This window comes from Prionailurus viverrinus, chromosome E2, assembly GCF_022837055.1.
Source record: "Prionailurus viverrinus isolate Anna chromosome E2, UM_Priviv_1.0, whole genome shotgun sequence".
Classification (NCBI taxonomy): domain Eukaryota; kingdom Metazoa; phylum Chordata; class Mammalia; order Carnivora; family Felidae; genus Prionailurus; species Prionailurus viverrinus.
In genome coordinates this window covers 45,948,705-46,092,883 of record NC_062575.1, presented here as the reverse complement: position 1 = coordinate 46,092,883, position 144,179 = coordinate 45,948,705, and the positions used below count along the sequence as shown (strand labels likewise).

General features: G+C 39.3%; 2 protein-coding genes and 1 long non-coding RNA gene across 14 annotated transcripts; 1 reads left to right on the top strand and 2 right to left on the bottom strand.

The window, feature by feature from the left end:
* Positions 1 to 4,378: 4,378 nt before the first annotated feature.
* LOC125152564 (uncharacterized) lies at positions 4,379 to 52,284 on the bottom strand. Its single transcript, XM_047834644.1, has 8 exons — positions 52,140 to 52,284; positions 51,059 to 51,157; positions 43,291 to 44,653; positions 23,705 to 23,907; positions 16,473 to 16,558; positions 14,065 to 14,191; positions 12,675 to 12,773; positions 4,379 to 6,856 (listed from the first exon to the last, which is right to left on the bottom strand). Exons 1-8 carry the CDS (start codon positions 52,282 to 52,284, stop codon positions 5,163 to 5,165), a joined length of 3,816 nt encoding a protein of 1,271 aa, XP_047690600.1. The 3' UTR covers positions 4,379 to 5,162.
* Positions 52,285 to 72,121: 19,837 nt separating this feature from the next.
* Positions 72,122 to 101,493, bottom strand: LOC125153630 (uncharacterized). 4 transcript variants are annotated; one of them, XR_007147522.1, is made up of 7 exons: positions 101,365 to 101,493; positions 93,865 to 94,189; positions 93,663 to 93,759; positions 80,232 to 80,325; positions 78,910 to 78,981; positions 74,505 to 74,708; positions 72,122 to 72,353 (listed from the first exon to the last, which is right to left on the bottom strand). It is a non-coding gene; the product is annotated as an uncharacterized LOC125153630 (long non-coding RNA). The 4 variants fall into 4 exon arrangements; XR_007147525.1 differs by having other exon boundaries at positions 93,876 to 94,189; XR_007147524.1 differs by lacking the exon at positions 80,232 to 80,325.
* A 70-nt stretch (positions 101,494 to 101,563) lies between these two features.
* Positions 101,564 to 130,175, top strand: ZNF793 (zinc finger protein 793). 9 transcript variants are annotated; one of them, XM_047836907.1, is made up of 6 exons: positions 101,564 to 101,816; positions 103,013 to 103,154; positions 118,029 to 118,071; positions 123,317 to 123,443; positions 123,973 to 124,068; positions 125,805 to 130,175. In XM_047836907.1, exons 2-6 carry the CDS (start codon positions 103,114 to 103,116, stop codon positions 126,755 to 126,757), a joined length of 1,260 nt encoding a protein of 419 aa, XP_047692863.1. In that variant the 5' UTR covers positions 101,564 to 101,816; positions 103,013 to 103,113; the 3' UTR covers positions 126,758 to 130,175. The 9 variants fall into 9 exon arrangements, with proteins under 9 accessions (XP_047692863.1, XP_047692860.1, XP_047692862.1 ...); XM_047836904.1 differs by having other exon boundaries at positions 123,314 to 123,443; XM_047836906.1 differs by lacking the exon at positions 101,564 to 101,816 and adding an exon at positions 102,013 to 102,030 and having other exon boundaries at positions 123,314 to 123,443.
* The last annotated feature ends 14,004 nt before the right edge of the window (positions 130,176 to 144,179 follow it).

Genomic DNA, 144,179 nt, shown 5'->3' with positions numbered 1-144,179 from the left:
TCAGCAAGATTTCTTAATAAAAACCCTCGAGAAAGTAGGGACAGAAGGAACATACTTAAACATCATAAAAGCCATTTATGAAAAGCCCACAGCTAACATCATCCTCAATGGGGAAAAACAGAGCTTTTTCCCTGAGATCAGGAACACGACAGGGATGTCCACTCTCACCGCTGTTGTTTAACATAGTGTTGGAAGTTCTAGCATCTGCAATCAGACAACAAAAGGAAATCAAAGGCATCAAAATTGGCAAAGATGAAGTCAAGCTTTCACTTTTTGCAGATGACATGATAATATACATGGAAAATCCGATAGACGCCACCAAAAGTCTGCTAGAACTGATACATGAATTCAGCAAAGTTGCAGGATACAAAATCAATGTACAGAAATCAGTTGCATTCTTTTTTTTTTTTTTTTAATTTTTTTTTCAACGTTTTTATTTATTTCTGGGACAGAGAGAGACAGAGCATGAACGGGGGAGGGGCAGAGAGAGAGGGAGACACAGAATCGGAAACAGGCTCCAGGCTCCGAGCCATCAGCCCAGAGCCCGACGCGGGGCTCGAACCCACGGACCGCGAGATCGTGACCTGGCCGAAGTCGGACGCTTAACCGACTGTGCCACCCAGGCGCCCCTCAGTTGCATTCTTATACACTAATAATGAAGCAACACAAAGACAAATAAAGAAACTGATCCCATTCACAATTGCACCAAGAAGCATAAAATACCTAGGAATAAATCTAACCAAAGATGTCAAAGATCTGTATGCTGAAAACTATAGAAAGCTTATGAAGGAAATTGAAGAAGATATAAAGAAATGGAAAAACATTCCGTGCTCATGGGTTGGAAGAATAAATATTGTCAAAATTTCAATACTACCCAAAGCTATCTACACATTCAATGCAATCCCAATCAAAATTGCACCAGCATTCTTCTCGAAGCTAGAACAAGCAATCCTAAAATTTATATGGAACCACAAAAGGCCCCTAATCGCCAAAGTAATTTTGAAGAAGAAGACCAAAGCAGGAGGCATCACAATCCCAGACTTTATCCTCTACTACAAAGCTGTAATCATCAAGACAGCATGGTATCGGCACAAAAACAGACACATAGACCAATGGAATAGAATAGAAACCCCAGAACTAGACCCACAAAAGTATGGCCAACCAATCTTTGACAAAGCAGGAAAGAATATCCAATAGAAAAAAGACAGTCTCTTTAACAAATGGTGCTGGGAGAATTGGACAGCAACATGCAGAAGGTTGGAACTAGACCACTTTCTCACACCATTCACAAAAATAAACTCAAAATGGATAAAGGACCTGAATGTGAGACAGGAAACCATCAAAACCCTCTAGGAGAAAGCAGGAAAAGACCTCTCTGACCTCAGCCGTAGCAATCTCTTACTCGACACATCCCCAAAGGCAAGGGAATTAAAAGCAAAATGAACTATTGGGACCTCATGAAGATAAAAAGCTTCTGCACAGCAAAGGAAACAATCAACAAAACTAAAAGGCAACCAACGGAATGGGAAAAGATATTTGCAAATGACATATCGGACAAAGGGCTAGTATCCAAAATCTATAAAGAGCTCACCAAACTCCACACCCGAAAAACAAATAATCCAGTGAAGAAATGGGCAGAAAACATGAATAGACACTTCTCTAAAGAAGACATCTGGATGGCTAACAGGCACAAGAAAAGATGCTCAATGTTGCTCCTCATCAGGGAAATACAAATCAAAACCACACTCAGATATCATCTCACGCCAGTCGGAGTGGCCAAAATGAGCAAATCAGGAAACTATAGATGCAGGAGAGGATGTGAAGAAACAGGAACCCTCTTGCACTGTTGGTGGGAATGCGAACTGGTGCAGCCACTCTGGAAAACAGTGTGGAGGTTCCTCAAAACATTAAAAATAGACCTACCCTATGACCCAGCAGTAGCACTGCTAGGAATTTACCCAAGGGATACAGGAGTACTGATGCATAGGGGCACTTGTACCCCAATGTTTATAGCAGGACTCTCAACAATAGCCAAATTATGGAAAGAGCCTAAATGTCCATCAACTGATGAATGGATAAAGAAATTGTGGTTTATATACATGATGGAGTACTACGTGGCAATGAGAAAGGATGAAATATGGCCCTTTGTAGCAACATGGATGGAACTGGAGAGTGTCATGCTAAGTGAAATAAGCCATACAGAGAAAGACAGATACATATGTTTTCACTCTTATGTGGATCCTGAGAAACTTAATAGAAACCCATGGGGGAGGGAAGGAAAAAAAAAAAAAAGAGGTTAGAGTGGGAGAGAGCCAAAGCATAAGAGACTCTTAAAAACTGAGAACAAACTGAGGGTTGGTGGGGGGTGGGAGGGAGGGAAGGGTGGGTGATGGGTATTGAAGAGGGCATCTTTTGGGATGAGCACTGGGTGTTGTATGGAAACCAATTTGACAATAAATTGCATAAAAATAAAATAAAGTATCTTAAAAGATTAAAAATAATAATTATAAAATAAAATAAAATATACTGCTTGGCTTTAAAATATTCCAGCAAAAAATATTTGGAAGATTAACAAGAAAGGTAAAATAGAAGTGATTATTAAAAATATGTGATGCTCGGTGCCTGGATGGCTCAGTCGGTTAAGCGTGTGACCCTTGATTTCAGCTCAGGTCATGATCTCACAGTGTGAGATTGAGCCCTGTGTTGGGCTCTATTGCTAAGTGTGGAGCCTACTTGAGATTCTCTCTCTCTCTCTCTCTCTCTCTCTCTCTCTCTCTCTCTCCCTCTGCCCCTCCCTGCTCGCTCACTCTCTCTCTCTCTCTCTCAAAATAAATAAACATTTAAAAAGCGATGTTGTATGTTATCTATACTTGAGTTAAAAAATAAAAATAAAAACGTGATGGGTACATGTCTGTTCATTTTACTATTCTATTTTTGTTACATTTGGTATGTTCTACAATAAAAAGTTAAAATAAAACAAGTTACAGATGAGTGGGTAGCTATCTCATTAAAACATACTTTTCTTAGACTCAAATGTGGACCATATTTGAGAACAGAAGGAAACATCACAAGATGAAAACCAAAGTTTTAACAGTAGATGGGTGAGCAATAGTGAATGTGATTCTTTTTAATTTACACTGTAACTTTGGTATGGGGTAAACTTTGTTACATAACTTTGTAAGAGGAATGTAGTGACCTTTGAAAAGAATTGTATGCATGTAGGGAAAATAAAGCTTAATTTGAACAGGTATGATGGTATCAGTATACCTTAAAGTAGCAACTAAGGCAGTATAGCAACCACAACCTGTTTGTCTTTATGAATTCTTTGATTAGTGTACATTCCTATCCCCTCACCATTACCTCAATAGGGAAACTCTTAGTTTCAAAATGATTTATGAAATAAAGTACTGAGATAATATTCATTCAAGTTTCATATTAAACCATCTTTTTTTAAAAGTTTTTAATTTATTTTGAGAGAGACAGAGATAGCGCAAGTCAGGGAGGGACAGGGAGAAAGGGAGACAAAGAATCCCAAGCAGCCTCCCCGTGTGGGACGTGGGGCTCAAACTCCTGAAACTGGGAGATCACCTGAGCCAATACCAAGAGTCTGATGCTTAACTGCCTGGGCCACCCAGGCTCAATAGTCGTATAACAACAGCATCAAGAATAAAAATCTAATTAAATCAAACTAGATGATGAGAGAATGGGGAAAGGGTTGTGAAAACTTGAGCTAGAGGGACTCTTCTTGTATAGTGTACTGATTAATTTTAGAACACAAAAGTACTGCACCACCCACTAAATTTAACTAACTTCCATAATGCGTTAAATTTTCTCTTATAATTGTTCTTTTTGGTCAGCAATGGATTTCTCAAAGTGTGTTCATAACCCAAAGATAGTAAATATTATGGAGGGGAAAGAATTCATGGTCAGGACTGGGAAACAGTGTGTTGAATAATGGTAATATTTTCTTTATTGCAGGTCTTCTTACAACCTTTTAATTCAGCTTGCTCAAAGTGTAATTCATTGGCAATAAGGGAATTTGGTTATGTACCACAATATGCAATGAGACAGAGTCCTCTCCTCCAATGGTATTTTGGAGATTATTATCTCTTGAACATATTTTGGAGAGTCTGGTTCAGAGTATTTTCTAATATGCAAATATGGTATATGCCAAATATATGTCAATGAATTATGATCAATGTAGCAAATAATATTTTAGGAGTGCCTGGCTGGCTCAGTCAGTTGAGCGTCCAGCTTCAGCTCAGGTCATGATCTCACAGTTCATGAGTTTGAGCCCTGCATTGGGCTCTGTGCTGACAGCTCAGAATCTGGAGCCTGCTTCGGATTCTCTGTCTCCCTCTCTCTCTGCTCCTCCCCAGCTTGCACTCTGTCTCTCCCTCTCTCAAAAACAAATAATAAACATTTATTCAAAAAATGTTCAAAAAAGGATAGATGGTAAAACCAGACCAAACCCAAACAAGAAACAGAAAGGGATAGATGGTAATAGAATGCTTATGTCTTACTGTATTCAAAAATATTCCTACACTTTGACTTCTCTAATAGCATATAATAATGATAATACCAGTGATAATAATAGATACTGAGTATCAGATGCTGTCCAAAGGGAGTTACATGTGTTTAATCATCTATAATTCAATCCATGTAATATCATTACATTATTTTACACAAAGAAGCTGAGGCACAGAGAGGTTAAGTAACTTTTCAAATTTCACAGGAAATGGTGAAATAGAGATGGTACTCAATAAAGGATATATTTCAGATTACATTCCAAGGCTATAGAGATTGTTAAAATTGTTTAATAGGGGGTGCCTGGGTGGCTTAGTTGGTTAAGTGTCTGACTCTTGATCTCAGCTAAGGTCTTGATCTCAGGGTCGTGAGTTCAAGCCCTAAGTTGGACTCAGTGCTGGGCATGAAGCCTACTTTAAAAATAAAAAATAAAAAAATGAAAATGAAAATAAACGTTTACTGTGTTTCAGAAGTTATTTCTGCATTAATATAGGCTTTCTAAAAATGAGTTCATTATGAGCACAAGTAAAAGGATGTCCTACATTCATTATGAACATAATATGGGTTCTCTAATATTCCAGAGGTGTTGAATACAGTTGAAGCCTTTCTTATATTAAATCATATTCAAAGCTTTTTCAATTATGAAGCCTCATATGTTGAGTAAGTTGTGAATGACGTCTAAAGTCTTTACCACATTGGACACATGCATAAGGTTTCTCACCAGTATGGATCCTTTGATGTAGAGTAAGTTCTGAGCCACGACTAAAGGCCTTCCCACATTCCTTACATTCATAGGGTTTCTCACCAGAATGAGTTCTTAGATGTTCAGTAAGATGTGAACCACGAATAAAGGCCTTCCCACACTGCTTACATTCATAGGGTTTTTCACCTCTATGAATTCTCTGGTGCTCACTAAGTTGTGAGCCATAAATAAAAGCCTTGTCACATTCCTTACATTTGTAGGGTTTCTCACCTGTATGAATTCTCTGGTGATATGTAAGTTGTGTGGCACGAAAAAAGGTCTTCCCACATTCCTTACATTCATAATGTTTCTCACCATGAATTTTCTCATGTTGAGTAAGATATGCACCACGAATAAAAGCCTTTCCACACTCCTTACATTCAAAGGGTTTCTCACCTGTATGAATTCTCTGATGTTCACTAAGCTGTTTGCCACAAATGAAGGCCTTCTCACATTCTTTACATTTGTAGGGTTTTTCACCTGTATGAATTCTCTGATGTTGAGTAAGATTAGAATTAGAAATAAAGGCTTTTCCACATTCTTTACATTTATAGGGTCTCTCACCTGTATGAACTCTCAAATGGTAAGTAAGTTGTGAGCCACGAAAAAAGGCCTTCCCACATTCTTTACATTCATAGGGTTTCTCACCTGTATGGATTCGCTGATGTTCATTAAGTTGGGAGGCACATAAAAAGGCCTTCCCACATTCTTTACATCTGTACGGCTTTTCACCAGTATGAACTCTTTGATGATAAGTAAGGTGTGAACCAAGAATAAAGGCCTTTCCACATTCCTTACACTCATAGGGTTTCTCACCACTATGAATTCTCTGATGGTAAGTAAGTTGAGAGCCAAGAATAAAGGACTTCCCACATTCCTTGCATTCATAGGGTTTTTCACCACTGTGAATTCTCTGATGGAGAGTATATTGTGAACAATAACTAAAGGCTTTTCCACATTTCTTACATTCATATGGTTTCTCTCCTGTATGAACTCTCTGATGTTCAGTGAGCTGTGAACCACGAATAAAAGCTTTCCCACATGCCTTACACTGATAAGGTTTTTCATTAGTATGAATTTTCTGATGTTGAATCAGATCAGAACTACGACCAAAGGCCTTCCCACATTCCATACACTCATAAGGCTTTTCACCATTCTGAATCCTCTGATGTTGAATATATGTTGGCTTTTTGCTGAAGGTCTTCCTACGTTTCTTAACTTCAGAGTGTTTTTCTTTATTATGGCTTTTCTCATGTTGAGTAAGGCATGACAGGTAGCTGAAAGCTTGTTCATATTCCTTACATTTGTACAATTTTTCCCTGGTAGGATTTAGCGGATGAAGAGTAGGTGACACAGAATGGCTTTGGGTGGCCTTTTCTCCATAGGTAATTTTCATGTGCATGTAAAGTCCTTCCTGACTTCCCTGTTGATCCTCAAATTTGCCTTTGCCCTCCATATTATCTCTAAGACCACTGTAATCAAAATTATGGCTGATAGGTTTCCTCCTATTTTCCCATTGCAGTGATTCCATTTCATAAGCTCCCTTTTCTGGAGATGACTTTTTGGTCTCACAACTGGATTCCAAGTCTGTAAGATAACAAGAGAGCAAATTCCTTCTTTTTTTTTTTTTTTTTTTTTTTTTTTAACAAGGGGAAATGAAACTTCTAAAATAAAAATGATAGGTAAAATAAAAATTCTGATAAGAACAAATGGCTTAAACAGTGCTGAAATATTTTGTGCAATTAAAACAAAAGGCACAAGGAGAAAACATAGAATGAGGGGAGTTTATAGGGAGCAAAGTAATTAGGAAAACAGTTTAAGTGTGTGGTTCTCAAACTTTGGAGTAGATTAGAATCCAACCAAAGAAGCTTATAAAATAACAAAAACACTCCCCTATAAACATTCAATCAAATGTTTAGTTAGATATCCAATCTACCAACAAGACCTACTACCTGTCCTATTAAAAGTTTATCAAGGGACGCCTGGGTGGCTCAGTTGGTTAAGTGTCTGATGTTGGCTCAGGTCATGATCTCACCTGGCTTTGAGCCCCACATTGGGCTCAGGGGTGACAGCTCAGCGCCTGGATCCTGCTTCAGATTCTGTGTCTCCCCCTCTCCGTGCCCCTCCCCTGCTCACACTCTGTCTCTCTCTCTCTCTCTCAAAAATAAATAAACATCAAAAAAAATTTTTTTAAGTTTATCAAGTACGACCACATCCACTACTATCACTCTAGGCCAAGCCACTTGCAATTGTCCCTGCAATCTGTTCTTCACACAGCAGCCAGAGGAATTCATTTACAATGTAATTCATATCACCTTATTCCCGTATAAAAATCTTCTTAGTTTACCATCTTAGAATAATATCCTAAGTTCTCACTTATTATGGCTCACAAGACCTTACTATGGTCCACAGACTCTACATGAGTTTGCCCTTGGCCACTTTTCTGATGTCATCTCTTGCCACTCCTAATTATTCATTTTGTTCTCACCACAATGGCTTCCTTGCTGCTCAAAAATACCAAGTGTATACCTCCGTGTTTACCTTTTGGAATGCTCTTTTCCCAGATACCTGCATGGTTTGCTCTCTCATTTCAGTTTTCCATTCAAATGACACATTATCAAAACACCCAATATAGAAATGCACCTATATTGCATTTATCACTAATGGATATACTAGTTTTAAAGTTTGTGCCTTGTCTGTCTGCCCATGCTTAATCAAAGCAATGACTTTGTTTCATTCTCTGCTTTATTTCTAGTACCTAGAGCCATTACTGGACACTCAGTATTTGTCAGCAACTTTAAAAATACAAATTTTCTTTCATTTTTCATTTCCCCAGATGCTTCTGATATTAAAAAAAAAATTGAGAATACTGCTTAAAACCTTTCAATGGTTTACCCCTTTGTACTTCAAATAAAATCCAAATTCCTGTTCAAAGCCTAAAAGCCCCTGCATGATCCATTTCTTGATTACTTTTTTCACCTCATTTTGAACCACCACTATCTTCAGGAGCAATGCTCTAGCCTTACTGGCTTTATTGAAGTTCCTGGAACGTATCAAATCCTTTCCCATTTCACACTCTCACATGCTCTTCTATCTGCCAGGAATGCTCTCTGCATGGCCAGTTCCTTTTTGTCTGAAATGTCCTAACTAAAATGGCAGCTTCTCAGAAAGACTATCCCTGAAAACTCGAATTGGGTTCATGCTTTATCTTATTCTCTCATTTATCTGATTGTCTATACTTGCCATATAACTTTAATATGTAGAAGAACACTATCTAGTGTGACTGGAACAGCAGCCACCATCTCTGACAACAATGCACATAAGCTGTAGAGTGTAATAGAGGATGGTGTTGAGAAAGGAAATAAACATAAATCAATAAATTGAAGATTGAACAGTCTTTAGAAATGAGTCAGAAATCCAAGGAAAACATGCTTTTGTTGAAAAGCAGAAAGAAATTGTAAACAACAACAAAAACAAAAAAACCCCACACAGCTCAGTTTAACATCAACTCATGTCAGCAAAATGTACTGGGATGAGAGTACCTGGCTTTTTACTTTGTCAGAGAAGCACAATATCATTTAGAAAACATTAGGTAAGAACCCAACTGGAATATGGTGATCAAGGGAACAGTGTAAGGAACCAAATGAATCCAGTTTAGGTCCCAAACTGCTCTCCATGTCACATATAGTAACATGATTAAATAGTTCTTTTTTGATGTTTATTTATTTTTGAGAGAGAGAGACAGAGCATGAGCAGAGGAGGGGCAGAGAGAGAGGGAGACACAGAATCTGTAACAGGCTCCAGGCTCTGAACTGTCAGCACAGAACTTGACGTGGGGCTTGAACTCACGAATTGAAAGATCATGACCTGAGCCAAAGTTGGACGCTTAACCGACTGAGCCACCCGGGTGCCTCTAAACAGTTCTTTTTATTGTCGTTAAATTAATGGAAGAAAAAAAATGAGAAAATACAAAAGGGGTGATGGCTGAAAATGACAAAATGGCGTCTGAAAAGCAGAAGTCATTTCGGGAGGCCTCTTTCATACTTGCCCCCCTCAACAACTCTGGCTGAATTGATCCTCTAAATCTCTCTTGAATCTGTTTCCTTATCCCCAATGCCATTACCAACACTCAGAAAGCCCAGAGAGCACCACACATTTGAAGCAGAACAATAATCCCCTCAGTCGTGTCCTGAGATCCTTTCTTCTAATCTCCATCTGGCAGTCAAGAGTAATATATTAAATATGTAACTCACATTATGTCACTGTCCTACTTAAGATTCTTCATTAGCTTGCAAATGCTTTGGGGACAAAATTCAATGAGAGATAAGAAATACATGTTATTTTATGGTCAAATACACACCCACAACATAAAACAAACAAGTCATGAAATAATCTTTACCTCTGCTACATGTGATGCATTCTGATATTTTTAAAAATTTTCTGCTCTATGTTATTGTATTTAAGAATCAAAACAAAACTGGGGCGCCTGCGTGGCTCATTCAGTTGCACATCCAACTTTGGTTCAGGTCATGATCTCGATGTTCGTGAGTTTGAGCCCTGCTTTGGGCTCTGTGCTGACAGCTCAGAGCCTGGAGCCTGTTTCAGATTGTGTCTCCCTCTCTCTCTGCCCTTTCCCACTCACACTGTCTCTCTCCCTCTCTCTCAAAAATAAATATTCTTTAAAAAAAGAAAAAGAAACAAAACAAAACAAAACAAAACAAAAACAAAAACAAATGCTGTTCACAACCTATCAGGTCATTTTTATAATCCCTAAGGTTCTGCCTGGCCTAGACCCTGGCAGACTCCAAACTCACACCTGGCACCCTTCCCTCACTAGGCTCCAACTATAAGGGCCTTCTTTGAGTACCTCCTATTACACCAAGCTGCATCGCTCTATGGCCTTCAGGACACCATTTCCTCTGCCAAGAATGTTTTTCTCTCTACCCTCGGCCTCCCTACTGCTTTACATCCTTTCAGGGCTCATCCTTTCACATACCTTTGCTTTTCCTCAAAAGTCCTTCCCAATCTCAGACTCCAGCAATGCCGCACCTGCAATTCTCTCTTATAGTAAGACAGCCACAGCTCATGGGCTCATGATAGTGAAACTGAGCCCCACATTGGGCTCTGCACTGAGCATGGAACCTGCTTGGGATTCTATCTCTCTCCCCCTCTCTCTGCTTCTCCTACCTTCCCCCACCCCCCCACCTCTCCACACTCTCTTGCTCTCTCAATAAATAAACAAACAAACAAACAAACAAACAAACTAAACATAAACATAAACATAAAAAAAAGATAGCTACTCTACCCACTGTAGCCTACAAGGGAGGCCCCCCATAGCTTTGGATGCTGGTAAGACTGCCACATCCTGCTCTTAATGCTGGATTCTCCTAGGAGGTCTTGACTTCCATGAACTCTCAATGTGACAGTCCCACTACCTTTAGTTTATGACAGGAATAAGTACTCACCCTCCCCAAAGAAACTACTCCAAGACCTATCCTGTAATGCTTGGCATCTCTGGGTATCCCAATACTCCTGAAAAGCCCTGGCTTTCTGTATCCTTGTTCATCACTCTCATCCCATTCCAGGTCTAGACATCTTTTATTGTGACTCAGTGTTCTATTACTCTCTGACCACTAGAGCTCCAGGAACTCACTATATACTTTCCGCAACCTCAGCCTCCTTCCCTCTGTGTATTCTCTTCACCTCTTGCTCTGATTGCAACCTTGAGCACCCTGCTTCCCAGAAGCACTGTTTTCCTCCACCTCACTCCACCTACCGTCCCCTGAAGTAGACATAACAGACCTTGCTATTTCTAATTAGGACAGTACCTCCCAAAACTCAATTTCAAGTAACCATCCTTACTGACCACTACCACCCATATTTCCAGATCACTTACTCTTGTACCATCTCTCCAATATTTATCTCCACCTTAAAGACTCTCCTTCAAAATCAAAACAAAACAACTCCTTTGATTCTATGGTTCACCCTGTAGCTCCTATCCATTTACTGTACTCCTTCCTGGTAAAACTTCTCAAAAGAGATGTCTGTATTTCCTGTCAATACTTTTTCCCCCTTTGTCTCCCACCCTTATAACTAACATTTTCCCCATATTTGCTTCCAGGATTTTTTTTCTTGCACTTTTATACAGTTGAAATAATTCTACATATATAAACTTAAACCATACTTCTTTGTCCTAATTATTAGGGCACTATTATAAAAAACTTCTAATACATTTAAAAACTCTATTTGTACTTTGGAGAATTCCTCAAATGGGTCCTCAGCACTGCTTGGTGAGTTAAGTCATTACCCCACAACAGTTTTTATTGTTGGCTTATTTCTTCCCTAGTCTCTCATCTCGCCCCATCATCCAGAGATTTACCTTATATTTATCCCTCAGTCCTGACTACCATCTTGCAGGCTTTCAAATGCTTATCTAACTTCTCTGTCAAGAATATCTAATGGCCATCTCCAGTGCATAACTCTTGACTTCCTTCTGCAGGCTTCCAAACTCTGATGCTTCTTTCTATTTCCAATCCTTCAGCAAATCCTATTAATTGTACCATCAGATATAACCCATTCTCATTTTCTTCACATATTAGACCCCATTCCAAGACACTATCATCTCTAAAGTGGACTCCTGAACTAGTGTCCTCTAACTGGCCTTCTTGCTTTCATTCTTAACCTCATTCTACATAAGCACCCAGAGTGATGTGTAAACAAAGACCCCTTACTCATCTGCACAAAACCCTTCAACAGCTCCTTATACTTAGAATAAAATCACATTCCTTGCAATGGCCTACATGGTCTTATGTGATCTGTTCTCTGCCTATTTCTCTGACCTCATCACTAATTTCCACTTTCACTCTCCTTGTTCTAGCCATGCTGACTTTGTTCTAGCCACGCAGCCAGAAGGCTGATCCTCAAATAAGTGAAGTTCAGCATCTCCTCAGGGCCTCTACACTTCTGTCCCATGTGACTGAACACACACTTCCCTTTTTTTGCATGGCTAATTTCATTCAGGCCTCAGTTCAAAATTACTTCCTCTGGGAGATCATCCCTGATTATCCTAATCTAAGAACACAGCAAGCTCTCCATAAACATTTGCTGGCTAGAGACACCAACTCAATTAAAAATAAATAAAAGGATTATCTTTGGAAGAAATGAAAAGTAACTTCCTCATTAAAACAAAAGGGGAATATAAGAGAAGAAGTATGGTAAATGGGAGTTGGAAAGGAAGTTCCTTTGGCAACTTATATTGATATCACCTTCCTGCTGAGACCTTAGGCTTCTTTCCACAGGCCTGTGAAGAGAGCTTCATGCAAACATCTCCAAGTGTTGCCACCTCACAGACCAGCTGTATTATTATGAGCAATAGCTGCTCCTATGTGACTTGCTCTTTATTCACCTGAGCTCCATCTTCTTGTCATGGCTCTTGTCACCATCCAGGGGTCCTTCCCTTGCTCCAATAAAGAAAACACATCTGGTTTAGGGATCGCACATCCAGCTTAAAAGAAAAGAAATGGGATATGGTCATGGTATAAGAGTCCCAGATTCAAATCCAGTCCACTGGTCATCAAAGACACTGAAGGAAGTGACAGAGGAATATGTGAAGGTCTGAAGGATGAGAAATAAGAAGGTACACAGTGGAGGGGCTCCTGGGTGGCTCAATTGGTTGAGCATCCGACTTCAGCTCAGGTCATGATCTCGCAGTTTGTGAGTTTGAGCCCCGTGTGGGACTCTCTGCGGACAGCTCAGACCCTGGTACCTGCTTTGGATTCTGTGTCTCTCGCGCTCTCTCTGCCCCTCCCCCACTCACACTCTGTCTCTCTCAAAAATAAATAAACATTAAAAACAATTATATAATGAGCACTGGGTATTGTATGGAAACCAATTTGACAATAAATTTCATATATTGAAAAAAAATTATATAAAACAAAAGAAGGTACACAGTGGAGCTGTCTACTTCTGTTAGCTAGAATGAAAGGGGAAGTTATTCCAATAAGAGGGCCTAAAGCTATCAGCAGAAGGGAGGAGGGGAAAAGACAAAAGCAGAATCAATAATTGTTTTGCAGAATTGTTTTCCAGAATCAATGTTTCCAGCCAAGGAGACACCTAAATAGGTGTTTCACCTGACAGTTCCTTGCTAAGTATGTCTAGCCCATTAGCTCCTTATGTGAGCCAGTCTGAGCCAGAATAGAGCTGAGGACCTGCACAGAAGCCCCCCTGAGCTGACCTGAAGTTACCTTAGCTCATTATAATAATAAGATGTCCTCTAGGGTGCCTGGGTGGCTCAGTCAGTTAAGCATCTGTCTTGATTTCAGCTAAGGTCATGATCTTGCAGTCATGAGATCAAGTTCTATGTCAGGCTCCATGCTGATCATGCAGCCTGCTTGGGAGTCTCTCTCTCCCTCTCTCACTGTCCCTCTCTCCTCCTCAAAATAAATAAATAAACATTTAAAAAAAAAAGATCTCTTATCACGGGTAGAGTTTTCCACCATTTTTTGAACATACGATGCACATACTGGCATGTTGACATGCTGGACATGCTAATTGAACCAAAAGTGCTTACTTACACAAACTCCCTGCCCCCACCCTGATACACTGCATAAACATTTCCTGTAATAATCCCACAGGGAGACAGTGCATTCAGACCAATCTCCCTGTCTCTGTAGCAAGTAATACAAAGTTCTTTGCTTTCAACATTTCCTTGGCTTGTGTGCAATTTAGTGCACCTTGAGTTCGGTTACATTTCTACCTCCAAAACACTCAAACCTTTCTGTACAAGATGATCTTACCTAGTGAGATCAGGTTGCTGTAGTTCTCCAACATCACATCCCTGTACAAATCCCTCTGAGTGGAGTTAAGGCATTCCCACTCCTCCTGAGAGAAGTTGATGGCCACATCCCTGAAAGTCACCAACCACTGAAACAACAAATCCATTTATTGTTGGTGAAAATATGGCAATGACTTCGAGGTAAAATGAGGAAAGAAAGAGGAGGGTGTGAAGGAAGGGGATGACAATAAATAGGCCATGGCTGAACACACTGTAACATTAAAAGAAATTAGGTGCCTGAACAAAGACAAAACTTCCAATGTATAGTAAGACAATTCTATTATCCAGAAAAGTCCAGGAATACAAAAGGCCAGATGAATGCAGTTCTCCAATTAAATGAAATATTATATGTAATCACACAGTATATTAAGCTTTTCAGATTCTCAAAAAATAATAAATTCTCAACAAATATGAGTTCTTTCCTTTTCTTCTCCCCTTAAAGAAAAATATAAACAAATTTAATGAAATCTTTCCAAACAATTTTTAACAAATCTCTAGGCTAAAACATAGAATTTGGATATAACTTAAGAATTTTTTGAAGATTAAGGCACCTGGGTGGTTCAGTCAGTTAAGCATCTGACTCTTGATTTTGGCTCAGGTTATGCTCTCACAGTTCGTGAGATTTAATCCTGAGTCAGGCTCTGTGCAGAGCCTGCTTGGAATTCTCTCTCTCCCTCTGTCTCTGTCCCTCCCTGGCTTGTGCATACATACACACTCTCTCTCTCAAAATAAATAAATATTTTTTAAAAAAGAATGTTTTGAAGATTTGAATTCTTCAAGTCACAATATTATGATGTTTCCATTTTATGTATGAAATGATCTGCTTATTTGGGAGTATTTCATTTAATTCTCCAATGTCTTTGAGCTCTAAGAATCTACAGTTCTCAAGAGAGTAGGCATTTGGCAGGTTTTATTTCTACTTTCTGTGTTCCTAGGCTACAGCTAGCTTATGGATGCCAATCTAGGTGCCTCGGGTATCACTGACACATTCTGGCCAACTCCAAGGTAAACCTGACTGCTGGTCATCCTCTCATTGTTTCCTGGGTAAGAGGACTGTGGTACATAGAATAACACCCTCCCCAAGATGTCCACATCTGAATCTCTGGAACCTGTGAGTATGTAACCTTATAATGCAAATGGAACTTTGTAGATGTGATTAAGGATCTTTAAAAGGGAAGATTATCCTGGATTATCTGCTTGGGACCAATGTAATCTTAAGAGTATTTTAAATGGTAGAGGGAGGGGTGCCTGGGTGGCTCAGTAGGTTGAGCCTCAGACTTCGGCTCAGGGCATGATCTCACGGTCTGTGAGTTCTAGCCCCATGTCGGGCTCTGTGCTGACAGCTCAGAGCCTGGAGCCTGCTTCGGATTCTGTGTCTCCCTCTCTCTCTGCCCCTCCCCCACTCATGCTCTGTCTCAGAAATAAATAAACATTAAATGGTAGAGGGAGGCCGAGAAGGAGATGTGATAATGAAAGCAGAGGTCAGAATGATGACTGCTGGCTGTAAAAATGGAAGGGAGCCACAAGCCAAGGAACGTGGCAGCCTCTAGCAGCTGGAAAAATACAAGGAAATAGATTCGCCTCCAGAAGAACACAGACCTACCAACACCTTAAATTTAGCCTGTAAAACTAATTTCAGACACTGACCTCCAGAAATATAAGATAATAAACTTATGTTGTTTTAAGTCACTGAGTTTATAGTAATTTGTCATGGCATCAACAGGAAACTGCAAGAGGCAAGATCTCTTCCTTCTCGGGACTCAGTTCCTCACCCAATCTTAAAAGCCTTGCAGAAAATCTTATCATACACTGAGACTTGGAACACCCAGCAGAAATGCTGTCACTTCCAAGTGGGAAACCCAGGTCTATAGAGAAGATCAGTTTGCCATATGTCCCATGTAACTACCTCACCAAACCATTATACTAATACTGCTCTTAAGGGGAGTATTAGTATTAGGAATACTGCTCTTAATACTGCTTCCTTAGGACTCCTGGCAGAAGACTTTGCATGTAAAATATGTAGAATGATCTGAAAAAATACTTAAACACTCTCTGGTGAGGGGAAAAGCATTTAGAGAAGAATGGAGCTCTTTGCTAGGATTAGCCACTGGAATGGGAGAAATTTGGGAGTGGTTCCTTCAGGCAGCTAAGCAAGGCAGAAAATTTGGGGATAAATAAATCTGGTGTTCACATCACACAACACATCACTTCAAGAAGGAAAAATGAGGGGCCCCTGGCTGGCTCAGTTGGTAGAGCATGCAATTCAATCTCGGGGTTGTGAGTTTGAGCCTCACATTTGGTGCAGAGATTACGAAAAAATTTAAAAAAAAAATCTAAAAAAAAAAAAGGAAAAATGAAATAGTAACTCACATGGGGCATGTTTTCTAGAACTATCAGGACTGATTGGTTTTCTGGGTTCTTTTCCTGGTGATGTGCAGAGTTCAGAGAACGCCGGGCTGGAGAGAGAAACAGAAGCCATGAGATAAACCTTGCCTCAGAGCCCACAAAATAAGCACCTTGACACTGACTTTATTTCACCTCTTTTTTTTTTAATTTTTAATGTTTATTTATTTTTAAGAGAGAGAGAGAGAGAGAGAGAGTGTGTGTGTGAGCCTGCCTGAAACAGGCTCCAGGCTCTGAACTGTCAGCACAGAGCCCGACATGGAGCTGCAAGATAACGACCTGCACTGAAGTCAGATACTTAACCAACTAAGCCACTCAGCCACCCCTGTTTTACCTCTTTGAGGGAGTTTGGAAAAATCTTAGCTTTCCTGCAAATCCAATGGAATACAGGTACAGCAGAAAGAATTCAGGCCAAACTTCTCCTGAATACCCCTGATGCTGAATAGGACCTCACAGGGTACTAGTTTTCCAGGGCATCTCACATCTTTAGGATAGGGGCATACCTAGGGAGCCCTGAGATCAGCTTCCCCAGATACCTCCCCTCCCCCCGCATATACACACAAAGTGAGATGCTTTGCTCCCACAGCTTAAGGGCTCAACCCTACAAGACTGCTCCTGATTCCAGAAGTCAGTCTGAAATCCCTGGCCACCAGTACTTCTGATCACTCAGCTATAAATTGGGGGCTCCCACAGTCCCCTCCTAGGTTTGATACTTTGCTAGGATGGCTCACAGAACTTAGGAAGCCACAAAAAGGATGAAGTATCTAGGCCTAAGGTTGACAAGAAATGCATAAAACCTGTAGGAAGAAAACCTTGAAATACTTCCTGAAAGACATAAAAATAGATTTGTGCAAATGGCTAAAACAGTATTTCCCAACATTGTTTTCTATCATTGCCCTGCTGAGGAGCCATTTTAGACATTTTTTCCTAGTTGTCCCCCTCCAGCATGAAATTTTAATAGGTCAGATACACTGTAATATATGTATTTATGTAAGTATATATAAGTTATATATAAGTTTATATAAATATATATAAGTTTATATAATATAGAGGAGCCTGGGTGGCTCAGTTGGTTAAGCGTCCAACTTCAGTTCAGGTCACAATCTCAGTTTGTGAGAGTTTGAGCTCAGTTTGAGCTCTACATTGGGTTCTGTGCTGACAGCTCCAAGCCTGGAGCTTGCTTCAGATTCTGTGTCTTCTGCTCTCTCTGCTCCTTACCTGCTTGTGCTCTGTCTCTCACTCTCTCTCCAAAAATAAAAAAAACATTTAAAAAATCAAAAAAAAGTATGTAATATAAACAATGTAATTAAAATTTTAATATATCATTCAAAACCATTCTTTTCCAACAAAAGGTAAAACAATTGAAAAATTAATTTCTTTTTTTTTTTTTAATTTTTTTTCAACGTTTATTTATTTTTGGGACAGAGAGAGACAGAGCATGAACGGGGGAGGGGCAGAGAGAGAGGGAGACACAGAATCTGAAACAGGCTCCAGGCTCTGAGCCATCAGCCCAGAGCCTGACGCGGGGCTCGAACTCCCGGACCGCGAGATCGTGACCTGGCTGAAGTCGGACGCTTAACCGACTGCGCCACCCAGGCACCCCTGAAAAATTAATTTCTTAAAAATTCTTTTTAGTGAACTTCACTTCTACTAGATAGAAGAAACTTTTAACTGGTCGCTTGATCTTCATTCACATATTGTCAACATTTTAACTTCTCAGCCCTTGACATAATTGGTGAGTTTCACAATGTTAAACTTTATCCAAGAACTATGATCCTGAAAAATAGCCATAGCCACAATGAGAGATACCCCCTTATCCTTTATACACTAGGAAACAGCTGAATGAAATGAACCTCCCTTCCCTCTATGACTTAGATAAGACTGGAGAATGACCCTTCCCCCCTTTTATAACCTAGGAGAAGGCCAGGCAGAACCTCCAAATGGCCATTCTTTGTCTCATAAATGACTAGCTGAGCTGTTTGACCCCACTCACTAATCTGGACAAAAATGCCCGATAACTTTACTTGACCAAACTTTAGTCAGGCTTCTCTCCTTCTCTCAGGCCTTTGAACTTTGGCCTACCCTGTATTCTGAGCCAGCAAAGGATGCAAACAACCCTCTTAACAATGATACAAGCTTCAGAGAACAAAATCTACACTTCTGACTCCCCACTTGTCCCAGTTCTTTCTGGCTTTATCTTCCTTATTAAAAAAAAATTATTTTCTGCCTGACCTTTTAGATGCCTGCAGATCTTATGGTTGGAGTGTTCTCCCAATTACAAGTCTTCCTTCCCTCACTGCAGTGATCCTTTAAATAAAGTCATTCCCAGGGGTGACTTCAGCTCAGGTCATGATCTCACAGCTCGTGGGTTCAAGCCCCACGTCTGGCTCTGTGCTAACAAGCTCAGAGTCTGGAGCCTGCTTCTGATTCTGTGTCTTTCTCTCTGACCCTCCTCCGCTTACACGGTCTCTGTCTCTCAAAAAATGAATAAATGTCAAAAAAATTTTTTTAAATAAATAAATAAAGTCATTCGTTAGCTAAGTCCAAATTTGTCTTTTATGAGACATGGTGAATAACTTTTGTAGAATAAAACATTACTTTTATTTAATCCTCAAATCCCAAGTCAAATAAAAAAGCATGATCAAATACAAACAACATTCACAAGGCAGCCAATGGGCATACACAAGGAATTATTTCAGATTAAATAAGACTAAAGAGATGCGATAACTAAATGAAGTATTTGATCCTAGATGTGATTCTGGAATGGATCCCGGATCAAGGGAAAAAAGGCTATTAAGGGCAGTACTGAGACAACTAGTGAAATTTTTCTATGAATTCTGAATTAAATAATTATTATATCTATGCTACATTTCCTGATTTTAATAAATGAATGATAGTGGTAGTCCTTGTACTTAGAAAAATACACTGATGTATTTTTATGGTAAAGGAACATGATATCTGAAAATTACTACCGACTGGTTCAGAAAAAAAGAACATATGTAGAAGGAAAGAGCAAATGAAAAGCTAATGTTAACAATTGAATAAAACTATAAGGGCATATGAGAATTCATTCTACTATTTTGGGGGTGTAATATTATATCAAAACAAAAATGTTTTGAATAAATGTTATGAGAACATTTATGCTTGATTAAGATATTAAGAGACATAACCAAATGTAACACATGAACCTTAAATATAGGGAATAACCAAAATAAATTTACAAACATTCCCTATTTTGATAGTTGTAATGTTGCTATTGTTGTTTTGACACCATTATAAGTACATTTTCAGGTAAAACAGACTAATTATATTAACGTTGTTAGCAACTAAGAATGTCAGTATAAAAGGAGAGACAAAGTTATAAAATCAAATAGAAAAAAACCTTGTTATCATTGGTCTAAATGGAAATATGATTATGAATTCATGATTATGGTTTATACATTAAAAACAAGTTATTAGCTTTGTCCTCTGAAAAGCCTTAGAAGAAATAACAGCCCTATGACAATGAATATTCCTAATATCCAAACTGTAGTCTCTATATGCCATGATCCATAAGAGGAACCAGAACTCCTTAGAGAGATGGCTCATTTTGGATCTGGCACAGGAAATGTACAAGGTGAACTTGGGACAGCTTGTGCCAGAAAGTAAATAAGCTATCAATTCTTGTATAATCATGTCAAAAGACATAGGAACTGACCAGAAGGGACTCCCACTGGCTAAAGAGAGTACCTGGGGGGCTCAGTCGGTTAAGTGTCTGACTCTTGATTTCGGCTCAGGTCATAATCTCACAGTTGGTGAGTTTGAACCCTGTGTCTGACTGCATGCTGACAGCACAGAACCGGCTTGGGATTCTCTCTCTCTCTCTCTCTCTCTCTCTCTCTCTCTCTCTCTCAAAATAAATAAATAAATTTTAAAAAGTAATAAATACATAGAGGGCAGTTTGAGATAAAAAGGAATAATGAGGGGTACCTGGGTGACTCAGTTGGTTAAGTGACTGACTCTTGATTTCAGCTCAGGTCCTCATCTCACAGTCATGAGATCAAGCCCTGCATTGAGCCCTGAGCCCTGATATTCTTCCTCTGCCCCACCAGCTCATGTGCACATGTGTCCTCTCTCTCTCTCTCTCTCTCTCTCTCTCTCTCTCAAAAAAAAAAAAAAAAAAAAAGATTACAGTGGTTGGAAACCTATCAAGTGTATTTCCAAAACCCATGAATACTCAAAATAAACTGACTCACTTACTTTTGGGACTCTTTAGGAGGTTGTAGGATGCCAACTAATTTCTCTGAAAACTAATATATAAAGGGAAAGAATCAAATAGATTATTGTCTTTCTATATGAACTGAATTTGAGGATAACCAAATAGTTTTGAAGCAAATTTCTTATTTATAGAACTCCAACTAAGAAATGCAGAAGGAAGTGAGAGAACTTTTAAAAATCACTATATGTAGGGGCACCTGGGTGGCTCAGTCAGTTAAGCATCTGACTTTGGCCCAGGTCTTGATCTTGCCGTTCATGAGTTTGAGCCCTGTGTGGGGCTCTGTGCTGACAGCTCAGAGCCTGGAGCCTGCTTCGGAATATCTCTCTCTCTCTCTCTCTCCTTCCCTCTGCCCCTCCTCTGCTCATACTCTCTCTAAAATGAATAATAAAACAATTAAATTTTTAAAAATCACTGTATGTAATCTTTAATGAAATAACAGATCTCACCATCAATCATAAATGGATGTTATAAACTTTAGGTGTTTCTTGACCTTTTTTCCCCTTGTTTCCCCTAAAAAGGCTGAAAGAGCCTTTTTAGACACCTTTTTTTTCCTTAACCACTATTCAACTATAAAATTTTAATGCCATGGTTATACTGTATATGTGTTTATGTACTGTGTGGCTCCAAGGGCCACAAACCATTGCAATATCTTAAGAGTTTGCCCTGCTAAGAACCAAGTTTTATCCCCCAGGGGGGAGGAGGGTGGGTGGGTGGACAATACCTTCCTCTATTAATAGGTGAAAAAAGAAAGGAGAGCCTTGTAAAAAGGTTAAGTGGACAGCCCTTGAACACTGATCAATATGGCATCACCAGAAGTGGGACACCAGACTTTAAAAGCCTCAGGATGTGATGTAATAGGAAGTACAAGGCACCAACTATGAATTATTTTTGTCTGAAAATGGGATTTATGCAAAATATGATCTGGATTTGATCAAGTTTCTAGATCTAACTACTCATTTACAGAAATACAGGGCATAGGAGAACAAATTATATGACACCCTAAGGAAGCAATTAACCAAATGCAGAATGTAGAATATTCTATAAACCTAGTTTTTTTAAAAAACAAATCAGTAATACCAATTAAAATAAAACAAAAGCAAAAAATAGAAGGGAAATTTACAGATTAAAGAAATTTAAGATGTTTGGCAACCTTATGCACTGTGTAGACCTTATCTGGATCATGATTTGAACAAACCAATTGTAAAAATCTATCTTTGAAAAAATTGGGGAAATATGTATGTATTGCATATATGATATTATGGAATTACTGTTAGTTTTTCAAGTTGGAGTAACATCACTGTGGTTATCTAAAAATATGTTTTTTGGTTCTATATGTATACATATGGATAAAATTATACAATGTTTGAAATGCTACAGAAAAAAAGGAGGAAGGATGTAAGGATATTTGCAAACGTTTTAAATTATAGGTGGGTATTGAGCACATTGGGTTTATATTACTTTCTATCCTGCTTGAAATTTTCCATAATAAAGTTAAAATAAAAATCTTCAAATTTCCTCCGGAGGGTGTAGTTCTCTCTCATCAAAAATCTTAGAAATGGCTGATTTGCCATTGGGTGGAGAGAACAGGTGTAGTGTGGTTGGGGGTGGAGTTAGCCTAGTGAGCTCATCCCTGGAGCGCCATCATTTATGGGGATAGCTAATGCCTAAGGACAAGTCACTGAATGGCTGGTTCTTCCTTAAGATGTTGCAGAACGTACTACAACATCTTGAAAAGTAAGAAACTTGAGGGGAGGAAGAAAATGGTAACTCATTTTAGGCAAGTCTTTTAGATGTGCAACATTCTTTTCCTTTCCTGTGTGGCTCTGTTAGAAAAAGTAGAAGGGACTAAACAATCATAGGCTACCAAGCCTTTCTCACAGCCAACAAAATATTTAGGATCATCTCCCACAACTTCAGGCCAGAGAAAGGGATTGATTTCCCCCACAGGGCTCTCAAAGTAGAATGGGGCATCCTATTATGGTGCTCTTCTCCCTTCCTAGGGCGCTTCAGGTGTAAATCCTCATTATACAGCTTCAAAATAGTCACGTTCTCAGCACAGTAAAGTGAGGAAACTGCAGCACCTGGAACCGCGCGATTCTCAACGGACTCTGTCAGTGTCATACGGGGGTAAAGTACACAGGTGCGAAGTATCCCTGGCCGCCAAAAGCATTAGAAGACCGCAGGCGAGCCCATCGCGCCGCCACAGAAAGGGACACACACATCCAGCACGGTGGAACGTTAAAGGTAACATATTCCCTATCCCGTCCTACCGGAACCAAAGATAAGGTGCGGAGTTTGCCAGCCGGGAGGGGCGCTAAGTGCACGCCCACATCACAGGGGCTGAGGGAAAAAGCTAATAGCACCACGCCCCTGCCGGTCTGAACCGAAGTGACGGTGCAGATATTGCCGGAGAAGAAGGTCACAGCTACTCCCCAGGCAAGGCCGACTTCCGTAAGGAATCAACCTGGAGCTCTATGACCTAAAGGAAACGTAGTCCAGAGCCGGGATCGTCCCGATTCCTCACAGCACCGAGCCCCAGCTGGCATACCGGTATTCCTAGCACCATATGAGAACTTCTTTCTGGATGCTCCAAATTAAATGCAGCGTGCGGGTCCCAGTGAGACGGTCCACTCACCTGACCGCTGCAGACTGGATCCCTGCATCAAGACGTAACGGAATAAGTGTACGAAATGGCGCAGGGACGCGGTGGCCTCCGGGAAATGTAGTCAAAAATGTGACCACCCTCCCCCCACCCCCACCCCCACCTCCCGCCGCTCGATCCAACAGAATGCAGAGGCAGTGGCCACATTCTGCGGCCCGGAATGGGCCCGAGCCTTGAGTCTCCCTTGCTCGAATGCGGGATCTCAGGCTACTACTACGTGTGTGCCGACCTATCTCATTTGACTCAAGTGACTCCTCCAGAAAATCCCAAAAAGATTACCAGAGTTTGGGTCTTGTAGTGAAGCCTTCAGACAAATGTAGTCCAGGGCTGAAAAAGCTGCAGAAGGCCAGGAGGTAGGGTCCAGATTTCTCAGACAAGAGCTGTGGCTCAGACGCAGTAGCTGTGACCACCCGGGTTTCCGCTCAAGAAGCATCAGAGGTTTGACACACTTCACGGACATGTGTTTGTTATCCAAGTGTCTTCTGCAGGGGAAGAGAGGTCTGTGGGGAATGTGCTGTGTATCAGATTGTGTTTGAGACTGTAAGAGGCATGTTAGTGGATATGCGTGTGATCCATTTGGGATTGTGAGAGTGTCTCGGGTGTGACTATAAGGGTGATGCCTGGGATTAATTAGACAATCTAAGTATTTTATGACTTACAAAATGCTTTTTACTTGCATGGTTATGAATTTAGAATAGATTCCTATATAATTATAGAAATGTTAAATGAATGATACATTGAGAGTTCATCTGTAGCAGTGAATATGGGAAAAGACGTGAATGCAGCACTGTGTATCTCAAAACTTCAGTTTTCTCACCTTTAAAATGAACTTTTATGTAAGTTTTTGGAGTACAGCTGCCCAATAGAACTTTCTGTAAAACTCAATTCTGTGTTTTGTATCTGCACTGTCCAGTATAGTAGCCACTAGCCACATATGACTATTCAAGCCCCTTAAGTGTGGTTAGTTTGACCAAGGAATGAATGTTTAATTTTGTTTAATTTTAATAAACTTAAATTTAAACAGTTACCAGTGGTTACCTAAATTGGAGAAACAAGAATTTCATCTGGCAAATAATTTGAAAAATGAGTTTTATATTGAAATGAAGAGAGATGGGAAAAAGTGTAATTTCAGCCTTAGTCTTTTTTTTTTAGAGGAATAATTTACATAAAGTCTACAAATATTATATATACACCTCCATGATTTTTGCATACACAGGCAATCACCACACACAGATCAAGATAAAGAACATTGATTTCCAAAATGCCAGAATGTTCCCTTGTGCCCCATCCTGGTCAACTGTGACTCTACTTAGAAGGGACCATTATTTGGACTTCTAACACCACAGATTACTTTTGTGTATTCTTGAACTTCATTTGAATACAATCAATGTAATGACATGTGCCTGGCATGTTTTTGTCAACATTAAGACTCCGAGATGAGTCCTTTAACCAGCAAATAAATATTTTTGGTTTTATGTGCCAGATGTTGTCTGTCACACCTACTCAACTCTGCTATTCTAGCATGAAAGCAACCATAGATAACATGTAAACAAATTAGTGTGGCTGTATTCCAAGAAAACTTTATTTATGGACGCTGAAATTTGGATTTCATATAATTTTTTACATATTGCAAAATACTACTCTTATTTTTTCAACCATTTAAAAATGTAAAACCTTTCTTAGGTCATTGGCCATACCAAAATAGGTGACGGGCCATATTTTGCCTGCAGGCTGCCATAGTCTAAATCTTGATACAATATATTCATTCTGTATTGATACACATTTGTGTGGGTTTCAGTTTTTTCTTTTCTTTCGTTTTTTTTTTTTAAGTTTATTTATTTATTTTTGAGAGAGAGAGAAAGCGTGAATTGGGGAGGGGCAGAGAGAGAGGGAAAGAGAGAGAATGCCACGCAGGCTCCACACTGTTAGTGCAGGGCCTGATGCAGGGTTCAAACCCACAAACTGTGAGATCATGACCTGAGCTGAAGTCGGGCACTTAACTGACTGAGCCACCCAGGTGTCCCTCCAGTTTTTCTTATTAATAAATCTCTGGTCAATCTTACATATTTTGGGAGACATAGCATTCATTTCTATTAGGAATCCAAGAGTGGAATAGCTGGATCGTAAAGTAGATTTGTATGTACCTGTGGAGATACTGCCAAATCATTTTCCAAAGTTGTGTCAATTTACACTTCTGTCAACAATGCAAAGGGTTCCAGTTGCTTCATATCCTTTTAGGCACCTGGTATTATCAGTCTTTTTAATTTTTACAATACTAGAAGGTGGGTAGTGGTATCTCAGTGTGGTTTTAATTTGCATTTCCCTGATGAATACTCACTTTAGCATCCTTTCATATACCAGTCACTTGGATAACTTCTATGTTGAGTTGCCTGTTTAACTTTTGACCATTTTATTAAAATGAGTTTGTGTTTTTTCTATTTATTCATAGGTATTTGTATATACTAGGATATGAGGTCTTTGTAGGACGTTTGCATTATATCTTGTCCAGGCTATGGCTTGCCTTTTCACTCTAATAATGAAGTCTTTTGAAGAACAGCTGCTTTTAATTTAAATGAAGTTCAATTTATTAATATTTTATTTATAGCTGATGTCTCATTCTGTTTAAAAGCCTCTGCCTACCATAGGACCTGAAGATATTCTATTTTTCTTCTAGAGATCTTATTGTTTCACCTTTCACATTTATAGTTATGATTCATCTCTAATTGTTTTGTTTCTTTCTTTTGAGGTGAGGATCAAGAGATTTTTTTCCCCCATACGTATAACCAGTTGCTCCATCACTATTTATTGAATTGCAATGGTGCCTTTGTAATAAGTCAAGTGACTTTATATCTGTGAGCCTATTTCTGTACTATATTTTCTCATTGGTATATTTAGCTATCTTGCACTAATACCAAGCTGTCTTTAGAGTAAGTATTGAAATATCATGGTATACATTTTAAACTTTATTCTTTTTCATTATATTGGGCATTCTAGGTCCTATGCAATTCCATATATATTTCAAGAATCAGCTGGTTGATTTACACAAAGAAACCTGGAGGGACTTAACTGGCTTTCTTTGACCCTGTAAATGTAGGATGAATTGATATCTTAATACTAAGTCTTGCAATTTACAAATATTGGCATATCTCTCCATTTCTTTGAGTCCTCATTAATTTATCTCAGCAACGTTTTATAATTTTCATTGGAAAGCATTTATGTCTTTATAAAAAACAGCTTTATTGAGATACAATTAACATAAAATTCTCCCATTTGAAGTGTTCACTTCATGGGTGGCTCAGTTGGTTGAGCATCTGACTCTTGATTTTGGCTCAAGTCATGAACTCATGGTTCGTGAATTTGAGCCCTGCAAATTGTTCACTTCAGTGGTTTTTAGTATATTTACAGTTATACACCCAATTACCCCACAGTCAATGATTTTACATTTTCGTCGCCTGAAAAAGGAATCCCACACCCCTTAGCAGTAATTCCCAATTCCTGTCTCCTGTCCCCCAGTCACAGGCAACCATTTATCTTCTATCTGTATCTATAGAATTGCCTATTCAGGATAGTGCATATAAATGGAATCCTACAATATTTGTTTTTTTGTGACTGGCTTCTTTCACTTAACATAATTTTATCAAGATTTATCTTTGTTGTAGCATGTAACATTACTTTATTACTCTTTATTGCTGAATACTCTTCTATTGTATGGATTTTCCACATACCTTGGGGGAAATCATTGTCTTAGTTAATTATGATGTTAGCTGTCGATTTTTCATAAATTCCCTTTACTAGAATGAGGAAGTTTTCCTCTATTCTGACTGTGTTGAGTGTTTTTATCGTGAAAGGATAGTAGATATTGTTAAATTTTTTTTCCTTGTCAGACATCATGTGCTTTCTGTCCTTTATTCTATTGATATATTACATTGATTTTTTGCATGCTACACCACCAACCTTGCATTCCTGGCATAAATCTCACTTGGTCCTGGTGTATAAATTATTTTTTTATTTGTTACTAGATTCAATTTGTTAGTACTTTGTTGAGAGTTTTTGTGCCTTTTTGTTATTTTCGTGTTTTGTTGCTATGAGAAGTACTTTTGTTTTTTATTTTACTGTTTAAGCTGGTATATAGAGACACAAATTATGTTTTTATATGTACTTAAATCCAGTGATTATGCTAAATTTGCTTATTTATTAAGAGTTTTAGAATTCTAGGGGTGCCTGGGTGGTTCATTTGGTTAAACTTCCGACTCTTGATTTCAGCTCAGGTCATGATCTCGAAGTTCTGTGGGATTGAATCCCATGGCATAGCCTGCTTGGGATTCTCTCTCATCCTCTTTCTCTACCCCTCCCCTGCTCACATTTTCTCTCTCTTTCTCTCTCTCACTCAAAATAAACATTAAAAAAAAGTTTTAGAATCTTTTTTGGATTTTCTACATACAAATTATGTTATTGACAGATACTGTTATATTTCTTCTTTTTCCAATCTTTATACTTTTTCCTTTTTTCCTGTTTATTGCACTGGCTTGGGTCTCCAGTATGATAATAAATGCAAGTATCAAATGTAGATATCCTTGTTTTATTCCCTTGAGGAATCCATTAGGTTTGTTATCTGAGATTATTTAAAGATGTTCTTTATCAGATTGAGGCAATTTTCTTTCCTGCCACTTTTGTTGAGAATTGTTTTAATGGATGTTGAATTTTTTTAATGGATAGCCTGCACATTAAATGATCATAAGATTTTTCTCCTTTATTCTGTTAATGTGGTAAGTTACACTGATTATTTTTTGTATGTGAAACCATCTAGCATTCCTAGAATACTCATTTGGTCATGATTTATTATCTTCTTTATCATTCACTGAATTTGCCTAGCTATATTTTGTTTAGGGCTTTGCTTTTATGTTTTTCTTGTCCTGAAATTTCTAGGGTTAATATAAAGATGTTTTTGGCTTCATAGAGGAAATTGGGAAGTCATTCCCCTTTTTCTTTTCTTTGTAAGAATTTGTACATGACTGATATTTTCTGTTCCATCAAATATTGGGAAGAATTCACCAGTAAAAACATCCGGAACTGGAATTTTCCTTGTGGGAGATTTATAAATCAAGATTTATTTTTTTTTAACAATTACTCAAATTTATATTTTTTCTCATGTCATTTTTGCAAGTTGTATTTTTTAAGAAATGTTTTATTTCTTTGAAGATCAAATTTATTGGTGTAAAGTTGTCCATAATGCCTTCTTGTTTACCCCTTAATATCTATAAAATCTTTTTCCATACCTGATATTTGTGGGATTGTTTTCTTTTTTGGTCAGTCTTGCTATGGCTTATCAATTCTGTTGATCTTTCAAAGAACTAGCTTTTGGCTCAGTTTATTTTCTCTATTACAAGTTTGCTTTCTATTTTAGTGATGTCCATACATATTTATTTCTTCTTTCCTTTTACTTTCTTTTGGTTTAATTTGATAGTCTTTCTTTTAGTTTCTTATGATGGAGGCTTACATTATTCATATTCAGTATTTGCTCCTTTCTAATATATGCATTTAGAGCTACAAACATGCCCTCAAATTACTGCTTTTACTGCATCCCAGTAAAAGCAAAAATCCCTTTTTGATTTTCATGATCAAAAAGTTCAAAATATCTTTTAAATTCCATTGTCATTATTTGATCCACTGCTTCTGTAGAGTTATGTTCCTTAAGTTTGGATAACTTGGGAAGTTTTCAATGTTTTGTTTTGTAATGGTTTTTGGTTTTTAGTTTAATTCCATTGTGGTCAGACACGAGACTATACATGATTTCAATCCTATGAAATATATTAGATTTGCTATATGGCCCAGTGTATGGTTTATTTTGCCACACAGTCCACATTCACTTGAAAAGAATATATATTCCAGGGCACCTGGGTTGCTCAGTCAGTTGAGCATCAGACTCTTCATTCTGGCTCAGGTTATGATCCCAGGGTCATGGGATTGTGCCCCACATTGGGCTCCATGCTGAGCTTGGAGCCTGTTTGGAATTCTCTCTTTCTCTCTTTCTCTCTCTCTCTCTCTCTCTCTCTCTTCCTCTGCCCCTCTCCCCTGCACACGCACTCTCTCTCTCTCTCTCTCTCTCTCTGTGTCAAATTAAAAAAAGAGAGACAATAAAATTTAGAATTAGTTTTTCTGTTGAATTGCTCCTTTTATCATTATGTTCCTATTTATTTTTAGAAATATCTATTTCCTCAAAGTCTATCAGCTATTAAAATAGCTACCCCAGCATTTTTTTGGTTAGCATTTGCATGTTGTTCCCTCCACCATCTTTTTACTTTCAACCGTTCTCTGTCATATGTAATGTATGTCTTGTAGATCTTTTTACATAAAATCTAGTCTGATAGTCTCAATTTTTTTTAGAGAGCCAACTTGCCAAAGCAGGGGAGAAGGAAGGGGTGAGAAAGAGAGAGAGAGACAGAAGAGAGAGAGAAAGGATCTCCAGCAGGCTCTACACTCAGCACAGAGCCTGATGTGGGGCTCAATTCCATGACCCTGGCTGGGATCATGACCTGAACCAAAATTAAGAGTCTGATGCTCAACCAGCTGAGCCACCCAGGCACCCTGGTAGTCTTTACCTTTTAATTGAAATACTTAGATCATTTTTATTTAAGATATTTACAGACATAGTTGGTGTGGTTAACTATAAAAACAGTCACAATAATTTATGCCATTCTATATTCACTTCGTAATGTGACTTTGCTGCTCCTTCCATCCTCCATTAAACACCGCAAAATGAAGCAGTCTTTATTTCTCCATCTCCTGAATCTGGGCTTAACCACATGCTTTTGCTATTGGGACATCAATAAATGTGATATAAGCAGTGACTTAACGAATGGAATTTGCCCATTTTTGTGTGTGAATGGTGTGAATGAACCTGGTGTGAATGAATCTGTTGTAGCATGCTAGAATAGTCATCTAGTAAAGAACCAAGATACACTGGTAGCCAACTTGCCAACCACCGGTGAAACTATCCTAGACTAACCAGCCCCAGCCAAACTGCCTAGAGCTTCATGGATGTGTTAAACTGAGACTCTCCTTGCCATAGTTTTTTCTTTAAAAAAAATTTTTAAGACTTTATTATGGAGCAGCTTTAGGTTTACAACAAAATTGAGAGGAAGGTACACAGATTTCCCATTTACCCCCTGCCTGACACATATGTAGTTTCCTCCATTATCAATATCCCTGGGGAACCTGGGTGGCTCAGGTTCCCCTTTTCCAGATTTGCCTTTTCCAGAATATCATATACTCAGAATCAGACCATCTGTAACCTTTTCCAAGATTGATTTCTTTTACTTAGTAATATGAATTTAAATTTCCTTCATGTCTTTTTTTTTCACGTTTATTTATTTTGATAGAGCACATGCCCAAGTGAGTGGGGGAGGGGCATAGGGAGAATCCCAAGCAGGCTCCATGCTGGTAGCTCGGAGCCCAACATGGGGCTCCATCTCACAAACTGCAAGTTCATGACCTGAGCCAAAATCAAGAATTGGATGCTTAACCAACTGAGTCACCCAGACACCTCTCCTTCATGTCTTTTGGTGGCTTGGTAGCTCATTTCTTTTTAGCACTGAGTGACTATCCCCAAGAGGTACCATAGTTTATCCATTCACCTACTGAAGATCATCTTGCTTTCTTCTGAGTTATGGCAATTAAGAATAAAGCTGCTATAAATATAAACATCAGTGTGCAGGTTTTTATGCAGACATAAGTTTACAACTATTATGGGTAAATACAAAGGAATTCCATTGCTGGACTATATGGTAAGAGTATATTTAGTTTTGTAAGAAACCATCAAACTGTCTTCCAAGGTGTCTTTGCCATCATTTCTTAACTGTAAAATAGGATTACCCACTTCATAACATTATTAGGAGTGGAGGATAAGGTAATAGTGTCAATTCCTTAGACCAGCCCCTGGCACATACTAAAAGCTCAGAAAATTTTACCTGTTATTATGATGTGTTAATTCTTAGCCAGTCCCCCTCAGGTTTCTGTAGATCAACAACAATGACAATGTAAACTTAAATTTATTGGCACTTGTAGGTAAGAAAATGAAGCAAATGCTAAAGTCATATAGAATACCATTTAACTCTATGCCATTTGCCTTCATTTGTGGACTTCCAGGGAACAATTGATTCATTAATTTTCCCCCTCACCTTTATTGAGATATGTTTGACATATAACATTATATAAGTTTATGATGTACAATGTGAAGATTTGGTATATGTAAATATTGTGAAATTATTACTACATAAGGATAGTCATTACCCTTAACACATCATTACCTCACACTACCACATCACCTAACACACATTAACAGATAATTATCTCACAATTAGCTCTTTATGTGTATTCATGTGTGAAAGAACATTTAAGATCCACTCTCTTAGCAACTTTCAAGTATACAAGTATATGGTTGACTCTAGTCACCAAGCTGGACAGAAGATCCCTAGAGCTTATTCATCTTCTAACTGGAAGTTTATACCCTTTAACCAACATTTCCCCATTTTCTCAATATCCTAGACCCTGGCAGACACTAATCTACTCTTTGTTTCAGTGAGTTCAGTTTTTTAAGGCCCCACACATAAGTGAGAAGATACAATATTTGTCTTTATCTGATTTATTTCACTTAGAATAATACCCTCAAAGTTCATTCATGTTGTCTCAAATGACAGGATTTCCTTCCTTTTTATAGCTGAGTAACATTCCAGTGTGTGTGTGTGTGTGTGTGTGTGTGTGTGTGCATCTATATCTTTATATACACTAAATGTGTTATATATATACATATGATAACATGTACATATGTTAGGTACATGTATATATAACATTTTCTTTATCCACGTGTTGGTAGGCAAACAGGTTTGTTGCCTTCCCTTGGCTATTGTGAATAATGTTGCAATGAACATAGAGGTACAGACATATCTTTGATATAGAGATATGAGATAGTAATTTCATTTCCTTTAGACATATACCTAGATGTGGTATTGCTAGATCATATGATAGTTCTATTCTTAAGTTTTTGAGGAACCTCTATACAGTTTTCCATAATGGCTGTACCAATCTATATTCCCACCAACAGTGTGCAAGGGCTCCCTTTTCTCTGCATCCTGGACACCACTTGTTATCTCGTCTTCTTAAGGATAGCCATTCTAATAGATGTGAGGTGATATCTCCTTGTGTTTTTGATTTGCATTTCCCTGATGATTAGTGATGTCAAGCATCTTTTCATATAACTGTTGACCATTTGTATGTATTCCTTAGAAAAATGTCTATTCAAGTACTCTGCCCATTTTTAAATCTGATTGATTGCTTTTTTTTCCCTTGTGAGTTGTATGAGTTCCTTACACATTTGGGATATCAAATATATGGTTTGCAGCTATTTAGTTTGCAAATATTTTCCCCCATTCCAAAAAGGCTGCCTTTTCATTTTGTTGATTCCTTTTGCTGCACAGAAGCTTTTTAGTCTGATGTAGTCCCACTTGTTTACTTTTGCTATTGTTGCCTGTGCTTGTGGTGTCATATCCAAAATATCATTGCCAGGACCAGTTTTCCAGTGTTTTCCTCTAGAAGTTTTATGACTTCAGGTTTTATATTTAAGTATTTAGTCCATTTCAACTTAATTTTTGTTAATGGTTATGTTTTTTATTTACTTTTTTAATGTTAATGTTAATTTTTGTTTATGTTAATGATGTAAGATACAGGTCCAATTTCATTCTTTTACATTTGAATATCCACTTTTCCCAGCACCATTTATTGATTATCCTTTCCTCATTGAGTATTCTTGACTCCTTTATCAAATATCAGCTGGATGAATATATGTGATTTTATCTCAGGGCTCTCAGTTCTGTTCCATCAGTCTAGGTGTCTATTTTTATGCCAGTATCATATTGTTTTGTTTACTATAGCTTTGTAGTATAGTTTGAAACCAGGAAATGTGACATCTCCATCTTTGTTCTTTCTCAAGATGGCATTTGGATATTCAGGGTCTTTTCTGGTTTCATAATTATTTTAGGATTGTTTTTTCTATTTCTGTGAGAAATGTCAGTGGAATTTTGATAGATATTGCATTGAATCTGTACATGGCTTTGGTAGTATGAACATTTTAACAATATTATTCTTCTGATCCATAAATACAGAATACCTTTCCATTAATTTGTGTCTTCAATTTCTTTCATCAGTGTTTAATAGTTTTCAGTGTACAGATCTTTTACTTCCTTGGTGAAATTTATTCCTGAGTATTTTATTATTTTTTACGCTATTTTTTTTGTAATTTTTAAGTTTATTTATTTATTTTGAGAGACAGCAAGCAGGAGAGGGGCAGAGAGAGAGAGAGAGAGAAACCCAAGCAGGCTCTGCACTATCAAGTGAAGCCCAATGTGGGGCTTGAACTCACAAACCATGAAATCATGACCTGAGCCAAAATCAAGAGATGGATGCTTAACCAATGGAGCCACCCAGGTGCCCCTATGCTATTTTCAATGGGATTGTTTTATTTCTTTTTCAGAGAGTTCAGTGTTAGTATATAGAAACATAACTGATTTTTGTATGTTGATTTTATATCCTGTTAACTTTACTCAACTTGTGTGTTAGTTCTAACAGTTTTATGGTGGCATCTTTAGGATTTTCTATATGTAAGGTCATGTCATTAACAAACAGAGACAGTTTTACTTTCTGATTAGGATGTATTTTATTTTTACTGTATTGTATTTTTTATTTTATTTTATTTTATTTATTGTATTGATGGGTCTGGCTAGAACTTCCAGTACTATATGAATAGGTGGTGAGCATGGATGGGCACTCTGTGTTGTTCTTGATCTTAGAGGGAAAACATTCAGCCTTTCAGTGTCAAATAGGATGTTAGCTGTGAGTCTGTCAAATATGGCCTTTATTATTTTGATATATATTTCTTTCATACCCAGTTTTTTTCAAGTTCTCAATATGAAAGGATGTTAAACTTTATCAAACACTTTTTCTTCATATAAGGTGATCATATTTTTAACTTTCATTCAATTAATGTGGTATAACACATTTATTGATTTGCAAGTTAATCCATTCTTTTTTTGTAATTTTTAAAAATGTTTATTAATTTTTATATGAAATTTATTGTCAAATTGGTTTCCATACAACACCCAGTGCTCATCCCAACACGTGCCCTCTTCAATGCCCATCACCCACTTTCCCCTCCCTCCCACCCCCCATCAACCCTCAGTTTATTCTCAGTTTTTAAGAGTCTCTTATGGTTTGGCTCCCTCCCTTTTTTTTCCCCTTCCCCATGGTCTTCTGTTAAGTTTCTCAGAATCCACATAAGAGTGAAAACATACGGTATCTGTCTCTCTGTATGACTTATTTCACTTAGCATAACACTTTCCAGTTCCATCCACGTTGCTACAGAAGGCCATATTTCATTCTTTCTCATTGCCAAATAGTATTCCATTGTATATACAAACCATAATTTCTTTATCCATTCATCAGTTGATAGACATTTAGGCTCATCCATTCTTGCATCCCAAGGAGAAATCCCACTTGATAGTGGTGTATGATCCTTTCAACATGCTGTTGAATTTCGTTTGTTAATATTTTGCTAAGAATATTTGCATCTATATTCATCAGGAATATTAGCCTATAGTTTTTGTATTAACTGTAGTATTTTTTTAAATTTTTTTCAACATTTATTTATTTTTGGGACAGAGAGAGACAGAGCATGAGCGGGGGAGGGGCAGAGAGAGAGGGAGACACAGAATCAGAAACAGGCTCCAGGCTCTGAGCCATCAGCCCAGAGCCCGACGCGGGGCTCGAACTCACGGACCGCGAGATCATGACCTGGCTGAAGTCGGACGCTCAACCGACTGCGCCACCCAGGCGCCCCTTAACTGTAGTATTTTAAAAATTTATTAAAAATACTTCTTAATGTTTATTTTTGAGAGAGAGAGAGAGAGGCAGATGGAGTGTGGGCGGGGAGGGGCAGAGACAGAGAGAGGGAGACACAGAACCTGAAGCAGGTTCCAGGCTCTGAGTTGTCAGCACAGAGCCCTATACGGGGCTTGAACTCACAAATCATGAGATCATGACCTGAGCTGAAGTCAGACGCTTAACTGACTGAGCCACCTACCCGCCCCTTAAATTTATTTAAAGTTAGTTAACATACAGTGTAGTATTGGTTTCAGGAGTAGAACCCAGTGATTCATCACTTCTCTATAACACCTAGGGCTCATCCCAACAAGTGCTCTCCTTAATGCTCATCACCTATTTAGCCCACCCTCCCACCCACCTCCCACCCCAGCAAACCTGTTTGTTCTCTGTATTTAAGTCTCTTATGGTTTACTTCCCTCTCTCTTTTTACTTTTTTTCCCTTCCCCTGTGTTCATCTGTTTTGTTTTTTAAATTCCACATGAGTGAAATCATATTTGTCTTTCTCTGATTTGTTTTGCTTAGCATAATACACTCTAGTTTCATCGTTGTTGCAAATGGCAAGATTTCATTCTTTTTTTAAAAAAATGTTTAAATGTTTATTTTTGAGAGGCAGTGAGAGGGACAGAGCGTGAGCTGGAGAGGGGCAGAGAGACAGAGACACAGAATCCAAAGCAGGCTCCAGGCTCTGAGCTATCAGCATTTAAAAAGGAACAAACTGGGGCGCCTGGGTGGCTCAGTCGGTTGAGCGTCCGACTTCGGCTCAGGTCATGATCTCACAGTTTGTGGGTTCAAGCCCTGCATCAGGCTCTGTGCTGACTGCTTGCTCAGAGCCTGGAGCCTGCTTTAGATTCTGTCTCCTTCTCTCTCTGCCCCTCCCCCGCTCACGCTTTGTCTCACTCTGTTTCTCAAAAATAAATAAAATGTAAAAATAAAAAAATAAAATAAAAAGGAACAAACTATTGATAGATGTGACAACTTTGATCTCAAAAACATTGAGTTCTGAAAGCCAGTCTCAAAGGGTCACATACTGTATGATTCTATTTATGTAACTTCAACAAAAAATTATAGAGATCTAAAACAGATTAATGATTTCCAGGGATTAGTGATGGTAGGTGAAGTGCAGGTGTGATTATAAAGGGGCAGCATAAGAGAGATCTTTGTATTGGAATAGTTCTGTATCTTTAGTGCAGTAGTGATTACATGAATCTATACTTATACTCATGATGACATGTAACTACATATATATGTCATATTAATGCCAAATTCTATGTTTTGATATTGTACTTTATGTAAGATGTGACCACTGATGGAAACTTGGTAAAATGTACCATTTCTGTAGATTCCTGTGTACCTATAATTATTTTCAAGTAAAAAAGTTAAAAAAAAAAACTTAATGGACTGAAAAACAGAATGCATACAGCTGAATTGTGAATTAGGAAGCCAGATTTCATTACTATACAGGTCAGAGGAACCGAATGTAACAAAGTGATGCAAAGTATTAGAATAAAACTTGATATAAAAGATTGAAGTAGAAATTCCACCATCCATTTAAAAGAAGCCCCAGAAGATAATAGAAATAATTGAGGAGAGGTAATGTTTGAACTAGTAATCAATGAAAGTAACCTCAAAACCAAGAAGGATGTTAAGTACTCAATTTGAGAGAGCCCTAGCAAGTTAATAAAATTCCAATTATCATTAATTCTGGTACACATTTTGATTTTAACATCTGTGAGACCAGAATGCATCTTAATATCAGTGACATAGCATAGTTTAATTCAGTGTTTTCTTTCCTTTAAAATGGTAAATAAAATAACTGGTTCTAAAAGTGATGGCTTTGAAAAAATTAAGTAAAATAGTAATACCTGAAATACCAAAAATAAGTTTTAAAAAATACTGAAAGTTTCAAGAAAGATTTCAAAAACAGTTTACATACATAAGAATAAGAAATACATTAACATTATACTTTCACAGATTATACTCATGTAGGAAGACAATAGAGTAAATCATCAAATTCAGAGAGAAAAACAATTCGTACCAATTTCCAGACTGTGCCAAACTCTCATTTAAGCATCAATGAAATAAATTAGGCATTTAAGAAACCTTCTCTGAATGTATTCCTGGAAGCTATAATCCAACAAAAAGACAAAATAACCAAACAACAGAAATAAGGTGACAAGGTTGCAATCTTCATACAAAAATCAATAGCTTTCTTATATATCAATAATGATCAATTAGATACTGTAACAAAACATTTCCAGTCATGAAATCAACAAAATGTATAATGCATCTATGATTGAACAAAGCAAAGAATTTGTAAGCTCTTTATCTAAAAGTGTAACGACTAGGGGCGCCTGGGTGGCTCAGTTGGTTAAGTGTCCGACTCTGGCTCAGGTCGTGATCTCACAGTTCCTGAGTTTGAGCCCCGCATCAGGCTCTGTGCTGACAGCTCTATGCTAACAGAGTTAAATTAGTTTTAATGCATGGAAGATCTAACATTGTAAAGATTTCAATTTTTATTTTCCTTTTTAAGTACCCTGTCTGAATAGGATACAGTATAACACCTTGCAGCTTAACAGATTTTCTTTGGTAGAAAGGAAAATAGAAGTGATCTTGATTTTTTTTTCATTATGTTTCTGTATATTTTCTCAATTTTTATAGAAAGTTATTTATAAAGAGCAAAGGTAAAAATGTTTAGAAGGATACAATACTAATATATATTAAAGGACATTAAAACAGCAACAATAAAAAAATTATAATGGATATTCTATGCCATTTTCCTGTCTCTGCAATGCTATATTTACATATATATAAATATATATTATACATATACATACACACACACACACACACACACACGTATTTCAGAAGCAGACAACAGGACACAATAAGGGAAGAAATTATTCACTAAATAAGAGTGTAAAAATTGAAAAATTTTCCAGCCTCAGTTAATTATTCCCCTTCACAAGTCAGGATGATATAAAAATTACATGCCAAGCACCAGTCTATCATCAAATTAGTAGTAACTGATGAGAAGTAATGCCAGGAGGAATACTATGACAGTGGATAAGGCATTCTCTAAGTCCATGGATGGTAGTTTTATCAGAAGCTTGGCATGCAGGGCAAGTAAATCTATATTGAGTTAAGTTTCTAGTCCAGTAAGGTCAAAACGCTGCCTCTTCTATGATGGAAGTGATCGAAGGTAACCAACCTGCTTCCAGTAGCTAGCTGAACACCTCAAGGAATAGGGTTATGTTGGGGGGCTCAGTATTGTCTCTGCTTCTGGCAGATTGAGCACTCAGCAATGGTCATAGCCAGGTCAGCCTTGGTGAGTGGAAGTCCATGTTGCTGATCACATGCATTACCTCCATCCCTGCCACCATGGCCACTTTGTTCATGGGTCCACTGGATGACAAGGGTGGCTGGGGAAAGAAACTATTAACCACAGAAAGGGCCATCCTGTCCACTTGATTATTAAAATCCTCCTTTGCTGAGGTCACTCATTTACATGGGACACACGTATCTTCAATTTTTTTGCCCTAATTCAGAGAGGTCTACCCACCTACCTCTCCCCCAGATTTCATTGTCCAAATTTCCAATCATGTTCCTTCCACTACAATGCCACACACTTAGTATCCATTTCCACACTTGTTCCCTGGATTTCTAAGTTAGAAAACTCAGGTAGTTCTTTTGGACTGTAGCACCCCTCCTCATGGGTCACACTTTGCACTGCACTTTTAGGAGTCTGCTGGGACAGAGTCTAGTGATAGGTCTAGAAACAAACGGGGGTGGTTGTGGGGGTTTCTGAGAAGTAGCATTGTCTTGCATGGCCACTACCTCAAGGGAGGTCATTAGTTTCCTCAAGCAATGCATAGTTAATTCCATCAGATGGAAATGGAAAGGCTGATGTCACTGTGGGTGGGGATGCCACTGCCACTAGGGATGGAAAGGCCACCTCTGCTGATGAGGCTGCTTCTACTGGGAAGAAGACTCAATATAGGAGCTCAATGTCACAGCTACGTCAGAGCCTTCCCACTTGTCCCCATACCATCTTACAGGATCCCATTCTTTCCCAATCAATACTCTCACTGTAACATTACTTAACTATTCAGCTGAGAATTTCCCAAATCTCATTTGAAAAATTCCATTGTTAAGTAATTTCTCTCTACTTGCATTTTTTTGTAATCAGCCAGGAGCCAAGCCACACCTTCAACTTCATTATTGTTCACAAGTTCTACTTTCCACAAAACACTAGAATGGAATGCAATTTCACCAAGTTCTTTGTCACTTTATAAAAAGAACTGCCTTCCTCCAGTTTCCAATATGTTCCTCACTTCCACCTGAGACTTCATCTGTACTGCCTTTACCATTCATTTCTACGAACATTCTGTCGATAATGTATTCTCTAAAGTTGAAGTTTTCTCTTCAGCTCTTTTCTGAGATATCACCAAAATCACCATTAATGTCTCTATTTTTTGCATGCATCTAAAAACTCTTCCAGCTTTTACCTATTATTCAATTCCAAAGCCACTTCTACATTTTTAGCTATTTGTTACATTAGCACCCCACTTCTGGTACAATATCTGTCTCATTCATTTCAGTCTGCTATAACACAGTACAATAGACGGGGTGGTTTATAAACAACAGCAATTTATTTCTCACAATCCTTGAGGCTGAAGTCTGACATCAGTGTGCCAGCATGGTTAGTTTCTGGCAAGAACTGTCTTCCAGAGTAAAGACTGCCATTTTCTTGTATCCTCAGATGGCACAAAAATGTAAGAGAGCTCTCTGGGATCCCTTTTACAAGGGGACTAATCTCAATCAGGAGGGATCCACCATTGTAACTTAATTTCCTCCAAAAGGCTCCATTTCCTAATGTCATTATATTGGGGGTTAGGATGTGAACACATGAATTTCAAGGCCCAAATGGCTTCACTGGAGAATCCTACCAAACATTTGAAGAATAATTAACAATTCAACACTACCTCTACCAGAAATGAAAAGGAAGCAATTCTGTGAAACTCATTTTATGAGGCCATAATCACCTTGATAGCAAAATGAGGCAAAGACAGTAGAATGCAAGAAAACTACAAACTAGTATTTCTCATGAATATAGATACAAAGATCCTAAAAAAAAAAAAATCCTCAAAATATTAGCACATCATAGCAATCTCAGCAAATCCAGCAATGTATTTATGTACTACATACAAAATGTACACTACAAACAAATGGAGCTTATTCCAGTGATGTAAGTCTTGATCGATATTTGAAAATTCATAAATGTAATCCATCATAACATAGCAAAAGAGAAAAATCACATTTTACTCCTATCAGTTGCTGCATATTTCAAATAAATTTCAAGGAAACACAGAGGGTTCCATGGCAGTGTTTCCAGAGAGCAAAGGGTTTTCAAAGTTATAATGGGCCTGGGGTGGGGGTGGGAATCAAATATATAGTGCTGTCCTGAAAATATAGCCTCCAAATAATGATGAACCCAACTTTTATCTTTCCTGTGAAATACTAGGGCTTCTAACAATTTCAAACTCATTTTTCTACAGCAGCCTCATAGGGAACCTAATAGAGAAGAGCCTGTTGATTCTTTGAGTGAACCCTAATAAAATTCATAGAAAATACAGTTTTTAGGGGTGCCTAGGTGGCTCAGTTGAAGATTGACACCACATCTTGATTTCAGCTCAGTTTATGATCTTAGTGTTGAGATGGAGCCTGGTGATGGTCTCCATGCTGATAGCACAGAGCGTGCTTGTTATTCTCTCTCCTTCTCTCTCTGCCCGTCCCCTGCTTGTGTGCATGCTCTCAAAATAATAATTTTGTAAAATTAAAAAAAAAAAGAAAATATGTTTTTTAAGACAATGGTACTACTTGAAGCACTGCAAGCTTGAACCTAATGGGACAGAAATAGTACAAAGTGAAAGGGCCTTGGGATCCCAAGACACCTACAGGCTAAAAACAGTCTGAGGAAACTATTCACCTATAAACACGGGCTACCTTTCATGAAGGGGAGGAAAACAAAGGATGATTCAGGGTAGAACCAAGATCTCAGTATGCAAACATGCCACTTGGAAGCAGAAAGACACTTAAATTGGGTTCTGAATATCCCACTGAATATCACAGCAGAGAAACACTGTGAGAAACAATATACATTACATTCTTTTAAAAACCAAATCTTCAAAACCTCATGTGTATTTTACACCTAACACCATGTTAGTTTGAACTAGCCACAATTCAAGTGCTCAATTTTGAGTGCTCAACATGTTGCTGGCAACTATCTTATTTGACAATGAAGGTCTAGTCCATTAATTTCCACATTTAGTTGTAGTAACTGCTTTTTAAACTCATTCTTTAAACATATGAAGTACTGTGGGACAGGCATGGTAACAGAGGTAGCAATAGGTGAACTAGATAAAACTTGGATCTTCCATCTGTATTTCCCAAATACAGTACAACGTATTTAATATCCCAATGTGCAGAACTTCGACAACACCCAGAAATTTTGATATGCAGTCATTTAAAAAAATCATTTACTTCAATTTGGTTAAAATTCCAGAGCTAATTTTATCTTTAAAATAATATTATAGAAAAATTCAAATACATAAAAGTAAAGAAAATAGCAAGAACAAAATAAACAAAAACTATGTACTCAAGACTTACCATCACTTTAACAAGCTTATCCTTTTCTTTTGCATGAGCACTTTTTTTTTTTTAATTTTTTTTAACGTTTATTTATTATTGAGAGAGCACGAGCAGAGGAGGAGCAGAGAGAGAGGGAGACACAGAATCTGAAGCAGGCTCCAGGCTCCGAGCTGTCAGCAAAGAGCCCGACATGGGGCTCGAACTCATGAACTGTGAGATCATGACCTGAGCCAAAGTTGGTTGCTCAACCGACTGAGCCACCCAGGTGCCCCACATGAGCACTTTTAAAAAGTTCCAGACATCATACCATCTTATGTGTATAAACTTATCTCTAACATTTTTATATAACTACAATGCTACCTAACAAAAACATAATTTCTTAGTATTATCTGTCAATATTCCCATTTCCCCAACTGTCATAAAAATGTCCTTTTTACATATTTGTTCAACTTGTGATCTAGTTCACTGCATTTGATTGATATACATTTCTTCAGACTCTTAATATTTAAGAGTTCCACCTCCCTTTTTTCAATGCTATTTTATTGAATTTGAAGGCAGGTCATTTCTCTTGTGGAATTACCCACATTTTAAATTCGTTTCATTGCTTCTTCTTGTGTCATGTTCTTGTGTTCTGTGATTCTTCCCTAAACTGGGAGTTCGATCTTGATGCTTAGATTCAGTTCAATATTTTTTGGCAACATGTGTATGTCTTACTGTAACTTATTAGGGGGCACAAAATGTTTTGTACTATTTTGAGATTAAAATTGATCAGTGGGTATCTACTGGTCTTAACCTCCACTGAGAATTGTACCTAGATCCATTATTTCATTATGTGCTGCAAAATTCTCTAATAAAGAACTTTAGCTCATCAACTTCTAGTTACTCTAAAATACAATTCAACAGGAAATGCAGGCTAAATGATTTTCCTTTCAATTATCAGTTTTTGGAATGAGATAGTGCCCTAGCAACCTTCATAGATATATTATACAGATGGGAAAAAGAGGCAATGATAGGTAAGATTAAAAGCTCTTCTATATTCACTCCTTTAAAAAAGAGTTTCTTTCTAGAACACATTTCCCAAAGTTTAACATAGTTTTTAATGATGAGAAAAGGCTTCTAAAAATTCATGAAATTTATCCTTTCCTTCAAAGAAAACCTAACTATTTAGGTTAGCTGTAAGCACAAAGCAAAAGGGATTCCTATATTCAAAAACTTTTCCCCTAGAATTTATTTTCTAATGCCCCTTAACACAAAATTCACAGTGGAAGGATTTCCTAAATTATTTAGTTACATTATGAATTCGCTGATGGTAAGTAAGATGTGAATGTTGTCTAAATGCCTTTTTACATTCCTTACATTTGTATGGTTTTTCACCAGAATGAATTCTCTGATGTTGAATAAGTGATGAATGAAGTCTAAAGGCCTTTCCACATTCCTTACAGTCATAGGGTTTCTCACCAGTATGAATACTCTGATGTTGAGTAAGTTGTGATAGCAGTCTAAAAGTCTTCTCACATTCCTTACATTTATAAGGTTTCTCACCAAAATGAATACTCTGATGTTGGGTAAGTTGTGAGAACAGTCTAAAGGTCTTCCCACATTCCTTACAATCATAGGGTTTCTCTCCAATATGAATACCCTGATGTGAAATAAGTTCTGAGTAACGACGGAAGAACTTCCGACATTCCTTACATTCGTAAGGTTTCTCACCAGTATGAATTCTCTGATGGAGAGTGAGATGATAGCCACGACTAAAGGTCTTTCCACATTCTTTACAATCATAGGGTTTCTCACCAGTATGAATTCTCTGATGGAGAGTGAGTTGTTGCCGCACCCTGAAGGCCTTTCCACATTCCTTACATTCATAGGGTTTTTCACCAGTATGAAGTTTGTGATGTACTCTAAGGCCTGTACTACACAAAAAAGCCTGTCCACAGTCCTTACATTCATAACACTTCTCAGCAATATTAAGTCTCTGATGTCGTGTAAGGTGTGCATACTGTCTAAAGGTCTTCCCACATTCCTTACATTCATAGGGTTTCTCACCAGTATGAATCCTTTGATGAAGATTAAGTTGTCCTCTTACTCTAAAGGCCTTCCCACATTCCTTACATTCATAGGGCTTCTCACCAATATGAGTTCTCTGATGTACTCGAAGATCTGCACCACATGTAAAGATCTTTCCACATTTTTTACATTCAAGGAGTTTGTCAGAAGTATGAATTCTCTGATGTCGACTAAGGTGGGCACACTGTCTAAAGGCTTTTCCACATTCTTTACATTCATAGGGTTTTTCGCCAGTGTGAATTCTCTGATGGAAAGTAAGTTGTTGGCGTACTCTAAAGGCCTTCCCGCAATCCCCACATTCATAGGGTTTCTCTCTATTATGGATACTCTGATACAGAGTAAGAGAAGTGAGTTTTCTGTAAGTGGGCATTTTTTCAGAGGTGGTTTTTTTCACTTGCCGGAAATATCCCTCTTGAAGGTGTTCTTGTCCCTCAAACTTCTCATATTTATAGTCTTTTCTGATAAAGGAGTTTTCAAGGCCACAACTTCTAATTCTTCCCATTATCTCCCACTGAGATAAATTCATTTCACAAATATCCTTTTCTTGAAATAACTTTTTAGTGTCATATCTGGATTCTAAATCTGAAAGAAAACAAGATAAATACATGCTATCTTCTTAGTCTAGAAAAAGTGAACAAGCATATAAAAAAACTTTATAATAGAAAATAAAGCTCAATTTCAAGTAAACGAGCTAAAAACCTCATCAAAGTTTGAGAATCTTTAAATTTTTTAATGATTACTTTTTAATTAGAATAATGCACAAACATCTTACCATGAATAACATGGCCTTTGTTTACCATAAGATATCATCTCAAGCCACTGCCTGGTTTGCTCCCTATATTCCTATCCCACTAGCCTCCTTTCAGTTCCTAGAATATGTCACAATCTTTCCATTTCTTAGAGCTTTTCACTGACAATTTAAATTCATAGGAATTTCAACTTGCATTTTCTACATAGTTGGGTTCCTTTCATCCTTTAGATACCATGTTAAAAACCAGACCCATTCTGGGGCACCTGGGTGGCTCAGTCGGTTAGGCGACCGACTTCAGCTCAGGTCATGATCTCGCAATCCGTGAGTTTGAGCCCTGCATTGGGCTCTGTGCTGACAGCTCAGAGCCTGGAGCCTGTTTCTGTTTCTGTGTCTCCCTCTCTCTCTGCCCCTCCCCCATTTGTGCTCTGTCTCTCTCTGCCTTTCAAAAATGAATAAATGTTAAAAAAAAAAATCAGACCCATGCTGACTTCATCTAATTTATATACTTTATTTTCTATCCCAGTAACTTGTTCCATGCCTCTTAACACTTTTTTGATTTTGTTGTTACATATTCATTACTTTTCCCATTTTTAAATTCTCTTTATTTTCTTACCTTAAACCTTCCCAAGGGCAGAAGCAACCTTTCATTTATCATTGAATAACAAACTCATAGCATATAGTAACTATTAATTATGAAATCTCATAATTGGTTAACAGTTATTGCCTATGTTCCCTTGCCTCTAATCTTATACCTTATTACAGATTAAATATTTTTTATTACTTCCTATAGAGATAGGAAACAAAAGCACATCTAAGCTATCTCAGTCAAATATATAAATGAAAAATGGTGATGTCTTCACATCTGATCATCTTCCCAATTGTCTACTTTCACTTAGGTATCTCCACTACATCTGATTTTCTACCTTGCATAGTCATGAGTAAACTTTGCCTGTTTTCACAAGGTAACAAGAAGCTCATCTTTATTTCAGTTTATATATCTACACACATCTATGTTACAAACAGCCTGTTTAGTTCCTTCATGCCCTTCCCTATACTCTCCCCAGAGTCCTCAAAGCCAATGCCATTTAGATTCTACCTAGAGAGTATTTTCGTGATTTTTCAGGCATAAGAACAGTTTTATACCATACAAGCATGCTAATAAAATTCTGAGCAAAGAGATGTTTTTCTCAAATGTGTATTTCCTCAAAAAAATTCCAATTAAGAGTTCACTACTTTTCAAAATGAAAATGGTATTTTTAAAAACTGAGAATACAGGAACATTAGTTTTAATATGCCCAAACTGGAAAGAATCCATCAGAATGGCTATGCAAATTAAAACATACTGAAACAACACAATACTGTATACCAAGGAGAATGAATAATATACGTACATGCAACAACATGGATCAATCTCACAAACATAATGGTGAGTAAAAAAGCCAGACATAAAAGAACATATACTGTATGGTTCCATTTTTATAAGTTTCAAAAAAAGTAAAATTAACCTATGGAGTTGCTAACAGTCAGGATAGTGGTTAATTTCAGTGGGGAGGAATGACTGGAAGGAGTTAGGAGGGAGCTGCTACTTCTCTCTCTCTCTCTCTCTCTTTTTTTTGTTTGAGTTTTTTATTTATTTAAGAACTCTCTACACAGAATGTGGGGCTCAAACTCAGGACCTTGAGATCAAGAATCACATGCTCTTCCAACTGAGCCAGCCAGGCACCCCAGGAGGGAGCTTCTAATATCCCAGCAAATCTCTATTTTGCTGCCGGTCAGATGGGTGTGATCACTTCGTGAAAATTCAGTAAGCTGTTTCCTTATGATTTCTGGATTTTTTTTTTTTTTTTTGGTATACATTTATGTTTCAGTAAGTTTGCTTAGAAAAGGATTACCGAAAACATTAAAAAGTAACAATGATTTAAATAGTGTAGATAAAATATAAGCAGAGACAGGTAAATGATGATAGAAAATATCACTATTGGGGCACCTGGGTGGCTTAGTAGGTTAAGCGTCTGACTTTGGTTCAGGTAATGATCTCACGGTTCATGAGTCTGAGCCCTGCGTCAGGCTCTGTGCTGACAGCTCAGAGCCTGGAGTCTGCTTTGGGTTTTGTGTCTCCCTCTCTCTCTGCCCCTCCCCGACACATACTCTGTCTCTCTCTAAAAAATAAATAAAACATAAAATTAAAAAATATATATATCACTATGAAATCTGTGTGTCTTCCTCCCTCCCTCTCCCCTTAGTTCCTTCCATTCTCCCGCTTTCCCTCTTCCCCTTCTGTCTCCATCTCCCTACCCCAAAAAAGCAATAAAAAATTATGGCAACTTTGTAAGAATCTTTAGGAAAAAGTCAATTTAAGTCTTCATTAAGATAAATAAGATATAAATGACATAGTAAATGACTAGTAATTAGCTAAGTAACAGTAGTAAATAAGTAGGAGGCTATAAAGGTATGACAAATGTTATAAATGGTAATTTCAAAGGATTTACTTATAAATTTAAAAAGTAAAAACCAGCAATGGAAAAGGAAAGTCATAAAAAAATTTAAAAACAGGAAAGTCATAGTTAAAATAAAAGTAAGCCAAAATATTTGTAAGAAAATGAGAAAGTGTTCACAGCATAAATGCTCACACAAATTGACATAAGAAACATTAAACCATGGAATGGAAAAATAGAATAAAGGAGATGAGCAGACAGTACACAAAATATATATAAATATACACGAACTTAAGACAAAATGTCCATATTCTCTCTCTCTCTCTCTCTCACACACACACACACACACATACACACACACACACACACACCACAAAGTAGAACAAGTTATAAAATTTATCCTATAGAGGTGCCTGGCTGGCTCAGTTGTTGGAGCATGCAACACTTATCTCAGGGCTGTAAGTTCAAGCCCCACATTAGGTATAGAGATTACTTAATAAAATCTAAAACACACACACACACACACACACACACACACACACACACACACACACCCTATAAATTTAAAGGTTTTCATTAAAAAAAAAAATTCTGAAAGTGGATATAGTGAACCTGAGACTCTCATATATGCCCCCACCCGTTATAAGACATGCCAGATTAAGACCCTGGCATGTTGAAAATTCTCACCTAGGAGACTACGCTATAGTATGAACACTGAACTGTAATCTTATGATTTCTGTAAACAAAAAGTCAGCCATATTTGTTTATGCCAGTTCTTATCCTTGCAAGCTACTAAGACAATCATTTCTATAAAAACAAAGCTGAATATTTTAGGTTCTTGTTCTACTTTAAATTGAAACTAGAAATAATAGCCTATGTAATATATATATGATCTAAACAAGAAAAAATTGGCTGGACCTACAATGAAACCAAAGGCCAAACTAAACATCCAAAGACTGGCCTATGGTAAGGAATTTTAATGTTTTGATTTTTAAGATATATGTAAAATATTTAACTATTTAAAATTAATAAACCAAACACTACTTTGGATTCTACTGAATCAAGAACTTTAGTAAACAATGCTAATATGAAAACACAGTGTTAGCCCATCTTAGATCAATATGAAAGGAGAAATGTTCTTTCCTTTTGCAGGTATCAGCTTAAATTAAAAAGAAAACGAGGATCATGTTACCTGGTCACAGAATTAATTTGTTTTCTGAGGTATGATGTCTTTCATTACCTTTCTTTGTTGTTACTGATACAAGATAATATGGAATACAGAATATTTATGACAGAGGCAGTATTGGTTATATTAACACCAGGGTTAATGTATCAAGAAGTCTGTAAATATTAAAACCCTATGACCACAGAATTGTACTTCTGAGAATCAATACTTACTAAATACTAAATAATCCATAATGAATCCTAATAAAATACTAAATAATACTCACATTCTGCTGATAATCTTACTGCTTAATTAAACAAGGAATCAGAAGCAACTGAAAGAAAAATACGTATTCTCCCCTTCACATTATTCAACCAACCTGTGTCCGTATCATTGTCATAAGCATGAGTTTTCTTCATAAATTGGCTCCTATTCTTTACCATCTACTGAAGGCCATTCCGTACAATATTATCTATCTTTCTACTCCATCAATTTTCATTTCTTTGAAATCATTCCCTTCAACATTTAATATGTTCTAATACCTCACATCGTAGAAGACATTTCCTGTATCCTATGTGTCTACTTTTATGGCAGAATTCCTTCAAAGAGTTGTATATATTTTTTAACACGGTCTCATCTCTCATTTTCTTTTTATTTCCCAAAAACTTTAAAAGTTTACCACAGAGCACCTTTAACATACACAAAAGTAGAATAGTTTAATAAATGTCTACACATCTATGACCCAGCCTGAACAACCATCAACCCCTGACCAACCCAGGCCAATGCACACCCCAATCTACTCTTCTCATATTATTTGACACAAATACCATATATTCATTTTTTCTACTTACAGGATTTATTTCTAATAATACCATTATCCAAACCTAAAAAAATGGACACTAATTCTTTAAGAATATCAAAAATGAGTGTTCATACTTCCAACTGTCTCAAAGATAAAATTTTAAGTAATTTAAAAATAGTAAATTTATCCCCCCAAAAAGTCCATAGAATACAACTGGTTGACAGGTCTTTTACATGTCTTTTAATCTATAGGTTGGTTCTCCTGCAATCTTTCAATTTCCCTTGTAATTTATTTGTTGAAGAAACGGTTTTGACCCCATAGTGTTCCCCATTTCTTAATTTTGCGGACTATATTCCTATGGGGCAGTAGAACATGTTCCTCTATCTTCTTCCCATAAATTGGTAGTTGGCTTTAGAAACTTGATCAGACTTAGGACCAATTTTATTGGCAAAGTTATTTCATAGGTGATATTGTGTCCTTTCATTAGAAGAAGTATGTCTGATTTTCTCTATTTCTGTGACATTATCAGTATTGATGTTCAATGCCTAGATTCAGTTGTTCATTATGGGTTCCAAAATGGTAATACTCTAATTCTGTCATCTTTCATTTATTCACTGAATACTTTTAAGAAAAACATCCATCTAATACCTATTGGTACAGTTCTTATAAGGAATGCAGAATACTTCTTTTCCTTTATATTTATATTTTCTAAAATCTCTAGTAGTTTCCAATGGTGAACAATTTACTATTAGTAACACTAAGAATGTATGGAATTAAGCATATTTTATGTATTATAACATATTGCAGTTATGTGTATAGTCAAATAGTTCCATCTTTGACCAGCTAGAGCCTCTTCAAACTACTTCCTGTTCTCTGACCACCCTATTTAAAGTTACCCAACTCACCCATCATAATTCTCCATATTCTTACCCTACCTACTTTTCTTTTTTTTTAATATGAAATTTATTGTCCAATTGGTTTCCATACAACACCCAGTGCTCATCCCAACAGGTGCCCTCCTCAATACCCATCACCCACCCTCCCCTCCCTCCCACCCCCCATCAACCCTCAGATCATTCTCAATTTTTAAGTGTCTCTTATGGTTTGGCTCCCTCTCTTTTTTTTTTCCTTGCCCTCCCCCATGGTCTTCTGTTAAGTTTCTCAGGATTCACATAAGATACTTTTCTTCATAATACTTAATCACTTATGATATTTGGTAACCCATTTGTTTGTTTATTGTATGACTTCCCTACTACAATGTAAACTTTATGAAAAGAGCAATGAAGAAATACATATACAAAAAATGGATTGGAAACAAATTAGATCCAAAGTACAGGTAAAATGGTTGTCATTACAGGGGTACCTGGGTGGCTCATTCCATTAAGCACCCAACTCTTGATACCAGCTGAGGCCGTCATTTCACATTCGTGAGATGGAACCCACCATGCTCAGGGCTAAGCATGGAGCCTGCTTGGGATTTTCACTCTCCCTGTCTCTCTGCCCCTCTCCTGCCCATGCTCTCTCCCTTTCCCACTCTCTCAAAATAAATAAATAAACATTTAAAAAATTTTCCTTATTTAAAAAAAAGGTTGTCATTATGGAAGAAAGCTTTCCCCCACTGAAATGACAGGGAAATAGAAGTAAAGAAACAAGTAGCAAGCCATAGTACAGATGAAATTTCCTTGGTGGCTCATGCTGAGATCTAAGTTTTCTTCCCAGGTTTCAGGTCTTTTCTTCATTACCAGTATCTATGGTGTGTGTTTCCTTCCCAATCAGTAGGCCATGCCATGCCATGCCATAACCATGTATCTCTGCCTGATTAGCACTTACTCACCTAGGCTCCTTCTTCTTCTCTCATCCCTCACAACCATCCAGGGTTCTTTCCCTTGCTCTAATAGGGTAATCACATCTGGCTTAGAAATGGTACACCCTGCTTGAAAAAAACATAAGGGTATGTAATAAAGAATTTATTTGATCAAGCCTGCAGAATGAAATAGAGTAATGGGATTGAAAAAAACATTCATAATAGTGTTACTTCAGGATCACAAGGAATAACAAGAACAGAAGTAGGAACATTGTCTTATTTAAACTCATACAAACTCTGTCTCTTAAGAGGAAGGAATGATTTTTTTTTTTTTAAAGAAGAAATAATGATTTGAGAACACTGGTTTTCAAATCCTGGCTCTGCTACCTGGGTCACTATGGCCTTATTTTTCTGTTGTAAAAAGGAAATACTGTATCTAGCCAAAGGACTGTTGTGAGGTTTGATTTAATAAATGTAAAGTGTTTGGATGAGTGTTTAGCACACAGTACACGCTATGCATACTTATTAGGGACTTTTATTAGATATTTTTGCTATTTTTTGTTCTTTTGCTAAGAGGAAAATAATTAGTTTCTTGCCAGAATATTCATCCAATATCAAATGCAAAATTCATGTATTTTAAACTTTTACACATAAATCACTTAAAAGGTAATATGTCTGTTGTGGTAAATTCAATGGTCCACTTGAGTTTTAATAAACTGTTGATTCAACCCAGCAACACATATGTTGTATAAGCTTTTTAAATAGATATGCGGAGCCAGATACCTCTGGTCTTCCTACTCACATTCAGGTGAAGTAACAGATAATAGACCATTTATAGCAATAAGAAACCAGATTTCTTTGATAACTGGTTTTTCTATAAGTGTCTCAGAATTTATATCTAGCTGTCATTAAAGAGAAGTAATTATGGAGAAGGCAAAGAAAGACATAAAGGTCACTAAATTATCGGGGAAGCTGAAGGAGCTATTTAAATGCTTAATGGCTGCAGGTGCCTATTCCTAAATACAAAGAAAATATTCAGCTAGCTTCTAGAAAGACAGCCGTGAAATTCAGTCCTATGAATTTCTAAATTATATGACACAGATAAGCTTACCCACTGACACCAAGTTGCTATAGTTCTCTAATATCACATCTCTGTACAAATTCCTCTGATATGAGTTCAGGCATTCCCACTCTTCCTGAGAAAAGTCTACAGCCACATCTCTGAACATCACCAAATGCTGAAATGACAAACCCATGTATTATTTCTAAAATTATTTATTTCTGTAAAGGGCCAATATTTTAAGCTGTGCATGCCACATATGGTCTGTTCCACATCCTTTCCTTTTCCCTTCTTTTTTAAAACAATTCCTTCAAAACATAATTAGCTCAAAGGCTGTATGAAAACAGGCCAAGGGGGGCACATGGGTGGCTCAGTCGGTTAAGTCGGTCTGACTTCGGCTCAGGTCATGATCCTGTGGTTCATGTGTTTGAGCCCTGCATCAGGCTTTGTGCTGACAGTTCAGAGCCTGGAGACTGCTTCAGATTCTGTGTCTCCCTCCCCTCTGCCCTTCCCCTACTCATGCTACATTTAATGTAAATAAACATTAAAGAAATTTTTTAAAATTTTTAAAAATAAAAATAAAAACAGGCCAAGGGACGAATCTGGCTCATGAGCTGTAGTTTGCCAACCACTGCTAGAGACAAAACTTCCTGTGGGAAGGGGGATAATTCCCTTAATTAAGCACTGTGGGATACTTAATTTTATTTACTTCTAGATATGTTCACATAGATTAATCAGAATTTCCCAATTAACTGGAATAGTGATCATAAAAACACTGCTTGCAATGGGCTTAAATGGGCCTAAAAAAATTCTCAATAAATGTGTTTCATTCTAACTCCTTTTCCTTTAAGGATTAGAAAAAAAATTGATGGATTTTTTCCCCTTCCAAATGAACCATAAAATTTCTATTTTTAAAAAGTAGAGTTTGGGGGTGCCTGAGTGGCTCAGTCGCTTGAGTGTCTGACTCTTGATTTCGACTCAAGTCAAGATTCCAGGGTCGTAGAATAGAGCCCGTGTTGAGCCCTGCTTTGAGCCATGCTCAGCATGGAGCCTGCTTAAGATTCTTTCTCTCTCTCTCTCTCTTTCTTCCCTCTGCCCTTCTCCCCCACTTGCACTCTCTCTCTCTCAAAAACATAAAAAAATAAATTTAAAAAGTAGAGTTTGTATAAAACTAAAAATTTCTTCCAGACCTCTCTTCATCATTGTATCATTAGCATTTTTTGTTATAACAAATACTTTACTGAATATTTTTAATTTACTAAACAATAGTCCATTTGTGTTAGACTTAGTAATGATTATATTCATGTTTCTATACTTTTAAATATATTAAGTCATATTTAAAATTTAAGTTATACAAAATCTCTGAAGCTGCAATGTCCAGTATTCTAACGTAGATACATGTAGTTATTGAGCACTTAAATTGTGGCTAGTCCAAATTTAGATGTGCTATAATTATAAAATACATACCTGATATTAAAGACTTTAGAAAGAAAAAAATGTAAAATATAATTTCCATACTGATTACACTTTAAATGATAACATTTTGACTATATGTACTGAATTAAATAAAACATTAACTGTACATGTTACTTTTTACTTTTTTTTAATGAGACTACTAAAAAGTTCAAGATGACATAAGTGCCTTGCATATTATTCTATACTCTTTATGAGATGTTATGCTGCCTACTGCACTTAAGGCACTAATTCTTTGGGGTGCCTGGGTGGCTCAGTCAGTTGAGTGTCCAACTCTTGGTTTCAGCTGAAGTCATGATCCCAGGGTTGTGGGATCGAGCCCCACATCAGGCTCCACTCTGAGCATAGAACCTGCTTAAGATTCTCTCTTTCTCCCTCTGTTCTTATCCCCAACTAGTGTGCGCTCTCTCTTTGTATATCTCTAAAATTTTTAAAACGACACTAATTCTATACTTTTAATATGTGACTACTAGACAATTTTAAATTACATAGGTAACTCATATTATAATTCCTTAGATGGAGCTGCTCTAAAGTGATCTCCAGTACTGAGTCGCAGATCAAACAATTTCCTCTATGGACTTCACTTCTATTTTATCTCTGCTCTAGGCAAAGACTGAACATTTAGGAGATGCTGAATAATTTGGTCAATATACACATGGACATGGATGGAGAAGAGAGAGGCAAACAGAAGGGGCCTGGGCTGCCTGATTCCATCCCTTGCTAGAATGGAAGACTAGGAAAAAGCTGTTGGGTGGGGCTCTATTAAGAAGTTTCAGGATATCTAATGAGAATGTTCACATAACCTGAAAAAAATTACCGTACTTTAAATAGAAACACCAACTTACATGAGCCATGATTTTAGAGTTGCAAGAACTGGTTAGTTTTCCTCAAAGGTCACTTGCTGGAGAAGCTGAGTCCATAGAAGCTAGAGCTGGGGGAAGAAGGTGAAGCCATAAGAACAAAATTGCCTCAGAGCTCCCAAATTTTAAAAAGTCATACTACTACTCCCTTCCTACAACCCTCTCCCCCCAGCAACACACAGACGAGTTATAAGAGGTAGGATGTAGTTTAGACAAACAGATGTCCTCAAATCCACAGGAAAATCAGTTGCACAAGGACAGACACAGAGCAGAGACTGTCTTGCAATGGAAGCACATATTCATATACTTTAGCAGGAGTGTTTCCAGTTAGTCTCCTGCCCCAGGGAGGCTGATCTGGACCTGAGAATGGATTGTCTAGGCCTGTCCTGAGCAGATCCATTTCCCTCCATTCCCACCTTCCCAGCCAAGAAGTGGTTACATCATCTAACCCAGAACTTCTTTCTAAGACTCAGGAATGTGGCTGGGCTCCCTAAACCAAACATAGGAAATACTATGGACAAGAATTTCCTAAACTTTGCTAGACACTGGAATTACCTGCAGGTCTTTAAAATATACTGATGCCTGGCTCACATCTCTCATTTTTATTTAATTAGTACAGAGTGTGACCTGGGAATCAGGATTTTTAAATTCCCCTCAGATTTTATAAAATTTCTGCCAGGTTATCATAATGAGAAACAAAGTTTGGTATTCAAACTTTGTGTGCATCAGATTCCCCTGGAGGGCTTATTAAAACACAGTTTGCAGGGCCTCACTCTTAGAATTTGGAATTTAGTAGGTGTTTGGGCTTGGGCTTGAGAATTTGCAGTTGTAACAAGTTCCCAAGTGATACTTGATGTTGCTCGTCCAAATGTCACAATTTGAGAAAAACTTGCATAGCCCATGCTAGCGGTCTTTATCATGACAAAACTATACTTGCACACTGGGATCCCTTCCCAGGGGGCGGATGAACTACCATTCGCAGGCCCTCAGAGCTCACCAGTCACTACATATCTGTTCAGAATCATCAATACTACCTGCATGATCTCATTTATCAACCCATCTCTCTTGGAACCCAGGCTGGGGAAAAGTGAACTTGTGAAACCTGACCATGGCTAATTCTCTAGAAAGTAGAAATAACTCATTCGTTAAAACTAACTAATAACTAAGGAAATCCAAATTAAAGGAATTGGACTAGATTTGAAAAATTGATTATACTACTTACTACTAAAGTTGTGGGGAAATGGACACTTAAGGTATGATGTAGAATGATGTATGGGAAGTGTTTATAATGGGACCAAAAAAAGCTGGAAAGAACCTAAATATCTTTTAGCAGGTTAAATAAATTATTGTGCATTCACACAATGGCACTAAAAACCCATGAAAAATGAGGGTGCCAGGTTAGCTCAGTGAAGAGTGTGCAACTCTTGATTTCAGGGTCATGAGTTCAAGCCCCATGTTGGGTGTAGAAATTACTAAAAAAATAAGTAAGTAAACTTTAAAAAAGTAAAATAAATTTTAATTAAAAAATACTAAAAATGAAGGTAAAATTCTTATTTGATATAATGGAAAGATGGTAACTACAAATTGCTGGTAGAAGGTAGGTTAGGAAATAGTTTTATAGTATAATTGTATATTTGGCAGGAAAACTACTTACATAAACATACATGTATATGATGAGGGAGCATAAGGCAAGCTAATACCTCACAAACCCTCCCCCCCCCCCAGGTGGGATATGTGTGATATTCCTCAGACCCTTCTGGCTGCCCAAGAACAAAGGAAAGGGAAGAAAACAAATGGTTAACTGATAGAGATCACAGTCATGCAGGACATGAGTCTCCATCAGTTTACATATGTCTTAGTAAATGACAAAAAAAAAAAAAAAAAGATGGCAATCTTATCAATAACCCAATCTCCAGAAACCTATAGACTCAGTTTCCTGGAGCCCTAACATCACCTTCCTCTCCACAGTGATGTGGGGGACAAAGGCCAAGAAAGAAATGGCAGGTAAAATTAAATTTTATGGTCTACTTCATACTGTAAAGAATCCTTCAGAAATTCAGCCAAACAATTCACAGAGTGTCACCTATATCCCACTTGGTAAAAAGTGTTCCTGTCTCTGAAATGACCATGAAGTGAAAAGTTGGGTAAGTAATAGCACATAGAAAGCCTGTTGAAAGAATTGCTCGGGCAGTTTGAACATTACCACCCAATAACTGATTTCTTAAATAATTTATAAAACATTCATAAAATGGAATACTAAAGTAATCATTAAATGCTAAGTTTTAGAAAACAGTTAAGGAATAGAAAGTATTTTCAAGATATACTGAAAGAAAAAAAATCAGTTTACAAAACAAGATATGATTAGTTATTTTATTTATTTGTTTAATTTTTATTATTTTTTAACATTTATTTATTTTTGAGAGACAGAGCACCAGGTAGGGAGGGGCAGAGAGAGAGGGAGACATAGAATCCAAAGCAGGCTCCAGGCTCTGAGCTGTTAGCACAGGGCCTGACATGGCTCGAACTCACGAACCATGAGATCATGACTTGAGCCAAAGTCGGACGCTTAACCAACTGAGTAACCCAAGCGCCCCAATATGATTAGTTATTTTAAATCATCAATATGAAACAGATATCAATAGATGGGGGAAAAATCTCTGTATTTCAATTCTGACATTTTAAAATTAATTTTAATTAAGTCTCTGAATTTAATTTCCATTTCTATCTTAAGAATTGTAATTGCTTGGAAGATTTCTCAAACAAGAAGGGGACTACTGGGATTTTACCTTTCCCCATAGATCCATGATTCAAAAATCCATGAGGACACTGAATGTCTCTTTTAAACTAAGAACTAGAGGGAGACTCCTGGGTGGCTCAGTCAGTTAAGGGCCCAACTCTTAGTTTTGGTTCAGGTCATGATCTCACGGTTTGTGAGACCAAGTTCCACAACAGGGCTCTGTGCTGACAGCAGGGAGCCTGCTTGGGATTCTCCCTCTCCCTCTCTCTCTGCCCCTCCCTCATTAGCACTGTGTCTCTGTCTCTCTCAAAATAAATAAATAAACTTTAAAAAATTAAACTAAGAACTAGAGGTCTTGATTTCTTTTAAATTTTTAATTAGGGTTATACCATTATTCAGAAATAAAATCGTACACAAAAATACATGCTTGTAGAAATATTTTGGGAAAATATGCTCTAAATATTAATAGTGATTATTTCTGGATGTTGGGACCATGGATAATTTTATTTCACAAGCCTGCATTAATTCCATCAGAAATATCGTTTTAAAAAGCTATTCTCATTGGAGCGCCTGGGTGGCTCAGTGGGTTAAGGGTCTGACTCTTGATTTTGGCTCAGGTCATGATCTCATGGTTTGTTTGGGGCTCTGCATTGACAGCACAAAGCCTCCTTTCTCCTCCTCCCTCTCTCTGCCCCTCCCCTACTCATGCGCTCTCTCTCTCTCTCTCTCTCTCTCTCTCTCTCACACACACACACAAAGTATTTTTCAAAGCTAAAAATAAATAAATAAAAATTTATAAAAAGCTATTCTCACTAAAAATAATTTTTAAATGATTTGGGAGAATGGGATACCTTATAGTCATTAAGAAAACTGTGATTAGGGGTGTCTGGCTGGCTCAGTCCACAGAGTGAGTGACTCTTGATCTCGGGGCTGTGGGTTCCAACCCTACACTAGATATAGAGATTACTTAGAAAAACAAAATGTTTTTAAAAATTTGTGATTAAATTGGCCTATGTAAGTGGTAAAAACAGGGAAATGAGAGAGAGAGAGAATCCCAAGCAGGCTCTACACTGTCAGTCCAGAGCCCAATGAGGGGCTAGAACCCATGAACCATGAGCCTCCACGCTACCAATTCTTCAATATTGTATTTCGTCAACACCTGAGATCCTTCTGTGAAGGATCACAATGCTTTTGCAAACTAAAGACAGGGGAAAAAATGCTTATTTCATAGCATCTGCTCAAATATTTGAGCTTAGCTCTACTGGGCTCCAGTTAATACACTAGTTATTAAACCCTTGTAATGTATCTTATAAATTGTTATCTTAGTGTTCAAGATACATATATAACTTAATTTCTTAAAGATTTTTATTCAGAATAAATACTTCTCAATGTTACATTATATACATATATATTTTTCTAATGACTAACTAAATTACTAATAAATAGAATTTTTAGTATCGTATAACATCGCATCACATGGATGGAGTGTGAGTTACTTAACCATTTCCATATTGCTGGATGCTACTTTTATAAAAGATTATAACAAAGTCATTCCCAGTTATCCCAAACTTCGATTCTACACCAGTAAGAATCAACCTTGTTGGGTCTTATACAACTTTGATTAGTATCATGAAATGACAGACTTCCTCCCCACCAAATTACCAACAAGTATATACAACAATCCTGTACATAATCTTAGATTTTTGTTGGCCTGAAAACCCATACACACAGTCCAAAGACTTCATGTTAAGAACTCCTCTTTTGGTCCATTTGAGCATGTGATTCATTTTCCTGCTAGCAAGCATCCATCCTAATTAAGCTCACATTTTCATTACTCTTGGGAATACAGAAAACTGATAGAGAATGACTAACAATCATCATTAAATACCAATAGCTAATATTAGTTAAGCATATCTTCTAATGTGCGGGTACTCCTCTAAGAGCTTTACAGGTACTAATTCAGGTAATCTTCAAAACCACTCTGCGACATAAATACTATTATAATTCTGATTTAATGGATGAAGAAACTGAGACACAGAAATATTGCTCAAACTCCCTCAGATTTAAGTGGTAGGCAGGATTCAAATTCTCTTAACCTAGGTTCAAAATCCTTTTATTTTTTATATTTTTTTAATGTTTATTTATTTTGAGAGAGGCAGAGAGCCAGCAGGGGAGGGGCAGCGAGAGAGACAAAGAATCCAAAGCAGGCTCTAGGCTCCGAGGTGTCAGTACAGAGCCTGCCACTGGGCTGGAACACTCTGACCGCAAGATCATGACCTGAGCCGAAGTCCCATGCTTAACCGACTGAGCCACCCAGGCGCACCCCTAGTTTCAAAATTCTTAAATACCTTATACACCTCAGTCTATCGAATAACATGCCCTAAATAAACTTATGCTACAAACTCTCAGTCATAAGTAAACTCTGAAGACCTAATGTACAACATGGTTACTATAAATAATGGTAATGTATTATAGGCTTGAAATTTGCCACAAGAGTAGATCTTAAGTATTCTCACCACACACGTTTGAAATTTGCCACAAGAGTAGATCTTAAGTATTCTCTCACCACTCACCATAGTTATTTACACAAAAGTAACTATGGGAGGTGATGGATGTTAGTCTGACGGTGGTAATCATTCCATTCCACAATGTATACATATACTGAAACATGTATATATTTATGCGTTAAACATATACCATTTTGTATTTGTCAAAAATAAGCAAAATAAACTCATGCTACCAAATCTCTACCACATCTGGCAGTTACCAAAAATCTCCAATGGCGGAGTCTCTTGGAAAAAAATTCCCACCCCTACTCTGGAATCAATCATTGAAGATATCTAAACAAACCCTGAACTACTCCTTAACAAATCACAGTCGAAAACAAAGCATGAACTTTCACTTCCAAAAGGGGCATTTCCATAATCAGAATATATAGCATATGGTTAAACTAAACGTAGAACTGTATTAGACGGGCACTAAGAAGTGTTATCTATTAATTAGGTCCTCTGCCATTAACTAGGTAGGGAAATCTTAAAGCACCAATCAATGAATAGATCATTCTTAAGCAGCACATTCCAAGGGAAGAAAATTTAAAAAGCCCAGTGTCCATAAAATCAAATCATTTCACGGAAACAAAGAATCAGCACAAACTCACACAGAACCTGGCTTTTAGAGGCGCGGCAGCGATTCGTTTCACTTCGAAGGCCTTCTCTGGAGACTGGCAGGGCTAGGGAAGCAAAGTGTTCATTACACCCCAGGCTTTTCTTAGTCCGTCAAAACCCACCCGCTCTGCCCCTTGCCAATCGCCACAGGCATGCACAAACAGAAACCAGAGGCAAACGAGGAAAGGTTTGCGGTCACCCGAGTCCGGGTTCGCGGCTCTGGGTACCCAATAGCTTGGTCGTCGCTACTGCTCACCGCCTGGGACGGCCCACTGCGTCTTCTTCGGTCCAAGGGGTCGTTCCGTCCCCACAGGCCAGCCCTGAATCTGGTTCCAGCGCTCTGCAGGGGACCTTTATTCTGGGGCTCCACCTCCGACTTCCCTCTTACAGCCAGGCCTGGGTGGTAGAGAAGACCGAGGTGAGTAGGACCGCAGGGTCTCGCATTGCAGAACAGGCCGCGCCCACATACCCGGCCCAGCGGCGCTACTGGCGCACGAATTTAAACCCAAGCCGTCCGTGTCTCTGACTGCAAGCCCTCACTCGGTAAGAATCGCACAGTAGCCCGAGGCCCCAGGACCCACGCCGGGTCGGGTCCGCGGAATCTAGTCCTTCAGAAAAGCAGTCCGCGCACTCCGGCCGCCACTGGCTCTGAGGACCGCCCAGCCCTCAAGTCTACTGTGTCGGGCTTCTAGAGTGTCTATCTCGGCACGAGTGCGCAAGCGCGCAGGGGCGGGGGAAGGGCCTCGGCTCTTCAGAAGCGCTCGCGGGGGGGAAATGGGGCCAGATTACCGCGGCTGGCCTGCGGAATGGAGAAGCATAATTCTTCAGGGCCAGGACTCCTCAGGCCCGTAATGGTGACTCTGTGAGTGATCGGTGCTACCAAGGGTAATCCGAGCCTGCTCCCTTTGTGGAACAGTAGTCCAAAATCACAAAAGCTACGTATTCTGGCTTTCCTCTTTCGGTTCTCGGCTCCGCCCTCGGTTTGAACCGCGAGCACCGCACCGCCCTCAAGAGGAGCGTGGAGGCTCCGGGGAGTTGCAGTTTCCGTTCCGAGTACGCAGGCGCTGGGGTGGGTTGGGGGGCGAACCCTGTCCTCTACTGAGGTCAGGGAGCCTCTTGGAGCCACAATCGCTGGAGGGTAGGGGAAGGGAAAGGGGTGCAGGTAAGAAAGGTTGGAGCCAGGAGCCCGGCTTGGGCCTGGGTATCCAGATCTCTAGGCTCGTAACGGGGTCCCTGAGTGATACCCAGTGCCCTGTGTGTGGTTCACGTGGAGCTTCCTGAGGGACTGGCGTGGTACCGCCAAGTGCCTGAGAGTGTAATTGCAGACTGGGTTGTGTTTTTTCCTACATGGAGCGATTTCCCCGCATGTCATTCTTTGGATGTAAGACTGAGAAAGCGCCACAGAGAACACTGTGTGCATGATTGTGCTTGACTAGGGATCTCTGAAGTCTCTGTGGTTTGTAGCATTAAGAAACAAATTCAATTGGCTAGATCTAATCGGCTTTATTTAACTCTTCATGAGTTGGCAGCATCCCTTCTAGTAAATAGACATTCCTAGGAATTTTACAGAATGGAAGGATTTCCAGGCAGGATGATGGGGCAAGGAAATTATTAGCAAAAGAAAAGAAAGGGTTGTTTCAGGCCAGGTCATCTTTTTGAGGGAAGAGAATAGGCAGGAGTCTTATTTTGCAGATTACTAGTGCTGTTCAGGAAATTTCAGGTTGACTGTTTAAAGGTCACATTTATGGGAGTGGTTGGAGCTGCAACTGTTGATTAATTAAAATTGTTAATCTTGGTTTGCTCTCTAAGGGTAAAATGACTCCATCTGGAGCTGGTTTCTTTTATTGTAACAATGAAGTGCCTCACATTGTGTGTATCCTTGAAGATGGCTGTGCTGTGAAGGTAACCAGAGTATGTCACCTCTATATATGCCTCTTGGACAAAAAAAATTATTTTGAGCTGAAAGCAATTTAGAAGCATGAAAGTCAGGAAAGCTCTCTCTGCCCTCCCCCATTTCTGCCTAAATGCAGGGTATAAATTCTCATTTTATACCCTGTTTGAGTTTTATACCCTGTTGTTGAGTTTGTTGAGTTGTTTGAGACAGCTCTAGAGTCTTAGCCCATAGATGGTACCAAAGGAATCTGCAAATAGATTTTACTCCCATTAGTTTCCTTTCACAGACTTCCACACTTGGGATTCTAAAACTGCTTTTCTTTATCCTGTCATTTCTCTACAGTCATATTATTTGTTAAAGATGCTGTATAAGCTAGAGTGCTAAGCCACCACTTTTGAGTTACTCTTGTTTTCTCCCATAAGACATGTGCACACATGTTAATAAATTGTTTATGTCTTCTGTTAATCTGTCTTTTTTGTTGCAGAGCCCTAGCAGAGAACCTAAGATGAGTAGAGGTAAAATATTTCCTCCCAGAAGCCCCATTGTGTGTTATTTCTGGCACGGTTTTGATAGGCCTGTGCTTCTGGTTCTTGCTTTGCATGGATACCATGTTTGTGGGTGTAGGGGAGCAGAATTTGCCACCGAAAATGTGTCTCTTTAGCATAAGGATTATTATAGGCTGATTATTTTTTTAAGGAACTGCAAACACAGAAGCTCTGGAACTGAGTACAAGTTACCTTTTTGTAAGAAACATTTACATTTGTAAGGGAAATCTCTATTTTTAAGGGTGTCTCCCTCACTGTAACAAGAAGAAGACGGTACCTAAATCTCTAGAATGTTATCCCTGGAGAAGGCATGGACTTAAATCTGCATAACAACCTTATCCTTATTTAATATGCTTTTCCTGGTAACCTCCCATAACTGACCCTCCACCCCAACATCTTTTGTCTTTAACTGAAGATGGTAATTAAGGTGATGGCTTTGGCCATTTCAGGGAGCCATGCAGTTTTCCTAGGTCTTTCCCTTGTATACAGGAAGTATACATTTTATTAAACTTTTGTTTATCTTCTGATAATTTATGGTGTGTCGGTTTAACTCTTAGATCAGCCAGAAGAATCTTGAAGGGCAAAGGATAATCCTTCCTCCCCAGCATGGATCACTGTGTTACTAGGTTCTGGGATTTTGATGGTCAGCATCTTGGCCACTAAGTGTGCTCTCAAGAATGTGGTGCTATGGCATTTAAGTGAGTAAAATAATTATAGGCACAAAAATACTGGAAATGAGCATGTAAAATTATCGTTATTTATGAGTATAAGATTGTAGGAGTATATAATCAGGAAGTTGAAATTAATAGGACTTCATAAAACAAAAGAAGGGCACTTTATTTTCTCTTATAAATGTACTTGCAATATTCATCTGCATATGAGGGTTTTTTTGTTTTTGTTTTTAACTGCACTTAGATGAAATCTTGGATGAATTCAATGTTTTCAATCACTCTTGGATAATAAAAGTTTCTTTGAACACCTTTAGTTAAAAGATCAGTCTTGGGGTGCCTGGGCGGCTCAGTCAGTTGAGTGTCTGACCTTGATTTTGGCTCAGGTCATAATCTCACAGTTTGTGAGATTGAGCCCCACGTTGGGCTCTGCACTGACAGCATGAAGCCTGCTTGGTATTCTCTGTCTGCTCCTCTTTCACTCATGCACTTGGTCTCTCTCTCGCTCTTTCAAAATAAATAAATAAACATTAAAAAAAGATCAGTCTTATTTTTAGCAGTTAAAAATGTCTTTTTTAATAAAAATGTCAGTGTAATAATCAATATTTCATTTAAAGCAAAAAACTTAACACCTTTTTCTTTCTCCTTGACCACCTCCAAATATAATTATATCTCAAAGTCAATATGTGGTACTTATATACTAATTATGTAAATTATTTTTTATTCAAAATCAGGTAGATTTTCTAGCTTTTTTTGTTTATTAAGGATTTCATTAGTTTTCTTTGTACCTGTTCTTAGTTTTTATAGATGTTCCACATTTATGTTAAATATCCACAGATGATTTTTTTTAATTGTTCAAATATCCAATTAGAGGGGTGCCTGGGTGGCTCAGTTGGTTAAGCACCTGACTCTTGATTTTGGGTCAGATCATGATTTCACAGTTCGTGAGATCAAGCCCCACATCGGGCTCTCCGCTGAGAGCACAGAGCCTGCTTGAAATCTCCCCCTGCCCCTCCCCCCCTCAAAATAACTAAATGAACCTTTTTTAAAAAACCAACAACAAATATCCCATTAGAATCTCTCAGTCTACTATTCTGGGGCTCCAGTTGGACTCTACAGTTGTCATGAAGCTCACTGTCATTGTTTTCCTGAGTCGGATTACTGTTTCCTGGAATCAAGTTAATTTTTCATTTTCATTAAGGTTCATTAAGGTTCTTTTTTCAATAGCTTCCTTTAGATGCATGTGTTAGAGTTAAATTTTTTAGTTCTTTCATGTTTGAAAATGTCTTTATTCTACTCTCAACACTTCTCCAGTATTCAAAATTTGGAAACATCACCTCAAGTCTTCTGGTAGCTTATGTTGTCAAATCTAATACTAGTTGCTTTCCATTCCTGTATATGTAACTTTATGTCCCCCTCCCCATTCAGATACTTATTGTTATTTATATCTCCAGTGTACTGAAATGTCCTAACTTATCGTATGGATTTTCAAACATTTTTTATGCTAGGTGAGAATTTTAGTCTTTAGACTCCAGATCTGAGAATATTTCTTATATTTTTGTTTTTGGACAAACATTTTTAAGTTTTTAAAAAACGTTTATTTATTTTTGAGAGAGAGACAGACAGATGCAGGGGTGTGGAGAGGGGCAGAGGGAGAGAGGGAAAGATTCCCAAGCAGGCTCCACACTCAGTGCAGTCAGACACGGGGCTTGATCTCATGACCATGAGATCATGACCTGAGCTGAAATCAAGAGTCAGACGTTCAACTAACTGAGCCACCCAGGCACCCCTATTTTAGATTTTTAATTCCTGGGATTTGTATTTGCTGGAAGGACTATTCATGAGTTGTGCCTAATTTTTCCTTTTTCATAGGTTTCTCTTATTATATATGGATGCAGTATAATTTTCTATCAGGGTAATTACAGTTGTTCAAAGTTTTCTTCTCCATTTTTGTCTTTTATGTCCAAATCAAATTCTTTTTGCAAAAAAAAACCTTGAATTGTTTAATTTACATGGGATCCTTTCCTGAAATGTGTGGTAATCCTTGCCTCCAGTCAAGAGGTAAAGTTTCTCAACTGGAAGATATTAGAGCCAGCCTTTTTACTGGAAGACTGCCAGAGAGCTCTGTTCTCTGTTCTTTCTGCTCTGTTTAGAGCAGAAAACATGTCCAGTCTCCTGAGTTACTGGTGTTTGGGGCTAAGATAAGGAAGGTCCTTAGTGGCCTGATTTTTCACTCAGGCAGCCTGTGCCTCAATCCTGTCTTCTTTTGTGCAGTTGTACATCCTTTCTAGGTCAGTTTATCCAGAGATCAAACCCTGTGTGCAGTGTATTTGATTACATAAAAGAGGAAAAGTAAAGGGGGAGAGCAAACAGTTTGTGCACAAATTTTCAACCAAACTGTTTCCAGGTACATACCTCTCCAGGTTTATCATCTTTACCAGAATATAGGACTCAGCAGCCAACAGGGTCTAACTGACATTTATAGAACATTTGGGGGCGCCTGGGTGGCGCAGTCGGTTAAGCGTCCGACTTCAGCCAGGTCACGATCTCACGGTCCGTGGGTTCGAGCCCCGCGTCAGGCTCTGGGCTGATGGCTCAGAGCCTGGAGCCTGTTTCCGATTCTGTGTCTCCCTCTCTCTCTGCCCCTCCCCTGTTCATGCTCTCTCTCTCTGTCCCAAAAATAAATAAACGTTGAAAAGAAAAAAAAAAGAACATTTGTTCCAACAGCAGCCGAAAACACATTGTTTACAAATATTCATGGAGCATATAATAAGATATGGCAAATGCATGGCCATAAAGTAAACCTCAAAATACTTAAAAGAATTGGGGCATGTGGTGGCCCAGTTGGTTAAGCATCCAACTCTTGATTTTGCCTCAGGTCATGATCTCATGGTTCATGAGATTGAGCCCCACAATGAGCTCTGTGCTAACAGCTTGGAGGCTGCCTGGAATTCTCTCTTTCCCTCTCTTTCTTTCCCCCTCCTTCGCTTATGTGTGCTCTTGCTCTCTCTCTCAAAATAAGCATTTTAAAAAATGTTTAAAAAGACTTGAAACCAATTCTTTTGGACATTCTCTGACCACAATGGAATCAAACTAGAAATCAGTAACAGAAGGCAGGAAAATCTCCAAACACTTAGAAACTAAACAACACTCTTCTAAATAAACTGTGGGTCAAAGAGGAACCCTTAAGGGAAATTAGAAAATTACATTAAGTTGAATGAAAATACAACATATCAAAATTTGTGGGACACAGCTAAAGCAGTGCTATGGGGAACTTTTTAGCACTAAGTGAATACATTAGAAAAAAAGAAGAGTCCCAAATCAATAATCTAGTTAAGCTTCCACTTCAAGAACCGAAGGGGAAAAAAAGCAATATAAACAAAGCAAGCAGGAGGAAGAAAGTATTAAAGAGCAAAAATTTAAAAATGAACCTTATACGAAGATCAATTCAAAAAGGATCACAGACTTAAACATTAGAAGTATAAAACTTGGGGCGCCTGGGTGGCGCAGTCGGTTAAGCGTCCGACTTCAGCCAGGTCACGATCTCGCGGTCCGTGAGTTCGAGCCCCGCGTCGGGCTCTGGGCTGATGGCTCAGAGCCTGGAGCCTGTTTCCGATTCTGTGTCTCCCTCTCTCTCTGCCCCTCCCCCGTTCATGCTCTGTCTCTCTCTGTCCCAAAAAATAAATAAACATTGAAAAAAAAAAATTTAAAAAAAAAAAGTATAAAACTTGTAGGAAGAAACATAGGACAAAATCTTTAGGTTCGAGGTTGAGGTAGAGTACTTAGACCTGATACCAAAAGCATAATCCATAAAAGGAAAACTGAAAACTTGGGCTTCATTAAAAGTAAAGTATTTGGCTTGTGAAAGTCCACATTTAAAGGTTGAAAAGACAAGGCATAGTCTAGGAGAAAATATTTGTAAACCACATATCCAAGTATGTAGAATGGATACGTAGATTAGCTTGAATGTGGTGACATTTCATAGTGTATGCATATGCCAAGCCGTCATTTTAATATTCAGTTACACCTCAATAAAAATGGGGGTGGAGGACAGAATGAAAAGGTCTCATATAGCTCTCATTGGAGTGTCAAAAGGAAACAACAAATGAAAAAAGGCAGTATCTAAAGAGATCATGAATGCAAAGTTTCCAGAATTGAAGAAAACTAGGAGTCCACAAATCTAGGAAGCACAGTACATCCTAGGTGAGATGAATGAGACAAAAAAGATGCATACTTAAATATATTATTAAAAACAGCAACAAGAACAACTTGAGAATACAAAAGACAAAATTAAAAGCACCTAAGCTAAAAGCATTAAAAACAGAGTACCTACAAAATTATTGCAGTTAGAAAACAGCAGACCTCCCAACAGCAACAACGGAAGCCAGAGACAGAATCATATCTTTATCATTTTTTCAAATTTAATTTAATTTTTTAAATTTACATCCAAATTAGCATACAGTGCAACAATGATTTCAGAAGTAGATTCCTTAGTGCCCTTTACCCATTTAGCCCATCCCCCCTCCCACACCCCCTCCAGTAACCCTCACTTTTTTCTCCATATTTATGAGTCTCTTCTGTTTTGTCCCCCTCCCTGTTTTTATATTAGTTTTGTTTCCCTTCCCTTATGTTCATCTGTTTTGTCTCTTAAGGTCCTCCTATGAGTGAAGTCATATGATTTTTGTCTTTCTCTGACTAATTTCACTTAGCATAATACCCTCCAGTTCCATCCACGTAGTTGCAAATAGCAAGATTTCATTTTTTTTTTTTTTTTTACATTTATTTATTTTTGAGAAACAGAGTGAGACAAAGCATGAGCAGGGGAGGGACAGAGAGAGAAGGAGACACAGAATCTGAAGCAGGCTCCAGGCTCTGAGGAAACAGTCAGCACAAAGCCTGATGCGGGGCTCGAACCCACAAACCATGAGATCATGACCTGAGCTGAAGTCGGGTGCTCAACCAACTGAGTCACCCAGGCGCCCCGATTTCATTCTTTTTGATTGCTGAGTAATACTCCGTTGTATATATATACCACATCTTCTTTATCCATTCATCCATTGTTGGAGATCTGGGCTCTTTCCATACTTTGGCTATTGTTGATAGTGCTGCTATAAACACTGGGGTGCATGTGTCCCTCCAAGACAGCACACCTGTATCCTTTGGATAAATACCTAGTAGTGCAGTTGCTGGGTCGTAGGGTAGTTCTATTTTTAGTTTTTTGAAGAACCTCCATACTCTTTTCCAGAGTGGCTGCACCAGCTTGCATTCCCACCGAATCATATCTTTAAAGAGTTGAGGGTTAAAGCCCATAACTGGGCATCTAGGAAGTGAGTCTTTCAAGAATGATGATAAAATATTTACAAATTAAAACAAGAGTTTACTACCAAGAGATATCTTAAATGAACCTCAAAAGGATACACTTCAGGAAGAATGAAAATGATCCCAGGAGGACAATCTAGTGTGCAACAAAGAGTGGTGAACACAACAATGGTAAACATGTATGTGAATAAAAACTAACTTTACAGAAGCATTAATTAACATAATACCATCTAATTGGCAGTATTAAAAGGAAAAAACAAGTGGACTTCCACTCTAACCATGATGGAGTATTAAGGACCAGATTTACCTTTGTTGCCTTTAACAAATGAAAAACTAGCAAAAATAAATAAAGCAACATTTAAAAACAGGTGAACCAGGAGAATAATCCCTGAGAGAAGGAGAAAAGGGAAGTCTTGTGGTTGCCCTAGAGCACTTCCAGTAGAGACTTTTGCAAGCCACAGCACAGGAAAGGGTAAACTAAATAGTCTCCCATGAACTGAAAAGAGCTGACAATTCAGGAAGGCCAAAGTGGCTAGAATTCCAAGCAATTATACATTTGATAGAATTCATACAGAGAAATCACATGTACCATTTTTCCAACTTTCCCCAATTCTAACATCTTGCAAACCCCATAATAGAATACCACAATACCCAAGTATTGACACTGATGATAGTGAAGATACTGAACATTTGCATCATCCAAGGATCACTAATGTTGCATTTTTAGAACCACACCCACTCTTCTCTGTTACCATTACCTCTTCCATACCTGCAACCACTAATCTGTTCTCTATTTCTAAAATATTGTCATTTTAGGAATGTTATATAGGTGGGATTATACAGAATGTAATCTTTTAGGATTGGCTTTTTTTTTTTTTTTTTCCATTCAGCATGATTCTCAGGATACTCATCCAGGTTGTTGTGTATAGCAATAGTTCTTTTTCTTTTCTATTATTTTCCTTCTTTCTTTTTTATATCTGGATAGCTTTCCATGATATGGATCAGCTTCAGTTAGTTTACTCTTTGAGGGAATCTGGGTTGTTTTTGGGCCTTGGCTGTTACAAATACAGCTGTTACAAATATTTGTGTACAAGTTTTTATGTAAACATGGTTTAGATTTCTGTTGAGGAAACACCCAAAGAGCCTTAATTGCTGGGTCATATGGTAGTTACATGTTTAGTTGTGGTTTTTTTTTTAAATATATAAAGTTGATTCATTTTAAGAGAGAGAAAGAGTGCACATGTGTGAGAGAGAGCAGGGGAGGGACAGAGAGGAAAAGAGAGAATCTGAAGCAGGCTCCATGCTGTCAGTGCAGACCCCAACATGGGGCTCGAACCCACAAACCATGAGATCATGACCTGAGCCAAAAACCAAGAGTTGGATGCTTAACTGACTGAGCCACCCAAGTGCCCCACCATGTTTAGTTTTTAAGAAATCACCAAACTTATGGTAATAGCAATGGCTGTACTATTTTACTTTACCAGTAGCAATATATTAGTGATTCAGTTTCTCTGCATTCTTGCCAGCATTTGGTATTGTTACTCTTTTTCATTTTAGCCATTCTAAAGTGAAATGATAGTAGTGATAGCTCACTGAGGTTTTAATCTGCATATCTCTCATGGCTAATGATGTTGAACATCCTTTCATGTGTGCTTATTTGGCATGTGTATATCCTCAGTTAAATGTACCCTTGTCTCTTATGCATGTTTTCTAATGGGATTGGGTTTTTTTTTTTTAATTTTTTGAGCTTTGAGAGTTCTGTTTGTATAACTTAAAAATTTACTTTAACAAAATTCTTCCAAAATTACAAAAGTAACACTCATTCTACTGTTGAAAACATTATAAAGAAATAAATATTATCCCATATATTCTTCCTTTCCCCACCAGTCTTGAATTTCACCTTCTTTTTCTGCACCCTCTGCAGTATTGGATGCTAATTACATTTTGTCAATTAGATGGGTAAAACATGCTTTCTTAACTGTTGCTTCAATTTGTATTTCTTTGAAAACTAATAAGGTTAAGTGTGTTTGTGCACGCGTGCATGTGCTTGTATGTGTATGTATTCACATAAGTAGCTTCCCCTCTCCCATCTAAAGTTTCACTTTTCACTGTTTCAGTTATCTGTGGTCAACCATATCTGCCTGGAAGCAGATGATCCTCCTGACATACCATGAAAAAGTCAATCAATAGTAGCCTAGTGCTTTGTCATAGTACTTATGTCATTCACTTCACTTCATCTCATCACATAGGCATTTATCATGTCACATCACAAGAAGAAGGCATTCATAGTACAGTAATATATTTAGAGAAACCATATTCACGATTTTATACTGTATGTTATTATAATTGTTCTATTTTATTATTATTTATTATTGTTAATCTCTATGCCTAATTTGTAAGTTAAACTTTACCATAGGTATGTATGTATAGGAAAAACATAGCACATATAGAGTTTGCTATGTATGTACTTTGAGGCATTCCCTGAGGGTCTTGGAATGTATGTCCCATGGACAAGGGGGTGACTACTACTTGTAAATAAGCAATTCTGTGAATATAATGAAAGCACATCCAGGGAGTTAAGACCAGCATATATACTTTACTGTAATTTCCAAATTATGATATTTCTAAGTCTAGAAATTAAATGTGGAGGAACAGAGGAATGGAAATGTGACATCTTACTGGTAAAATCTGAAGAGAGTTGGGCTTCTATTCACGAGCTGTATTTTCATTGTCCTTTTATTGATGCTGATAGAGATCTCTGTTTCTCTTTGGTGAACCTTCAGGTTGAATCTTCTTTGTCAGAGGTGGAAATCAAAAGATACAATGTTTTGGATGCTCTTGTGCTTTATCAACTTATTTCCTAGCAAATCTATCCTTCCTTGACCTGCTTTGCAGTATTGGAGCTGAGCCATGTAAACATTCCCTACTGACAGCTGGGCTAGTGTTAAGCTTTTTACTAGATGGGAGTGGAGAGACACTGCATGAAAGTGGGGCTTTTCTTCCTGGTTCTGAAACACTTTTCAATTCTTACTCGGTTGATGAACCGTAGCCAGCAGGATACATGTGGGATACATAATCTCTTGTGAGTTCTGATAGCACTCACAGGCGGCTGGGGCAGCCAGTGGCACTCATCATTCTGAGAGCTTCACTGGCACCCTCCCATGCCCCTCCTCCCTTTCAGGAGGCTTCCTTGCACATTTGACAGCACCTTCTGTCTTCTTGAATACGTGAAGTTTTATTTAGAGTAGCCTATTTGACAACCTTTTCCATGAATTCTATCGACTGTATAATTTCTTGGAATTCTAGCCACTTCGGCCTTCCTGAATTCTCAACTCTTATCTTTTCAGTTCAGGAAGACTGTTTAGTTTACCCTTTCCTCTGCTGTGGCTTGCAAAAGTCTCTACAGGAAGTACACTAGGACAGTCACAGGACTTCCCTCCTTTTCTCCTTCTCTCAGGGATTTTTCCCCTGCTTTGCCTGTTTTCAAATGTTGTTTTACTTATTTTTTCCAGTTTTTCATTTGTTGAAGCAGCAAAGGTAAATCTGGTCCTTGTGCCTCCATCATGGTTGGAGTGGAAGTCCATTTCTATGTTTTCCTTTTGATACTGCCAATTAGATAGTATTGTGTTAATTAATATTTTCCAAAAGTTAGTTTTTATTCACACATTGTGTGTGCTCACCATTCTTTGTTGCGCATTAAATTGCCCTTCTGGGATCATTTTCATTTTTCCTGAGGCATATTCTTTTGAGGTTCATTTAATGATGTCTCTTGGTAGTGAACTCTTGTTTTAATTTGTAATTATTTTATCATCATTCTTGGCTCATTTCCTAGATGCCCAGTTCTGGATTTTTAACCTCAACCCTTTAAATATATTATTCTGGGGGGAGCCTGGGTGACTTAGTCGGTTAAGCATCCCACTTCAGCTCAGGTCATGATCTCACAGTTGGTGAGTTTGAGCTCCTCATTGGGCTCTGTGCTGACAGTGCAGAGCCTGCTTTGGATCCTCCTTCCCCCACTCTCTCTGCCCTTCACCTGTTTGCACACTCGCTTCCTCTCAAAAATAAACATTAAAAAAAATAATAAAGATATGATTCTGCTAACTCCTGGCTTCTAGTTGTTGCTGTTGAGAAGTCTGCTTCCCTAAATCTTGGTATTTTGGAGCTGGACCAAGTTCCTCATGCTAAAGCTCATGCCAAAAATTAGGAAATTCCAGCTCAGAACTGCCCCTAGGTCACTGGCAGTTTGGGACTGGACTCCACACTGGATGCTCTGACTTTCAGGCCTAAGTGAGCCCAGTTTCTTAACCAAATGTGAGCAACTTTGGCCCAGAAAGGAAGGGAGTTCTCTTGTTTCCCTCAACTGTGAATTAGGTCAAAACCAGCCCCTTCCTATGCAGCTCTGGGGGTTACATAGGTGTGGCCAAGCCCAGGGATGCCACTCAGTAGTAGGAATATAATAATGGGAAGTGGAAGGAGGGCTAGAATTTTGAGAGTTCCCAGACTCTATGTCACTTCTCTTCCCCAAATCCCCTGGTTTACTAGGGAAGTGGTTATAGTGAGTGTTCAACTCTAGTATGAAAACCCACCCTGATTTTATTTTTTCCCCTTCAGAATAGCCCTGAATTTCTCTTTTTCTCTGTCCAACTTTTACCTACATAACAATTCCAGGCCTTTCTGAGGCCTGGTTTTACTGTCATGGCTTCCTAGCCCAGCACCTGGATTTAGCTTCTTTCTAATCCACCTAATATGCCACTGCCTGACTTATCCTAAATGCCAAAGTCATCACACTGCTTCCTGCTTAAATACTTGCTGTCATTTTCCAGCATCTGGCTCTTGACCTGTATTTAACTGAGACTGACTTTTCCTGTTTCTGGCCCTGTAGCATTGAGTATCTGGCAGGTCGATAACTGCATTGTTCCAATTATGATGTGTGTCTTAGAAGGAAATTGGTGATCCTTGAAGACAAGGATGGTTACTTGTGTCTGTTTTGGATTTTTTTTTTTTTTTTTTTTTTGAGACAGAGAGAGACAGAGCATGAATGGGGGAGGTTCAGAGAGAGGGAGACACAGAATCTGAAACAGGCTCCAGGCTCTGAGCTGTCAGCACAGAGCCTGACGCGGGGCTCAAACTCACGGACAGCGAAATCATGACCTGAGCCAAAGTCGGACGCTTAACTGACTGAGCCACCCAGGCGCCCCTTTGGCTTCTGCTTTTTAAGATCTTTTAAAGCTGTGTGCCCTTCCTTTTCAGCCTCACACATGGCAGCCATTATTTCCTCCAGCTAAAGCCTGATTTACTTAATTTAAGTTAGCGTTACATTATTTTCATTTTAGCAGAATAAAGAAAAATCTAGACTTATAGTTAAAACATTTTTCATTTAGCATGACATCTTGAAAGTTGAGTTATAAGTTATTTTCCCAGAAGAAACCCCATTTTAGAACAAGCTGTTTTAGAAGAAAATGTAGGAGAATATCTTTATAACTTTGGAGGTAAAGAAGCATTAAACCACACACAAAAAGCACAATTATTATAATGACCTGCTATACTGCTATACCTGTTCCACCAAATTCCTTGGAACTCATAGAACTGGATCCCCAATATGAAAACAATGATGATGACAATACACTTATTTCCTATAACAAGTGGTAAAAAGGAATCTGAGGCTTAAAGAGATGAAGCAGTTCCACCCCCCAAGGCCTCAAATGTTCAAAGGGAAAGAGCTGGGTTTGAAACCCGCTGGGTCCACAAATGCTTACCTTCACCACCTTTAGCACCCTGAAGTCTTGGTCTAAACCTTGGTCATTGTGGAGGCACTGATCCTGCAGGAACCACTTGATTCCCCGCCGGGTATCCTATACTTCCTCCTTCCAGTACCCTTCAGTGGGGCTGAGGGCTCTACCCCGGGAGGGTATCCAGCATGTCTGCACGGGTCTCACCCATGTTCTGGGAAGGTTCCATTTCTGCAGGAATCATGAATATATATTTAAATTGAATAAATTTAATTTATTCGGGGCACCCCTTGAATAAATCCTCTCTGCTTCTGCCCACTCTTTTGAAGAAGGCACCGTCTAGCCTTTCTCCAGAAAACTAGAAGACTAGAGCTGGGGAGGGAGAGCATGTAAAGGTAGAGAGGGATTTATCCTCCTCCCCCTAGGATGAAGGGGCACCTTCCCTGCAGCACATTGTTCCCATGCCCTGGGCTGCCTTATGCTCAGTAGCCAGCCTCCTGCAGTTCTCCCTGCTCTCTTGACACTTGCAAATTGAAATTCAGCTTGTAGAGGTGGAATTTTCTCTCTTTGAGGCTGACAAGAACAATGACTGGGAGATGGGCAATTCCCGTGGGCCTCAGACTCAGCCTAGGAATTTTCAAGTGTCCTGGAGCTGGCCTCTTCCCTTTCCCCATTTCCTACTGCATGAAGAGGAGACCTTGATCCCTACAGGAGGTAAATAACATCTGCTCCTAGGGTGTGGAGGTGCTTCCTGCCTGGAGTGAAGGGATGCAGAGGCTTGGGCTAAGCTTGAGGGTCTGGGGCCAGAAAACAATTTCTTAAAACAAACAAAAGGCACCTACAATTTTTATTGCTTGTTTTGTTCCTTATTATATGACTAATCCATGTTCATGGTAGAAAAATTAGAAAATGGAGATGTGCAGAGGTGCCTGGGTGGCTCAGTCAGTTGAGCATCTGACTCTGGATTTTGGCTCATGATCTCATGGTTTGTGAGATTGAGCCCCACATCAGGATCTGTGCTGACAGTGCAGAGCCTGCTCGGGATTCTCTCTCTCCCCCTCTCTCTGCCTCTCCTCTGCTTGTGCTCTTGCTCTCTCTCTCTCAAAATAAATAAACATTAAAAAAAAAAAAAAGAAAGTACAGATGTACAGAATGAAGAAAATAAGAACCATCCATATAATCCTATCACCAAGGGATCCTGATCATTTATATTTGGGTGTATGTTCTTCCATTCTTATTACTAGGTGAGTCCTCCCTACCCCATTACCCCATAGCAAAAAGTGGGGAGTCTTACATGTGAGTCCTTAAAAAGTCTTTCATGGGAGAGGGTGCAGTTATCTGAAGGACTTTATTTTAAAGATAATAGGACAGTTTGGAGAAGATTCATTGACCTTAAAGGATCTCCATTCATTTGAGCTTTGGAGGCCTAAAGAGGTCTCCCTATGAAATCAGTCAAACAGGGGTGCCTGGGTGTCTCAGTCGGTTTGAGTGTTTGAGTCTTGATTTCAGCTCAGGTCATGATCCCAGGGTCGTGGGATTGAGCCCTGGGTCTGGCTCTGCACTGAGCATACAGCCTGCTTAAGATTCCCCTTCTCTCTCCTCTGCCCCTCTCCCCACCAACCCCCCCACTCACTCTCTCTAAAAGAAGGAGGAGGAAGAGGAGGAAGAGAAATTAGTCAAACAAGTGGCAGAGAAACTTAGTTCAGATTTGGCAGTTATTCCTGGGAAGATGACTGTACATTTGCATAGACAGGATAGCATTGCACACAAGTATTTTAACAATTATTTAAATAGGAAATCCTATTTTGATATTTTGAAGATAAGAAATATACACCTACAGGGGTGCCTGGCTGGCTCATTTGGGGGAGCTTGCAACTCTTGATCTTGGGGTCATGAGTTAGAGCCCCACATTGAGTGTAGACATTACTTAAAATATATACGTATCTACAGGATAAATAGAAAAATGTATTAATGTCACATGAATGCATGCAATGAATGCATCATTGTCAATAATGTTCAGATTCCACTTCTTATTCTACTTAGAAGAGAAAATGATGGACCCTGGAAAACTGGCTTACAAACCTCAAAAATAGCTTTGGGGGAGGTGCCTGGGTGACTCAATTGGTTAAGTGTCTGCCTTTAGCTCAGGTCATGATCTTGTGAGTTTGAGCCCTCTGTCGGGCTCTGCTGACAGCTCCAAGCCTGGAGCCTGTTTCAGATTCTGTCTCCATCTCTCTGCCCCTCCCCCACTCGTGCATGCATGTGCACTCTCTCTCAAATATAAATAAACATTTAAAAATTATCAAAAAATTGCTTTGGGGATGAGAAAAACACTGCTACTTGCAGAGAGTTAAAAAAATTTTTTTTCAAAACATGAAATTGGAAAAGACCAAAATTTATATATTATTCATTCAATTTAAATATATAATTCATCTAAACTAATACATATTATAACTACATATCTCATTTCCCTAAAAATTTATACAATCAGGACAATCCCAACAAAATCTTCTTGGCTCACTGTGAAATATTACTGCATTGGAAAAAGTACCTTAGATTTGGGGTCACCTTGTGTTTGGGCATTCGTGGTGTCCATATTTATATTTTTTAATTGTAGCCTCTTGTACATGCTCTTAAGAAACTTACTTTTAAAAATTAATATATTTTAGATATATTGCTATGCTGATATATCAGTATCTATATCTATATCTCTACCACCTACATAATATTTTTAAAGATCTGCACAGTAAAGCAAAGTTTGTACTAAAAATTATAAAACACTTGCCTTTTTGTTCTTTTTCTTTTCCTTTTCCTTTTTTTTTTTTTTTAAGCCACATACCTTGAAAATCCTTAACATTGTTAAGGTTTACCAGAGGTTTAGCTCTTGCCTAGCTCTGCAGCGTCATCGCTTAAAACTATCCCTTTCTGTTAGAAACGCACTAGTTTTCCCCAGAGGCTGCCCCCACCTCCAGACTCATCCGTGCTTTTCCTACTTGGTATGACTTCCTCTTCAGGGAATCTTCTCTGGCCCTTCAGATGGCTGCACCTGTTCTTCCCCTTTTCTAACTTTTCCCCTGCTCTTTTCCTGCATGCTGGGAAGTCTAACGTGTAGAGAGTATTGTTTACCCCTGTATTCACCATCACTGCTGCGTGGCCTGGCATCTAGTAGGTGCTCACTAAATGTCGGCTGCATGAATGTGAATGAAAAGTTGTGAGAAAGGAATTCCCCCAACATTTGGAAACAGGGCTGATGTTCACTACCAGGCCATTCTTTTCTCCTGTTGGACATAAACAATCTCACAGACATCATATCAGACAAGGTTTCTCTGAGACCATGACAACATGAAATAAAACAAGGTCCCTCTGTGGCCCACTGAATAACAAACATCCCCCTCTCTCAGCTGACACAGGGGTTTATTTTTGTTTATATTTTAATAAAGAAAATTCACATTTGACACCAATATTAAAACTTCTTATGTCTTTAAAACTGATCATAAATGATAAATCAAACAATGTGGTTTCTATAAATATACAATTTCTTTTTTAGGAAAATGGACTTTTTGCACTTCTTGTTGATGATAATGGTAACAGCAATTTCCACTTCTGAAACGCTTACTGTTCCTATTCCTGGGCTTCATGCTTTACATGGCTTCTCTCATTCACCCCTCACAACTCTATGGTATGGATCCTACTGAAGTCTCCTCAGCAGACAAAGAGAGGGGAGAATACTCATTTATTCTGAATAATTTTGGCAGAAAGGGTGCTTTTGGTCAAAGATGTGAGGAAAGGTAGAAGAGGTGTGGAGAAGAGGGGAAGGGAAAGCATGTTGTGTGTCCCCACAGAGCTACATGGTTGGAATTTAACCTTAGAACAGAGAGGGTCAGACCCAGGAGCTTATGGACTTGATGTCACATGGACATACAGAACTGATATATGACCCAGAGCTTTGGAGAGTGCCTTGGGTGTTCCCTGGCACAGAGCCCTCTGCTGCCCCAACATCTTGAGCACGAGTGTTGAAGGCAACAGGAGGCAATGCTTTCAGCTTGATACAGAGACAGATGAAGCAGAACATAAAAGATGTGCCTCTAAGTCCACAGGACCCAGGAATCACCCAGGACCCAGGGAGGCCTGGGGAGGAGATGGTCCTTCTCCAAAAGCTGATAGGGACGTGGGCACCCAGGAGTCTGGGTGACTGTTAAAGGAACTTCATCTGATCTTACTCTCTGGGAAGACCTAGCACACATACAGGTCATCTTCCTGGCCTCTCTTTGAACGTTTCTATGGCTTTTCAAAACTTTATCTTCCAAAATTCTCTGTGACATTTATATTCCAACCCCTGTTGCAAAAGAGAAAGAGAGGGAAGGAGAGAGAGAAGAAAAGAAAGAAAGAAAGAAAGAAAGAAAGAAAGAAAGAAAGAAAAACAAAATCTCACCACTTCCAATTCATAGAATTGTAGCGTGGAAGAAATGTGGAGGTGATCTGCTCAGTCCTTGCTTTGCAAATCCTGGAATGAAAACAGCAGTGTTTACCAGAGTTACTTAACATTTTGGTAATGATATTAATTTCAATAGCTATAACTTGCTGGGCACTCAGCATATACTAGGCTCTTCATGGATTAGCTTCTTTAACCCCCACTGGACCCCATGATGTAAATTCTCATCCTACATGAGGAAATTGAATCTCAGAGAGGTTATGTGACCTACTCAGCCCCAATAGCACATAAGTGTTGAGTTGCTGTGATTTCTTTTATTCCAAATATCAGAGACTTAACCACTCTACCATCTCAACTGCCCATAGCAGTTGCTATTTATTGAGCTCCTACTGTGTGCTAGTCACTAGATGAAGCCTACAGACAGAGCCATTGGTGGAATTTCTCTATTCACCTACCAAATTCTTATTGAATTCATATTGTGTGCCATGTACTATGCTATGTGCTGAGGATACCACAGAGGACAACTGCTCTGGGGCAACATGGAGCCTGGTCAGATGACTTTCATCCCTCAAACCACAACTGCTGACTGGGCTTGTGGTGGTTTACACCTCCCAGTGAGCCTGCGATTCTTCCCCCCTCTGAGCTCTCCTCTAAAGCAGAAGGAAACATGGGTAATCCTGAATAGTTTTTGACTTGTACTCACATTCTTTAGTACCATGTTTCCCAAGAGTATCCCAAGGATGTGCAAAAACAGCTGCTTTCAGTGTTCTACATTTAAAGCCAAACTCAAAGGAAGGAATGGAGGAAATGAAAGACAAAAAATTTTAAGACCTACAGAAACAAATAATGTGAGGAATAAGCTTAAGAATTCGCTGAGCTTTCACCAATGGGTTAACAAGGCTTAGGGTGGAAAGCCAGCACAGGGAGAAAGTGCCACCAGTGTAGAAAGCATAGAGCGGAAAGTCATTTCCACAAGATGGAAGTGTCTGTGAACAGGTAGAAGCAGAAAGCCCCTGCAGCAGGGTAAAAACGTCCAGAGCTAATTAGCAAGAAAAATGCCTTGTTAACCCTGAGGCAGCAGGGTTAGCCCCTAGACAAGTTAAGATAAACAGACACAGTGCCTGGTGGCTGCAGTAAACGGCCATCTGCTCAGCACTGGGACTTAGATTTGTATTGACCCAAACCCCTAACACCATGTACCTTTGAAACCCCCTTTCTCTCACACACATGAATTAATGGTTAGTGTTTTATTGTCTCTTTCTGCATGTCCATCATGTTTGTAAGCCTTCTGATCCTAATAAATATGGAGCAAGGACCCTTACTTGGGGCTCTCGTCTCCTCCCGGACATTAGCCTCTCTCGTATTCAATTCTGCATCCACTCTCTTGCTGGACAAGAGGGAACTCCGACTCAAAGTCTGTGACAAAATAACAATTTGGCAAAAGTAAGTCCTTACATTAGTTTAAATGTAAATTGATTAAACTGCCAATCAAAAGATACAGATTGACAGGATGGGTTTTTAAAACTCAGGATTCAGGGGTGCCTGGGTGGCTTAGTCATTTAAAAGACTGACTCTTGGGGCGCCTGGGTGGCGCAGTCAGTTAGGCGTCCAACTTCGGCCAGGTCACGATCTCCCGTTCCGTGAGTTCGAGCCCCACGTCAGGCTCTGGGCTGATGGCTCGGAGCCTGGAGCCTGTTTCCGATTCTGTGTCTCCCTCTCTCTCTGCCCCTCCCCCGTTCATGCTCTGTCTCTCTCTGTCCCAAAAATAAATTAAAAACGTTGAAAAAAAATTAAAAAAAAAATAAATAAAAGACTGACTCTTGGTTTTGGCTCAGGTCATGATCTCACGGTTTGTGAGACTGAGTCCTGGGTCAGGGTCCACGCTGACAGCATGGAGGCTGCATGGGATATTCTCTCTCTCTCTCTCTCTCTCTCTCTCAAAATAAGCTTTTAAGAAATTAAAAAATAAAAATAAAAATCAATATTCAACTATATGCCATCTATAAAAGATTGAAAACCTCTAAGGACATATATAAGTTGAAAGTGAAAGTATAGGAAAAGATATTCCAGGTAGATAGTAGCCAAGAGACAGCAGGAGTAGCTATGCTAATGTGGACTTTAGCTCAAAAATTCTTACGAGAGACAAAAAAAAGACATTATATAATGATAAAAGGGTCAATTAAGATGACATACAATTATGAGCATATATACAACAAATATCAGAGGTCCTAAATCTATGAAGCAAACATTGATAGAACTGAAGAAATACACAGCTCTACAATAATAGTAGACTTCAGTTCCCACTTTCAGTAATGATAGAAGAGCCAGATAGAAAGTCAGTAAGGAAACAGAGGACTTGATTAACACTATAAACCAGCTGAACCTAACAGACATATACAGAATACTATTTTGCGCCAGTCTCAACCTATCAATAATGATGCTATAAATGGCTGGAGGTACTTACCTGGGCTCAGGTTCCCTTTTTGGAACCAGCGTTGTAGTTGAACTGGCCCTTGTGGCTTCAATGCAATCACTATCAAAATTCCAGTAACATTTTTTGTAAAAATAGAAAAATCCATCCTAAAATTCATATGGAATCTTAAGGGACCCTGAATGCCCCCCAAAAAACTCTTGAAAAAAAAAAGAACAAAGTTAGAGGTCTCACCCTGATTTCAAACCTACTACAAAGCTACAGTAATCAAAACAGTGTCGTACTGACATTAAGATGGACATACAGACCAGTAAAAAAGAATAAGAAGCCCAGAAAATTACCTTGCAGTATAGTTGATCTTTGACAAGGCTGCAAGACCATTCCATGGGGGAAACAACAATCTTTTCAACAAACAATTGAAAATTGGATTTGGGGAATTTAATTTGGGATTGGGAAAATTGAATATTCACATGTGAAAGAATGAAGTTGGACCCTTACCTTACACAGTATAAAACTATTAATTCAATATGGATCAAAGACCTAAGTGTAAGAGTGTAAAACTATAAAATTATTAGAAGACAACATAGGGGAAGGGTTCACGACATTGAATCTGGAAATCATTTCTTGGATATGATACCAAAAGTACAAGCAATAAGAGGAAAAATAAATTATATTACATAAAAAGTTTAAACTGTGCATCAAAGGACACAATCAACAGAGTGAAAAGGCAACCCATAGAATGGGAGAAAATATTTGCAAATCATATACCTGATAAGAGGTTAATATCCAGAATATATGAAGAACTCCTACCACTCAACCACAATAACCCCAAACAACCCACTTTTAAAATGAGCAAAGGACTTGAATAGACATTTCTCTAAAGAAGATATATAAATGGTCAATAAGAATATAAAAAGATGCTCAATATCACTGACCAGGGAAATGCAAATCAAAATCACGATGAGATATACTACCTTACACCTATTAGAATGGCTACTATCAAAAAGAAAAGAAAAACAAAATAACAAGTATTGGTGAGGATATTTAGATTTTGGGATCCTTATGCACTGTTGGCAATGTAAAATGGTACAGATGCAATGGAAAACAGTATGGTGATTCTTCAAAAAATTAAAAATAGAATCACCATATTGTCCAGCCATTCCACTTCTGGGTATATATCCAAAATAACTGAAGAGAGTGTTCAAAGAAATTTTTGTACACCCATTTTCATAGCAGCATTATTTACAACAGCCAAAGGTGGAAGCAGTCCAAGTGTCTATTGCCAGGTAAATAGAACAAAATGTGGTATACACATACAATAGAATTATTCAGCCTTAAAAAGGAAGGAAATTCTGACATGTGCTACATACAACATGGGGAAAAGTTACAGGCATCATACTAAGTGAAATAAGCCAGTCACAAAAAGACAAATACTGTATAATTGCACTTAAATGAGGTATCTGTTATAGAGACTGCAACTAGAATAGAGCTTGCCAGAGATTGGGGGGAGGGCAGAATGGAGAGCTGCTGTTTAATGAGTTTAATCAGGCTCGTAGTTTCTCGTTTGTTTTTTTTTATTACCTTTTCTCTTTTTTTGGATCAGAGGTTTTAAAATTCTTTCTTTTTCCTTCCTTTTTCCTTCCTTCTTTTTTTCCTTTTCTTTTCCTTTCTTTTTCTTTGGAATCAGCCTTACAGTTTTTTGATTCTCTGTTTGGTTTGTTGTACCCTTTCCTTTTCTTTTTTTCTTTTTTCTTTTTTTTTTTTGAGATCAGGCTTTTTCTCCCTCCCCCGTTTTTATCAAGGTTACTTGAACAAACAAATCAAAGGTTTGGACCTAGTTAAAGGTCCAAACACTCCACCACAGGAAGCATGGAGGAACTCTGCAGAGGACTGACCAGTAGGAAAGAGCAGCCAAAACGCAACAACAGAGTATACACAACATACACCAGAAACACTTCATGAAGTGCCAGGCCCTGGACAGGGTATGACCCCTTTTTAATACAGCAGTACTCTCAGGTTCAGGAAACACAAAACATTTTAAAGCACACAAAAGACAGAAACTTAGCCAAAATGACAAGATGGAAGAATTCTCCCCAAAAGAAAAATCAGGAGGAAATCACAGCCAGAGAATTGCTCAAAATAGACACAAGCAATATATCCAAACAATAATTTAGGACAATAGTCATTAGATTACTAACTGGGCTTGAAAAAAGCATAGAAGACACCAGAAAAATCCTTGCCGCAGAGATCAAAGACCTAAGAACTAGTCAGGATGAAATAAAAAGTGCTGTAACTGAGATACAAAACAAACTGGATACAGTGACAATGAGGACTGAAGAAGCAGAGGAGAGAATAGGTGATATAGAGATAAAATTATGGAAAATAATGAAGCTGAAAAAGAGGGAAAGGAAATTATTAGATCATGAGGGGAGACTTAGAGAATTAAGTGATTCCATTAAAACAAAACAATATCCATATCATAGGGAGTCCCAGAAGAAGAAAGGGGAAAAGGGGGCAGAAGGTTTATTTGAACAAATGATAGCTGAGAACTTCTCTAATCTGGGGAAGGAAACAGGCATTCAAATCCAAGAGGCACAGAGAACTCCCCTCAAAATCAACAAAAACAATTCAACACCATGACATATCATAGTGAAACTTGCAAAATACAAAAATAAAGAGAGAATTCTGAAAACAGCTAGGGACAAAAGGTGCTTAACCTACAAGAATGGAACATAATAAGGTTAACAGCAGACCTGTCCACTGAAACTTGGCAGGCCAGAAGGGAATGGCAGGAAATACTCAATGTGCTGAATAGGAAAAATATACAGCCAAGAATTCTTTATCCAGCAAGGCTGTCATTCAGTATAGGAGAGTTTCCCAGACAAACAAAACTAAAGGAGTTTGTGACCACTAAACCATTCAACCACTAAACCACTAAACCAGCCCCACAAGAAATTTAAGGGGGGGGGGGGTTGTCTCTCTGAGTGGAAAAAAAAAAAAAAGACCAAAGCAACGAAGACTACAAAGAACCAGAGAACATTACCAGACACACCAACTCTACAGGTAACACACCGGCACTAAATTCATGTCTTTCAGTAATCATTCTGAATGTAAATAGACTAAATGTTCCAATCAAAAGACATATGGTATCAGAATGGATAAAAAAAAACCAAGATTCATCTATATGTTGCCTACAAGAGACTCATTTTATTTATTTATTTAATGTTTATTTATTTTTGAGAGACAGAGCATTAGCAGGGGAAGGGCAGAGAGAGAGGGAGACACAGAATCCAAAGCAGACTCCAGGCTCTGACCGGTCAGCACAGAGCCCGATGTAGGGTTCGAACTCACAAACCTTGAGATCATGACCTGAGCCAAAGTTGGACGCTTAACGATTGAGCCACCAGGCGCCCCTACAAGAGACTCATTTTAGACTTAAAGACACCTACAGATTGAAAGTGAAGGGATAGAGAACCATCTTTCATGCTAATGGGGATGAAAAGAAGGCCAGAATAGCCATACTATATCAGACAAACCAGATTTAAAAACATAGACTGTAACAAGAGATGAAGAAGGGCATTATATCATAATTAAGGGGTCTTTCCATCAAGAAGACCTAACAATTGTAAATATTTATGCCCCAACTTGGAACACCCAAATATGTGAATCAATTAATCACAAACATAAAGAAAACTCATTGATAATAATACCATAATAGGAGATTTTAATACCCCACTTACAACAATGGACAGATCATCTAAGCAGAAAATCAACAAGGAAACAATGGCTTTGAATGACACACTGGACCAGATGGACTTAACAGATATATTCAGAACATTTCATCCTAAGGGAGCGGAATACACATTCTTCTTGAACACATATGGAACATTCTCCAGAATAGATCACATACTGGGTCACATATCAGCCCTCAACAGGTACAAAAAGATCAAGATTATACCATGCATATTTTCAGATAACAAAATGCTATTTTCGTAGCATTTTCAGATGCTATGAAACTGAAATCAACTATAAGAAAAAAATTCGGAAAGCCCCCAAATACTTGGAGGTTAAAGAACATCCTACTAAAGAATGAATGGGTTAACCAGGAAATTAAAGAAGAAATTTAGAATTATCAAACTCAACACTCAAAAAAAAAAAACCCCAAATAACCCAGTGAAGAAATGGGCAGAACACATGAACGCTTTTCCAAAGAAGACATCCAGAGGGCTAACAGATACATGAAATGATGGTCAACATCACTCATCATCAGGGAATACAAATCAAAACCACAATGAGATACCACCTCATACTGGTCAGAATGGCTAAAATTAACAACTCAGGAAACAACAGCTATTGGTGAGGATGTGGAGAAAGGGGAATCCTGTTATGCCTTTGGTGGGAATGCAAACTGGTGCAGCCACTCTGGAAAACAGTGTGGAGAGTCCTCAAAAAGTTAAAAATAGAACTACCCTACAACCCAGCAATTGCACTACTAGGTATCTATCCAAAAGACTTAAAAAATTGCTGATTCGAAGGGGCACATGCACCCTAATGTTTTTAGCAGTGTTATTATCAACAATAGCCAAATTATGGAAAAAGCCCAAATGTCCATTGACTGACAAATGGATAAAAAAGATGTGGTAGATATATACAATGGAATATTACTCGGCCATCAAAAAGAATGAAATCTTGGCATTTGCAACAACATGGATGGAACTATAATGTATTATGTATGCTAAGCGAAATAAGTCAGTCAGAGAAAGACAAATATCATATGATTTCACTCACATGTGGAATTTAAGAAACACAACAGATGAACACAGGGGAAGGGAAGGAAAAATAAGATAAAAACAGAGAGGGAGGCAAACCATAAAACACTCTTAATTATAGCAACAAACTGAGGGTTGCTGGAGGGGAGGTGGGTAGGGGATAGGGCTAAATGGGCAGTGGGCATTAAAGAGGGCACTTGTTGGGATGAGCACTGGGTGTTATATGGAAGTGATGAATCACTGGGTTCTACTCCTGAAACCAATACTACACTGTATGTTAACTAACTTGAATTAAATAAATTAAATAAATTAAAAAATATAAAGAAGCTCACTTGAGCATTGGTATCAGTCTTTCTTAAAACTCCATAGATGATTGTCTGTATGTTGCCTACTAAATAAAAATATTGCCTATGTTTACAGACCCTCTGGATGTTGACAGTTATGTGACCAAACGCCTAGACCCTGAATCACATTGTTAGTGTGACCCAAAGCCTCTATGTAAATTAGTTGTTATTATTTGGCTTGGCCTAAGGCCTGTACTCCAAATAACCTTGTTAATCCCTGCCTAACACAAAGCCGCTCGTAAACAAAGACATTTACCAGGCAAAATATTCCAAAGAGGTAAAAATAAGTAGGAGCTAAGGAGAAAAAAAAATACCTCTTTCTAGGTAAACTTGAACACTTTACTACCAAACCACCATTCTAGAAATGACAAAACAGTTCTACAGAGAATTTCAGTGAATGGCCCAAGTGCCCACAGATGGCAAATGACCAAGTTAGAATTAAGACCCAGAATAAAATTCCAGAGTCAGACTATTAACCATCAAGTTGTGCTATCTCCCAAAGGCACATAAGAGTTTCATCTGACACAAACTGACACAGTTAGATTTCAAAGGCTTCAACACAGTTCTCATTACTATATTCTCTTAATCTAAAGTCCTCTGTTACAGGAGTGCCTGGGTGGCTCAATTGGGCAAGCCTCTGACTTGGTTTTGGCTCAGGTCATGATCTCACAGTTTCGTGAGTTCGAGCCCCATGTCGGGCTCTATGTTGGCAGCATAGAGCCTGCTTGGGATTCTCTCTCCCTCTCTCTCTCTCTGCCCCTTCCCCACTTGTGCTGTCTCTGTCTCTCTCAAAATAAATAAATAAACTTTAAAAAGTGAAATAGGGGGCGCCTGGGTGGCTTAGTTGTTTAAGCAATTAACTTTGGCTCAGGTCATGATCTCACAGTTTGTGAGCTTGAGCCCTGTGTCGGGCTCTGTGCTGACAGCTCAGAGCCTGGAGCCTACTTCAGATTCTATGTCTCCCCCTCTCTCTACCCCTCCCCTGCTCAGGTTCTGTGTCTGTCTCTCATTAATAAATAAACGTTAAAAAAAAGTGAAATAAAATAAAATTCTATGTTAAAAAATAGTCAATACCTATGCCTGATATTCTCTTAGTGCAAGTTCTGCTCACCTAATGACTAGAACCAATGCCTTCTACCTTGCTTTGTTTTAAAAATACATCTTTCAAGATCAACTATAAATGGAATCTAATTCTATCTAAGCTTAATTCTTCCCCCAGCAGATAATATGTAAAATAAAGGTTTACTATTTCCTACAGAGAAAGAAACTCCACTAAAATGTGGACAAACCAAGACTTACCACATGCCTATGTATATACTAGGTCGGAGGAAAAGGGGCATTGGGAAGGGTCTGAATTTACCAATGCTCTCTCACTGCCATGGGCTGCCACCAATCAATGAAAATAAAAGGCCCATGAACATCTCTATCAGGGAAAACATACATGGAGAAGGAAAGCACATGTAAGAAAAACAAAAATCAAGTGAAAAATAAACAGCATGTGTAATAACTTGTAAGGAAAAATCTCTGTGAAGACAGAAGGCCATGAAAGACTTGCCAAATGAATATGGCCACACCAGGTAGGCCACGGGAATTCCCTGGGCAGGCAAATCCCACCCTCTTCTGTGGACCTCAGCATTCATGCAGGCCCAAGCTGTGCTTTCCTGCTTTCTATGGCACTCATCTTAGGAGAAATACACGAGGGGACAAGAAAGTCATCAGGAGACTAGACACCAGGGCCAGAAGTAACTCAGGCCCTCCCCTGGGTCTACAGATGCACCACAGGACTTATTTGCTTTGTCAAGGGGAGGCTGACTGTCCTTGACAGAGGGGGGTCAAGAATCCGTCAGCGGCCAGCCACTGAGGAAAGAGCCCTGGGTCCTGGAATGCTTCTGGGAAGCACCATCCCCCCTGTCCAAGGAGGCAGGTGCTAAGTAACTGGTGTGCCCCACCAGGGAGGGAGTCCCTCCACAGCTGGGCCTATGTACACTAGGGAAGAGGGTGTTTTTCCGGGGGGTGGGGGGCAGTGGGGTTGCAGACCTGCAGAAAGGGATTCCTGAAAGGCACTGGGAGAGGCAGAAGCTCCGATGTGTGGTGCCAGGGCATGGGACTCCTCCACCCACATCTAGGTCTCAGGGAAAATGGATTTTCAGGTGACAAGGCTATGGGATCTTTATTACCTCACTCACCAGATATCATCCCCACCCCACCTGGCCTCACATCAGATCCCATTCCTATCCGCTCCATTTGGATTTCGGTCCATAGTGTATGCAGTCTGTAGTGTCTGTATCTGGTCATCAAATCTGGCCGGCATGGCCGTAGTGGTGGCTACGGCTGTGATCCAGAGGCCCATGATCTAGGGGAACCGAGGAGAGTAAAGCAGGCTCACCCTCCCCACCTCCCGGGTTACACCCTCCTCTTTCACCCCCTCCCCACCGCCCACAACGCTCCAGGAGCCCAGCAACTCGGGGTTGAGGCCCGCCCTCCAACTGCACAAGTGCGGGCAACAGATATTGCCAGCTTCACCCGGAACCACCACCATTCCTAAACGAAGGGCGGAAACTGTAGGGGGGCGGGGGCGCCCTCTGGCGGTAGTGTTGGACAGACTGAGGCACGGGCTGTGGCTGTCCTCTGTCTTCTAGTGGGTCCAGCGGATGGAAAGAAGGGAGGGAGGGAGGAAAGAAGAGAGGGAGCGAGGGAGGGCCAAGCTAGACTGACCAAGCAGGATGAGAACAGTAGCGTTGGTATCCCTTCCCTTGCGAGTGTGCCTGGGATGATTCTGGAAGGGGTCTGCCCTCTGACCCTGAGATGGGACTGCCCCTGTGTGCTTCCAGGCCAATTTGCTCCCTCGCAGGCTTCAGTTACTGGAGCCAGAGCCAGCCGGAAGCCAATGAGCTACGCAGTATGGGTGGAGGGATGGGATTTGTCATCTAGGCCTAGGGATGCTTACAGTCCCCATTCTTCCTAGTGACCTTGTAGCTGTTTTTGCTGTGTTTGGCTGTGTAGCTGAGTGTGATTTTTTTCCTCCTCATTTGTTCTTGGTTTTCTTAAGGTGTGCCTGACCTGGCGATGGCTTCAGACCAGCAGTTGTAGGAAGCCCCTCTCCATCCTAAAAGGGACCTTTCCAAACACAAGAATACAAAAAGACCTGCTCCGGAATGCCTTTCAGACTTTGAGGAAAGAGGTCAAAGAATGTGCTCTTCACTCTTTAAGGCCCCACCTCACCCCCCCTTCCCAAAATTCATGTATCTCACCTAACCATTGTGCCATGATCTACAGGAGGCAAGTCACATGAGGAGGTTATGATCCACTCCGTGGCTGACTTGATGGCAAATTTACCACTGATCCACTTCCAGTTTAGCTGTTTTGGCCTACCAGCATTTCATCTTCTGGCTTCCACTCCTTACTGGGAAGCCGGTCCCCGTTTGAGTTTGGGGGAGTAGAAGGGAGGTGGGAGGGGTGTTTTCCAGAGGAGCGTTGCTACTTGGAATGTGCTTTCTTTTCTTTTCTTTTCTTTTCTTTTCTTTTCTTTTCTTTTTTTTCCCCACCCACTGCAATCTTGTCTGATTTGGGGTTGGCACCAGCCATGTTTCTTCTTGTGGTCCTGGATATGAAATTCTTGATTGTGAGCTTTCTGGGGCTTCTTCTTGCTGCCCAAGCATGGCTTGGGGTCACTGTCAGTCTTGCAGTATCCAAATACTGCCTCAGACATACACTTTCTTCCTCCATCTTCCCTTGCTGGATCCCAATTCTACACCTATTCAACTTGATCTTTCTGTTCTCTGTGCCTGTGTTTGGTCCTTAGCAATTTCCATTATTCTCTCCTCCTCCTATAGGGGACGTGTTATATTCCAGCGGGTTCATTTTTCCTTCTGAAACTATTCTGCTGAGGTCATCACTTATATTTTTTGTATGTCATGGGCAAAACTTTTTTTTTCGTTTCTCCTGGTTTTTGTGTTGTTATTGAACTCCTAGAAGAGATTTCATTTCCTGTCCAGCCTGACCATTTCTCTTCTGTGACTGAATCTATGTCCCTACCTCCCCTGCCCCTACCAAGGAACTGTCTTTGAGCATAATTCACATCAAACAAAATGCACTGCCTTTCCATTTGGTGTCTGACAACATTTGGCAGATGTCCTTGGAGGTGGTTTGCTGCTGTCACCAGAACTTCAAACACTGGAGGGGATGGAACCCAGAAAGCCTCTGAGGAAACTATGAGTGAAAAATCACTGGGGACTAGAAGAAACCGCTTCTTTTTCCTCAGGGTTCTCTAGAGAACTGCTAGAAGCCTTTTGTGTGTATCAGCACCATGGAGGTGCTGATGTCCTGACATGCAGGATTCCAGTCAGTGGTGGCCTCTAGTGGTGTATACCTGAACTGAGACTCAGACACAGCCACGATCCAAGTCCACACTCCAGGCACCTTACCCTCAAGCTCTCCTGAACCAGAGTCAGCTCTAAGACTCACACATAGTGTCTTGCCCCAAAACAAAGTCAGGCAGGCCAATCTCCAAACATACGTCATTCTTTGTATGGTGTTGGATTCTTTCTCTCTTCAAAAACCACTGTCTCTCACCCCAAACACTGCACCCCCAGACACAGCCAACCGCCACACTGGACTGTATTCCTGACTGAAACAAGTGGCTCCAACCAGGCCCAGTCTGTCAACCGGGGTCTGGAGAGGACATCAAAGGTACCAACCAGGCCTACTTTTCTTCCTCCACAAAATACTGTCTCCCATCACAGTTCGAGACTTTCCCTCCAGGAGGAGGAAAAATCCTTGTAAAGACAAAGGGCCATGAAAGACTTGCTAAATAAATGTGGCCACACTAGGTGGCCACATAGGGATTGGGAAACCCACTGGGCAGGCAAATCCCATTCCCTTCTCTGGACCTCAGCCTTCAGGTAGGCCAAGCTATTGTTTCCAGGGGCACTGGTCTTGGGACTAGAGAATAAGAAAGGTATCAGGAGACTAGATGCCCGAGACTACAGGAATTCAGACCAAGCCCTCCTCTGAGGCTACAGATACAAGGCAGAGGGACAGGAGCTCCACAGGACTTGCCAGCTTTGTCAAAGGGAGGCTGGCTGTTCCTGACACTGAGGTCAAGAATATGTCAGGAGGATAGCCACTGAAGAAAGAGCCTGGATTCTGGAAGACCTATGGGAAGCATTATTGCCCTTTCTCTCCTCCTCTATGGTCCATGTTATATTCCAGGGAGTTCACTTTTCCTTCTCCTATGTCCACTTGTTCTTAAACCTGTCTGCTCAGGCCATTTCTTTTGTTGTTTTCAGTTGTGAGCATCTTTTTCTCATTTCCTTGGTTTATTTTCTTGTTTTTAAACTCATAGAAGAGATTCTGTTCCCTGTCCAGTTGACCACTGCTTTTCTGTGTCTTTCACTTATGACTGACTTTATATTTGTACTTCCCCTGTATCAGTAAACTGTCTTTCACTCAGAATTTCATTCAAATATAATTCACTCAAACAAAGCACACTGCTACTCCTTTAAGTGTATGATGATTTTTTAACAAACATAGAGGTGGAGTGCTGCCATAATGGAAGCTCCAACACAGGGAAGGGGCAGAACCTGGAAAGCCTTTCAGGTAACTCTTTGCAAAAGCCACAGAGCCAGGAAGAAAACATTTCTTTCCCATTGTGTTCCTTTCCACAGTGATTATAACCACTTCATCCCCCAATCACCATTGTCAGGGCGCACAACCCCTGACACAATTTTTTGAAGTTAGTAGCCCACATGTCCAATAGCGGTATAGATCTCAGCTAGGAGTCCATCTCAGCTAGAATCAAAGTGCGGACATCAGGCTGTTAGGCAAGCTATCCATACTGTATCTTTCCATGAAGCACATCAGGCTGTCATTGCCCAGAAACCAACTCAGGTGGGGAAACTTCAACTCATACTTTGTCCTCACTACAATTTTAACTATCTTGTCTCCATAAAGCCCTGCCTCTTAATCCAAACTAACCATCAAAAGCCATCAATGGGACTTGGCAAAGCAAAATCCTGGTCATATCACACCTGAGAAAAGCAGGTCCTACCTTGCCTAATTTTTGAAACCAGGTCACTGGAGAAGATGGAGGATAAATTCTCAACTGGTTCTATATAGTCTTCAATTCTTCCTCCACTAAATACTGTCCAATATCATGGCTTTCCCACTTCTCTCCAAGAGGAAGAAAACTCTTGTACAGGCAGAAAGCTGAGGAGGATTTTTTTAAGTGAAGAGGTTGATAATAGGCAAGTGGGAGAGGGACACTATGTAGGGTCTTCCATCAGGAACCCTTAGTGACAGACAGCACCTTGTACTCTGGGGAAAGGTAAGGCCTGAGAATCTTATCTGGCAGAGTGTGCCTGGGGAAGGAAAAGGCATGTCTGTGATAAAAACCAGAGAACTCTTGGAAAACCAGAAAGCACCTGGAGCATCTTCTTTCTTCCAGGAAGACAAACATTCTATTTTTCTGGAACTGCCTTTTAAGTTTACAGAACTATGCCTTCCTGTTTGGAGAGGTTCTCAAGGAATTCAGACCAAGGCCTCCTGTGGCCCCCTCCATTAGTTCGTACATTCAGGGCAAAGGGAGAATGGCACCAGATAGCTGACCTATCTTTTAAAGGAAAGTCCAGCCAGTCCCTGTCACATGGGGCAAGACTCTCCCAGGAGGACAACTACTTTGGAAAGAGTCCTGGCTCCAGGAAGGCCTCTTGGAATATTTGCTCCTGTGGAAGAAGTAAGGTGCCTGCTAGCCCACCCATATTTACATCCAACTCAGGAGGTAGCACCCTCAATAGCCAGGTCCAGTTATCTGAAAGGAATTGGGGTAAGGAATTGGTGATATAAGATAGGGCAGGTGCAGCATTTCCAGGAAAGTGCTCTAAGAGGCATGGCCCCCCTTGGTAGAAGTTTTAGAATTGGCCCTGTGGAGGTGCTGGCCCACCAAGGTGCCCAAGTCAGGAGACAGCACTCTCCATGACCAGTCCCAAGTACAGCTAAAAGAGGTGGGGTGGTTGCACTATTTCTAGGAATGTGCTCAAAGAGTCGGTAACCCCTGGAGTTTGAGGCCAGGATTGGGGTCCTTTTTCAATGTCTGAAGGAGGTACTGGTCTCACAATACCTATGAGTGTCTATTTACAGTAGACACTAGCACTTAGGGACTTGGACCTTCATATCCCTGCCCCCAACCTACCAGCCACATTCCCTCCATACCAGTCTGAAGAGGTGACAAGGGGAGCCTAGGATGTGCGGTAGGATCCTTGTCTCAAGTCTTCATTGAATGTGTGAATGTGATTGTCCCTGAAGGAGTCTGCCAGAGATATGAATGAATGAATGAATGAATGAATGAATGAATGAATAAAGCAAAACAAAACAAAACAAAAACAAAGAATATAAACATAACAAGAATACTCACTGTCAACTCACTTTCATATTATAGAAGAGGTACAACAATAGGCCATGTACAGTCTTTATAACATCTCACAAGCCCTCTTGCTCTAAAGGGAACCACATAACTAATTGTAGATACATTGAGAACAGGAACTTCACGGTGGTACAACATTATAAACTGAGCTGCAGATCTTAATGGAAATTCTGCCATTTTCCCACTAATGTCTTTTTTCTGATCCAGGATCTGCTTTACATTGTTGTTATTTCTCCTTAGCCTTTGCCACCTTCCACGTTTTCTCAATCTTTTCTTGTCTTTGAGGATCCTGATGCATGTTTATTTTGTGTAAGTCCTAGGAAGAAACAAAATCAAAATGAAATTCATAGAATTCTGTTATCATTGAAATCATTTTTTCTCATCAACATATATGTTTCTTCTGGGATATATGCTATTGTTATAAATTTCTCTGTTGATATTTTCTTTGTACAAAATAACTTTTGGTTTCACTATGCTTTACGTACAATGGGATCATTCATTCTTAGCTCTTGGCCTTTTCATTCCTGTTGTCTAGTGATGTTACCTGCATTCTATTTTTCTTTCACTTTAAAATGATATCCAATTGCTTATCTCTTTGCTTTTTCTTGGTGGAATGGTTGCTCCTTTGATAGCCCTTTTTTTTCTCTGGAAGGTTCCATGGTTTTGTTTTATACTTTCATCAAATCTTCTCTTATGGTGATATCTACATGGCTCAGTTGGTTAAGCATCCAACTTGGCTCAGGTCATGATCTTATGGTTTGTGAGTTCAAGCCTGGTGTCGATCTCTGTGCTGACAGCTCAGAGCCTGGAGCCTGCTCTGGATTCTGTGTCTCCCTCTTTCTGCCCCTCCCCTGCTCACAGTCTGTCTCATGCTAAACTAAAGCAACATCAATAGTCCAAAACTACTCTGTTTAGACGGATCTGCTTACACAGTTGACCCTTGAACAATATGAGGGTGTTAGGGGTGCTGACCCCCCCATCAGAGTTGAAAATCTGGATATAACTTAATTCCCCAAAACTTAACTACTAATGGTATACCATTGACTGAAAGCCTTAACAATAACATAAACAGTCAAACAACACATATTTTGTATATGTATTAAATACTATATTTTTAGAATAAAGTAAGCTAGAGAAAAGAAAATGTTATTAAGACCATTATAACGAAGAGAAAATACATTTGCAGTACTTCACTGTGTTTATCGGAAAAAAAATCCACAGATCAGTGGACCATGCAGTCAAACATACGCTGTTCAAGGGTCAACCATACTGTCTACGGGGTTGTTGTTTTTTTAATGTTTAGTCATTTTTGAGAGAGAGAGAGAGAGACAGAGCGTGAGCAGGCGATGTGCAGAGAGAGGAATACACAGAATCCAAAGGAGACTCCAGGCTCTGAGCTGTCAGCACACAGCCCAATACAGGTTTGAACCCACGGACCATGAGATCATGACCTGAGCTGAATTCAGATGCTTAACCGACTGAGCCACCCAGGCACCCCTCTACTCTTTCTGCTAGGTCTCGGTCATGTGGTTCTGTTCCCTTGCATGACTTGTTATCTATGACAGCTTGCTGGTCATTATCCCTAAAAAGTTATTTGTGGAGGCAGAAGCATAAGGTTGGTATGCCCACCTGCAGTGTGGACTCTCATTCATCTTGCCAGGTATTAGCCAGCCCAACTCAAATCAAATTTGAGGTTCCTTAATTGATTTAGGTTGTGAGTCCATAATTTCCCACATCTAGTAAACTTGAAAAGAAAGAAAAATAGAACTTTGCCCCAGGACAAGCAAATGAGGATTGCTGGGAATGGATCCCAATCATTGGTATTTTTTAAGTTTCTGAGTGACTTTAAGATTTAGCTAGAATTCAGAAGCACTGGACTTAAGAGAAAGGCAGAGTATAGGGGCCAAGTTGTAAAAGAAGAACATCTTTAGACTTAAACATTATATCTAAACATGATCTTCAGTCATGGGCCCTCATACATGGCACTGACCATAAGCTAAAGATAAGAATTTACAGTTTTTTTCTTTTTTTCACAAAAATATTTACAAAAACAGAGAGAAAAGATTAATCACTATGTACTCATTATCCAGATTTAACTTCTATTTTGCCAATTTTGCATTAAGAAAAGTTATTTTAAAAAACTAGGAAATAAGGAAACATTACTATGTCATCCTGTGTGACTCTTCAAAGTCATACCAGAGCATGGTCCAAAAACCCACCCAAGGTTGGGACACCTGGCTGGTTCCGTCAGTTAAGCGTCCGAATTCGGCTCAGGTCATGATCTCACTGCTGGTGAGTTGGAGTCCCATGCCAGGCTCTGTGCTAACAGCTCAGAGCCTGGAGCCTGCTTTGGATTCTGTGTCCCCATCTATCTCTGCCCCTCCCCCACTCGTGCTCGCTCACGCTCTCTGTCTCTCTCTAAAAAATAAACATTAAAAAAAAATTTTTTTTTAAATAAAAGTTGACCCAAGGTCTAATAAGCCATTCTAGTGAAGGTTTTCTAAATTCAGCACTGTTCACATTTTTGGCCAGATAATCCTTTGTTGTGGAAGGTTGTCTTCTGCATTGTAGAATGGTTGGGGGCATCCATCCCTGGCTTTTACCCACCATGTGCCAGTTGCATTCTGCCCATCCTTCCCCTCCCACCCCCCCAGATGGTGACAACCAAAACTGTCCCCAGACATTGCCAAATGTACCCTGGGGATTAAAATTGCACAGTTTGAGGGTGCCTGGGTGGCTCAGTAGGTTAAGAGTCTGACTTTGGCTCACGTCATGATCTCACAGTTGGTGGGTTTGAGCCCCATGTTGGGCTTTGTGCTGACAGCTCAGGGCCTGGAGCCTGCTTCGGATTCTGTGTCTCCCTCTCTCTCTGCCCATCCCCCACTCATGTTCTGTCTCTCTCTCAAAAATAAATAAAAATGTTTTAAAAAATTAAAAAATAAAATTGCACCAGTTTGAGATCCTACTACTTTAGTGGAATACAGGTGTAATTGGCTTTTTACTAATTAGGACTCAGACTATGCATATGCATAGCTAGGTATTCACTTGCAAAAAATTGATGCATTTCATCTATTAGTCTATTACAGATGCAAATTGATTTTTTTACAGGAAAGATAACCTTAAAGGTTTGGTTTTTATTGCCCTGTAGGACATGAAATAGTTTTGTATCTAAATTTGCAATCTTATTCCAAGAGTCTTTCTTCCACTAACTTGGCTCCAGCAAAGCAATGATTGCTCCATCATGCAGGACAAGAGGAAAATGCTAATAATCCTCTCTGATCTGAAAGAAAAATCTCACAAGTTTAAGGACGTCTTTAAGAAATCCAAAGACATCAATTATAGTATTTTTACCACAGCATCAGTTATCTATTGCTGTATAACAAATTACTCCCAAACTCAACAGTTTAAAACAAGCATTTAGTATCTCACACAGTTTCTGAAAGTCAACAATACGGGAGCTGCTGGTTAGAGTGCTGAGTCTCTCATGCAGTTGCAGTCAATCTGTTATTGGCAAGGCCTGCAGCATGTCAAGGTTTGACCAGGGCTGCAGGATCTGCTCCCAAGATGACCCACTTGGATGGGGAGGGTATCAGTTCCTCCCTGGCTGTTGGCAGATTTCAGTTCCTTGCTACATGGGCCTCTACATAGGCTGTGTCAGCATCCTCATGACATGACAACTAACTTCTCCCAGAGTAAATTATTTGAGAGAGAGAGCAAGAGAGAGAGACAGAGAGAGAGCAAGTGACCACACCTTGAAGACAGAAGAGGTATCATTTATAACTTAATCTTAGCAGTGGTGTGCCATCACTTCTACTGTATTTTATTAGCCTCCTAGACCAGCCCTGGTCCAATGTGGAAGGGGACTACACAAAGGTGTTAATGGCAACAGGTAGCCATTTTGGGGGTCAGCTGTTACACCAGTTAGTATGATGACCAATTGGAATTATGTTTTTTTAAAAAGCTATTTTCATAAGACAAGGTAACCATTCCTAAAGATTCCAATGTCTATGATACGTAGAGCACTGCTTTGGGTGCTATGAAATGAATGCTGTCAGTATGATGCAGGCAGGCTGGGTCTGAGGACTCAGGACGGTTCCACAGGACCAGCCAAGAGGGTCCTTGGCTTTATGCAGGTGAGAAATCTAATGAGAGCTGGAGAAAGTGAAGACAGAGTTTACTGAAAAGTGTGAGTGACAAACAGAGAATAGCAGACAGAGCGTCTGGGAGACTCAGGAAGGAAAAGAGAATGAGTCTCATCATCACTTGTGGTTAAGTGTTTACATTGGAAAGGGGTTTAGAGTACTCAGTTTCTTTCAGGAATCCAGGGTAGGGTCCAATCAAAGCAAGAGTTTGATGAACAATAGGTGTTATTCTGTAAATCACCAACGGTAGGGGGTGTTGATGCCAGGGTCAGCAGAGATTTGTTTGAAGCTATGTCCTGGAACACGTTTGGGATCTGGCTCTTATTGGATATCATCAGGTGTTTGGGCGCAGGACAAAACCCAGAGAATGATTAGCTTTCTTGCTTCCCCCTTGAAGTGGGAACATAGCCTCTTTGGCTTATTCACAGGCAAAATATAGAACCTGAGTAAACAGGGGTGCCTGGGTGGCTCAGTCGGCTAACCAGTCTGATTCTGGATTTCAGCTCAGGTCATAATCTGAGATTGGGCTCCATGCTGACAGCACAGGGTCTGTTGGGATTCTCTCTCCTCTCTCTCTGCTTGGTGTGTTCTCTCTCTCTCTCTCTCTCTCTCTCTCTCTCTCTCTCAAAATAAATAAATAAATAAATAAACATTAAAAAGAAAAGAAGAGGTACCTGGGTGGCTTAGTCTGTTAAGTGTCTGACTTCAGCTCAAGTCATGATCCTGCAGTTCGTGAGTTCAAATCCCACATCAGTCTCTGCACTGGCAGTGCAGAGCCTGCTTGGATTCTCTCTCTCTTGCTTGCACTCTCTCTCTCTCAAAGTAAATAAATAAACTTAAGAAGAAGAAGAAGATGATTAGTAAATGGGGCCTAACAGAAACTCTGCTTACACACTCTGCATACAGTTCCTACAGACTCTGCCTGAGACCTTGCCCATGAGACAGGCTAGAAGTGCTAGAGTTTTAAGGCCCTTGTAGTAGCACCCAAAAACGAGGAATGAGAAATGATGTACAAATATCTCAGCTTCAGTGGCCCTTGAACGAGACAACTTGTATCTACACTGTCTTCCAGAGTTGCCCACAGCACTGAGCTCCCATTGTTCACAGGGATACACTCCTTGATACACTCTGTATTGGGTTCCACTCCTCCTTTGTCACTTCCCTAGCCCCTACCTGCCAAAAAAACTGCCCACACTCACATCCTTGTCTCAGGTCAGCATCCGGGGCAGGCCACTGTTAGAAAGAAAACCACAAGCCCCAAATCGTGTCATTTATCTAAGCCTCCAAACCAGGGCTTAATACTACCTAACTTAACTGTAGTTTCAACCTCCCGTAGAAACGTAAGTCTTAATTGATGAAGGAGCATGAGGCAGGCTGAAGGATAAAGTACAAGCTAGCACCCCCACCCCCACCCCAGGTGGGATCTGTGTGATATTCCTTGGACACTCCTGGTTCACCCAAGAACAAAGGAAATATTCTTTGGACACTCCTGGTTCACCCAAGAACAAAGGAAGGGGTTTAAGTGCTTGCCATGGTAATGGGGGAAACTAAGGCGAATGAAAAATTAAATTCCCTTTCTGCCTACAGCCCATTGACAAGTCCTTGAAACAGGCAGAGTGACCTCCCTCTACGAGCTCAGCTGCCTCAAGGATGACTCTTTTCTGGGGGCAAAAGAGATCCCGGCTTAACATTGTCCACTTCCTTTATCTCAACTGACCCAGGATATATGCTGGCAATCATGCTCCAAGTTTATGGTCCCCGATATGCATCTGAAGGGTCTCATCACTTAGGTTTTATTAAACAGTGATAAATGGTGTTTCCCTGGCAACAGTTAGCCCCTCAAGGTCCTGGAAACCTTGCTTCCAAAATCCCTTAAAGACATACTCTATCCCTGACCTCCTCCCAACCTGAGGGTATATAATGAGTTACTTGTCACAACCCCTGTACAGCTCTTTGTGCCCATGGGTCCTGTCCCATGCTTTAATAAAATCACCTTTTTGCACCAAAGATGTCTTCAAGAATTCTTTCTTGGCCCTCGGGTCCAGACCCCACCATCACCCCAAAACTTCATCATTAACCAGTATATCAGGAATTTTCTGATTAGAACCAATGAGGTAAACTGTTACTTGGTCCCTCTCCATCCCCCTAAAATGAAATTATGTTAGTTAAGGATTAGCTCATCAGGGACCACAGTGAGAAATTAAATAAACTATCTTGTTTCTCAGCATGTTTGTTTTTCAGCTTTATGAGTCCTTGAGAACTTCCCTGTTCCTGGAAACCCACCAAAGTTATTCAATTGAGCAGATGTCTGGGAACAAAAAAAATCATAAATGTTCCTGGGAAATTGGGAGTTAAGCAAACCCCTGTTAAGTTATGCTTGAACAATTTTTATAAAGGTTTTCTCAGTTCCTGTGACCACTTCTTAATTGCAAGAATAGCCTACCAAAAGGTTGCCCGCTAGCAGTATAAATTGGTCCTGAAGTTTGTGTTAGAGACAGAACTTTGTGGACTATCTCTGTCTCCGTACTACCTGCAAATAGTAAAATCCATTTGCTCAAACCAAAAGACATGGGTCAATCATTTGGCTGATGCACCCAAGCTAGGTGCCCTTTGTGTTCAGTGACAAACCTGGTGATCCATATGGGTCAGTTATCCACCTAAAAAGACTCCCTACTCTTCCACCTAAAGGAAGGTGACCTTGCCTGGAACAATCCTTTCTTTTGCTAATAACTTTCTTGCCCCTTTCCCACACCGCCCCGCCCCATCTTCCTATAAAAGCTTTCCATTTTGTACAACTTCGGGGAGCTCCTTTTGACTTGCTAGATGGGATGTGGCCTGATTCATGAATCATTCAATAAACTCAACAAGATGTTCAAATTTACTCACCTGAATTTTTATTTTGTAACACTACTTAAGACAAAGTCCCTGTATATCTGGCCCAGCATTAACACAAGGCAGGGAATTATGTCTCTCTAATTTTTTTTTATTTCCTATGGGATCTCTCATATCAGCAGCAAAAACATAGAGTGCTAAAATTCTTAATTATCATTTATTTAAAATAGTTGAAATCCTAAAAAAAAAAAAATTTAAAAAGTCCCTGTTTCCAACATTTTCTTTCGGTAAGAGCCAATAGCTTCTTACTCGCCCTCTCCCATGGCTCCGCCCTCACCGGAGCTCTCGACCCTTCCTCCGGTGGCCTCAGTGTCCCCAAGGGAAGAGCATCTTAGCTGCTCTCCAACTCCAAGAGCCGTTGGAAGAGAAGTTTCACCTTTTTGGGGGGAGCTCCTCCTATAAGGCGGCCCCGCCCATTACACGTAAGAAACGGTATAAATGTACGAGGCCATCTTACCTCAGCGCCTGCCCTGCTGGAGACAAAGAAAGCTCAGCTTGGAGGTTAGGTCGCCTCCATATTGGTCACAGCCGGTTTGGGCTTCTGAGATGCTAAAAGCAGGCGGGACGTCTGTGTTTGCAGCCCCAGGAGCACTTGTTTCTCCCAGCCCTAAAACAGCTTAACCCTCTGGTCTAACAAAGGGCCTAATCACTACTGTACGGCACAGATTTAAACATGGCTGCCTCCAACAAGGTGTCAAGAGGGAGCGGCCATCAGGCCTTCTGTTAAAGTTCAGAAACCCAGAATCCTGTTCGTTTGGAAGGTTGCCAGGTGGAGGCCGACAGCCTCAGAGTCGCGACTGAGTCTGCGCACTGGCCACTCGGGATGGGAAGAGATTATACTGCGGTGAGGCGGCGTGGTACGAAGATCAATTTCGGGTTATGGGCGCGGATCCAGGAAAAATGGGAAAGGTCAGTATGAGAAACAGTCAAAATTAAAGACTTCTGTAAGATAGTGATCGGACGACTACGGTGGCCCTTTTGGGTCAGTCATGGGTGCCCGTAAGGGTCAGTGACGAGCGTACTGAAGAGGTTAAGTGATTGGACTTGTGAACCTCGTGGGGGTCTGTGGGGCGGGAGGAGGTTTGTGGGAGTCAGTGGCAGTGTCTGTGAAGATGGATTAGAAGTATGTGGGAATCAATGAAGGAGGGTTCTCGATTTCTTGATTGGCACAGTGAGTGGGGATCAGTTTACAGTGGTCTTTAGGGGTCTGGAGCCAAGTGGGTGCTTCAAAAACATTTATTTGAACAGCATTAGAGCGCAATGATCGGAAGCCTGAGAGGGTCCGTGATTGGAGGTTCTGAGTTCTGTTTGGGTACCTGGAAGTGATGATTGTGGAAACTTTGAGGTTAACTGATGAGAAGGGTTAATGGGGACCAAGGTTTAGAGAAATGCTTTCGGCCATCAGTGATTGACACTTCCTTTAGATCATCGATGGGAGGAATCTGAGGGTATTAGTGATTGAACTTTTGTAAATCAAGGAATGGAGAACATACGGATCAGTGGGGGTCAGCGAATGGGACTGTCAGTAATTGTGGGGGGGAGGTGGGTCTGTGGGGGTCAGCGATTGATATTCAGTCATTGGGGTATCATTGGAGATCAGTGTGGGTTCGTGATTGGTGATCTGTGTAATTCTCTGTTGGGCAATCAGAATGGATCAGTGAGCTTTGTAGTCACTGGCTAGCGGTCTCTGATGGTCATTTTTGGACATCCGGGAATATCAGTGACTACAAGATCCTTTGTTGTAGATTGGGGCGCCATATATGTCTGTGATTAGGAAGCTTAATGGGTGTTAAGAAGGATTGGGAAATTTAGAGGTTGGGGATGGGAGAGTTAAGGATTTGAGTCTGCAGTCCTGCATAATGGGAGCACACTTCACCCCTGTGACACTCTCCAGCTGATGAGCAGTCAGTTCAGTTCAGTCTCTCCCAAAAGCCCACATCAAAAACTCTGAAACCTCCTTCCCCTTTTTATTGTCCCAGCGTCAAAGAAAGTGCTTTCAAAGGACCAAGTGTTAAACTTATCTAAAGTAATATGTTATTAAAGATGTGTCTTCTATTGCTTTTGCCAAGCATTTAGTGCATATTTCTTTAAATGTTTCCTTTAAGGTCCTTTCTGGCAACAGTAATGATGTATCCGTCTGTGACAGCATCCCAAGAATGAGTCTGGTTTCTGGAAATCTATTCTGACTCCATGGCAGCTAGGATGGATGTGTCTTTGCCTGTGGTTAAAAAACAAAGAATTTACTGAGTAAGTATCTAAATTGATCTTGTAAAAGATTTTGCCAAAGGAACAAACTTTGAGAGTGTTTGGAAAATACTTTTATCTAGGCTTAACTTAAAAATGTTGTTAACACACACATACCAAAAAAAAAAAAACTAATTATGTGAGGTGATGGAAGTGTTAACACTATTGTGGCAATTATTTTGCAATATATACATATATCAAGTCATGGCATTGTACACTTTAAACTTCTACATTGGGGCGCCTGGGTGGCGCAGTCGGTTAAGCGTCAGACTTCAGCCAGGTCACGATTTCGCGGTCCGTGAATTCGAGCCCCGCGTCGGGCTCTGGGCTGATGGCTCAGAGCCTGGAGCCTGTTTCTGATTCTGTGTCTCCCTCTCTCTCTGCCCCTCCCCCGTTCATGCTCTGTCTCTCTCTGTCCCAAAAATAAATAAAAACGTTGAAAAAAAAATTTAAACTTCTACAATATTATATGTCCCATACCTCAGAAAGGTTGGGGAAAAAAGAAAAATAAATAAATAAATAATATAAGGAAAAGAAACTGGATCTGGAAGTTACTGTGTTCTAAGAATCTTCTTGCCTTGTTCTGTATTTTTTAGGCATGACACATTTGACCTCCTTGAATCTGTTCCTTATAATATCCTGGCAGAATAATTCAGTAAAGATAAAACCACAAAATCAAAACTTGAAGCTACTTTTAGAAACTGCTCTTCATTGAAATTAAAGTCAAACTAATGCTGATTAAGATGGGCCAAGACAAGATTACAAATAAAACGGATATAAGATTTTGACCATTAGCTTAATGAAGGGGTAAAATGCCAAAACAGTATTTTGTTTTTTAAAATATTATATCCAATTCTCATGTAGTCCTCAGACAAAGCACAATAACTGTAACATTTTCTGAAACAAAGGAAGCGGAAAGGTAAGGCAGTTAAATATCTGTCAGAAGCCATTCACATCAGGCTTTAGTTTTTAGAGCAGATAGTCTCTGTTTTCAATTGCACAGAATCAAAGACAGGTAGTTGTTTTGATGCAGAAGTCATGAGCTTAGATAAGGAGTTAGGGTGTTTTCTTTTTCTTGTGCTATTTTCCTTTGACACCTACATTGTATTTAGTGCCAGGTTGGAGAGCAAATAATTTTTTTTTAATGTTTTTATTTTATTTTATCTTATTTTATTTGAGAGAGCGAGAGAGCATACACACTCCAGCAAGGGAGAGGGGCAAAGGGGAAGAGAGAGAGAGGTGTGGGAGAGAGAGAATCTTAAGCAGGCTCAACTCTCAGCCCAGAGCCTGACCTGGGGCTGGATCCCATGACTCTGGGATCATGACCTAAGCCAAAGTCAGGAATCAGATGCCACCCAGGCGCCCCATCTTTTTTTTAAACGTTTTACTGAGATATAAGATACATACAGAAATATACATAAATATACAGCTCAATGAATTACCACAAAGGGAAAGCCCTGGGGTAATGTACTCAGGTCAGAAAACAATGTTGTAGCACCCTGAAAGCTTCCATAATACCCTTTCCCTGTTACACCCTGCCAAGGGGAAACCATTCTCCCAGCTTCTAACGTTACTGATTAATGTTATCTGTTTTGAACCCTAATTAGAACATTCAGGGCATCTGGGTGGCTCAGTCTGTTAAGCGTCCGACTCTTGGTTTCAGTTCAGGTCCTAATCTCAGGGTGGTGAGTTCAGGCCCCGCATTGGCATGGAGCCTACTTAAAAAAAAGAGGAGGGGGAACACTCATACCTGGGGGGTAGGAAGAAAGAGGCAGTATGTAGCTATGTGTGAAGGTTTTTTAAGTTTGAATACAAATTATTTCATTTTATTTGTACCACAGACATTTTTCCAGATAATTAAATACGCTTTTTTAAAACTTGAGGTATAACATACATACAGTGAAGTATGCTTATCCTAAGGGTATAGCTCGGTGAATTTCTACATTGAGGAAAATCATGTAAATTCAACCAAGATCAATATAGACATCATCTCTTGCACCCTGAAGCCTTTTGTATCAATCAGTACCCATTGCCACTGCTGGGTCTAATATCATGGATTAATTTTGCCTATTTTTGAGCTTGACTTAAATAGAATCATAGAAATAATCTGAAGGCAAAACATTCATACCATGGGAAGTTTTGTCCAAAACTCTGAAACCAAGGGACGCCTGGGTGGTTCAGTCCTACTTCAGCTCAGGTCATGATCTCGCAGTTCGTGCGTTCAAGCCCTGCGTTGGGCTGTATGCTGATAGCTCAGAGCCTGGAGCCTGCTTTGGATTCTGTGTCTCCGTCTCCCTCAGCCCTTCCCCCGCTCAAGCTCTGTCTCTCTCTCTCTCTCTCTCAAAATAAATAAAATATTTAAAAAAATTTTTTTAAATCTTTTATTTATTTTTACGACAGAGAGACAGAGCATGAGTGGGGATGGGGCAGAGAGAGAGGGAGACACAGAATGTGAAGCAGGCTCCAGGCTCTGAGCTGTCAGCACAGAGCCTGATGTGGGGCTCGAACTCACGAACTGTGAGATCATGACCTGGGCCAAAGTTGGATGCTCAACCGACTGAGCCACCCGGGCGCCCCTAAAATATTGTTTTAAAAATTAAAAAAATCAAAAACAAAACTCTTTGGTTTCTCATCTATAGCCCTGGCTTGGCCATTTGAGATTGCCTGTTTTCTGTTAAGTCTCTCTGGAAGCCAAAATTATGCACAGTGAAATGGACCCTATGGGTTTGGAGTAGATGTGAAATAAGGGTCCCATTAATGAAGTTAACAAGTTGAGGATGGCTCTTTGTAGATATTCGGAGGGGTCCAGAGCCCCCTGGTCAAAATCTCTTATTAGCCTTTGGAGACTGACCTTTGCTTGCAGAGACCTGAATAAGGTAGCTTGAAAGAGTCTCTTCAGGGGCTACCTGCCCTGAGGCTCAGCAAATATAGGATACTCTGCAAGGAGTCTTTTTCAGGGAACCTAGAAGATCTGATGGATTCATTCTGGGCAGAGGAGAAGCCTCTGTCCCTCCCATCCAACCTGACTTAACCTGGGAAAGCAGCTAACCTCCTTCTTTGACTCACAGGTGCCCCCATCTTGCTTACCTTTCCACAAACATAAGAGATTTTTGTTTTGTTTTTAAATAATTTTAGAGTTAAGAAAGTTGCAAGAATAGTACAGAAGTCTTATTACACCCTTCACCCAGATTCTGAATATTTTCCTATATGTGTAAATAATTTCATTTTCTTGCTATATATGTATATATATGTAGATTTTGATTTTTTTTTCTGAACCATTTGGTAGTTGCATACATGATGGTCCTTACCCCTATGTGTATTTCCTTATATGACCATAATATAATTATTGAAAACAGTGAAGTTAACATTGAAATAGTATTATTATTATTATTATTGTTATTATTATTATTATTATTATGGTGTTAGTATTATAATCTACAGATCTTATTTAGATTTTTTTAAGTTGTCCCAATAATGTCCTTTATAGCAATTCTTTTTTCTTGTTCAGGATTCAAATTCACGATTACATGTTGCATTTAGTTGTCATGTCTCTTTAGCCTATGTTAAAATTGGAATATTTTCTCAGTTGCTTTTTGCTTCTTTTGACCTTGACATTTTGAGGAGTACAGGCCAATTATTTTTATAAGGTGTTCTTCAATTTAAGTTTTTCTGATTCTTCTTCATGATTAAAATCATGTAGGGGCATCTGGGTGGCTCAGTTGGTTAAGTGTCCAACTCTTGACTTCAGCTCTGGTCATGATCTCATGGTTCGTGGGTTTGAACACTGCACTGGGCTCTGCACTGACCGTGTGGAGCCTGCTTGGGATTCTGTCTCTCTCTCCCTCTCTCTTTGCCCCTCACCTGCTCTCTCACGCTTTCTCTCTCTCTCTCTCTCTCTCAAAATAAACTTTAAAAAAATCATGTATATTTTTTAAAGATTTTCTTAATGTCTATTTTTGAGAGAGAGAGAGGGAGAGAGACAGAGCATAAGTAGGGAAGGGGCAGAGAGAGGAGAGACAGAATCCGAAGCAGCCTCCATCCAGGCTCTGAGCTGTCTGCACAGAGCCCAGCATGGGGCTAGAACTCACAAACCACAAGATCATGACTTGAAATGAAGTTGGCCACTTAACCAACTGAGCCACCCAGGCACCCCGAATCATGTATATTTCTGACAGGAATACCACAGAAATGATATTGTGTCCTCATTGTGCCATGTGTCATGAGAGGCATGATGTTGGTGTGTCGCATTGCTGGTAATGTTAACTTTGATCACTTGGTTAAGGTATGACCACCTCAGATATTTTGAGACCATGTTAAATGATCTCAAATTTTCATTCACTTAGTATTAGTATCTGTTAATGATTTTTTTTTTTTTTTTTTTTTTTTGAAAGAGAGAAAGAGAGTAGGGGAGGGACGGAGGGAGAAGGAGAGAGAATCTTAAGCAGTCTTCACAGCCAGCTCGGACCCCAACACGGAGCCCAGTGCCACAATGGTGAGATCATGACCTGAGCAGAAATCAAGAGATTGACACTTAACTGACTGAGCCACCCAGGTGCCCCTCCATTAGTGATTTTTGCCTGAATCAACTACTATTATTGTGGTTGTCATATGATAATTTTCTAATTGTACTGTTACTTCTACATATATTAGTTGAAGCTTTCCTTATTCCCCTATGTATTTATCGGTAAAAATATAATAGTGTGGCCTAGTTACATATAATAAAATATGAACTGTGCATCAGAAACTTGCAAAGCTGGTTGAAATGTTGAGTTATACCATGAGCCAGAGCTCCAGTCTTCTTAATCGCAAAGAAAACATCTTGGGAGATTGACTTCTTGTAGAGAAAGAGTTGTCAGCTCATGTGACAAAATGACCCACACAGACAGGAAACTGCTAGGGTCCCACTCTGGGCCAGGTAGATTTCCATCATGCTCCCACAATGAGGGATTGGGAGCTGGAGAAGGAAAAGAAACGTCCTGTCAGAAATATGATAGAATTGTCAAAACCTGATGAAATGATCCATATGTATTATAAAATCTAAGTCATGGTTTCATTTATTCTGTGACAGTAAATCTTACTGTATTTTTTAAAAATCAAGATTGAAAAGGTCAGATAAGATAATGGGGGATAGTGTCTTCAATTGATTTATACCAAACTGTGGATAGTTTTCTTTTTTTTTTTTTTTTTTTAATTTTTTTTTTGAGAGAGAGAAAGACCACAAGTGGGGGAGGAGCAGAGAGAGAGAGAGAGAGAGAGAGAGAGAGAGAGAGGGAGATACAGAATCAGAAGCAGGCACCAGGCTCCGAGGTGTCAGTACAGAGCCTGATGGAGGGATTGAACCCATGAACTGTAAGATCATGATCTGAGCTGAAGTCGGACACTTAACCGACTGAGCCACCCAGGTGCCCCTTTATTTTCTGTCTTAATTAAACATTTAATTGAGAGAGTTAGAAGGTATATATGAGAAGTAGAAGGAATCAATAACTGTAAAAGGGGAAATTAATGAGTTAAAGAAAAAAGGGGAAACTAATAAATCTAATTTTTAAAAAATTGATAATATAGATAAACCATTAGCAAACCTTATCAAATCAGGAGGAATGAACAGGTAAACAAATAGGAATGCAAAAAATAGAATAATCATATTATTAAAAAGTATTTTTGTAAAAACTAATATATTTCAAAGCTAGGATGCAGAACATTATTTTCTAGGACTATATGGCTGTATAAAACTTCAATACAAAGAGAAAGAAAACTAAAAGATCAATAGCTAAAGTTTCAAATATTCAGAAAGATGCCTGCACACCACTTCCTGCCATCCCCTATTTCTTTTTTTAGTGTTTATTTATTTTTGAGAGAGAGTGAGAGTGAGCAGAGGAGGGGCAGAGAGAGAGGGAGACAGAATCCCAAGTAGGCTCCAAGCTGTCAGCACAGAGCCCAATGCAGAGCTCAAACCCATGAACCATGAGATCATGACCTGAACTGAAACCAACAGTCGGACAATTGACTGAGCCACCCAGGGGCCCCATCATCCCCTATTGCTCAAAAAATAAACAAAAAACAAGTCAACTATCAGACTTGGATGGTCCAGTTGGAGATTTCTTATAGAGCCTTGAAGTCACTTCAAGTAGCATATAATTTTTCAAATAGTTAAACTCTCCAAGAGAATTTATAAAGGAGGGAAGCATTACCACCTCTTTTTATAAAGACATCATTGTTGCATTGATTACAAAAACTGGAAAAGGTGGCATTGCAAAAGAAAATCATAGACCAACTTTGTGACTATATATGCAAAATCCTAAAAAACAAAAATAGAATAAATTAACAATACATTTAAATAATAATGCATTCTGAGAGCAAAGAAATTCATCCTAAAGATGCAAGGTAAATTCGATGTTTAAAGGATTTGTTAATGAATTTTACCATATTAGTTAGTAAGTCAAAGGAAAAATACCATACAGTCCTGATAGATGCTAAAAAATGATAGATGATGATACATAGATGATAGATAATAAAAAAGAATTTGATAAAGTTCAACATTTGTTCTGGATTTCTTTAAATTTTTTTTCTTTTCATGTTTATTTTTGAGAGAGAGAGAAAGCGCCAGAGCACGAGTGGGGAGGGGCAGAGAGAGAGGGAGACACAGAATCCGATCTGAAGCAGGCTCCGATCTCCGAGCTGTCAGCACAGAGCTTGATGCAGGGCTTGAACCCACAAACCATGAGATCATGACCTGAGCTGAAGTTGGACACTCAACTGACTGAGCCATCCAGGTACCCCTGGATTTTTATTTTATTTTATTTTATTTTAATTTTATTATTATTTTTTCAACGTTTATTTATTTTTGGGACAGAGAGAGACAGAGCATGAACGGGCAAGGGGCAGAGAGAGAGGGAGACACAGAATCAGAAACAGGCTCCAGGCTCTGAGCCATCAGCCCAGAGCCCGACGCGGGGCTCGAACTCACGGACCGCGAGGTCGTGACCTGGCTGAAGTTGGACGCTTAACCGACTGCGCCACCCAGGCGCCCCTGGATTTTTTTTTTAAATAGTAAAGTAAGACTGTTTTGATATGTTTTAAACACAATAAGACCTTCTTTATGTCAAATTGAAAGTCAGTATCCAATTTCCTGGCATTCAAGTGAGCAGCCTGTCCCTAATGTAATTTTACCTTTTAGAGTATAGTGAATGCAGTAATCAAAGAGTGAGGGAAGAGGTATAACACATTTAGAAAAGAGAAAAAAAAAAACTGTTAAGTATTTGTGGATGAAATAATTACATACCTCCCCCCACCCCCCAACACACATACAAAGCTCAAGACGATTCATTCCAAACTATTACAGATATTAAGAAAGTTCAGTGGGGCACCTGGGTGGCTCAGTCGGTTGAGCATCCGACTTCAGCTCAGGTCATGATCTCGCAGTCCGTGAGTTCGAGCCCTGTGTCGAGCTCTATGCTGGCAGCTTAGAGCCTGGAGCCTGCTTCGGATTCTGTGTCTCCCTCTCTCTCTGTCCCTCCCCCACTCATGCTTGCTCTCTCCCTCTCTCTCTCTGTCTGCAAAAATAAACTTAAAAAAAAATATTAAAAAGAAATTCAGTAAGGTGGCTGTTTTAAAATGAGTATAGGAAAATAAATTGATGACTTTTCAGTTTCAGTTAGTAATTATGAGGATGAAAACATGCCATTTAGAATAGGAACCTGAAACAATTGGCTACCTAGCAATAAATATAAAAAGAGAATTGGAGTACCTACATGAAGCAAAGTATAAAGATGTTTTGAAATGTAAGGGAAGTCTTGATTAAATGGAGAAATCTTGATCTTGGATTGAAAGGCTCAACGGGGCGCCTGGGTGGCTCAGTCGGTGAAGCGTCCGACTTCAGCTCAGGTCACAATCTCACGGTCCGTGAGTTCGAGCCCCGCGTCGGGCTCTGGGCTGATGGCTCAGAGCCTGGAGCCTGCTTCTGATTCTGTGTCTCCCTCTCTCTCTGCCCCTCCCCCGTTCATGCTCTGTCTCTGTCTCAAAAATAAATAAACGTTAAAAAAAAAGGCTCAATATTTTTCAAAATTGTGTACATTTTCTTATATGAATGGGCAAATTTAAATTGTATGACATCAAGCAAAATCCAAGGAGAAATTTTTTTTTTTTTTTAGTGTAGTAGAATAATTCTACATTATATACTGAACATGATACATTTGAGAATAGCCGGGATATTTTTTTTAAGTAGGCTCCATGCCCAGTGTAGGGTTTGAACTCACAACTTTGAGATCAAGAGTCTCAAGCTCTCCTGACTAAGCCAGTCAGGCACCCTTAGCCAGGATATTTCTTTTTTTTGTTTGTTTGTGGTTTTTTTTTTCCATTTTATTTATTTTGAGAGAGAGAGAGAGAGAGAGAGAGAGAGAGAGCCCGAGCTGGGGGGAGGGGCAGAGGGAGAGAGAGGAAGAATCCCAGGCAGGCTCCATGCTGAGAGTGGAGCTTGATGCAGCACTGGATCACAGGACCCTGGGATCATGACCTGAGTCAAAGTCAAGAGTCAGACACTCAACTGAGCCACCCAGGTGCCCCAAGGATATTTCTGAAAAATAAGTAATGTGAGGCAGCCTACCAAAGTTTTAAAACATGTTATAGAACTTGAAGAGTATAAAGCTGTGACCTGAGAAGAGCTAGTTGAGGGAAAAGATACTGAGTTCACGAGAGATCTCTGATCTGATTTAAAATTGATGCCTGAGAGCATCCAAATGATGGTAAATATATAGTAAAACATGGCTTTTGAGTTCAAATGCTAGGGACTGGTGATACAGATGTGTGAGACAGATTCATGTAGGTAAGGAAGAGATGGTAGCCCTAAAGATGACTGCTGTGCTTCTGTTGGGGGACTGTAGGGGGAGCCACCTGCCCCCCTTCATTGACAATGCAGTGGGGAGACTGACTCCATGTTGGTACCACTTACCAAGATTGACTCTTTATCAAGAAAGACAGTGATTGACTTTGCCTTCCCCCAGTGTTGCTCAGTTTGGGGGAGAACTTGAGGCTGAGGGAGGAGGGGAACCTTGTTTTTCACATTTCCTTCCTTGGAGCATGTGGCACTGTGGCTTTGTCTGCTGTACTAGGGCTATGCAGACAAGCCCTTTAGTAGAAAAATGATCTGCCTTTTTTTTTTTAAAACATTTATTTATTTTTGAGAGACAGAGAGAGAGCACAAGTGGGGAGAGGCAGAGAGAAGAAACAGAATTCAAAGCAGGCTCCAGGCTCTGAGCTGTCAGCACAGAGCCCGATGCAGGGCTCGAGCCCGTGAACCACAAGATCATGACTTGAGCCAAAGTCAGACACTTAACTGACTGAGCCACCCAGGCGCCCCGAAAAATAATCTGCTTTTTAGTGAAAAACAAAATTTCTAAATAATTTTACCTTATTGTTGAAAGAAGTTAGAAAACAACGTCTCTTTAATTTCACCATGTGCACCCAATTACTGTTTCCTGCCCTTCTTATTTTAGTCTGTGTGATACTATGATTTGTAAGAAGAAATATATTTTTGGTCTTTCAGTGCATTTCTGGCACAGATCTTCTGAAACCCTTGGAATTTCCTAAGTGATAAGGATAAAAGTGTTAGTCATAATTCAGCCCCTTTCAACCATACCTGAATTTTGTATTAAATGAGGTAACTTATAGAAAGCCTCTACAGATGGGCTTTTAAAAATTATTTTTATTGGGGTGCGTGGGTGGCTCAGTTGGCTAAGTGTCCAACGTCTCGCAGTTCACGAGTTCAAGCCCTGCGTCGGGCTCTGTGCTGACAGCTCAGAGCCTGGAGCCTGCTTCAGATTCTGTGTCTTTCTCTCTCTCTCTGCCCCTCCTCCACTCACGTTCTGTCTCTCCCTTTCAAAAATAAATAAACATTAAAATAAAAATTATTTTTATCATTTATCATTCCTGTTTTCACAGATAAATAAACTGAGCCCCAGGCAGGTAAATTATTTGGCCTAGATTCCCCCCAGTCAGTTAGAGGAATTGCTTGGTTCAGTCTTCTGTCTGATGATTCCAAGGCTCACAGTCTTTCCAGAAGTTCCCCCTACCCCACACCCACAGCAGAGCCATCACTCAGCTATGTCTCCTGCATAGTCCTCCGCAGACTTCTTCCTCTTGAGCCTCAGAGAGTATTGAGGAGGGACTGGTGGATGACTCTTACCTTGAGGTCTGTTTATCTTCAGGTTACCTGAGTCCCCTGTACACCTGTGGGTCCCACCACTTCGCTGACAGCAGGGCTCCACAGGACCTTGGTCAAGTCTACAGAAGGCCCTGCCTGGGGCTACAGCTGAGGGTGAGTTACTGTTGAGAGATGGAGCTGTGAGGGAGTAGCAGGCCAGGTAGAAGATCCTCTGGATCCAGAGAGGGGATCTTGGGAAAAGAATCTCTTCTGAAGGAGGAACGTAGGGTCCGAGACCTCTTGCCAGAGCAAAGACTCCTAAGTAGCAGGAAATAGCATCATCCCTTAGCCAGAAGCTGAGCAAGACTCAACTTGGCATCATTGCTTCCAGAGACCCTCCATGGCTCAGGGTAGGGAAAGGGTTGGTTCCAAGATTCAGAGAGACCGAAGTGAAGGGGAAAGCAGGGAAGGTCAAGTGTGATAGGCGTGTTCTCTTAAGGGAAGGAGACCTCGGTCCAACATAGTGCATTCTGCCATCTTGTAGTATGGGATGTGGTCAACCCATTCCCTTACTCTTACTGGCACTTCCTGGACTCTAGGTTGCTCCCTTATCATTTTTGCCACCTTACCTGGCCTCTGGGAATGTGGGGAATTCACTCCATCCTGACAAGGGGCAGAAAAGTTCCTGGATTCTCAGAGTTCTGGTGGCAGCAGACCTACTATAGCTATAGATTTTTTTTTAATTAAACTCTACTTGGAAGATTTGCAGGAATATTACTGTCAGCTTTTATGTGTTCTTCATATAAGTTCACCTAGATAAATGTTTACAATCACATCCTCTCTTTCTCTAAATATAATGTTATAAATATATTTTTATGCTTTTTTTCTCAAGTTTTTCAGAGTAAGTTACAAACATGGTGCTCCTTTACCCCAAAGTACTTCAGTGTACATTTCCTAAGAATGAGAACATTTTCCTTATATAACTAGCAGTTTTCAAAATCAGGCAGTTAACACTCATTTGATACCATTATCCAATCCACAGTCCATATTCAGATGTGAACCAATAATGCCATTTCATGGCAACATTTCTTTTTTCATTCTAGAATCCAGTTTGGGATCACCTGCTACCTTTAGTTGACACATCCCTTTAGTCTCCTTTAATTGGGATCAGTTCCTCAGTCTTTGTCTTTCATAAAGTTTCAATATTTTTGAAGAGCATTGGTCAGCTATTTTGTATTAATGTCACTCAGTATGCTTTTGTCTGTTTCTTCGTGATTAGATTCAAGTATTCATTTTGGGCAGAATATCACGGAAGGGATGTTGTGCCCGTTACAGTGCATCATATCAGGGGGCACATGATGTTATGTCTCATCACTTGTTAATATCACAAGGTTAAGGTTAAGGTGATATCTGCCAGCTTTCTCCAAGGCAAAGTTGCTATTTTTTTTAAGTTCACTTCGTTCTTATTTTGAGAGAGAGAGTGAGCACAGGCCAGGGAGAGGCAGAGAGAGAGAGTGCGGGGAAGAGAGAGAATCCAAGCAGGCTCCGTGCTAAAAGCATGGAACATCAAACTCACAAACCGTGAGATCATGACCTGAGCCAAAATCAAGAGTCAGATACTTAACTGACTGAGCTACCCAGGCGCCCCCTCATTTTATAATTAATAAATATCTTGGGGGGGATATTTAGATACTATAGAAATACCCTATTTTTTCACCCAGCTTTTGCCAATGGTTTTTGCATCCATTGATGCTGCCATCTTATTTAAAAGTGAAGGAAGTGACTTTCCCAGGCCACAGAACACAGGCCTCCAGATACCCATTCGCTGACATGTTTGCCTCACCACCACTCAGCTGGAACCTTGAAGCCTTGGAGACCAGGCCAAAGCTGAGTAGCTCAGTTCAGGAGGGTGAGGGAGGGAGTATACTCTTTTAGAGGATTGAGTAGTTCTCCAAAGCTGGATTAACTGCCCCAGCTTGCTGGGCCTTAGGCCTTTCCTGCCAGCTCTGTCCCTAGTGGACGGTTCAGTTCTCTCAGAGAACCTTCTCCTGCTTTCAAAGCCCTCCTGTGGCTTCCCTCATGATGAAAAAAAGCAGTGGAATAATGATCTGTAAATAATGAAGTATGTACCTGTGTGTGTGTTTCAGTTACAGATTAAAATAAGAAACATCCTGCCACCCAAATCGAAACACTAACATTTTATTGTATTTCATACCAAAAGTTTTTCTACACATATATTTTTAAAATAATGGGATTTTTTTTTTAACTTGAGATGTGCATAGAGAACAGTGTGTAGCTTAATGAATCGTTCCACATGTGCACACTCATGTACCTACCACCCAGATCATAACAGGGAACATTTCCAGCACCCCAAAGGTTTCCCCCACCCCTCCCAAGCAGTGCCTAGTCAAAGCGGTGACATAGGTTAGGGCTGCCTGTTTCTGACCTTCATATAAATGAAATTCAAACAGTAGATCTTCCTTTTTTTTAAACTATTTTTTTGACTTACTGGTATAACTTGATTATTTTTTAAGCAAAGAAGTATCTATATTTTATTTAGCATTCAAGGAAATCACTTTTTTTATTCTAGAGACAGGAATCTAAGTAGTTAATCTTAGCATCATTAAGACAAATTCATTATTCTATCTTGTGAACAGGATGTTCCTGGAAATGTTCCATATCCTGATAATGTGGTGGTTATGTGGGTGAATACATTTGTCAAAACTCATTGAACTGTACAATTAAACCGGATTCATTTATTTTATGTAAATTATACCTCAGGAAAGAAAAAAATATTTCCAAAAGCATAATAAGCTCACTGCTCAGTCCTTCTATTACTGATAGGACAGCTAAATGCCTCTTTCACACTAACTGTGCTACATGACTTATGTTGTCTGACCTGTACAATATTTCAAAGCATTTTGATACAATTAAGAGAGAGTGGATATTTATTGTCTGCTAAAAGTAAATCATTAACTCATTTAGCACTATATGTTAAGAAGTTTTCCATGTATACCCTCATGTACCCACCACCTAGATTATGACAGAGAATGTTTCCAGCACTTTAAAATTATTTTCCTTTTTCAAAAGATGATTGATTTGTCAGATTAGTGAGAAAAGACTTCTGTAAAACAAAGCCAGGAGAACGTATTCATTTTGAAAGAATTTTTTCCCCTTGAAACTAGCACTCCTTCTCTCATGGTTAGAGCCTGTGAGGCTGGCTCCTCTGTCCCTTTGCCAGGACCCATCACTGAAGAAGTGTCTTTGCTTTCTGGCACTTAATATTACAGAGGTGCATTTTGTGTTCTTTGCTCCAGATGTGGACTCAGCCATTTCCCAAGGAGGTTTAGTTCCTTTTTGGTGAAATTAGTGGAAGAGATCAGAATCTGGGTACTAGCAGGTTTTTCTAGTTGGGATGACACACCTCAAGTTACTTCAGTGAGAACAGCCACAAAAGATATAATTTTTAAAATCAGGAGTTATCCCATTGATGATTTTAACATTAAACATTCAAGTACATCGTAAAATATTTATACTCTTAAACTATGATTTACCCTTTTTCTTTTGTAATTTAAGCCACGTAGTTATCTCTTTAATTAAACACCTTAATTAAAAATAACAATTGTTGGGGCGCCTGGGTGCCTTAGTTGGTTAAGCATCTGACTCTTGATCTTGGTTCAGGTCCTGATCTCACAGTTTGTGAGTTTGAGCCCCGCGTTGGGCTCTGCACTGACATGGAGCCTGCTTGGGATTCTGTCTCTCCTTCTCTCTGCCTCTTCCCCGCTTGCTCTCTTTCTCTGTCTCTCAAAATAAATAAATACAATTTTTTAAAAAGTAACAGTTGTTTGGGGCGTCTGGGTGGCTCAGTTGGTTGAGCGTCCGACTTCAGCTTAGGTCATCATCTCACGGTCCGTGAGGGCGAGCCCCGTGGTGGGCTCTGTGCTGACAGCTCAGAGCCTGGAGCCTGCTTCGGATTCTGTGTCTCCCTCTCTCTCTGACCCTCCCCTGTTCATGCTCTGTCTCTCTGTCTCAAAAATAAATAAACATTAAAAAAAAAAAAGTAAAAAAAAAAAAGTAACAGTTGTTTGTTCTCATTCGCTGAAAATTATTTTTTAACGACAACACTTAATAATATTCCATATTCCGGATGAATAACAAGGTTTAGCTTTTAGTAATCATTTGTGCCATAGTTTAAGTAACTATTAGTTTTACTAATGTTATGCAGTTATTTTATTTTGCTTTAAGTTCTTTGTAATAAGTTACAAAAGCCTTTTTTCAGTTTATACTTTAAAAAAATAATAACATTATTATAGAAAAAGCATCCTAAATATAGGATTTCATAAAAACTAGTAGGTGAACTAAGTGCAAACTTTAAAAGTAAATAAGAGGTAAAACCGAAGAATTTTGCCTTTAAGAGAAAACGTATTGTCCATGTGCAAAGGTGATCTTATTCAGAGCATGAATGTGGCTCCATGGAGCCAGGTATTTAAGTTTTAAGGATTTTCTTTTTAAATAAATTTTCACTTCTTACTTGGTAACAGCTTTTACTTCCTGGGGGGTCTGTTTTATGCATTCACATTCTGAATTGAATGGCCCTATATTTTTTCTTCTACCACAGTGATTTAAAGCATAGGTTTTTATACAAGATTTACATAGGGACTTTGCATGTTCCAGGATGGGCCTGGTCCCTCACAGCTCTGTTCTCTTTCTCCTCCTTCTCCCCCCAATCTCTGTCTTCACAGGATTCAAATCTTTTTCCAAGAACAGAAAATGATTGAGTACCAGGTAAGTGTGACATTTAAGTAACCTAGTTTCCCTTGGGAAACTGTACTAGAAAAAATATGTGCATTTCAAGCATATATACTTTGTCACAGATTGGGTTCTTAGAAAACAGACTTGGAGATGGAGGTTTGCACACATGAAGTTTAGTAGGGAGACTCTTGGAACACCTATAAAGAGTGAAGGAAGCAGGATTAGGCAGAGGGAGTTAAAGGGCACCAGCTGATCTTACAAGTTGCTTTGAAATTGGGATGGCCCTCCAACTCCAACTTTGTCCTGAATGGAGCCAAGGAGGCCTTTATATTCGGAAATCAACCAGTCATTGGTTTTCTGCCCCGTGGTGGGGGACTTAAGGTTGGGTGGGGTACCTCCCTTTGACCAAGTGCAGTTTGCAAAAGGTCTGAAGCCTGCAGTAGCCAGTCTTCTAGCAGCTGGGAGAAATACCGTGGTCCTTCAGGGGGATTCGGGTGGAAAACCACAGTTTTTCTCTCTACGTGTAGATACAATGGCAAGATACTTACACATACTGTCTACCCCCTTTTTTTCCAGTTAAAATATGCTAGAGGTTGTACATATTAGTACTTGGGACCACAATCTGTGTTGAGGTTGCAGGAAGTGTTTTTAAGTTTTTGTTTTTGTTTTTGTTTTTTTAATATTTATTTATTTTTGAGAGACAGAGTGAGACAAAGTGAGACTGGGGGAGGGGCAGAGAGAGAGGGAGACACAGGATTGGAAACAGGCTCCAGGCTCTGAGCTGTCAGCACAGAGCCTGACGCGGGGCTCGAACCCACAGACTGTGAGATCATGACCTGAGCCGAAGTCGGACGCTCAACAGACTGAGCCACTGGGCGCCCCTCTTTTTAAGTTTTTAAAATGTATTTTTTGAGAGAGTAAGCACATGCTCACGCACGAGTGGGGGAGGGGCAGAGAGAGAATCCCAAGGAGGCTCTGCATCGTCACTACAAACCTGGACATGGGGCTTGAACCCATGAACTATTAGATAATGACCTGAGCCAAAATCAAGAATCAGAAGCTCAACCAGCTGAGCCATCCAGGTGCCCCAGGGTTGCAGGAAGTTTTAACTCCTCTGTGCTTTGTGGCCCACATATGTAATGGAATAAAATGCTAAATTTCAGTTAGAGTAATTGAAAATACAAATATTATTTCTTTTCAGAGGGGGCAGGCAGGAAGCTTCCTCTACGTTTATGGAAGTCCTGATTTTGATCCAGGGTATCTGTAGCTTTGATCTAGACTGGGGAACAGATGAGCTCTCCAGTATTTAAATTACTGTCATTCCCTTAACTGTTTTTACGAGTTTGGCAGCAAACAGTTAAACATCTTATTCCCTAGCAAGTCTCAGTGTGAAGTGTTCCCAGCTCCCCCTACCTTCCTCACCATCTCTGGACTGTGAAGGCCCCTGTGTCCTGACAAGACCCCCTCAGCCCTGGAGTTCCTGCATTTCCACCTCTTTGGAGGCCTCCCTCCAGCAGGGATATTTGAAGACTCATCCTCTCCCCTTTCCCAGATCTTTTCCCTTGTCCCTACAACCACCGTCAGTGCCTCCAACCCTAGAAACCATCACCACTTCCAAACCAAAAAATCCTTGCCTTTCTCCCCTGGCCTCCTTCACCTCCTGTGGTGATTTCCTTCTCTTGGTGTTTCCATATCCTGCTTCTTGTTCTTTCTTTTTTTTTTAATTAATTTTTATTTTTTAGAGAGAGTGTGTGTGAGTGGAGGAGAGGGGCACAGAGAGAGAAAATCCTAAGCAGGCTCCACACTGAGCATGGAGCCCGACTCCCACGACCCTGGGATCAAGACCTGAGCCAAAATCAAGAGTCAACTGACTGAGCCACCCAGGCATCCCATGTTTCTTATTCTTTCTTGAGTCCAACATCCTTTCTTCCCACCTTACTAAAACTTTTCTGGCCAAGATCCCAGGTGACTTCACTGAGGTTGAAATCAGAAGATGCTTTTTTATTGTTCTGCTAAATTAGATCGCACCTTTTGCCCCCTTCTGTGTGGAAGGCAGCACCATATACTGGATAAGAGCACACACTTTGGAACCAGACTGCTGAATTTTAATCCCAGTTCTTACTATCTGTATGACCTTGCACAAGTCTCTGAACCTTTTTGTGCCCCAGTTTTCCACCTCGGGAAATGGTACCATCACACTGGGCAAACCAGGACCCTGAGATTTACCCTTGACTTCTCCCCACCTTCTCCCTCTCACACTCAATCACTAAGCCATGCTAATTTTACAACCTTAATGTTATGTCCTATGTTTGGTGAAAATGACATGGCCTTTTGGGTGCCAAATTACATCTATTTTGTTCTGTTCTATTCCATCCCATCCCATCTCATTCCCATTCCAATTAGCTCTGTTTGGGAAATATCAACCCAGAGCTGTCAACTGACCCAGGCTCCATGCTCTGTGATAAAAGCCTGATTGCTACTCTTCCTCCACCATGGTATGTCATTCTGGCATCAGAGAGGATATCTGGTTGTTACCCACTATGTACATGGCCTTGGTATGGGTCTTAGGGTCTCATGTACCAGCATCCATGGCTTCACCCTGGTTTTGGTCCTGCCTTCCAGCCCATCTGCTTGGGCCACTGCTCAGGTGCCACTGTAGGATCCCACATTTTTCAAAGAGATGTACTGCCACCTCCTGAGGTTGAGCTGATGCCTGTGACCCAAAGCCCCCACCAGAAATCACATTGTTAGACCATCTCATGTGGCCCAAAGCCCCCAGGTAAACAAAGGCAGTCTTATCACACAGAACATTCCAGGGGCTTAGAGATTAACTCCCAGGAGCTGAGTGCGAAGATCAGACCTCTCTTTGGGCCAGGTTCATTCTTTACAGTCAGTTGAAGATGTATCATAGTTAGTTTCCTTTACTCACAGGAATAGGGGATTACTTTTCCTTACACCAAACAGTTCTCCGATTCTCTGTGGATGCCAACTAGGTGTCCTACAATTTAATTCAACTCAGAGTTAGCACAGACCCTACAAGTTAGGGTCTCAGTCTCACAAGACTGCCCCCCCCCATGCTAATTGCATCCCAGGTTGTCACCTGAACTTCTGACCAACTAGCTGTAAATCAGGGGTTCCTGTGACCCCTTGCTTAGTTTTGATAATTTGCTATAGTGACTCACAGAACTCTGGGAAACACTTTATTTACTATTATAGGTTTATTATAAAGGTTACAAATGAAAAGCCAGATGAGAAGGTACAGAATGGTCCTGAGCATATGAGCTTCTGTCTGTGGAGTTTGGGGTGGTGCATCCTCCCAGATGTGTTCACCAACCTGGAAGCCCTCCAGGGTTTTCATGGGATTTCCATTTTGTAGGCATCACTGATTAAATCATGGGTTGGGGATCAGCTCAATCTCCAGTACCGCCCACCCACACCCACCCCCATCTAGAGGGGGTGGAAAAGGGGACTGAAAGTTATAACCCTCTAATCACATGGCTAGTTCCTGTGGCAGCCGGCCCCCATCTGTGTCATTAGCATAAACTGTGTATCCTTGACTGGGGCTTGTTATGAGTAACAAAAGATACTCCTATTATCCCTATTACTCAGGAAGTTACAAGGGTTTAAGAAGCTCTGTTCTAGGAACCATGAAGGAAGACCAAATATATATTTCTTAATATATCTTAATATCACAGGTGCCCTCTTTAGGTTAATACCCATGGGTCCTTCTTTGGGTCTCCAGCTGAACTCTTTAGTGTCCCTTGGGGCTCTGGCCTAGGCACTTTGCTCATCCTGTCTCCCTGCAGAGATCCCACACTAACAATCTTAGCTACCATTTCTCTGCTGATGGCTCACAGAGCTTTTAGCTCCCTTCCTGATCTTGCTTCTGCTACAAGACTCCTGCGTCCATCCCACTGCCTGCTAAGTGTCTCCACCCATGTGTCCCCAGACATGACTGACAACACATCCTCTTTGCTTCTGCTGTTTTTCTCACTTCTGATTTACCACCACCATCACGCAGTTGGCTTTGAGACACCTGGGTGTTACCCTTACCCCTTTTTACTCACTCCCCACAACCAGTTAAGGTTCGGGTTCTGCTCTTCTTTACTCTTTCTTTTCTCTGTCTCACTGTGTCTTACTGTGCTACTTGTGAACATCATCTTCCACCTGCATTATTACGGTCTTTCTTTTCACTTCTCTCCAGGTCCCCCATCACATTTCTCTTTCTATCCATTCACTTTCAAATTATGTGAGTTCTATACTTCTTTAGGCAGCTTTTTTTATCCATCCTACCAATCTCTGCCTTTTGGAGTGTTCAATCTTATATTAATTTATATTATAATTTAGTATCATTTAATATAATTATTGGTGTGGTTGGATTTGTATCTATCCTTTTAGTATTTAGTTTTCTGTTTGTCCTATCGCCTTTTGTTCCTTTATTTCTTTTCTCTTGTGTGTGTGTGTGTGTGTGTGTGTGTATTAAATATTTTTTGAAATTCGTTTACTTCAGTATACCTGTTTGCACTATAATTTTAGTGGTTACTTTAGGAATTCAATATATACCCTTAACTTTTCAGTCTGCTTAGAGTTACTGTTGTACCACTTGATGTGGAATGTAGGAAACTCACCACATGCCTTCTAGAATGTGCTCTCTATACACACCTATTCCTTGATATTTCCATTGATTTAAAGTCCATCATCTCATCACCCACAGGCCCCTGTATTCTCTTCCTGCTACTGAGTGCCTTGTAGCCCTTAGAATCACTGTGCTGCCCCCATGCCGGTGTTCATGCTGCTCCCTCTGCAAGGATTGTAGTTTCTCCATCTTTCTGTAGAGGAGACTCAGCTCCACATATCCCGTAGCTCTGAAGCCTTACTAGCCTTTGAAACATTCACACTTTTCTACATGCTATAACCTAGATGTCTTGCCACCATAGCTCTTATACTTTCACCCTGATGGCTTTACATATTGCTCTTTGCTGGGCTGTCAGCTCCTTGAGGTCAGGAACCATCCATGATTGTGTTTCCAGCAACCAGCACTGGGTTATACACAGCAGGTCTTCAGTCAGTATCTGTTGACTCAAAGTGTATGTGGCAGTAGGTTCCAGTGAGATTGTTATTTTTCCTACCATAGATAGCCTAAAGCCAGGAATGTAAAAGGTATTCTAGGTAGATAAATGATCATGATAAGCTCTGACCTAGGAACATAAAAATTCCATACCATCTACCCCTGGCTACATTTTTCCCACATGACTCAGTGTCATTTCATCCTCAGCAGAGACCTGTGTCATTCAAAGACGTGGTAGTGGGCTTCACTCAAGAGGAGTGGTACAGGCTGAATCCTGCTCAGAGGGCACTGTACCGGGATGTGATGCTGGAGACCTATAGCAACCTTGTTTCAGTGGGTAAGATGAACTCCTCCACACAATTTAGATTGTGCTTGATTGACCACCTTTCATTTTTCAGTTGCTAAAAGTAACTGAGATACCTAGAGCCTCCGAAGTACCAAATACTTTCTATGTGCCAGACACGATTTCAGCCACTTTTAACATATTAACTTATTTAATCCTCATAAGAGCCCCATGAGGTAGGTACTATTTGTACCACTATTTTACACATTTGGAAACAGAGGCAAATAGGTGAAGTCACTTGCCCAGTGTTATTCACCAAGTACATAATAGAGCCAGGCTAGGATTTGAACCCCCAGTAGTCTGGCTGCACAGTCTGCATCCCTAACCCTTATGCTGTGCTGCCTCAGTGAGTTTGGCTTGAGTTTCAGTGGTCCTGAGTTACTAATTCCTTTTGGGTTCTGGACAAGGTGTGTGTACAGTCTTCTCCCAAGTCCAATGTCTGTTGTGCAGCCTTTAATGCTGCCTGAGTGGCCCTGAAGACCAAGGAGCTCAGCCCAAGGCCTGGATCATTTCCCTGGAACAGGTTATGAAGGCACTAAACCATATGTGATCCTCAAGCTGGAGCAGGAAGAAGCACCGTGGATTTGTGAGGCAGCATGCTCGGGCTGCCACTGTCAGGGTAAGTATGATAAATCCAGCAAGAGGTGCTATGGGAGGCTGGCACCTTTGGGATTTTGTTGAGTCCACCTTTCAAAAGCCTTAGAGCTTTGCAAGCCACTGGAGACATTTCTCTGAGAGCTTTAGCCTTCTTGATGTCCTTCAACCTCCATGCGCCCCACCTCCCTTATCCAGGTGTTCCTTTTCCTTCTTTAAATCTCACCTCTCCCTGTGCTCTTGCTCCATCCCCCTATCTCCAGAATCCTTCATTTCTCTTAAGGTTACCTTCTCCATCACATTCAGGCTTTCTCACAAATAAGCTTCTGTCATTCCCCCACTCCTGCTGGTCCCTTCCTATTCCCTTTTCCCACAGTTTCCAGGTAAAATGCCTCAGACCTGCCTGCCATACCCATACTCTCACTTCCCATCCTTTCCCTAATCCTTTAAGTTATCCCTTAGTCCCTTAGTTTCCTTAAGTCACAGAAGATGAAGTATTGAATTTCAGGTAACCAAAGACAACTGGGTGGTAAAGGAGATGACTGAGCTTGGCCCATCTTAACCACTTCCTTATAACATTCAGAATAACTGCCCCTTTCCTAGCAGCTCTGTAAAATATTGCAACAATACCCATAGTACCCCAAGTGTTGGTAACCTACTCTTAAGGATGCCTCTGAACTACTTCTCCACAAGAGTCATGAACTTAGTAAGAAGAGTCAGTGTTGTCTGTTCCCACATCTCTTTATGCCACTCACTCTTGGTTTTGTAATCACATAATTGAATTAATATTACATTATGAAAATACCATTCAAGTTATTTTCGTGCTTCTCTCCAAAATGTCTCTGAAATTACACCAGTCACCTTTCATCCACCTTGGTTGTAGTAGTAGCAGTAACAGCATTAGAATTACTGGCCAACACTCAGTGTGTGCTCACTATATGTCAGATCTGTTCTCAGCCTTTTACATATATCATCTCGTTCAACCCTTACAAGACCTGGGAGGTATCCAACTTTTATTACTCCATTTACAAATGAAACGATCACAGGAAAGTTAGGAAACTTATCTAAGAACATATAGCATAGTAAGGGACCAAACAGAGATTTGAATTCATGTGGTCACATTTCAGAACCAGTACTCATAACTGTCACACCAAAACACTGGTACCCTTTGGGGTGTATTTTGCTTCATTAAACTGTGCTCATCAGCCTTCCTGAAACATTGTAACCTGGCTATCAGCTGCCTTTCTTTTCCCTCTTTTAAGAGCCACACATTGAATAGCAAGGTGCTATATGACACTTAAACCCCTTTCCTCAGTAACAAGATTGACAGACTACAGCCTATAGTTTGGCCACCTGATTTTGTGAAGAAAGTTTATTGGAACACAGCCATGCCTTAACATTTACATACTATCTGTGTTCCCCAAATACAGTGGGAGAGTTGAATAATTTTGACTGAGACCATATGGCCCACAAAGCCTAAAATATTTACTCTCTGACCCTTTAAGAACATGTTTGCCAACCACTGGTCTATAATATTCAATCTTCTTCAAAATTATAACTTTGTATACTCTGTGACATGTTCCATTTCATTTGTGCCTGTTGTGAATCTTCTCATACAGCACCCTTCTCCGCATTTAGTTATGGTTCATGCTGTGTCTGTTTATATGCTGTGTGTTGTTTAAATGTTTAGGGTATTTTTCAAGTAATTTTATTCCAGATCATAATAATAGAATAAAGAAAGGTTTGCTGTATTTTCTCCAGAAAACATTTGTCAAGTTAATGTCCAGAGGAAAAGACAGCAAGACATGATTTTGAAACAAGGGGCATTCATCAGCAAAAAAACATTGCCCAAGGAAAGGAGCCATGAAGACAATAAGTTTGGGAAAATATCACCTCTGAGCATTAATCTTTTTCCTTCAGTTCAAGACCCCAATAACTGGGACCCCTATGGAAAAAGCGTGAACCATAATTTAGACTTGATTGGTTTTAAGAGAAACTATTCAAAAAAAGATGAGTGCTGTGGATGTGGGAAATTGTTACAGCATACAAACCATGATAGAAAACCTAATGGAGAAAAACTCTGGGAATGCAGTCACTGTGAGAGAGCTTTTAGCCACAACCCAGCACTTATGTATAAACCAACAGTAACCAATTCTCTTGTGTACAAACGTAAGAGGGTTCCACCTACAGAGAAACCCCATGTCTGTAGTGAGTGTGGGAAAGCCTTCTGCTACAAGTCTGAATTCATTAGGCATCAGAGAAGTCACACTGGGGAGAAGCCATATGGATGCACTGACTGTGGGAAAGCCTTTTCACATAAGTCAACCCTTATTAAACATCAGCGAATTCACACTGGGGTAAGACCCTTTGAATGTTTTTTTTGTGGGAAAGCCTTCACTCAGAAGTCACACCGCAGAGAACATCAAAGAACACATACTGGAGAAAGACCCTTTGTGTGCAGTGAATGTGGGAAGTCATTTGGTGAGAAGTCATACCTCAATGTACATCGAAAAATACACACAGGAGAAAGACCATATCGTTGTAGAGAATGTGGAAAATCCTTCAGCCAAAAATCATGCCTCAATAAACATTGGAGAACTCATACAGGAGAAAAACCCTATGGATGCAGTGAATGTGGCAAAGCTTTCTATCAGAAGCCAAACCTCAGTAGACACCAGAAAATTCATGCCAGAAAGAATGCCTATAGGAATTAAAACATGATAATTGTGGGAAGCCTTAAGCAAGGTATCCTATTTCATTGTATGTGGAAGCATTCATTTTCAGGAGAAATCTCATTGATTTAATGAATTTGGACAAAATGTTTTACCATAAGGGGAGTCATGTTCTAATTGTGATAGAAAACTTTATACAAAGATTGTAGAAAACACTTTATAAAACATAAACATGGTCACTCTGGCTTATGAAAGTTTAAAAATATGTTAATGGAATAACAATACAAAATATATGTGAAAAGAATTGGTATATTATGGCATATTCCACAGTGAGCCACATAATAAGCATTATTTATATTTTGGAAATGTAAATGTGGATTTAATGTGATTTGTGAATATCAAGCACATTTGTCACATAGTATGTAGAATGCCATTCACCAAACTTTTTCACTCCAAATATCACCATTGTCTTTTAATGTCTTAACAATATAAAAAATAAGAACATTTGTTAATGTTGAAAAGGCAAGGCTAAGGAATAGTTTCACAACCTAATATTGGATGAACAAAATACTATAAACTTGATAGCACAGCCATTATTTGACAAATAGTAGTGTGGCCCTGGCATATTGTGCACTACTTCTATTTTATTAGTCTTAGCTTAACATGCCTTTGCAGCAAATTAGGAAAGACAGTGTTTATATGAGTCTTATAATTCAGAAATGTTTCTTGCAGAGACCAAAGATAGAATTTTTCTGTTTTTTTTTCTTTTTGCAAATTAATTCAGCAATGTCCACTTTTCTTCCCTATCAATTTCCCTGTGAATATCCTGGGCATGAAAACCCAAATTGTTTCATCATTCCAATCTTGAAAAAAAAATCTACTTCCTTGAGCTGCCACATCTTCCAAATAAAACAAATGCCCACACTGTTCAAGATATGCCTCCTGTAAGAATGCCTGGTCCAGAATGAGAAAGGAAACAATCACATGAGCACCGGATGTTGTATGTAAGTGATGAATCACTAAATTCTACACCTGAAACTAATATTACACTGTATGTTAATTAACTGGAATTTAAATAAAAATCTGGGAAAAAAATAATCACAGATAAAGATATGATTAAGAGAGTGATAAAAGATATTTCATACAAATCTAGATCAACCTGTTTTTAAAAGAGGAATTAAATGCTTTTCTTGCAAAATATAAGTTAGGAAAATTGCAAGAAGTAGAAACTTGATAGAACAATTACCATTGAAGAGTTTGGAAAAGTGATTAAAGATCTAGGATTGAAAAATGCTCCAGGGCCCAGATGATTTCATTGTTTCTTCTTGATACCAGTGTTATTTGAAGTATTTCAGCCCATAGATTATGTTCTCCAGTTTATTTTATGAAGTCAGAATAAGTTTTAACACCAAAACCGAATAAAGGTAATTGGAAAAAAGAAAACTCCAGGCCAGTCTTACTCATGAATTTAGAAACAAAAATTATAATTAAAATAATAACAAGCAGAATTCAGCAATATACCTAAAGAATGACATAATGACCAAGGAAGAATTATTCCAAGAATGCGGAGCCAATGCAGTAATAGGAAATAAATCAATAAAATTAACAGTTTAAAAGAGAAGATGCCATCCATCAATGCTGACAAGATATTTAATAGAATTTGCAAACATTTCCAATCTAATAAAATATAAATTAATTTGTAATACTTAGTAACCACTTAGGAGTTACTTTACCAAAATCCTATAGCATATTTTACACTAAAACCATTTTTTGAAAATTAAGAATTTAATAGTATTAGAGATAAGGGTGTTCACTGCTGTCTATTTTTACTGAACATTGTGTTGGAGTTTCCAATGAAGGCAGTAAAAAAATTAAATTAATTGGTATAAACAATTTAAAAAGAGGGAAACTTTTTGATGATATTATATATCAATACTATTATAAATAGTAATTGTTTTGGGTTGAAAGGTAATTTTCTAAAAAGACAGTATAGAAATTAAGTTTTCTCTGTAAACATCTAATAACTTACATGTACTTCTTTTGGAATTACACTAAATGTCAGTGATTTTTTCTTTTAACTTATGTGAAATGATCTTAAAATCCATATGGAAGAACAAATGTCTAACAATCTAGACAAGAAAAGTATGAAAAAGAATTTCATACCAGATGTCAGAATATAACATGAAGTCACTTTAATCAAATTAATAAAGTATTGGCAAAGGATAAATACATCAATGGATCAGAATAGAAAATCTTGAAATAGACCTAAGTGTATATGAGCTTTCTCATATATGGCAAAGGTGGAATTTCAGGCTATAGGGGAAAGGAATAGTTTATTTAAAAAGAATTCTGGTACAATTGGCTTTTACTCAGGAAGAAAGTGAAATTTGACTAATACCCCAAAGCATATGAAAAAAAAATCCAGGTGAATTTAAGATTTAAATTGTTTAATAATAAAATTCTTGAAGGAAAAATGAAAGGAGACTACAGGTACAATCTAGGAGTTGGGAAGATTAACTTTACCAACAAAAGATACTTGAAGGCTATTAAAAAATATTTGACTACATAAAAGTATAATCTTTTGTATGGCAAAAGGTGCCATCAACAAAGTCAGTACACGATATTTTTGAGGGAAATATTTGCAAAGCCAATCAGAGAAGAGGTGCTTTTCAAATTGACAGGAAAAAGATAACTCAGTGGCAAAACATGGGAAAGTATTGTGAATAGACAGTTGTAAAAACAGCAAACCCAACTGGCTGGCTATCAAAAAATGTTTAGCTTCAGTGGTTGTTGGGGAATACAGATTAAACTCATAATGAGATGGGGTGTCATAATGAGTGGGGTTGAGCATTCAACTTCGGCTCAGGTCATGATCTTGAGGTTCATGAGTTTGAGCCCTGCGCTGGGCTCTCTGTTGGCAGCTCGGAACCTGGAGACTGCTTTGGATTCTGGGTCTCCCTCTCTCTGCCCCTTCTCCACTAGCACTCTCTCTCTTTCAAAAATAAATAAACATTAAAAAAGATTTAAAGTCCTAATGAGATAACTGTGTGCAATCAAACTGACAAAAAATAGCAGGACTGCTTTTTTGCTGTCCCAACAAAGGTTCTTATACACCACTGGTGGAAACATAATCATTACAGCACTTTCAAAAAAACAGTGTGGTAACATCTATTATAATTTAAAGTACTTAGGCCACTTTGAGGAATCTCTTAGAAGTAAAACCCCAATACATGAAGACAGATGAATATGGATATTTATTATAAAATTATTCCTAGTGGCAAGAAGACACTAGAATCCAAATAAATGCCCATCAATAGGGAAATTGGAAAAGGGAAGGAATTATATCCATTCCATAACATGTTTATATAGCCACTAAGGTGAACAAATTAAACCATGCTAGTGGACTTGAATTCCATAATGTTTTCTTGAGTGAAAAAAGCAAGGGAGTGAAAAAAGCATATTTTAAGTGTGTAAAATATGATCCTGTTTTTGTAAATCAGTGACAAAATGCCTCTAGGTGTTTATGAGTGATAAATATGTATCCATATATGTTTATGTATGATTTTCTATGCATGGAGAAAAGTGTTGAAGAGTATATATTGGGTTGGGGGGAGGTGGGTGATATAGGTTGGTTTGAGGGAGTCAGAGAGGGAAAATGAAAGCCAAAAAGAAAAAAAAAATACATCAATGAACCAGGTATGATATCTCAAATGTGTGATTAAAGTTATTTGAGTGGGGAGCTAGAATTCTGCTAATTTGTTGATATGTTTGTGCTATATTGTTAAGTGAAAAGGGCAAATTGCAGAATAATGTATACAAATCTATTTTTTTTTATTAAAAACCCTGTATGTGTATATATGCATGTATGTTTATATGAACAAAGTATGGATGGATATACAGCAGGGTGTTAACATTGGTTATCTTGGTAGGGAAGGGAAAAATGGCAGTTGTTTAATTTATATGTCTTTGTATTGTTTTACTTGTTTTAACATATATATCTTTTGTAATTTGAAAAACAAAATAAAGGAGGAAAATGTTTCCAAGTGCATAAAGCATTGCAAGTGTTTCTGTTTTCTGACAAGATGGCACCTTGGTCTGGTTTACTGCCTTTCCTCCAGCACTGTCCTTCAGATATCACCAAAGTAAAAGTAAATGTCTAGATTGTTACTTGTGCTTCTGAAAAGCAAAACGAAATATTTTGAGAAACTCCCAAGCAGAGAGAGGTTTTTTGTTTTTATTTTGAAATAAATTTTGATTTATAAAAAAAAGTTGCAAACAGTTCTTATGTAGTTTTCATCCAATGTCTCCTAATGTTAACATCTTATATAACCTTAGTACAATTATCAAAACCAGGAAATTAACATGATACAAACTAGTAAGTATAGTCCTTCCCACTGATGTCTATCTAGTCCAAGGTCAAGTCAAGACCCCACAGTGCATTTACTTGTTATTTATCTTCAGTCTCCTCCAATTTGTGACAGTTCCTCAGTGTTTGGTCTTTCATGACTTAGACGCTTTTTTTTTTTTAAGGAATACTCACCAGTTATTTTGTAGAATATTCCTCAATTTGTGTTTGATATGCATCAATACTACAAAAGTGATGTATCCTCAGAGCATAATATCAGAGGATACATGATGTTGATGAAATCTAACAGTCACCATTGATCACATGGTTAAGATGCTTACTGTTAGATTTCTACATTATGAAACATTATTAACATTGTAGTTAATAAATATCTTGGGCAAGATAATTTTGCAGAATTTTTTAAAAATACATCTCAGCAGGCCTTGGCCCCAGAGATTCTGTTTAATTAGCTCCAAGGATTCAAGCATCCCTAGTAATTCTAATGGGCAGACAAGAGTGGACTTTGGATATGGACAACACACCTAATCATTAGCCCTGAAACAAAGCATCATCCTTACAGAACAAATAGTAATGAGAAACTGAATTATGACATTTATAAACACTGGTCTTTAGCTTTGGTAACCTAGGTGTGTTAGTTATCTAGTACTACTTAAAACTAAGCACAAACTTAGTAGCTTAAAGCAACACACATCATCTTGCAGTTTCTCTGAGTCAGAAGTCCAGGTATAGCTTAGCTAGGTCCTCTGATTCAGGGTCTTACAAGGCTATAGTTCAGTATTTCCCAGAACAGTGGTCTCATCTGATCCTCAACTAGGGAAGGGCCTGCTTGCAAGATCACATGGTTGTTGGCAGAATTCAGTTCTTTGTGAGCTATTAGACTAAAGGCCTCAGTTCCTTGCTGGCTGTGGGCCAGAGGCTACCCTTAGTTCCTTGCCATATGGGCCTCTCTGAAGTCCAGCTTTCTAGAGAGAATAGAGGTGCTAGAAATGGAGTTGTTAATTGATCGTGTCTATGTGAGGAAGCATCCATAAAAATCCCAATAGAATGGGGTCTGGGGAATTTCCAAGTTGATGAGCACAGCCATTTACCAGGAGGGTGGCACACCCCAACTCCACATAACAGAAGTTCCTGCACTCAGAACCGTCCCAGACCTAGCCCTATGTATCTTTCTATCTGGATGTTCATCTATATACTTTATCATATCTTTTTATAATAAGCTGGTAAACAGCAAGTAAACTTTTCCTGGGTTCTGTAAGCTGCTCTAGCAAATTAATCAAACCTTAGGAGGGGGTCTTGGGACCTCCACATTATAGCTGATGTGTCAGGAGCACACGTAACAACCTAGACTTGTGATTGGCATCTGAAATATCTGTGGGGGTGGGAATGGTAACAGGGCAGTCGTGTGGGACTAAGCCTTAACTTATGAGTTCTGGTGCTATCTCCAGGTAGATAGGGTCAGAATTGAGTTAAATTGTAGGCCTCCAGCTGCTGTCACAGAATTCCTTGAGTGTCAGAAGTGTTGTGAGTGTGGTAGTAGTATGAGACTAAAGGAGAAACATGAGAAAAGATATTTTTCCCACACTCCTTGTAAACAGCAAAGAACCTGTTGCATTCCCAAAAAGGAAAAGGAATTTTAGTGTACATGAGAGGTGTTGGAAAATCATTTCCCTTACACTCTCACCTTCTGGTTGATTCCACTTAAAAAATTTTTTTTTTCAATGTTTATTTATTTTTGGGACAGAGAGAGACAGAGCATGAACGGGGGAGGGGCAGAGAGAGAGGGAGACACAGAATTGGAAACAGGCTCCAGGCTCTGAGCCATCAGCCCAGAGCCTGACGCGGGGCTCGAACTCACGGACCGCGAGATCGTGACCTGGCTGAAGTCGGACGCTTAACCGACTGCGCCACCCAGGCGCCCCTCCACTTTAAAAGCTTATGAAGGGCACCTGAATGGTCCAGTCAGTTGAGTCTGACTCTTGATTTCAGTTCAGGATGATCTCGGAGTTCAGGAGTTTGAGCCCTACATGGGGCTCCACTCTGTCAGCTTGGGATTCTCTCCCCCTCTCTCTTTGTACCTCCCTCTCCTGTGTGCGCACTTTCTAAATAAATAAATAAATAAATTGAACTTAAAAAAATTTTAAACTAAAAACTTAGTTTGAAACTAATTAAAAGCAAGACAGTGGAGTTGGGGGGGGGTGGAGAAATTGGCCTGATAATATGGAATACAGATTCCAGTTAAAATATTAATATGATCCAATATAAATTAAAACAAGGGCTTTGAGGATTAAAATTTATTATATAAGTCTAATGTATAGAGGGTGATTATCCCTAACACTTCTACATTTGATAGCCTAATTTTGCCTGCCTTAAGCTTGGAAGACAAATAAATAAACAAACAAATATAAGTGCATAAATGAATGCATGGTGCCACATGGTGAATTACTACAACCTTAATGCTATGGTCCCATCTATTAGAGGTCCCATACCCAATACCCAATATTATTAAAATTACTAATTCTATTCAATTTTCAACAACTGGTAAATATTTTGCTCTTATAGATTTGGCTAATATGTTCTGTTTAATGCCTATTTCAACAACCTCTCAGCTGTAGTTTGTCCTTGCCTCCAAAAGGACATAATAAAATTTTTCCAGGCTACCCATGGAGTTCCTCAATAACTTTGTTGTTACAAATTGCAGACAAAATCTTAGCTGTATCTGCCTTTCTCTAGGAACACGAGTATGGCACTACATTAATCACATACTCCTGCAAGGGGATTCATTTCACACACTCATTACGGACATACAAGTCCAACATGTTTTAGTCTTTTTTGGGTTCTTGTGGCAACATAGTCCTCATTTCTAAATTTTACTTTATCTAATTGATGTTTCCATGGATAAATCAGCCCTCCTTAATGGAACCCTCCCCAACAAAAGGGTTAAAATCTGTCCAAGTTAAAATCAACAGTTACTCTCATTAGTGTCCTCAGAAATTCCTTCACCATAGAGGCTTTAGTAGCCTGTCATGCCTCCTAGAGTCTGTGGACCACTTGATGGCCATAAGTTATCCAAGAATTGATAAAAGAGACTGGTTATCTTGGCCTCATGTACACACCATTAAGACAACTGATGGCTGGCCACATATTAGGATCTCCTAGAAAGAGAGGCTCTCACAGACCCTGAGGCTGTGACCCTCTATACCCAGCTTCTCATTATGCTCTGGGTCATGGAAACAGTGCCTGACAGGCTTGGCAAAGCTACTGAGATCTCCTTAAGACAGGGTGGAGCCAAATCTGCAAGAGCTGGTCTCCCCTGTCCTTAGTCCCTTGCCAGATGCCATAGTGCTGGAGGAGGTCTCCCTTCACCCTCCCCCTTTGCTATCTGGGAGCCCCTTGGGATCAACTGAATGTACAGTGAAGAGTGTTTGTAGACTACATACAAACAGCACTGCTAACCATCTTATGTGATGGAGCTCAGTGTAATATTTCTGTTTCCCTTCCCTTAGCCAGGATTTCCCTCATATGATAAGACACAAGGGACAATATACTTGGGCAAACTTCAGGCAGTCACCTTAGCACTGGATGTCCCACCCAACAAATGGCTCCATCTTCATATTCATTACAGACTGTTGGCCCATTGATTAAAAATTGTTCCCTTCAGGGTAAAAAAGTCTGTCGCTTCACAGATACCCCAGATACAAATCAATATTACACACGGCTCTACATATACTAAGACCACAATACAAGGCCTTGCCAGGACACACCTTATTTCTTTCAGAGTTATAGACATTACTGATAGTAACCAAGGCACATAATTTACTTCTCAGAATACACACGCTGGGCTCTTGAAAGAGGCATTCAATAGAACTTTCATGTCCTTAATAGGTCCCAGATAGCCAGGTTAACTGAAACATAATGGTGTCCTCAACTCCTTTTCCATACCAGTCTGACAAATAGACCCCTAAATGAGCCTCTCTTGCCCTGGGCCTTAATCTCTTAATTCAATGCTCCTTGGCCAATTCATACCTTATACCAACTCTAAAAAACCTTCTCATCACTGTTTCTTATATTTAAAAGGGAAATGTGTCTCATCTCCATGTATATAAAGACTCATTATATATGAAGTCCTTTAATATCTCATCTTTTTTGAATAGTTTTTTTTTTAGTTTATTAATTTGTTTTGAGAGAGAGTGGGAGGGAGGGGCAGAGAGACAGGGACTGAGAGAGAATCCCAAGAAGGCTCTGCACTGTCTCTGCACTGACATGGGGCTCGAACACGAACCACAGGATCATGACCTGAGCTGAAATCAAGAGTCAGACACTTAACCAACTGATTCACCCAGGCACTTCGTCTCTCCTTATCTTTATAATTTTTTTTATCTTGTCATAAGTACTGGAGGCCAATCTCAAGAAACAAGAAAAATCCCAAATACAAAATCTAACAGCACACCTAAAGGAACTAGAAGCAGAACAACAAAGACACCCCAAACCCAGCAGAAGAAGAGAAATAATAAAGACCAGAGCAGAAATAAATAATATAGAATCTAAAAAAAACAGTAGAGCAGATCAATGAAACCAAGAGTTGTTTTTTTGAAAATAAACAAAATTGATAAATCTCTAGCCAGGCTTCTCAAAAAGAAAAGAGAAAGGACCCAGATAGATAAAATCACAAATGAAAATGGAATTATTACAGCCAATCCCTCAGAAATACAAGCAATTATCAGGGAATACTATGAAAAATTATATGCCAACAAATTGGACAACCTGGAAGAAATGGACAAATTCCTAAATACCCACACATTTCAAAACCCACATGGGAAGAAACAGAAAATTTGAACAGACCCATAACTAGTGAAGAAATTGAATCAGTTATCAAAAATCTCTAAACAAATAAGAGTCCAGGACCAGATGGCTTCCCTGGGGAATTCTACCAGACATTTAAAGCAGAGATAATACCTATCCTTCTCAAGCTGTTCCAAAAAATAGAAAGGGAAGGAAAACTTCCAGACTCATTCTATGAAGCCAGCATTACTTTGATTCCCAAACCAGACAGAGACCCAGCAAAAAAGGAGAACTATAGGCCAATATCCCTGATGAACATGGATGCAAAAATTCTCCACAAGATACTAGCAAATCAAATTCAACAGCAGATAAAAAGAATTATTCACCATGATCAAGTGGGATTCATTCCTGGGATGCAGGGCTGGTTCAATATTTGCAAATCAATCAATGTGATACATCACATTAATAAAAGAAAAGAACCATATGATGCTGTCAATAGATGCATAAAAAGCATCTGACAAAATACAACATCCTTTCTTAATAAAAACCCTCGAGAAAGTCGGGATAGAAGGAACATACTTAAACATCATAAAAGCCATTTATGAAAAGCCCACAGCTAATATCATCCTCAATGGGGAAAACTGAGAGCTTTCCCCCTGAGATCAGGAACACCACAGGGATGTCCACTCTCACTGCTGTTGTTTAACATAGTGTTGAAAGTTCTAGCATCAGCAACCAGACAACAAAAGGTAATCAAAGGCATCAAAATTGGCAAAGATGAAGTCAAGCTTTCACTTTTTGCAGATGACATGATACTCTACATGGAAAACCCGACAGACTTCACTAAAAGTCTGCTAGAATTTATACATGAATTCAGCAAAGTCACAGGATACGAAATTAATGTACAGAAATCAGTTGCATTTTTATAACCAATAATGAAGCAACAGAAAGACGAATAAAGAAACTGATCCCATTCACAATTGCACCAAGAATCATAAAATACCTAGGAATAAACCTAACCAAAGATGTCAAAGATCTGTATGCTGAAAACTGTAGAAAGCTTATGAAGGAAATTGAAGAAGATACAAAGAAGTGGAAAAACATTCCATGCTCATGGATTGGAAGAATAAATATTGTTAAAATGTCAATATTGCCCAAAGAAATCTACACATTCAATGCAATCCCAATCAAAATTGCACCAGTATTCTTCTCGAACCTAGAACAAGCAATCCTAAAATTTGTATGGAACCACAAAAGACCCAAATAGCTAAAGTAATATTGAAGAAGAAAACCAAAGTGGGAGGCATCACAATCCCAGACTTTAGCCTCTACTACAAAGCTGTCATCATCAAGACAGCATGGTATTGTCACAAAAACAGACACATAGACCAATGGAATAGAATAGAAACTCCAGAATTGGACCCACAAATGTATGGCCAACTAATCTTTGACAAAGCAGGAAAGAATATCCAGTGGAAAAAAGACAGTCTCTTTAACAAATGATGCCGGGAGAACTGGACAGTAACATGCAGAAGAATGAAACTAGACCACTTTCTCACACCATTCACAAAAATAAACTCAAAATGGATGAAGGACCTGAATGTGAGACAGGAAACCATCAAAACCCTAGAGGAGAAAGCAGGAAAAAAACCTCTCTGACCTCAGCTGTAGCAATTTCTTACTCGACACATCTCCAAAGGCAAGGGAATTAAAAGCAAAAATGAACTACTGGAACCTCATCAAGATAAAAAGCTTCTGCACTGCAAAGAAAACAATCAAAACTAAAAGGCAACTGACGGAATAGGAAAAGATATTTGCAAATGACATATCAGATAAAGGGCTAGTATCCAAAATCTATAAAGAACTCACCAAACTCCACACCCAAAAAACAAATAATCCAGTGAAGAAATGGGCAGAAGACATGAATAGACGCTTTTCTAAAGAAGACATCCAGGTGTCCAACAGGCACATGAAAAGATGCTCAACGTCACTCCTCATCAGGGAAATACAAATCAAAACCACACTGAGATACCACCTCATGCTGGTCAGAGTGGCTAAAATGAACAAATCAGGAGACTATAGATGCTGGAGAGGATGTGAAGAAACAGGAACCCTCTTGCACTGTTGGTGGGAATGCAAACTGGTGCAGCCGTTCTGGAAAACAGTTCCTCTGGAAAACAGTTCCTCTGGAAAACAGTTCCTCTGGAGGTTCCTCAAATAATTAAAAATACATCTACTCTATGACCCAGCAATAGCACTGCTAGGAATTTATCCAAGGGATACAGGAGTGCTAATGCATAGGGGCACTTGTACCCCAATGTTTATAGCAGCACTTTCAACAATAGCCAAATTATGGAAAGAGCCTAAATGTCCATCAACTGATGAATGGATAAAGAAGATGTGGTTTATAGATACATTGGAATACTATTTGGCAATGAGAAGGAATGAAATCTGGCCATTTGTAGCAACATGGATGGAACTGAAATAAGTCAGGCAGAGAAAGACAGATACCATATGCTTTCACTCATATGTGGGTCCTGAGAAACTTAACAGAAGACCATGGGGGAGAGGAACGGGGGGAAAAAGTTACACAGAGGGAAGGAGGCAAACCATAAGAGACTCTTAAATACTGAGAACAAACTGAGGGTTGGGATGAGCACTGGGTGTTGTATGGAAACCAATTTGACAATAAATTATATATATATATATATATATATATACACACACACATATACATATATTAATATATAATTTATATATATTAATATTAATATATTAATATATATTAATATTATATATAATATATATAATAAATTATATATATTATTTATATATATTAATATTATATATATATATACATATATAATAAGTGCTGGAGGCCAGATTGAGGGCACAAACCCTCCAGAGATCAATTAACCATAGATTGTTTCATGGGCCAAGTAGCTGCTAATCTGATGTGGGACCCATTTGAGCTAAATTCTCACCATAAAACAAAAACCTGTCAAGCGCAGCTGCACAACATTCTGTTGTCTTATTACTATTGGTCTGGGTGCTTTCACTGGTGTATAGTTCAGAGGCCCAAACCCCCCAAAAAAGCCACACTTTCAATAAAACAAATGCTAAGACTCATATCGATTCAAGTGGGTACCCACTTAGAAAGGTCACCTCAGTCCCACATCCCAGGTGACAACACTTTGGTCCAGGAGCTTTCTCATAAAGATGACATTACCTTAAATGACATCACCCCAATCCAAGACCAAGATGATTTTACCCCTGCACTGCAAACAGCTTTGCCCAGGACATCAAAACCTTCATTCCAGTGACACCTGTGGACTGCCTCTCCTAAGGCAATGTCCTAAGGACATTTATTGCTTTTCTTCCTTAATATTAGGAATCCAATTATCTGTCCTGAGCTCACTCTATGCTTAACTCATTATCCTAATATACTCTTTGCTCACTGCCAAAACTTATACCCCTAGAGTCCCATTTGTAAAGGGAAATCTGGTAGAGGTCGCTACTTGTGTCATTCTAAAAATTAATGGAAATTATTGCTTTCCCCAGGAGGCACTCACCTCATAGTAGTCAACTCCCTGATCCCCATGGGAGAGAACAATTCACTCCCCAGTGCCTTCTCCTGCTATCCCACTTTAAGCTTTCCACCCTGACCTTCTGCCCTGCATTTCCAACCATAACTACTTGGTTACACACAAATACAAATCACTACATATACTTCACTAAATTATCAGTTCATATCCTCCAACAATATAACTGCTGGGCCTGAAACCTTGAACCAAGAAATAAACTGAGATATCACTATCAAAAATATATGTACATATATATTTGACTAGGTATATATATTTTCTATTTCTATAATTTTGAATAGCTTGGATAGTTGATGGGGTGAAATATAATATTTTTTCTTTTGCAACTGGCTTATTTCACTTAGCATAATGTCCTTCAGGGTCATCTATGTTGTAGCATCTGTCAGGATTTCCCTCTTTCTTAAGGTTGCATAATATTCTATTGTATGTGTATGCCACATTTTCCTTATCTATTCATCGATCAATGGATACCTGAACTCTTTTAATTCATCGATCATCCTTATGATGGTAATTTTGAATTCTTTGGCAGTTCGTATCTCTATTTAGATTGGGCTTTTTAAAGACTTAATTGGTTCCTTTAAATCTATCATGGTATGTTTTGTTATTTTTGTTGTCGGGATTCAGCATCTGAAGAATCAGTCAAGTGTCTCAGATTTTCTGGTCTCCTTTCCTACAGGCAAGACATTTTCCACATGGCCTGGCTAAAGACTCTGGAGACCTCTCAAGCCTTTTCTGAGCATGTATCCTTCCAGGGCTGGTGTGTACAATCTATTTGAATAGGTTTACTGGTTTCTACTAGGAACTTGCCCTTGTGTCTGTCCACGATATTGCAGCCTATCTGGGGCGGTTAGTAAATCATGGTCTGGTGCTCCTCCTTCTATTTATTAGTGGTACTGTAGACTGGCACACATTGATGTCTTTATTCTCAGAAATACCCTCAACCTGTTGCTACATCCCTGTCAGTACTTGGACACAAGCAAGACAGACAGTCCCTTGGGTAGCCCCTCCCCCCTCCAAAGTCGCTTAGAGAAACATTCTTCTCCTTTCTATCCCCAGAGAGAAGATGGGAGTTAGGGTTTTCCAATCAAATATACCTCTCTCTGTTGAGAGAGAATGCAGAGTATCCCAAACTTCCTACCAGGCTTCTATGCCATTGGTTTTGTGATTGCCTGGAGTGAAAGAACCTCTTGACTGGCTTCTGGATTTCTCACAGTTATTTTGTTGATTTGATTTGGTTCTCCATAAGGGAAGGAGGATCTAGGGTGTCCTATTCCACCATCTTGCGAATGTTATCTCAGGTGCAAGTTTAAAAAAAATTTTTTTTTAATGTTTATTTATTTTTGAGACAGAGCGCGAGTGGGGGAGGGGCAGAGAAAGAGAGGGAGACACAGAATCTGAAACAGGTTCCAGGCTCTGAGCTGTCAGCACAGAACCCAACGTGGGGCTTGAACCCAAGAACCATGAGATCATGACCTGAGCTGAAGTCAGACGCTTAACTGACTGAGCCACCCAGGCGCCCCTCAGGTGCAAGTTTTTGTGTGAATGCAAGTTTCAGTTAACTTGTAAGCACCAAGGGGCATGATTTCTGGATTGTGTGCTAAAAGTATGTTTAGTTTACAAGAAAGTGCCAAACTGTCTTCCAACGTGGCTGTAAGCATTCTGCATTCCCATTAGCAATGAATGAGACTTCTTGTTATCCTACATCCTAGCCAGCATTTGGTGTTACCAGTGTTTTGGATTTTAGCCATTCTCACGAGTGTGTAGTGGTATCTCGTTCTAATTTACAACTCTTTGGAGACGATATTGAGCATCTTTTTGTATGTTTTTCATCTGTACATTTTCTTTGGTGATGTCTGGAATTTTGCCCATTTTTAAAAATTGGGTTTTCTTATTGAATTTTAAGAATTGTTTGTATATTTTGGATACTAATCCATTATCAGATAGGTCTTTCACAAATATTTTCTTCTAGTGTATGGCTTGTCTTCTCATTCTCTTAAGTGTCTTTTGCAGAGTGGAAGTTTTAAAAATTTTAATGAAGTACAGCTTACCAATCCTTTCTTTCATGGATCATGCTTTTGGTGTTGTATTAAAAAGTCATCACCAAACCTAAAGTCATCTGTATTGTGTTATCTTCTATGAGTTTTATAGTTTTGCATTTTACAGTTAGGACTATGATCCATTTTGAATTAATTTTTTGTGAAGGCTGTAAGGTGGGTCTAGCTTTTTTTTTTTTTTTTTTTGACTGCAGATGTCCAGCTGGTACAGTATCATTTGTTGAAAAAACTATTCCCCATTGTATTGCCTTTGCTGCTTGATCAAAGATGAGTATATTTGAATGGGTCTATTTCTGGGCTCTCTAATCCATTCCATTGATCTATTTGTCTATTCTTTCATAAATACACTATTTTTGTTTCTGTAGTTTTATTGTAAGTCTTGAAGTTCGGTATTGTCAATCCTACACTTCTATTCTTCTCCTTCAATACTGTGTTGGCTATTCTGGATATTTTGCCTCTCCACATAAATTTATAATTTTGGTCTTTGGTGAAACTATGCCACTGGACTGTGAACATCACCAGTTTTCAGACCCTCTTCCCCAATGTAGGTGGGACAGGATGGTTAGAGAGGGCTGGAGTTGGTCATTTCTCTTCAACATGGTTAGATGCAACCCCACGAGGTTATTGGGGGCATGCCTTGTTATGAATGCTCTAGGTGTATTTCAAAATAGTGACTTTCCCTTCCTCCTGCCAAAAAGCACAATGGGAATTTTGCCAATCTTCACTATAAGAACTTGGTTGGCCTCCTGGTGTTAAAATTCATAAAAGTGTGGGGCTACCCTATGACCGGGACCCCTTGGAATCTTTAATTCTCAGGTATGTTCACACTGAGCCTCTTGCAATTTGTCCATTATAGTTTATGTTTTTCTACTGTATTTTTTCAGTTTCTGCTAATGTGTTTCTGCTCTGGTAATTTTTTTGTAGTGATGTTTTGATTCCCTTTTCATTTCATGTATTTTATAGGTATTGTCTTTGTAGATACCATGGGGATTACACATAATATCCTAAAGTTATAACAACCTATTTTAAATTGATACCAACTTCAATTGCAGACAAAAAACTCTATCCTTTTACAGGTGGTATCTTTATTACTGATAACACAAATTACACCTTTATATATCATGTAGCCATTAACACAGATTTATATTTCATGCATTTTTCCTTTAAACTTTGTTTAAAAATGAGTTGCAAACAAAAATTACAATACTGTTTTTATATTTATCCATGTATTTACATTTATCGGGTATCTTAGTATTTTTAATGGCTTCCAGGTTCTATCTTGTAGTGCCTGATATTCGGGAGATGGAAAATACTCCATCCCCAAATTCCTAGCTTATCTGTAATAAATTCCCTTTCACCTTTCATGATTTTTGCCAAAAACAGAAACCCAAAACATTTTCCAAGTGTATACACTTCCCAAAGATGCTAATAACAGCAATTAGGAGCAAATAGGATTTCATGTTCAAATTAGTTTGGATCACGCTCATATAAGCCAGTTAAATGAGAGTTTTGTCTTTTTTTCCCCTAAGTGTATTGTTTTGATATGCTGCTGTGCATTATGAGATGTAGGATTATAAGGCTATAATAATTAAAATGCAGACATGGTATTTTAAACTCATAAAGTCACTCACTATATCCACATTTTATTATAGCATATAACATTGTTTTATAAAAATATTTTATAAAAGATGATGCTGGGACTTGGTCAAATTCTCAATTGTTATGTTTTCTTAATGTTTATTTTTGAGAGAGAGAGAGAGAGAGAGAGAGCACAAGCATGAGGGGGGAGAGACAAAGAGAGGGGGACAGAGGATCCAAGGTGGGTTCTGCACTGACAGCAGTGAGACCTATGTGGGGCTTGAACTCACAAACTGTGAGATCATGACCTGAGCTGAAGTCAGACGCTCAACTGACTGAGTCACACCCAGGCACTCCTGTTATGGAGTTTAGATATACAAAATCCAGAATTTCCACAGAATTATCTTTTGTTGTATTTCAAGAATCCCTTCCTACCCAAAACCTACTTGTTTTCTGGGTTTGGATAACATAGAATACTATGCTAACCAAATCAATGCTTTTTTTAGGAAATGACTAGAGAAAGAGTTGACAAACTTTTTCTGTAATGGGCCAGATAGTAAATATTACAGGCTTTGCAAACCACTTGGTCTTATCAGAGGTACTCAATTGTTTTGTAGTGTGAAAGCAGCCAGACAATATGTGAACGTACGTAGTTCAGTCTTAATGACTTTATTTATGAACACTGAAATTCAATTTCATATAATTTCATGTTATGTTTTTTTTTTTTTAATTTTAACCACTTTAAAATGTAAAACCCATTCTTAGCTTACAGGCCATACAAAAACAGTCAGTGGTCTAGATTAATTTGCTATCCCGATTTACAGTGTGATAGTTAAGGTTTTATCTAAGGTTTGAGTTCAGGTAATGGGTTCAGATTGTGGTGAATATTTGTATTAATAGACTGCTAGAATAAATTTGTACACTCTTAGTACTATATGACACTAAATTATATTTTTGTGATCTAATTATTTTGACATCAGGAATATGGAAGATTCACAGCAACAAATGGCAAGCTTCTTACTTCATTTGATTTAGAAATTCCTTGAATATTTGATAGATTTTGCCAATAAAATTATCTGGTCTGG

Coding starts and splice junctions, on each gene's coding strand:
- LOC125152564 (XM_047834644.1), bottom strand. CDS start 52,284: ATGGGTTTGTCATTTCAGCATTTGGTGATGTTCAGAGATGTGGCTGTA. Junction 23,908..43,290: donor CAGCGAATTCATAATGTAAC/TAAATAATTTAG, acceptor CTTCCCCTGCAG/AAGACACTTGGATAACAAAC. Junction 16,559..23,704: donor ACTACAAGACCCAAACTCTG/GTAATCTTTTTG, acceptor TTCTCTCTCCAG/CCCGGCGTTCTCTGAACTCT.
- ZNF793 (XM_047836904.1), top strand. CDS start 103,114: ATGTGTCTTTGCCTGTGGTTAAAAAACAAAGAATTTACTGA. Junction 103,155..118,028: donor AAAAACAAAGAATTTACTGA/GTAAGTATCTAA, acceptor CTGTCTTCACAG/GATTCAAATCTTTTTCCAAG. Junction 124,069..125,804: donor CTCGGGCTGCCACTGTCAGG/GTAAGTATGATA, acceptor TATTTTCTCCAG/AAAACATTTGTCAAGTTAAT.